The following is a 144179-nucleotide window of genomic DNA, read 5'->3' as shown; positions in this document are numbered from 1 at the left end:
ATTGTTTACTGAGGTGATAACTATTTCGTAGGTATAATTTGTGTGTAATTTTAATTGAAATTTGTAAAAACAGACTCAGAAGCACCCTCTCATCTGATAAATTGGAAGCATTTATGTTGATGGCCACAGAGAAAGACATTCTCAGGGACTTGGACTCTTGCTCCACTGATAAGGCGAGAATTAATTAATATTATTGTCATTATCACACATCACACATTATGGATGTAGTAATTCATTATTTGTCATTTTAATGATGCTTTTAGAAGTTTTATTGTGCTTATGTGTTGATCCTTAATGATGTGATCATGTACACAGGTTGAGTCGTTCTCCCATTGTTCTATATGTGGATTTGCTGTCTTATTTGAGACCACTGTTAGAATTTGGTAAGTTTATCATGCATTTTTTTAATGTTATATAAATTCATACTTCATAATTAAAATAATTTCCAAAAAGTTTTTAAAGAAACACACATCCATTTTCTTTATTTTCAGAATCAATAATGTATCCATGACCCTCTCAGGTTGACCACTTGACATGCGAGAGCTTGAGGGGGTTGTTCCCCCCCGTCCATTTTCGAGGACTGGCTCTCTCTCTGCCTTCACTCTATGCCTTTACTGCACCAAAGTTTGGCTAATCTAGTATGGTGAGTTTATAATTTTTTATGTTTTATGAAATAATACTTAATTTGTGATGATTCAAGACTTAACTTATCCATGTCTCTCTCAGGTTGACCACTTGACATGCAAGAGCCTGAGGAGTTGTTCCCCCTCCTTCCATTTCCGAGGACTTGCTCTGTTACTGCCTCCACTTCACCACTTTTTGCCCATTAAGACGTCTCTGATTTGTTGAGTATGTCATGTGTCTTATAATGTTCTATGAATTCATACTTGATTTGTGATGATGACTAAATAATGTTTCCATGTCTCTTTTAGGTTGACCATATATGAGAGCCTAAGGAGGAGTTGTTTTCCCTCTGTCCCCTTTTTGAGGACCTGCTTTGTCCCCTCCGTCATTCACTGGGCCACCTTTGGGTTCCTGAGCTCATTTAATGTGGTCAGAGGAATGCAATATGTGTATGTTTAAAGGTTTATGTGAAGAAACATACTATATGTGTGATAAAATGAGAATTGGTAATTCATCAATATCTCTTTATATTCTCTGCTACCATCATCTCCTGTCAAACAGGGTTTCTGACCTGCTAGAAGTTCTTCTTTGATGCTTGAGAGACAGAGAGAGAGAGACAGAGACAGAGCTTCGTCTTGACTTTGTGAGTTTATGATGCAACTTGTTTTGTCTCAGATTGAAACAAAATGTTTGATTGTGATTATTTCCCGGTTGAAGATTTTCATATTGATGATTTTAATTTTAAACATCTGCATATCTTTTAAATTCAATTAACAGTTCTGCAGGTAGGCTTTAGGGCTCTTTTGAGACTGAGGTCGTCCTTCATGACAGGGCAATATATACACATGTGCACATACACGTATATGAGAATGCATATCTATTCAGACCTGTAATTCATGTCTTAGACTTTTTCACACAGCTGTAGATATTTATGGTTTCATAATGACTGAGTCGCCATTAAAACAAACGAGTTTCAGCTCTAATGCTACTGCTTCTGTCTGTAATATGTTTCTATTTAGATTATTTGTCAGGATATTTTGTTATTATTGTGCTAGGCTTACGCCAAAAGATTTTCAGTCACTAAAAGTTTTTAGTCTTTTAGTGACTGAAAATCTTTTGGCGACATAATCACGACATAACTTCTGTGATTTGACACTATAATGAATAAAGACTGATTGATTGATTGCTATAGCTGTCAATTTTAGTCCTGGAGTTCATAGTTATGTGCTTCATGTGTTAACTGATATCAAGGAATATGACTCTCATTTGTAGTATGCATGAGAGAAGATGCTGCAAGATTTGTTGACTTGTATGTATTGTCTGCTGATAATGTGGTGGGCTGGTCTGGACAGAAAATGCCAGGGCTTGATTTTTATGAGGGCAGAAAGCTCTTCCTGGGGCCCGTTTCACAAAGCAGGTTTAGTGAAAACTCTGAGTCTGTTAACCCTGAAATGAGGCAAACTCTGAGTTTTCCGTTTCACAAAGGGGGGTAACTCAAACCAGAGAAAGAGGGGTAACTCTAGCCTGTTTCACAAAGAGAGGAAACTAACCTGGCCGGGACCAGGTTAGTTTCAGAAAACCTTGAGTTTCTCTCTGTCTCCGCCCTCTTTCAGCCACACACGGTGTTTGATTTCCTCATTCATTCAGTCAGGGGGCGAGTTTTGGCGTAGTATAGTTCTGTCGTCTGTTTTTTCAGAAAATCATTGCAAAAATCAGTCAGTAGGCCTACATTAGAAGTTATATTAGGTGGCAACTATTTCACTACCATGGCATGTCCTTTTGATAACGATCCCGTGGATGAAGGTGCAGCATTACTGCGCAGAGAATTAAATATTCGTCGGGAGATGATTATCAAACTATTGATTATAGATGTGCATGCATTTCCAGGCAATTCACTTTTTGAGCGGTACCATTTCAAATCACAGCAGATGTGTGTTGCGCTGCGTTTTTTTGCAAAAGGGAGTTTTTTTAAACAACGTATAAAAATCATTCAGTAGGCCTACATTAGAAGTTATATTAGGCGGTGACTATTTCACTACCATGGCATATCGATCCCGTGGATGAAGGTGCAGCATTACTGCACAGAGAATTAGTCGGGAGATGATTATCAGACCGTCCTTAATATACTGCAGCCTTAATTACAAAATTAATGAAATGGATCTTTTGAGCAAGTTGAATGTAACTCAGCGTTTCCTAAATCTAATCCCAGCTTTTCTTGCAATTCATAGGTTCAAAAGTGTGCGCTTTTAATTGGGTTACAGGTATATAAACTACTCCTATATAGCCTCCTGATCCAGAATATCATCTATAATGCGAGGGGGTGCATTTCACGGCAGGGGTTCTGAATACGGCACAACACCGATTCATGTCAGTCCATCATTTACATACAGAGCCTCATCCGTCCTTACATTTCCAACATTAGCAACCAAAGTCATGCTCTCACATCCCAGCAGGTAGTGTGTTGCGCTGCGTTTTTTTGCAAATGGGAGTTTTTTATACAACATATAAAACAGCCACAGCCACTACGTTTAAACTTACGCACTGACCCGAGCAGCAATGTCCTCCAGCACCGTCTCCCTCTCTTTTGCTGCTGCAGTGGTGTTACACTTTTGGCGAAAACTGGCTCAAACGCTCCGTATGAGTGCATTAATATTTCCAATTCCAGGGGTTGCGTAGCGCTCCGCTTCCCCGTTGCTATGGTGACTCGTCGAATCAGGGCTCCATTGATGCTGTCTTTTTTTACTTGTGGTGCACACGCTTAACTCCAGGTCAAACTACTCTGAGTTGATCAACCTAACGCAAATCAGCTGTTCTGGAACTGAAAACTCAGAGTTTCCTATCTCAGAGTAGATCAACTCAGAGTTCAGGGTTAGACTCAGAGTTTTTTGAACCTGCTTTGTGAAACGGACCCCTGATCAGACTCCTCCCATGAAGGCAGAGGCAGAAGTTGGATTCTGAGGAGACGGCTCCTGTCATCTCAGCACTGTATCTGAGGTGTGGGGACGTGCTGACGTGTTACGGTGACGTATTACGTTATTTCCGGTGCTTGTGTGTTGGTCACTCGTTGTTGTTTCACTGTTAGCTGCTCTCACTACATTCAACTGTTTCTGCTATAATATTCACCACAGCGGCTAACTACCGCTTAACATTTAAACATCCACTAGTTCTACTCAAGCACTCACAGCTCTCCTTCTTTCAGCCGCTTTCTTGCTAATTAATCGTTACACGCTGTTAGCCACTTTAGCTTAGCAGTTAGCTTCACGGCTGGTGATGGCTTCCCCCGCTCTCTCTCCTGCTCTCTCTTGCTCGGAGTGTCGTATGTTTAGCTACTCCTCTGCCTCCTTTAGTGATAATGGTAAGTGTAATAGGTGTAGTGTATTTGTAGCACTGGAGGCGAGGCTCAGTGAGTTAGAGGCACGGCTCCGCACCATGGAAGCTCAGTCTTACGCTACAGTAGCTAGCCAGCCACCTACAACTTTAGCCGGTGCGAAGCCAAATAGTGTAGCGTTAGCTCCTTCTAGCCCTCCCCCGGCAATCCCTGAGCAGCCAGGGTCCTCCTGGGTGACTGTGAGAGGAAAGCATAGTTCTAAATCGAAGCCCATGGTTAACCATCCGCCCGTTCACGTTTCAAACAAGTTTTCTCCACTCAGTGACATGCCTGCTGAGGAAACAACACTGGTTATTGGCAGCTCCATTTTGAGAAACGTGAACTTAGCGACACCAGGGACCATAGTAACATGCATCCCAGGGGCCAGAGCGGGCGACATTGAATCCCATTTGAAACTTCTGGCTAAGTATAAACGTAAATATGGTAGGATTGTTATTCATGTCGGCGGTAATGACACCCAATTACGTCAATCGGAGGTCACTAAAATTAATGTGGAGTCGGTGTGTAATTTTCTCTGGTCCCCTGCCCAACTTGACTTGCGATGACATGTATAGCCGCATGTCATCATTCCGTCGCTGGCTGTCTGGATGGTGCCCGGTAAATAATGTGGGCTTCGTAGATAATTGGCAGTCTTTCTGGGGAAAACCTGGTCTTATTAGGAGAGATGGTATTCATCCTACTTTGGAGGGTGCCGCTCTCATATCTAAGAACCTGGACGCAGTTGTTAGCGGTCTAAAACCATGACAACCCAGTGTTGGGATCAGGAAGCAGAGTCGCAGTTTAATACACCTATCTGCGCTGCCCTTATCGCAGGTGCCCAGGAAGCAGAGTGGCAGTCTTACACACCTCTCTGCGCTCCCTGTGGAGCATTTTCCAGCTCAGTTTAGTATACAAACACTGTCTGCCCCACGATCATTTAAATTAAACAGATCAAAAATGAACAGAAGAGGAGCTATAAAGAAAAACTTGATACAAATCAACGCAAAATCTGCGACTATGCAACAATATCAGAAAATAAAATGTGGACTTTTAAACATCAGATCTCTGTCATCTAAAGCTGTATTAGTAAACGATCTGATATCAGATAACCATATTGATTTACTCTGTCTGACCGAAACCTGGCTGCGTCCCGAAGAATATGTTAGCCTAAATGAATCCACTCCTCCCAGTCATATTAATGGGGCGGCAGTAGCTCAGTCCATAGGTGACTTGGCTGGGAACCGTAGGGTCCCTGTGTGGACCATATATGGAGCGTGGACTGGTGGCTGGAGAGGTGCCAGTTCATCTCCTGGGCACTGCCGAGGTGCTGTTGAGCAAGGCACCGAACCCCCAACTGCTCGGGGCACTGGTCACTGGCAGCCCCCTCGCTCTAACATCTCTCCCTAATTGCATGTATAGGTCCTGGTTGTGCATGTGTGTATTTCGGGCCTGTGTGTGTAACATGTATGATAATAAGAGTGAAAATTGAATTTCCCCGTGTGGGATAAAAATAAAGTAATTCTTCTTCTTCTTCTTCTAATACTCATATTCCTCGAGGCAGTGGTCGAGGAGGAGGCGTTGCAGCTATTTATGACTCAGGCCTAATAATAAACCCTAAACCTAAACTAAATTATAATCAATTTGAAAGTCTTGTTCTTAGTCTTTCACATTCAACCTGGAAAACTGTGCAGCCAATTATATTTGTTATAGTGTACCGTGCTCCTGGTCCGTACTCTGAATTTCTGTCTGAATTCTCAGAGTTTCTGTCAAATTTAGTCCTTAAATCTGACAAAGTAATCATTGTAGGTGATTTTAATATTCATGTGGACAGCGGTAATAATAGTCTCAGTATCGCGTTTATCTCTCTATTAGATTCGATTGGTTTTAGTCAGAGTGTACATAAACCTACTCACTGTTTTAATCACACCCTTGACCTTGTTTTGGTTTATGGTGTGGAAATTAATGACTTAATAGTCTTTCCACAGAATCCTATTTTATCAGACCATTATTTAATAACTTTTGAATTCATATTACAGGACTACTCACCTCTGGGTAAAAGTGTCTACACTAGATGAAGCCTCTTGGATGAGAGGTGAAACGTCTTCCTAGACAAACAACCAGTCCAGTTGTTTTTGACTGAAATTGCTTTGAGGATAACGATGACCTGGACGAATGAGAACATTCACAGGCTTATCGTCTACACTAGATGTTTATCTGATAGTGCTATAACTAAATTTAAGGAAGCAATTCCATCTGCATTTACTTTAATGCCTTATCCTAATATTCAAGACTCCTGCACTAACGTTAGTTTCTCTGAAATTGATCACCTTGTTGAAAGTGTTGCAGGCTCTCTAAGAACAACACTCGACTCTGTTGCTCCTTTAAAAAAAGAAGATGATAAAACAGAGGAAGTTAGGTCCGTGGTATAACTCACAAACCTGTGAATTAAAACAAATATCGCGAAAGTTGGAAAGTAAATGGCGCTCCACTAAACTGGAGGAATCTCACTTAGTTTGGCAAGAAAGTCTTAAAACCTATAGGAAGGCCCTCCGTAATGCCAGAGCAGCCTATTACTCATCTTTAATAGAGGAGAATAAGAACAATCCTAGATTTCTTTTCAGCACTGCAGCCAGGCTGACAGAGAGCCACAGCTCTATTGAGCCATGTATTCCTATAACCCTCAGTAGTACCGGCTTCATGACCTTCTTTAATGACAAAATTATAACTATTCGAGACAAAATCAACTCGCTTGGCACCAATTTTTCATCAAACCCAGGAACCTTACAAACTGTACAACCTGATATATTCTTGGACTGCTTTTCTTTACCTTAACAAATTAACCTCTACTATTTCAGCATCAAAACCTTCTACTTGTCTCCTAGACTCTATTCCAACTACCGGTAGGTTACTTAAAGAAGTGTTACCTTTAATTAGCACTCCTGTATTAGATATGATTAACATGTCTTTATCAGCAGGTTATGTACCACAGTATTTTAAAGTAGCTGTAATTAAACCTCTTCTTAAAAAGCCCAGTCTTGATCCTGAGGTACTAGCCAACTATAGACCTATATCTAACCTTCCTTTTCTCTCTAAGATCCTCGAGAAATTAGTCGCCAATCAGTTGTGTGAGTTTTTACATAATAATGAGATATTTGAGGATTTCCAGTAAGGATTTAGAGCAAATCATAGCACTGAGACAGCACTGGTGAAAATTACTAACGACCTTCTAATAGCTTCAGACAAAGGACTTGTCTCTGTACTTGTTTTACTAGAGTTTAGTGCTGCCTTCGACACTATTGACCATCACATCCTGCTACAGAGACTGGAGCATCTAATTGGCATTAAAGGAACCGCACTGAGCTGGTTTAAGTCATATTTATCAGATAGATCTCAGTTTGTACATGTTAATGACAAATCCTCCATGCACACTAAAGTTAGTCACGGAGTCCCACAGGGTTCTGTCCTTGGACCGATTCTTTTCACCTTATATATGCTTCCCTTAGGAAATATTATAAGGAAGCACTCCATAAATTTTCATTGTTATGCTGATGATACACAATTATATTTGTCGATCAAACCAGAAGAAACCCATCAGTTGGATAAACTTCAAATGTGCATTAAGGAAATAAAAAGCTGGATGACCTGCAATTTTCTGATGTTAAACTCAGACAAAACTGAAGTTATTGTACTTGGCCCCAAAGGCCTCCGAAACGCAATAGCTAAAGACATTGTTACTCTGGATGATGTTGTGTTGTCCTCCAGCACCACAGTAAGGAATCTGGGTGTTATTTTTGATCAGGATATGTCCTTCGATTCTCACATAAAACTAACAACAAGGACTGCATATTTTCACCTGCGTAATATGGCAAAAATTAGGAACATTGTGTCTCAGAAAGATGCAGAGAAACTTGTCCATGCATTTGTTACTTCTAGGCTGGACTATTGCAACTCCTTATTATCAGGCTGCTCCAATAAGTCTGTTAAGAGTATCCAGTTGGTCCAAAATGCTGCAGCTCGTGTACTAACTAAAACACATCGAAGAGAACATATTTCTCCTGTATTAGCTTCTCTGCACTGGCTACCTGTAAAATCTAGAATAGAATTTAAAATCCTTCTCCTTACGTACAAAGCTCTTATTGGTCAGGCTCCGTCGTATCTTAAAGAGCTCATAGTACCGCATCACCCAACTAGATCTCTGCGCTCTGAGAATGCAGGGCTACTCGTCGTTCCTAGAGTCTCCAAAAGAAGAAGTGGAGGCAGAGCCTTCAGCTACCAAGCTCCTCTCCTGTGGAACAAACTCCCAAATGTTATTCGGGAGGCAGACACTGTCCCCTTATTTAAAAGTAAACTTAAAACTTTCCTTTTTGATAAAGCTTACAGCTAGGGCTTACGATAAGACTTTATTCTGCTTAATTATGCTGCTATAGGCCTAGTCTGCCGGGGGATAATACTTTTCCTGATACTCTGAGCTTCTCTCCTCTCTGTCTGTATCATTCATGTCTCATCAATGCATGTTACTAATTCAGCTTCTTCCCCGGAGCTGTTTGTGCTTTGTCGTCTCGCAGGTCTCTGCTGATCGTGGTGGTGCCTGCTGCCGTGGTCCTACATGAAGCTTCCTGCTGCTATTATCACTGTTACTCATATATACTATCACTAGTTTAATAAACTATAAAATTTGTAGCTGTATCGTAGCTGCTATTGCCACTACTCATCATTGATCATGTTTGCCACCATAATTATTATCATTTTCATATTCTGTCACCTTAGCTGTGCTTGTTTCTACTATTTTGTTGTATTAACTGTCTTAACATATACGTTATATTCACATTACTATAAATATTATTATAGCTACTGTTAGGCTTTTCTTGCATCTCTGGAAGTGTGTCTGTCTCTCTCTGTCCATCTGTGTGTCTTTTCTCTCTTTCTCTCTCCTTTTCTTCCTCCCCAACCGGTCAAGACAGATGGCAGTCCTCTACAGAGCTGGGTCTGTCTGACGTTCCTGCCTGTTATAGGGAAGGTTTTCGTTGCCACCGTACTCTACAGAGGAATTGTTGGGTCTATGTAAATCATAAATAAGTCATTGAGTGTGGTCTTTACCTACTCTGTAAAGTGTCCTGAGATAACTTTTGTTATGATTCGACACTATAAATAAAATTGAAATTGAATTGAATTGAATAGAAGATTAACAGGCATGATCAGGTTCCTGTGGACTGTCCTAATCCAACCTGTAATAGGATGACAAATGCTATATGTGTGAAGCTTGTCATTCTTACATACAACTACATACACGGCACTTTCCCATCGGTCGGCTAATTTCTTCTTTCCCTCTTTCCCCTTTGTTTGCCAGTAAGACCCTGTCATCCTCTTCAACAGAGAAGCCCTTCATCTTACTGTTATAAACTTTGACTTGCTTGGCTTGTTGTTCGCTAATATCTGTCCGAGCAAGTGTTGTTGCCTGAACGTACTTGTCAACATCAACAGTCTCTCCATCCAACATCACATCGACAGGCAAGCGAGGAGTGTGGCCAAATATCAGAAAAAAGGTTGGGAACCTGTGGTTTCATGAACGGTGCAGTTATTTGTAAAAGTCAGTGTGTTCAACATCTGAGGCCAATTTGCTTTTGAACGCGACGGTATAGCTCTGATCATGGAACCCAAAGTGCGGTTAAAGCGCTCAGCCTGCCCATTACCCATAGGGTGGCACGGTGTAGTATGGGACTTTGCAACCCCTGCCAACTATAGAAGCTCAGCTATGAGTGCGCTCTCAAAATTAGCTCCTTGATCTGGATGAAGACGCGCCGGGAATCCATAAACAGAACTAGGAAGCTAAATCGCCATTCACATACCCCTCTCAGACTTTACAGTCTAAATATTACACCAAATAAAAACTAAATAAATAAACAAGTGATAAATTAAAAATACAAAATAAATAAGGCAAACATATTAAGCTAAACAGTGCACATGTAAACAAGTGACATGATATGAATTAAGAATACAATAGAAATATACTATTGCACAAAATAATGAAACCAGTGCAGATATGACAACACACAATATTGCACACAGTAAAGAAAAATGAGAGACCTCTTGATACACAGCTATTTACACGATACATGAGAGAACATCACGCCACCTGTTTCTCTCAGCCTCAGCGAGTGCCATCTCTTGCCTATCTATTGTTAACCCCTTTGCAAAACGGACCTCCAACTCCTTCCATGTTACCATGTTGGTATTATGCTCCTGGCTATCCTCATGAGCTTTCAGCGACGGGCTTGCATTTTTCCAGTCCTTCAGTCCTTCTTTGTTAAGTTTGTAATCTTTTGTAGAGAACATTTTGCAGCAAAAGCAGTGCGAGCTATCATTCTTTTTGTAATACATCAGCCAGCTTCTTTTGATTGTTTCCCCATTAACTAAGGCCCTTTTAAAAAAAGTCACATTGACACCTCCCATCTTTATTTTTCGGAAATGTGTAACTGTTTTTTGAAATGGTCCACTGTGTACTAACTCTCTTCTTACTTTGTCTGTTAGAAGAGCTGGCCAGTCAGCAGGGTCTACAGTCCTGATGCTGTGTCACTGGGGGTGGTACTGAAATACTTTAAAAGTGCGTCTGAAGAGAGAAGAAAAGAAATGTGACCGCTGGATGTTACATTTTAATAACAAATGGTGTGCTATAAGACTAAAATGAAAATACGATGAGATTCATTAAACTTTATTGTCATTGCAATACAATTCAGTCTAACCAAAGAGCAAAAAGCAGTAATGTGTAGTGGAATTAATATGTATATTTCGTCTATGAATGATATGGGAAAGCTAAGGTGTGGAGTATTGTGGCAGTTTCCCCTGCCACTGGTAAAACACCACACCAGCACACCAGCACACCACACCATCATTCAGTTCACATAGCACATGTTAGCCAGGTGGCATACTATTGTTAGTTAGGTGGGTGCACACACTGAACTACAGTTAACATCCTAGTAAGTTTCCTGTGTTATGTATTTTCATAGTTTTCCATAGACACACACACAGACAAATGTATTGTTTTGAGTATTTTATTATTATTTAAGAATAAGTAATCCTGAGTTTAACTAATTGTTGTTTTCTCACCATAGTATTTCCTGGTGCTGGGCAGGGACAAAGGAGCCTTGTGTCAGGCTGGCTTTCATAGTGCCGGAACCATACCAACTGTGGGGTAAAAATTGGTTTGTACAGGCATCTCTGGATTGAGGCCTTTTGTAATGTGGTGATGACTGCCTTTAAGGGTGGTTAGATGTAATGTATGTATATATGACAGTGATTTGGTGTCTGGAAAATAACTGATAACTAATTGATTACTTTATTGATTTCAATTAAAGATGGTATGGTCCATGGGAGGGGCTAGGCCTTTAAACTGAGGCGTTTGACACTGCTTAGTCAGTCGGTGAAGGGCTGTGTTGCTGTGTGGACCCTAGTACTGTGAATATCTTTTTTTTTGGCTTTCTGGTTGAAGCGCTGCTGTCAAGGGACAATGTAAAAGGACAATAAAACATTTCATTTTTTTCTTCAAGTGGACTCTGTCTTGTGACCTTTTTTTGTCAACATTTTATGGCTAAACCACCCCTTTTCCAGTCAGCCTTCCGGCAGACTACCCTCACTCTAGGCCAGAATGTGACAAGTATTAACAGTAATACACTTTAACTGCACTTAAACACTGATGTAAACTTTAACAAACATAACTGCGGCACAATTAACAAAGGCTTACAGCTACACTATTACAAAGGGGGTGGAAAACTAAAAGCATTTTAACTGACATACCAGCAATAAAATAACACCTGAACAGGTATAACGTTAACTTTTCAAACATCCCTGATGAATTTAAGGTGGAGTAACATTTACACGTGTCGACTTAGCTATTTATTGATTAGTAAACAATGCTGCTATCGTCCGAAGTAAGCTACCAAGCTAACACTCTGCTCCAACAACGGTAACAACCAACATTAAACTATTTATTTAATTTACTTCATCACATTGATGTTACTGTACCTATCTTTTTCACGTTTTTCTTCCTCTTTTTTCCTTCTTTTCCTTCCCTGGGCGCCCGACTGTTTCAGTCTTTTAGACATAATTCCGCTACAGTGTCATTAATCTTCTTCTTCGTCTAGGGGTCACGGCCCGGTCAGATTCAGGCAACTGGCCCTTCGACCCGCCCCCCTCACGGAGGACAGGTACAGTGCAGAGAGCCGGAAACCAGAAAAAAGGCCCCTTCATTATTTAAAAGCAGAGTGACAAACAAAGGGAGTCACTCACTGAATGACTTCCACTCACCAATCACTTTTCTGTAGTGGTGGGTCAATTCTGCTCATGAATTGAATCTTGAAGTACCTCTATCTGCAGTACTGACAGTATGTAGAAATGCACTTTGAGTAGGTCATTAAGTCTGTCCATGCAGAAACCCCATGCATGCGGGGGGAGCTCTGCAGTGCATGAGGGAGCTCTGCAGTCCTTCCTGGATCCCTACAAACCTCATGCATATAGGAGGTAACTCTGCAGTCCTCCCTGGACTCCTACAACCTCCATTTATTAGGGAGCTCTGCAGTCTTCCTGGGAACCCTACAAAGCTCGAACATGTGGGAGGGAGCTCTGCAGTCCTCCCTGGACTCCTACAAACCCCATGCATGTGGGAGGGAATTCTGCAGTCCTCCCTTGACCCCTACAAACCCCATGCATGTGGGAGGGAGGTCTGCAGTATGCCCTGCGGGTGGGAGGTCTGCAGTATTCCCTGCGGGAGAGAGTTCTGCAGTACATGAGGGAACTCTGCAATCTTCCCTGGACCCCTACAAACCCCATGCATGCAGGAGGGAGGTGTGCAGTCCTCCCTGGACCCCTACAAACCCCATGCATGTGGGAGAGAGCTCTGCAGTCCTCCCTGGACTACAAACCCCATGCATGTGGGAGGGAGCTCTGCAGTCCTCCCTGGATTCCTACAAACCCCATGCATGCATGAGGGAGTTCTGCAGTCCTACCTGCACCCCTACAAATCCCATGCATGCCAGAGGGAGCTCTCCTGTAATTGTTAGATACATTTTACATTATTATTATATTCTACATGTAAATGAATGACTGAGGAATTCCATTCCAGACAAGGGGGCGGCAGTCCATAGGTGACTTGGCTGGGAACTGGAGGGTCGCCAGTTCGAGTCCCTGTGTGGACCATGGATGGAGCGTGGACTGGTGGCTGGTTCATCTCCCGGGCACTGACAAGGTGCTGTTGAGCAAGGCACTGAATCCCCAACTGCTTGGGGTGATGAGCTATTGGCAGCCCCCTTGCTCTGACATCTCTCCATTAATTGCCTGTATATAGGTCCTGTTTGTGCATGTGTGTATTTTGGGCCTGTGTGTAACCTGTATAATAATAATAACAGAGTGAAAAAATTGAATTGAATTTCAGGGGAAGAACACTGAGAGCCATGGTCTCTTTCAGGAATGTCCTGAACACATTCAAACCTGGAGGCTGCCCAGTACAACCATAGTCTTCTCTGCTGGCCACTGAGCAGCTCCACTGAGCAGCTCTACTGAGGAATTAATTATAGAACTAGAACAAATTTTTAATTTTAAGATTACAGTGCTCAACTACTTTAATACATTTTTTGTCATTGTACTGTATTTTTACAGTAATCCCTCTGACGTCACACACTTGCATACGTGCTTCTTTACCGAGCCCGATCGAGCCTGAGGAAGTCCGGCATTGTTTCCGTTCACAGTGGAAGAGAAATGCAACCGAACGCGACAAAAAGATTGCAATGTGCGAACTTGGGTAGAGTAACGTTACAATTTCGAATTGAAAGGAGAAAGTTCTTCCTTCGGGAAATTTGTGGCATGAAGCAATTTTCTCTACCCAACAAGCTAACTCTCGCCACTGTGCTGACTACACTGACCGCCATTATATTGATCTTCTCTTTGGGCCCACTAATTTGGTGAGTTATGTTATTGTTAATTTTTTGCGCTTTATTTCATTGTTGTGTTTTGTTATTTTTAGTCCATCAGCAGTTATTTCATGCATTTGAAAAGTGAATGTGATTCGAGGTGAGGTAAGCTTAAAACAGTTTAAGCCTAATATCGGGTGGTTGAAAAATCTAAGCCATTTTATTGAGAATTATTTTTACATCTTTAAGTGAAAAGTGTATGTAGATGTTATCTGCAGATTAGGTTGGGTTTTTTTTTAAGAATGTTGCCACAAAATGTCGGTGCATGTTTCAGGAGAGTTAATAGTTGGAAAAAGGTTTTAATGTTACATTAATTTCATGCAAAATTGTTTATGTTGTCATGTTATCAATGTGCTCTGCATTTTTATGGCAAGTTAATTATTATAATTTAGGCCTATAATCAGTGTGGGAAATAACTGACAGTTGCCATAGATGACGAAGTCCAATGTCCCTGGTCAGAAGCTAACCTGATTTCAAAAACATTGAATTTGGCTAAGGATTTCAACATTTGAAAATAATACTAAGTTAAAGCAAATTAAAGTAAAGTCTTTAATCTTTAAATCAAAGAGAGCCTTTTGTTCATTGATAAAAGGACATTTGGCAGATATGTTTCGTTCCTCTGCATAAATCAGGACTTTTTTGTCACAGAGGTTAAAAGCATTCACGTTAGTTAGCTTGTTGAACTAGTTTGCTTCAGGCCTTAGGAAGACAAGCATTAGCTGCCGGCGCTGTCACATTTCACAATTTGTCTGTAATATTAGCTAAGTAATGTGTGTTCAATGCTTCTAACTTTTTGTAAATAAGGCTTTTGTCAATGTGTTGCAATCTTATTAACTTGTCAATCTTATTTTTATTAAGGCTGAAGCTGAAGCAACTGACTGATTTGTTGATTCTGGAATGTTGTACTGTATCTGCACATTTCAGTCAGTAAATGCATTGAAAATTCACCTTACACGGTTACATAGACATACACCTGACCCTAATGAAAATCAGGTGGGATGTGTGTCATTCATCTGTCCTGTGTGTGGATTCAAGCAGCCGTTTGATGATCAAAGTCATTTCAGGACACATTTAAAGCAACATGAGATGTGTGATTGCCCATTCAAACATTGTCACTACAGTACTTATGTGTACTCATCATTCAATGCCTACAAAAGTAGGAATCATCCAGACTGTGATGTCTCAGATTTTAGGGATGATATTGTATTGAAAATAATTTGGCTTCTTTGTTCTTGAAAATGAGCAGTGTTCTTCATGTATCAGAGATGGCTATACAGGATATAGTTGAAAAATTTGGTGCAGATATTCTTATTGTCCAAACCTCTCGTGAGAGAGACTTTTTTAAGAGCATAATCAGTGCTAGAAGCTGCAGAACTGTCCACTGCTAAGCGGATGAAAACATTTGTAAGGAGTAACTACCCTCTGGTTATGCCAGGGCCATATACTATTGATTCCAGTGGACACACAGCAGTGTATGTTCCAATACTACAGATGCTTCAAACAATGTTTAAAAATACTGATCTCCTTGACAAGATTCAAGAATCCAAGCGCTCACCACCTGGAATGTACATGTCTCATGAAGATGGAGCATATTTTAAAGAAAATCAGTTATTGTCAGAAGCGGGAGAGCTGAAATTGTCACTGATTTTGTATGTAGAGGACATTGAACTGGCTAATCCTTTGGGCACATCAAAAAAGATCCAAAAGCTGTGTGCAGTATACTGGTTGCTTGTTCCAACCTGCATGTCATACAGCTAGCTCTGCTATGCAAAGTACCTGATCTGCAGAAGTGTGAAGATGGCGTTTTCATTGAAAGTTTTGGCCAGTGTATCAGGGGCACTGTGTTGTTTGTCACAGCTGATAATTTGGCTGCCCATGGACTTGCAGGCTTTGTGCAGTGTTTCAGAAGACACTATGTCTGCAGATTCTGTGGCTGTACTAGAGACCAGATGCAGTCCAATGAAGTCTCTGAAGGCGAGTTTAGCATGAGAACCAGAGACAACCATGATCTTCATGTTCAGAATGTTGTGCAAGGAGGAAATGTAACTCACTTTGGTGTTACAGGTGAGTTTGCTCTCAGCAAGGCATTGCTGCATTTTCATCCCATAACTGGTTTCCCGCCTGATATACTTCATGACCTGTTTGAGGGTATTGTGCCAGTTGAGTTGGCTTTGTGCATTCATCAGATGATTTGTATGAAGTATTTCACTCTTGAGTATTTAAACACAAAAATTTGCACATTTCTTTTTGAGCACTCCGATAGGCTCGATAAACCACAACTAATTAGAAAAAATTTGCAGCCAAACAAAGCATTGGTGGGAATGGGCATGAAAATTCCACTTTGCTGAGGTTATTACCTCTTGTGCTAGGAAGTCAAGTCCCTGAAGGAGATGAAGCATGGGCTACACTGATGTACCTTAAAGAAATCGTGCAGTTGGTGTTGTCTCCAGCTTTCACAGAAGAATCCATCCAGTACATGCAGACTGAAATAAGTGATCACAGACAGGGTCATCAAGTAGTGTTTCTGGACTATAAGCTCCGACCCAAGCATGATTACGTTGAGCACAACCTAGAACTAACTAAACGTTTGGGCCTTTTGTTCACCTATGGACCATGAGATTTGAGGGAAAACATTGCTTTTTCAAAAGGGTGATACATGGCACACAATTTTTTAAGAATGTCTTGAAACTCTTGCTACCAGGCATCAGCACATTCAGGATTCAAGATTCAAGAAGCTTTATTTATTCCCAGGGAAATTATTGTGCAACAGTTTCAATACAAAGGTGGAAAAGGATCAGAGTAACAATAAGCATAAACATAAATCAAATCAAAATAAGGCTAACATCGGATAAATCAAGCAATGAACTAAGTGTGACAGAGCGCAACAGACATCGTGGTTAAGCGTAGGTATATACAATATACAACAATACCCATTGTTCAGTTTAGCAGCAGATTGAAATGAAATAAGTACAAACTAATAAGTGAGAAGGAGCGATAAGTTATAAGTGTTAAAAATGTTAAAAATGTAGCAGCATTTCCTACATAACTAAGTGACAGTATGGCATAGTGGAGTGTAGCAGCATTTCGTACAGAAGTAAGTTACAGTAAACCACAGTGAAATGTAGCAGCATGTCCTAAAGCACAGTAAGTGTAGCAGCAGATAGTTACAGTACCATTAATAAATAAATAAAGTGATGTAGTGGTGATATAAAGAGACAGTGTAAAGAGTAGCAGCAGTAAGTTACAGTACCACTAAATAAGTGATGTAGTGGTGGTATAAAGTGACAGTATGGTATAGCAGCATTTCTTACTGAAATAAGTGACAGTACAACTGAATAAAGTGGTGCAGTAATGATATAAAGTGACAAAGTGACATTTTCAGGATACAGTGTCTCCACTGTTCCTTACCTGACCAGGGGGATATGAATTATAAAGTTTGATGGCCGCCGGAAAAAAAGACTTCCTCCGGCGTTCAGTATTACACCGGGGGAGAATTAGTCTGTGGCTGAATGTGCTTCTGCTGGAGGTCAGCAGCTGGTGGAGAGGGTGAGAGTTGTTGTCCAGGATGCTGTGCAGTTTAGAAAGCATCCGCCTCTCAAACACCGCCACCAAAGAGTCCAGTGTGACCCCCAGGACGGACCCAGCCTTCCTGATGATCTTACTGATCCTCTTTGCGTCTGCTGCCCTCAGTCTGCTGCCCCAGCACACAACAGCAAAAAAGATGGCACTGGCTACTACTGACTGGTAGAACATCCTCAGCATGGTGTTACATACATTGAATTTCCTCAGGAAATAGAGACGACTCTGGCCCTTCTTGTAGACAGCCTCAGTGTTCTTGGACCAGTCCAGTTTGTTGTCCAGGTATACTCCAAGGTATTTGTAATCCTGGACAACATCCACAGTCACGCCGTTGATGGAGATGGGTGTGGGGGCAGATTTACTCCTGCGGAAATCCACCACTAGCTCCTTAGAGCGTGATCACACTGTCCTTTTGGCCGCGGCCAAAACCGGTTTTTCAGCTAAAGCCTAGTACCTTTTAGTAGTGTGAGCGCACCCGCTCCGCGCTCAACTGCGGCCAGCTGGCCCTCCACGGCCCGCTTGAAATAGGTGGGCTTTAGCGGAGCCGTTTGCACATGTACGAGCACGAGCGTGCGCACGTGTACGAGCACGAGCACGAGCCCTACGGCAGTAGCGTTATGTCTGCCTGTTCGGACATGTAAATAGAAGGACGGACCATGCGCGGACATAACAACAACAACAATGGTGGTGAAAGGTTCACGTTGGTGTGGTGCGGAGGTGGAGTGTTTACTGCAGATTTGGTCGGATGAAAAGATTCAAAAACAGTCGACAAGACGCACAAAAACTCTGAGGTCTGTGGAAAGATTTGTAAACAAAGCCACACACACACGCGATCAATGCGTGTGACGTGTTACGGCGTGATGGCGTATGGACAGCAAGAAGCATTGGCCGAGGCCCAGGTAGTGTGAGTACAAACGGGGCTGGGGCGCGGGGGGAGAGGGAGGGGGGACAAGTACCCTAAAGTCCGGGTCTCGGTCCGGGAGGACAGTGTGAGTCCGCCCTTAGTCTTGGTGGCGTTTAGAATCAGGTGATTAGCTGCACACCAGTCGACAAAGGAGTCCACAACACCCTTGTATTCCTCCTCCTTTCCCTCACTGACACAGCCAACAATTGCAGAATCGTCAGCAAACTTCTGCAGGTGGCAGAACTCAGAGAGGAACTGAAAGTCTGAGGTGTACAGGGGTAACAGAAATGGGGAAAGAACAGTTCCCTGTGGAGCTCCAGTACTGCTGACCACAGTGTCAGACACTCCGTCCTGCAGTCTGACATACTGTGGTCGACCCGTCAAGTAATCCGTAATCCAGGAAACCAGGGGAAGGTCCACCTGCATCGCCGTCAGCTTACGTCCCAGCAGAGCAGACCGGATGGTATTGAACGCACTGGAGAAGTCCATGAACAAGATTCTCACTGTGGTTCCAGCTCTGTCAAGGTGGGTGCAGGCACGGTTGAGCAGGAAGATGATAGCGTCCTCCACACCTAGACTTGGCTGGTAGGCAAACTGTAGAGGGTCCAGTGATGAGCTGACCAAGGGCCGAAGAAGTGAAAGAACCAGCCTCTCCAGGGACTTCATCAGGTGCGACGTCAGCGCCACCGGTCTGTAGTCTTCGGAGGCGCTGGGACGCACCTTCTTTGGTACTGGTACCAGGCAGGATGTCTTCCACAGAACAGGGACCTTCTCAAGACTCAGGCTGAGGTTGTAGATGTACTGCAGTACTCCACACAGCTGGGTCGCACATACTTTTAGGACCCTCGGGCTGACACCGTCGGGACCTGCTGCCTTGCCTGGGCGGAGTCTGCACAACTCCTTCCTCACCTGCTCTGCGGTGAAGGTCTGTCTGCTCTGTGTGTTGGTGGGGGTTGAGAGAGGTGATGGCGGGGGGGAGGGGGCAGGTAGGGCAAAACCAGGAAGGAATTGAGGGGGAAGGGGGGGGTGTCAGCAGGACTGGAGGTTTGGAGGTGGATGGTTGTGGAGGAGCCGCGGGGGGGGGGGGGGGGTGGTCCAGAGCCCTTTCATCAAATCTGTTGAAGAACAGATTCAGCTCATTGGCACGTTCAGTACCACCTCCCACTGTCTGGCTACCAGATGGTTTGTAGCCAGTGATGCTCCTCATGCCGCTCCACACGTCCTTTAAATTGTTCTGCTGGAGTTTGTGCTCCAGCTTCCTCCTCCTGTAAAGCTTCGTCAGTCTCCTGTGACCATCTCCTCACAGTCCTGGTGGTCACAGGAAGCCGCTGGACTTGGGGCTTATACAGGGGCTGCAGGTGGATGAGGTTGTGGTCTGATCTTCCAAGAGGAGGAAGGGCAGTGGAGCTGTAAGCCTCCTTAACATTAGCATACAGCAGGTCCAGTGTCTTGTTTTCCCCGGTGGGACAGTCCACAAACTGCTTGAAAGTGGGCAGTGTTGCAGCCAGAGTGATGTGGTTGAAGTCCCCAGATATTGCAATGAATGCGTCTGGGTGCCATGTCTGAAGTCCCGCGACGACGGTGTGGATGACGTCACTCGCGCGCAGCCGAGTTTGCAGTCGGAGGAATGTAAACAACCAGAACGATCACGTGTGAAAACTCCCTCGGCAGATAATATGGCCTCAGACTCACGGCAAGCAGCTCAATGTCCGGGCTACACACACGCTCCTTTACAGTAACATGTCCAGGATGACACCACTTGTTGTTAATAAGAATAGCAAGTCCCCCACCTTTCCTCTTGCCACTCTCACGGTGACTCCTGTCCGCCCGAACATTCTGAAAGCCGTCCACAGTTACGTTAGAGTCTGGGATGTCCTCGTGGAGCCACGTCTCCGTGAAACACAGCACACTGCCCACACGATACATCCACTGAGTCTTCACCAGGCCCGCCAGCTCGTCCATCTTATTAGCCAGCGACCTCACGTTCCCCATGGTGATGGAAGGGAGAGATGGTTTGTATCTCCTCTTCTTTTCCCGTTGTTTACGTCCAGCCTTACATCAGCCGTACTTTCTCCTCAGTTCTATGGGGATTTCAGGCCTCTCCCGCATTAGCGCCGTTGGTGCTAGCAACAACAGCTGTTCACGGGTGTCAACAATGGAGCCGCCGCATTGTTGTGACCAGACAGAGACGCGGTCAGCAAAAATAGTCCCAAGAATGAGACAAACGGACAAAAAACACGTAAGAAAGTTCACGAACATAGTTGGCTAAGGTTAGCACGACGACTTACAGGAAAAAGCACTAATAAAAAGACAGTAAAATAAGATAAAATAGCAAAAAAGTGCGGAAAGGAGAGGTAGCAACTGTTGCTGGCTGCCGCTTTACACAGCGCCGGAACCGGAAGTGATGGCATATCACTTCAACACGCCATCATTTTTCAGACCCCATACATAAGCCTCAAGTGTCACCTCTATCAAAGTTACGACACTGCCTCAAGTGGCAAAAGACTTCATAGAGACAAAGACAGAAAGCCAAAACATATATAGTACATCAAAGGCCTCCATAAATGGCACAGAGTATGCAAATGGGTTGTTTGTTTCTGCAGGCCACACTGAAGGACTTCCAAAATTCAGCAGGATTAAGCACATACTTCTTGTTAATAATTCTGTTTCCTTACTTTGCAGGAGCTACGAGTGCTGCTACAGTGAGCATTTGAGGTCATTTGAGTTTAAATCCTCAGACAACTTCTCTGTTCATCAGCTTTCACAGCTAAATGACACAATAAGTCTCCCAGCATACCATATTGATGGGCATTTGATATTGACACAAAAAATATTTATTTCTATCAAAGATGTACAGGATTAACATGTTTTTAGAAGTAGGGACTTGTACAGTCTCATGGAGCATGGTGAAGAAAGTTAACACTGATGTGATATCACAATCGACATGCCATTGGTGACTCTGCCCAACATGACAAGATAGAAAGACTGATTGTATGAACTGTTTGCATTTGAGGTTAATACTGGAAAGTGACTGAATTTGTTTTGAATAAATGCCAGATGAATGTTTTTCCTTTATCTATTCTCTTGCTTAGGACATGGCGGCTAAAAACTTCCTACTTCATGTCCATACCTCCATGGATATTGTCAGGAAGATGACTTTATCTTCAAGCTAGACTTTGACTTTCACCTATCATACCAAGATCCAGACTTTAAGGGGCAGTTATGTTCCCTTGTAGACATTGAGGAGCTTCCATAGAAGGCTGTACTAAAAGTTCAAGACTTCAAATCTGGTAGATTTCATCTAAAGACCAAAACTTGAAAAAGGAAGTTGTCGTCACTCAACTTTACTTTTCCCATCTGCGCAATGCTAGATAACAGTCCAAGCTAACAACATCTTTATGCTAAAATTGAGTCATAGTCATAGCGCCACCTACTGACAACAGGAAGTCAAATATATGTGTCAAACTCGCATTTTGAGGGGCTTGGGATTCTCGAAAACTCACCAAAACTGGCAGACACTCTGCAGTAATTAGGCTTGTGTTTCGCCAGCGGGCTCCATAGCGCCCCCAAATGCACGCCGTGGTTGGAAAAGTTATTTTGATGTTCATAAAATTTGGTGGGACCATTGCTCTCCTCTTGAAGAACATAAATGGCGGTGCGTGAAGACGCAGCGACCTCTCGCAGTCCCAACAATGCGGTGTTTTGTTCGTCAAACAAGTGTTTGTCTGCAAGTTTTTGTGATAACTCCACGTCGGAATACAAGTACAGTCGACAGGACCTCATAAACATTCGGAAAAGCAAGACTTTGGAAGTTTCAAACACGCTAGCAGAGACCCTGAAGGAGACTGGGCTACTCCGGCCTGCTACCACAGCGGACTCGCCAGCTACTGCTCCCCGGGATAGGAGGAGACGGGAGAGGTGGAAGCGGTGCGCGAGGACGGGGAAGAGAGGTAGATGCCGAGGCATCAGAGCCAGGCTTGCGGCTAACCCAGCTCGCCCAACCATACCATCAATCCTCCTAGCTAACGTACAATCACTGGACAATAAGATGGACCACATACGACGAGATCTGATGATGAGATCTTCGAACCGAAAAGTGAGTGACTGCTGTGTGCTGGTTTTCACTGAAACATGGCTAAATGATAACATCCCCGACTATGCCATACAACTGGAGCAGCGAGCATGCTACCGAGCAGATAGGGCCCTCATAGAAGGAGGTAAAACGAAGAGCGGGGGAGTCTGTGTTTACATCCGAGATGCATGGTGCCGAGACGCAACTGTAGTATGCAGACACTGCTCACCACTAGCGGCGTTTATGATTGTGAAGTGCCGGCCGTTCTATCTGCCAAGGGAGATAACAGCGATTCTGCTGGTCGCTGTTTATATACCCCCAACTAACAACAACAGTGATAGGAAGGCGGCGCTGAACGAGCTGTATCAGGCCATCTGCGAACAACAGACAGCACACCCAGATGGTTTCGTCATCCTCGCTGGAGATTTCAACCACGCGAACCTGAAGTCTGTTCTGCCGAAATTTCATCAGCATGTTCACTTCCCAACAAGAGGAGATAACACCTTGGACGTTGTTTACACTTCTCACAAAGGTGCATACAAAGCCAACCCCCTCCCCCACATCGGCCTCCCTGACCACATCACTGTTATGCTAATGCCAGCATACAGACAGAGAGTCAAAGTCACCAAAGCACTTCCAAAGCAGGTGAGAGTGTGGTGTGAAGATGCATCAGAAATGCTAATGGACTGCTTTGAATGCACAAACTGGGAAATATTCAAACAGGCAGCTACCTACAACAACCACACAGACATCGAAGAATACACCGATACAGTGACCTCCTATATCACCAAATGCATTGATGATGTGACCCACACAAAGAGCGTCATCACACGGGCTAACCAGAAGCCATGGCTGACAGGAGATGTCCACCGACTGCTGAGAGCCAGAGACACGGCTTTCAAGGCAGTAGACGAACCTGGCCTGAAGACCGCAAGAGCCAACCTGTCACGAGGCATCAGGAAAGCAAAACTAGACCACACACACAGGATAACCCGCCACTTCAGCGACAGCAAAGATGCAAGGAGCCTATGGCAGGGGATCCAGTCTATCAAGGAGGACTGGGACTCTGTGCCTGTCCGCATCCAGTGTGAAAAGAACACTTTCCACCATCAACACCAGGAAATCAGCGGGTCCAGACAACATCCCTGGAAGGGTGCTGAGAGACTGTGCAGAGGAGCTGAAAGATGTGTTCACAGACATCTTCAACACCTCCCTGAGGCAAGCCAATGTCCCATCATGCTTCAAGACCGCCACCATCATACCTGTGCCAAAGAAACCATCTCCATCCTGCTTCAATGACTACCGCCCGGTAGCATTGACACCAATCATCATGAAGTGCTTTGAACGGCTAGTCATGGCACACATCAAATCCATCCTACCCCCCACCCTGGACCCCTTCCAGTTTGCATACAGAGCTAAAAGATCCACAGAGGATGCAATCTGCTCTGCCCTCCACCCAGCCCTCACTCACCTGGACAAGAAAGACTCATATGTGAGAATGCTGTTCATAGACTTTAGTTCAGCATTCAATACCATAATACCACAACAACTCATCTGCAAACTCGACAAGCTGGGCCTCAACACCTCCCTCTGCAACTGGCTACTGGACTTCCTCAGCCAGAGGCCAAAAGCAGTGCGTGTCGGCAACAACACTTCCAGCAGAATCACTCTGAGCACAGGGGCCCCACAAGGCTGCGTGCTCAGTCCTCTGCTCTTCACACTGCTGACACATGACTGTGAACCAACATACAGCTCAAACCACCTGGTGAAGTTTGCAGATGACACAACTCTGGTGGGGCTCATCACCAAGGGAGATGAGACGCAATACAGGAGAGAGGTAGACCTCCTGACCCCGTGGTGCAAAAGCAACAACCTCCTGCTGAATGTCAGCAAGACAAAGGAGGTTGTTGTCAGCTTCCAGAGAGGTCAGACCCAACACCCCCCACTGACCATCGACGGTGCTGCTGTAGAGAGGGTGAGCAGCACCAAATTCCTGGGGGTGCACATCAGCGAGGACCTCTCCTGGACCACCAACACCACAGCACTGGCGAAGAAAGCACAGCAGCGCCTCTACTTCTTGCGGAAACTCAAGCGGGCAGGGGCCCCTCCACCCATCATCATAACATTCTACAGGGGCACAATTGAGAGCATTCTCACCAGCTGCATTACTGTGTGGGGTGGAAGCTGCACTGACTACAACAAAAAGTCACTCCAGCGCATAGCAAATGCAGCTGGAAAAATCATAGGGGAAACCCTCCCCTCCCTTCAGGACATCTACACAACCCGCCTCACCCTCAAGGCACTCACAATTGTGAGTGATGCAAATCACCCCTCACACAACCTGTTCAACCTCCTGCCCTCTGGTAGGAGGTACAGGAGCCTCCCCTGCCGCACAGCCAGACTCGCCAACAGCTTCAACCATCAGACTGTGAGACTGCTGAACTCTCTCACCCCCTCAGTCTCAGCCCCAGCCCCAGCCATCAGAAACCTCAGACTGGCTGGAGTCCAGAGATCTGACCCCCCCCCCCCCCCCCCCCCCCACACACACACACACCAAATGACTGTTTTTGCACTACAGAAATTGCACTGACAACAAAGCAAAGTATTCATATTACCTCTTACCCTGTTACTGTGTCTTGTTATTTTCTTGTTATTTTAGTTATAATATGTGTACCCTGCCATTCTATGGAACAAGCCTTAAGCTCTCTGCACTTTATTGTATGTTTTTGCACTTTACTGTTGTCATGTCTGCCCTGGTGGTGTCATGTTCTGTCTTGTCTGGATGTATGTCTACGCATGGGAAAGCGGGGAACGTAATTTCGATTCCTTTGTATGTATAACACATGTGAAGTATTGACAATAAAACTGACTTGACTTGACTGACATTTTTCAATTTGCCTTTCTCTTTTTCTCTGTTTTTTAAACCTCTTCTTATAAAGTGCAGTATTAATCCAGTGGTTCTAGCCAACTATATAACTACAGTATATCTTATACTAATTTTCTCTCTAATATTATCGAGAATGTAGTCGCCAATCAGTTGTGTGACTTTTTACATAATAATGAATTTTTAGGACTTCCAGTCAGGATTTAGAATGAATCATAGCACTGAGACAGCACTTGTAAAAATTACTAATGACCTTCTTATAGCTTCAGACAAAGGACTCGTCTCTGTGCTTGTTTTACTAGATCTTAGTGCTGCCTTTGACACTATTGACCATTGCATCCTGCCACAGAGACTGGATCATCTAATTGGCATTAAAGGAATCGCATTAAGCTGGTTTAAGGCGTATTTATCAGATAGAGCTCAGTTTGTACATGTTAATGAGAAATCCTCCATGCACACTGAAGTCAGTCACGGTGTTCCACAGGGTTCTGTCCTTGGACCGATTCTATACACCTCATATATGCTTCCCTTAGGAGATATTATAAGGTAGCAGTCCATAAATTGTAATTTTTTTGCTGATGATACACAATTCTATTTGTCGAACAAACCAGAAGAAACCGATCCGTTAGCTAAACTTCAAATGTGAAAATAAAAAGCTGGATGTATGCAGCGCAATACAAATGTCTGAAGCGAGCTGTATTTGTGTCATTCATGTTTGGTGTTTGGTGTCAGCTATCTACCATTGTCATATTATATCACCTTAGCTGTGCTTGTATCTACTATTCTACTATATTAACTGCCATAACATATAAGTCATATTTACATTACTATAGATATTATTATAGTTACTGTTACTTTTGTGTTCGCTTGCAATTCTGGGACTGTCTCTCTGTCTGTCTTTATCTCTCTGTCCATCTTTCTGTCTTTCTCTTCTCTCTTTCTCTCTCCTTTTCTTCCTCCCCAACCGGTCAAGACAGATGTCCATCCTCCATAGAGCTGGTTCTGTCTGATGTTCCTGTGCCTGTTTAAGGGAAGGTTTTCGTTACCACTGTGTACTCAAGGGGGAATTGTTAGGTATATGTAAATCATAAATAAGTCATAGAGTGTGGTCTAAACCTTCTCTGTAAAGTGTCCTGAGATAACTGTTGTTATGATTTGGCACTGTAAATAAAATTGAATTGAACTGAATACTCACACTGGTCAAATGAACTAGAATTTAGCCGTGAAGCATGCTCGGGCACGGTACAAATGGACATGTGAAGCAGTTATGTGGGTGTTTGGGGGTTCATACCTACTTACCACAGGAGGTGGAGGCACGCAAGTAGAGCAAGTAAAAATCTGAAAAGCTAGTATGGGTGAGTATATTGGCCCATTTCAGGCACTGATGTACTACAGCTTATGAAGGTTATGCAACAAACAGCAATCAATTATTCAAACAGCAATCTTGTTCTAAACCTAAACAAGTTGTTTTGTTACCTAAACCTAACTTATGTAACTGCGACCATTTCACAATCTTAACAGCGAATGTTAAGTTTAGGTATGAGAACACATTGATCTCTTGCCGCCGATAGATAGTGATGTCCAAATGAAGCTTCATGAAGCATTAGTTGTATTTAGTTATTAGTTGAGTCCACTAGATGGAGCTCTTGGTTTAAAGAAAAAGGCTCAAGGAATGGTGATTCAGTGTGTTTTCAGTGTGTGAGAGCTCCATTTAGTGGACCAATGTAGGATGTGGGTCGTATTAAAGGTTAGAAAAAACAACCTATGGGGTCTTGTGGGTTGGAGGACTTGGTATATGGTAGAGGTTTCTAGCTCTCTCAATGCATTGCTGTCTGAAGTCTGATAATCTTACAATTGTGGTACCTGTGTTTTCATCATGTCCCTACATGTCATTTTAAGTCTTTGTCGTTTAGAAGAGCTGTCTTGTGTGATTATTGTTTTTTAAGTGTTTACTCGGTCTTGACATTTTTATTTTGTATGTCCGCATTATGACAATTTAATTTGACAATGTAAAAGAAAAAAGCTTTATAAAAAAAAACATTATTGAATTTTGCATTTTACATTCAGGTTTTCTATTTTTGATCCAAACATTATTTAAATGAATATAGAAAGCTACAGCTATAGACACAGAGATAGGACGTTAGAGAAGCCAAGAAAGGGAGAGTGAAGAGAGAGAGAGTAAATCATTGAAACAGGGACTTCCCTGAGCCTCCCTCATCTACAAGGAGAGAAAAAAAACTCTCTCACACAGCCTCCCACATACACACGCACACTGTGCTGAGAGCTAGCAAAGGACTTTAAACAGCTTCACACTAAATAGAGACAAAGGGACTGTATCTTGCCACAATGGAGGAAAACATGGATGAATCGCAAAGCCAGAAAGGTAAGGCAGAAGAGCAACTTTTTTTTATTTCTATCTTTAATCAGCTGTGCCATTGTTCTGTCCATCTATTCCTCTCGGCATTATGGGAATCCTTTGTGTGTGTGTTTTGGGCAGAGAAAGAAGACAGCATAAATGTCCTGTAGAAAACAAACAATGCATACTGTCTGTAAAATTTAATTTGCACATTTTCTTGGCATAATGCACATGATTTTCCTCATTGTTTCATCTTATCAGAAAAGGAACGGTAGGTTGTGAATTTTAATCATGCCATCTATATGTTTCCTTATGTTAATACCACAGATTGTATAACTCGATTTTGTTGTTGTTTTTTTCGATGAAAGGATGCATAAATAAGCATATTGTTTGGGTTCTGGATGAGAGGAGATGGCAGACACTGGAGGGTTGTTTTGGAGGCTGAACAGACAGATAGATTGATAGAGAGATGGATGGATAGATGGAGGTGGGAGTGGCGTGGGGGGGAGGGGGTGGTGGTGGATAGAACAGGGTTATAGAGTATGGGGCAAAACCTTGCAATAAAGACGAAAAATCAGAGGAGGGATAAGTGGAGCACTGATTGATGCCTCCATTGGGATTTTCTTTGTTAGCCTCTATTGTTGATGCTTCACGCTTGTCTGAACGCCTTTTCCTCTCCTCTTCCCCTCGCTCCCTGCTTGTTTCATTTTTTTCCACTGTCTGCGTCGCTCCCTACCCTTTCCCTCCATTTTCTTCATATCTCTCTCTTTTTTTTTCACTAGCCTATCTCTCTTTATGTATTCATCTTCATTCTGACGCACTATATTTCTAACTGCATTTTCTAGGTCTATCAAAATGTCTGTCTACCTTTGCAGGTCTCTCTCTCTTGTTTTCTCTATCTTTTCCTATATTTCTTTCCCTAATCCTGTATTTTTGACTCATCTCTCTCTCATTCCCATCTCACTGTTTCCTCCTTTTCTTCCTCCATCCATTTTTTCCTATTTCTAATCTTATATCATAGGTGATCTTCCAGTGTATATTTGTATGTTTTTTTTTTTTTTTGCAGATAGCATATTCATGATTTTTATCACATTCACCCAATCCATTGTTGCTGTTGGAGGTAAAAATGGGCGTGTCCATTTTCTTCATTGCACCTTCAGTCTGAAATCAGACATGAGCAGTGCTGCTTACACTGATTCTTAAATGCAAACGAGGATGGGTGTGTTTTTGATGCAAAATCAGCAATTATTTGTATTAATCACCACATTAATGATTATTAACACTGTATCCATGGTAACACCATTATGAAATTTTCTTCTTTTGTGTGATAGGCGGATTCCTGTATTTTTTTTTTAAGGAACATGACAGCCACTCAGGACAGCCGAAAGGGGAGGCATGATGTTCAAGCAAACATGTTTTTTCATTCTAGACACTTTTTATATTATTTTTTTATCAGCTATCACCCCCAGTCCTTCTGTATGTGTTATGAAATATGGCAGGTTTGGAGAGTAGGAGAGATGGAAGAAAATCTTTATGTCAGGAAAGAGGCAGCGAGTGATGCAGAGCGGCTGTTAGAGACATGAAGAGAAAGTACAGTCCCATATGACGTACATGGGCTTAATTTAGAATTGATGAATTACCTTTGATTTAATATTAATGTTTATCATATCGCTGATGCAGGAATGCAGTGTTCGTATCAGTTTAAAGAGTCTGTTCTCTTTCCCGTCAAATCAAGTCAATCAAAAGGCTTTGTCACAGTCCTCAGTGGCACACAAGGCTCTTGGCATCCATATGAGACACACCAGGCTTTGAACTATCTCCAATGTAAACCCATCGGAAGCAATAATAAACATTTAGAGCAGCTGCTCTGGAAGTCAGGTGACATTTGAGGAATGACAACGTCCACGTATCAGGAGGTTTGGTGGATGGATGATGAACAAAAACATTTGGTTTTACACAGGAGGCTGCTGTTCGTTTATGACTTATTTATGTTGACTACTTATCTCACATATGTAACTTGATTCTTCTTTGAATTCACAATGTTAACCACATCTGTGAAACAGTGACTTGCAGTGAGGCTTGGGGCTGGGGAGGCACTGACTCACAAGTCAGATTTACAAACATACAGTAGGATGCCAATAGGATAGGATGAGAGAATAGGAGAGAATAGGTGCGAACAGGATTCTGAAAACCATTTTAAAACCAGTGCCACTGTATATTGCATTATATCTTACCTTTACTTGTAAATGACTTCTTGCTTTGACTGAAAGTCCAGCTTTGAAAAATGTCTTAGTTTAGAAATCAAATCCTCCATTTTCAGGGCGAGAAATGACAGCTTGTCGCTAAGCTCTACAGCGTCGCACAGCACACTTCTTGTGTTTACTTTTTGCACACGGGTTAGAGTTCACCGTGACCTGGCTGGTGGCAGGCTATCAGGCTGCTCACTATCGCCGCCCTCCTTGAGGCAGAGGTACTGCCTGCCTCAAGGCAAGCATTTTCCCTGTCGATTTATGTCATATCAATAAGATCTAAATATTACACACATACGTAAAATACATTACTGAACACCATGGAAAAGAAGACGTATGCTTTTATTACATAAAAGTGTCCTCAACCATCGTATTGGAAACATACACAAATGGGAACAAGCACGCGCCTGGCTGTCCATGCCTCACCTCTCGTCTCCGAAGAGACTCTGTTTATTTAAGCAGGAAATACAGAATTTTCCGCGATTTTTACTGTAAAAATGGTCAAAATACATTAAGAACCACACCAAAATCCTAGTCCAGAGGACAAATATTAATATTTTTTTATTTCGTTTCTTTTTCCTCTCATGATGACAGGGGAGGCCCAGCCTCACCTGCCTCCCCTGACTGCACGTCACTGCTGTGAAACAAGCACGCGCCTGGCTGTCCATGCCTCACCTCTCGTCTCCGAAGAGACTCTGTTTATTTAAGCAGGAAATACAGAATTTTCCGCGATTTTTACTGTAAAAATGGTCAAAATACATTAAGAACCACACCAAAATCCTAGTCCAGAGGACAAATATTAATATTTTTTTATTTCGTTTCTTTTTCCTCTCATGATGACAGGGGAGGCCCAGCCTCACCTGCCTCCCCTGACTGCACGTCACTGCTGTGAAACAAGCACGCGCCTGGCTGTCCATGCCTCACCTCTCGTCTCCGAAGAGACTCTGTTTATTTAAGCAGGAAATACAGAATTTTCCGCGATTTTTACTGTAAAAATGGTCAAAATACATTAAGAACCACACCAAAATCCTAGTCCAGAGGACAAATATTAATATTTTTTTATTTCGTTTCTTTTTCCTCTCATGATGACAGGGGAGGCCCAGCCTCACCTGCCTCCCCTGACTGCACGTCACTGCTGTGAAACTGTCCTGACCAGGGGAATGAGAATAGCTTGGTTTAAATCAAGGTTTAAAGTTGTACTTCATAAGATATTTGATAAGTTATTTCTAGCAGCCTCTTCGTCAGTAAGATGTAACTGCAGCTGAGTCTGTTCTTTCAGAGCCTCCATCTTGTCACGTTCACGGTCACTATGTGTGTTGACTTTGTTTTTTCTCTTTTGTAAACTTTATTGAAACACATTCACCTCTCTACTTCCAGTCCGTCCCCTACATGTTCCCCTCTTAAATTCGTACACACGCACACACACACACACAGATGTTCCTATAACACTTCTGCCCTTATTACATTCCTGACTCCGAAGTTGGAATTTTCGATTTCTGATTACAAGAGAACGCAGCATAACCATTGGTGACGATCTGGGCCGACAGACCAACCGCTGTCAGCAAAGTCACTAACATGGAGGCTTATTTACACCCAGAAAGGGAATGTCTTCACAGACACACACATCACTATGTTCACAGTCACTATGTGTGTTGACTTTTTTTTTTGACGACCTGAGCCGACAGACCAACCGCTGTCAGCAAAGTCACTAACATGGAGGATTATTTACACCCAGAGAGGGAATGTCTCCACAGACACCGAAATACTCAGCAACAAAAGGCAACAAGTGCTTTCATTTGTGGCTCATATGATCAATCACCATTGTTTGAACTCACTGTGATAGATAACTTAAAGGACGATTAAATAGATTGAATTGAGAATCTTGCGTAATTAAAAGTAATTGGGCAGGACAATACAGAGATGTTAGGGTCAAAACAGGTGAACACAAATGTCATCATTCTTTTCTCTTTTCATGACAAGGTGCACCTCACAACTCCTGCTAATTATCTAGTTATTTTTCAGTTAAGTTCAGTCACACAGGAGACATACAACACATCACTTCAAGTGTATAAAGATTGTTTTCCCAGGAGAACCCTGCTGGGTGTTTCACAAAGGCTTTAATAAACTGACTAGAGATAGATTCACTCTAATCCATTGTTAAATATGTTAGCATTAAGGAACATTGATGGTATGCATTGGTATGTGAACTGGTCGTTTATCCAGGGACACATTTTGTGTCCACTTCCTAAGCCTGCAGAAAAGGCAATAATTACTTAACCATGACAATTTGAAAAAAAATAGCTCTAATTTATTGTGAAAGTTGAAGGGAAAACCGATAGAAGTCATACAACTGAGACAACTTGTGTGTATTTGCCTCATGTCCATTTCATTATAACGACCACTAATAGAAAGGAACATAATGGAGAGAGCAGTATATCAATACAAATTGACTTGACTGAGGCTCCGCTGAAAGAGGAGAGAGCAGGGGAGGAGCAGAGAGGGAGAGAAACAGAGGGAGGAAGCCATTGAAATAGAACTTTTTCCTCTCTGAAGGTAATTTCATTACCTTTCATTGATGATGATGATGATAAAAAAATAAAAATGAAAACTAGCTTAACACAAGGTCCACTCTGCTGCCTGTGAATTTATCACAAGCACTATGTGCAGCTGGCTAACTGGGCTGGATTATGACCAATAGTGGGTGGAAGAGGTTAACCGTCTAAAAAACCTCTTTACACTGGCCTTCTCTGTGTCCCTTTTATTTACCTGTTCTTCTCTGAGTCTTGCTGTGTATTGCTTTGTATTTTTGTTTGGTTTGTTTTTTACATCTTGCTGTTCTATCTTTTGTACATGTGTAAGGTGACCTTGAGTGTCACGAAAGGCGGCCATAAATAAAACGTATAATAATAATAATAATAATAATAATAATAATAATAATAATAATAATAATAATGATGTTGATATTATTATTATTATTATTATTATTGCCCCTAACCCTGATTGCAATATATTATTACTCTGCTAGTGGTTGGTTTGTCTGACCAACTCTTTGATCCAGATATTATATTTATGGGCAGGCTGTCCACTTATACATAACAAATAAGAAAATATGGAATATGGAATGTTCTGAGCACATTCATGCTCCCCAGAGATGAACCTTTTCCATGTTGAACACTCTGGGCTTTTGTCATTTGCAGGTCAGAATGTTGAGCAGATGGACATTTGAGACGTTTTATGTGAATGAAACTGTAAAAAGTGTTTTCTAACTCATCAGCAACCTTTAAAATATGATAACCCACCAACTGATTGTAATCAGTTGGAGTATGTACTGATTTTTTAATAGTGCCAAACTCAATGAGTAAAGTAGGATTTATTTTGCTTATTGAAGTATATTTAACCACATAATACTGGTTTCAGGGTCTGACTCATGGAAATGCCCACTCAGACTCAAAGTTGTAGTAGTTGTAAGATCTTTTTTATCTAGTTAAAGGTTGAATATGTAGAATATTTATTCAAAGCTATATATATATGTATATATATATTTTTTTTAAATACACTCACAGGGCGTTTTTAGGGGTACAGAATGAAACTATTGCTTTTCCATTAAAAATATATTTAGTCTGAATTAATATTTTAATTTTTTTGACGGGTTTGACAATGACTTTGTGTCCCGTTATGTTTCCATTGTAGCAGCGTTGCGTTGTCTGTTGTTGCTACAGAAACAAGGAATCCTTTTGAGTTGAGAGCTAGCTAATGGATTACATTATACTAAAAGAAAGTCTTCCAGTTGAAGAATGGCTAACGTTAAATACTGTTTTCAAATTAAATGATTAGTCCAAATGAGTCATTACCCTGTATGATTAATCACTGACATGGAGCACGCTGATCTCTTGACACACTTGGCAATTGAGTCTTGTGGCCTCAATTGATATTGATTTTTTTAGGTGCTTAAACTTTGTTTAGCATCTGCCCCCATCAACAGCAGTACATATCGCTCTCTTCAAAGTCATAGGACAAAAATAGTAATTTTACCTCTGAGAGCACAGGAGTTGCTCGCCTGTCATTGTCTTGATCAGTTAGTTTGTATGTGTTATTGTGAGTTTTTCGGATATAACCTAAGTTACTATACTGTACTGACTAATGACTATAGATAAGGATACATAAGGCAACATCATCATACACAAACCTACATCAGGTCACATGATGGGAAAAGGTTAGAAGGGCTTTGGAGAGCAGCATTTTGACACTGAAACATACTTTCTTTGAGCAAAATGTGAACAAATTATTGAACTATCATAACAGTTTGTTGTGGGGACCATGTCGATGACAGCTCCTCTTTGACAGGCTGGTGAAAACAAAGCCCCTAATTTGCATGTGAGTCGCTTGAGCAGCCGTTTTTCTATTCTGTTGGAGAGCAGGGCCTTTTTTCTCCCCTGAGAGAAGCCTGCTTGCTAATTGGATATAACTCTCAGTAGGATGTGACGTGTGGTCGTACAGACACCAATTATCCAGTGGTGAAGAAGAACACAGCACAGAAAATGATCTGTGCACGCACATCTTAGTACAGGCTTGTTAAAATGAGTGCTGCAGCGGCCGGGTTGGATTCTGACCTGTGGTCCTTTGCTGCATGTTCCCTCTCTCTTTATTTCTCTCTCTCTCTCTCTCTCTCTCTCTCTCTCTCTTCCATTTACACACTCACACACACACACACACACACACACACACACACACACACACACACACACACACACACACACAACGTACTGCAAGCGGGGTGACAGCCTGTCTGTCAACAAACACTTTTTTCAAGATGGAGTGTTTTCTTTTATGTTACTTGTACATAAGTTGATGTGAATCATGCAGGCCACCTTTAATCAAACTGCAACTATTCTGTATTTATAACTTTGAGCGCCGCTGTAACACTGATCAGCTGATCACCGGTACTCCAAACCCATTCAGAGTGATACGTCACCTCCAGAGTCTCTAAATCCCTCTGGGGCCCTTTTTTGTAATTGAAACATGGCGAAACGGCCATTTGAGAGGGCGGGGACTGAAACTTTCAGACAGGCCACATTTTACCCTAATGGAAACACACTTATAGTTTAAAAAACCAAAACCTTTTTCATAAGTATCATTGCTGGGTTATCGACTTGATATTCTCAAAAGGTGATTTCAGAAGCAGTGGAACAATTTCTTAGTGATTGAGGATGAACAGACAATTTGATTGGTCAGCTAGGAGAATCATTTCAGGAGGTCATGTCAGAAGAGGCTTCCATCATTAAACAGTGTTTGTGTGTGTGTGTGTGTGTGTCCTCTCTCAGAGCTAAGACACAGTAATCTGAACACACTCACAAACACAAATACAGCAGTCTGTGAGACAATCAGGCGAGAAAACGCTGTCTAAATTGCTGCCTAATGAGCCTCAGGTCTCAGTGTGAAAATATGAAAGTTTGTGTTTGAGTTTGAAAAGCTAGAAAAATACTGTCTGTGCGTGTGAACCAAATCGATTGTTATCTGTACACAAGCTACTGGGAACATATACAATGAAACCCTTAATTGAGGATACTCACATTAAATGATGACAAAACCAAAATTATACAATATATAAAATATGTCATAGATGCGTAATATAAATGTCTAATTTATGTCATTACACGTTTAACATAAGTTCAACTACAAAAGTTTGTCAGAATGTCAAAGAGATTATATATAAATATTATGAGTCTGTTATAAATGAACAAAAGAAATAAACAATAAATAAAATGATGACATAAGAAAAGCTGACGGGTTACTCTGTACTCAAATGTAGGTAAAGAAAGTGTTGGGTGCTCCTGGAAAACAGGGAATCAAGTCGTTTAGACAGGAAGGCACTCTAGACATTCAAAAATGAAACAGAAAATTAAAGAAATAATTAAAAAGCATTTTTTCATAGTGGTTAAATTAGAACAGCAAATGTGTTATGACAGCTGTAGGTCTTCAGCAGGGCTTTAAACAAACCAATACAACACTATATACATATGTTGAACATATGGCTTGGCCTTTTCTGGTAAAAATAAATAAATACTTAACCAATATATGGTCATCAATCATTAACTCTCATTTTACTGAATATTTACCAAAACAAGTTTTGATTTAAAATTGAAAGGAATGTACTAACATATAACAATACTTTTAAAAAGTGCTCAAAACTTCCTGATGATTTGTATGAACTATTATTTGTTTACTTATGATCATGTCAGTATTTGGTAAAATAAAACATATGTATTTATGTACTGCCAGGGATGCAACAATAAAGTCCTGGACTTACTTCCATCATGTTTTGTGACATATTTCAAGATGCAAATATCAACAAATGAAATAGTAAAACATATTAAGATACCCTTATGCTATTAGGGAATGCTAACTAGCACCCTTTATGTATGTAACCGCTGTCTTTAAATACCAAATATGTTTGACTCTCAACAGGCATTACAATGGGAATGATCATTCATGTATCCATGATGCAGATACATTAAGGTAATTTTGAATAATAGGACAGTAAATGGATGCCTGCTGTCATATCACGTCTAAAAATATGAACCTCTTCCTAAACAAAGAAAGGGCGGACTATACATGATGATCAAAATTAGAGAACAAATTATTAATTCTTGATTTATTCTGAAATACTGTTATTTTTTATAGTCCATAATTTGATAGAATATCCTCTGTGTCTATACCACTGCAGTACTAGCATGTTTTTTAAATAACCTTCAACAAAAACCTTAATTTTTTGAAAAAAACAGTGAGCAAAATTAGAGAACCCTTTCAGATCCCTCCCAGTTATTGGTGTTAATCTGCACCAGGTGACAGTTGACTTCATTGTTGGACACATCCTATTTATCTGCAGCTCTCCTGGTTCAATTGTAAGATGGCAGCTACTTTAAGGAGACTGAAACCCTGAGACAGCAGGTTGTCCAGATGAAGGCCAAAGGGATGACCCTCACAACGATCAGAGAGAGGTTGGGTGTTAACAGTCTGTGATTTCAAGACCACTGAAACTTTACAAGGACACAGATTCATTTAAGTCCCTCAAAAAAGCCAGTCGGCCACGTAAAACAGACTGGCTAGACTTGCCTTTGCTGAGGAGCATGTTGTGTGGACAGAGGAGAACTGGTCTAGAGTGACTTCAGTGATGAGAGGACATTCAGTTTATTTGGGTCTGATGGAAACATTATGTTGGGCGTAGGACTGGGGAAAGACTGAACCCAAAGTGTGTGAAGAAGTCAGTTAAATATGGAGGAGGAAGTGTCATGGTTTGGGGATGTTTTCTGCAGCAGGAGTTGAACCTCTTGTACAGCTACATGGCAGGTGTGCAAATGTTTCTGTGAACCTCCTTCAGCAACATGCAATACCTTCACTGCAACTGTCTCCAATCAGCTGCAATTTTCATACAAGACAATGTCCCCTTGTCACACTTTAAAGCAGGTGAAGCAGTTCACTGAAGCTAAGAATATTGAAACAATGAAATGTCCAGAGTCCAGATCTAAACCCCATAGAAAATCTCTGGAAAATCCTTGGCAACAAAGTAATGTCTAAGAAACCCACTCCAGTTATTGAACTGTGGAAGAGACTGAGTCAGAATGGACCAAGATCAAACCAGAGCAGTGTGAGAAACTAATGATGTCCTGTGGGCGCAGATGTGCTGAAGTCATTCAAAGCTGACGCCTCCTGTTCATTTTTTAATACTATAGAAGAAAACATTGTTGAAATCTTCTCTTCTGACACAATGACTGCTGTTACAGCAGTGGTATAGCCACAGTGGATATTCTATCAAATTATGAACAGTGAAAAATAACAGTATTTCAGAATAAATCAAGTATTTATAATTTGTTCTCTAATTTTGATCTCCAGTGTAGATGCAATACAGAGCAGGCTGCTTTTCAGCCTGTCCTACTTTTTACCAGGTCACTGGGTCTTTCCTGCGTTCAAAGCCCAAATATGGAAATATGACGAGGATTACAATATGGCTGAAATTCAGGACACACTTTCACAAACACACACACACACACACACACACACACACACACACACACACACACACACACACACACACACACACACACACACACACACACACACACACACACACACACACACACACACACACACACACACACACACACACACACACACACACACACACAGAAACAACTGCACAGTCATACACATGCAGATATGAAAATATTTAGACGCATGACACAAACACATTGCACAAAACCCTCTCTCAGAAACCCATGTACACACCCTCTATCCCAATATCACACTCCTCCTCTCTGTGTCTGTCCATCTGCCTCACTAGTGTAGCCTGATTCTCACTGTTTATGAATGGCTTTTATGGCTTTATGAACATGAACTGACTCAGGTAAACAACCAAAACTAGCATGTAACACATCAGCAATGAAGCTTTCATTTAATGGAATCAGTCAATGCAAAATGGTCCCTTCCTACTGGGGATAGCAACTCATACTTTGTCGAGAAGCACATTGAATTGTACATTGATCGTTTCCACACAGGGACAATCATGAAAATGAAAACCGACTTTGTGTCTATGCAAATGGAGGCTGTGTGTGAGTGTTTCTGTGTGCTTATCGTGTGTGTGTGTGTGTGTGTGTGTGTATGTGCGTGTGTGTGTGTGTGTGTGTGTGGGTGTGTGTGTGAAATTGTGCATTAGTGTGACTGTAATGCTTGCAGAGCCACACTGTTGCTATGACAACGCTACAGGCAAAGTGGGTCAGCAGGCTCCTGCCACACCCCTATTGGCATGGTAACAAGGCTGGTCAATTAAACCTGAGCAGCGCGATGACTAGCTCACACACATACACACAAAAACACACACACACGCATACACAAACAATCCCCTTTCTGTGAAATAGGGGGGGGGGGGTAGTAGCGACTTGATATGATTGTCTATATCTTTCTCTGGCTTTCAGAAGGATTGCTGCCTCATTGAGGCCTAAATGTAGACAAAATGTGGCTATTTCTAGATCTATACATTGGGATTTTTGATTTGATTATACCAGTATATGTAGTGGCTCCCACTTGAAACTCAGTAATCCGCAACCAACATGCCCTCACCATGTACTCTAATTAGCTCCTGTATGGAGGGCAGATCAGTTAAAAAATGGTGTTCAACATCAATGGAATCATTTGCTTCTACGACATGATTATACTATTTTATTTGTATGGCTTTTGTATCTTACATTTGTTCTTATCATTTTTAACTTATTTTATTCAATTCAATTTTATTTGCAGTGACAAATCAAAACAAAAGCTATTTCAAGACACTTTACATATAGAGTAGGTAAAGACCACACTCTATGACTTATTTATGATTTACAGAGACCCAACAATTACCCTATGAGCAGCAAGAAGTCGCACATGTCATGAACGGTTCTGAGAACAACACAGAGAGCTGGGACCCAAATTCAGACACGGAAAGTGAGTCAGGTTTAAACCAGCCTTTAATGAAATGAAATAGTGTCCAGGAAGCGGGGGAAAAAGGAGTGAGGTCAAGGTGAAGGTGCAGCTCCCCAGAGCGAGTCCAGTGACGGTGAAGAAACGAACAACAACGAAGTGATCACGGGAATAACACAAACAGTTGGTAGGCAAGCAGACAGGGATGCAGAAAGGGAAACTGGATTGCAGGAAACTAAAACAAAATTAAACAAAGAAACAATGAACAACGAAAACATGGACCGAACTAACTTTCTCTAACACAACGTGGAGCCAACGACCGAGACATGATACCGTGTAGATGATGAAACGATCTGGCGCCGGACGTGTCCAACTTCCGGCTTCTTATACTGCTGGGGAGGTGATTAGTGGAATTGACTTCAGCTGGTCCAGAACCACGCCTCCCATCTCCAAACAGACAAACAATGAGGGGAGACACATACAGGGAAACACAGACAAAGGGAGACAATAACAAGCACAAAAGGAAAAGGGAAAAGGCTGTGTTGAGATCAACCTGCAGTTACCTCCCCGGGTCCGTTGATCAGAGGATGGAAGAAGAGATCTTGAGACGATGGCTTGAGATCACACCAATATCTTTATTGGAGCACTTTGCAAAGCGGAGAGAAGTTCTGATACAACTCAAACCAGGTCATACATCAGACGAGTCTGTTGTGGTCTAAGAGTAGCGGCTTTAAATACCCTGGTGGGCTGATGGTAACGCCCCAAAGGTAAAAAAGCGGCAACAGACGTTAATCTGCCTAGCAACATCTTATAACACTAAAGGCTGAGAGAAGGAATTTAGTGCATGTCCCTATATGGCTATCTAGAGAGACAGATGTGTCTGTGTTTGCAACACACGAACTTGTTAGTTAATGAGTATGTGTGTGTGTGCCTAAAATGAAGAAATGAGCATTCGTCTGTTTTTTAGAATCTTAACGAGGTGATGGGTGAGTGGGCACGAGATCTCTATCTTGCACATTCTACAGATCTGAACTCTCTTTTCTGTGAGGCTCTGTGATGCAATTTTATTATCTGCTCAACCAGCAAGGACTAGTCTCATTCCAGGGGTTTATGTACCATGACCCCACTGTGTACCAACTTCAGTTTAGCCATTTCAAAAGCCACATGAAGAGAGCAGCTCATTTCTGTTTCTTCCACAATTCCCCCTTTTGAGCTCTCAAAAGAGCTCAACATCAAGCGTTCGCAATTGCAGACAATCATTGATAGTAAACATGGATATAGCTTGGCCGTATGCTATAGTTCGGCCGTACATGTTGCGTTCCTCGTTTCTCACGAGAGAGCGGGCTAAGGGGTGTCACTGCCTCACTCTGTTCATGCTGACCTTCGCACAACCAAAAAAATCAGGGGTACTATTATACATGTTAGAGCACCACACGATAATAACACTCCTCTATTACCAAATAGTAGCATGATTTAACACTAAAACCTAGTGGTGCCTGTGAGTATTAGTTTTAGCAAACCTAAAGCAAAGTAAATAGCAAATATTACAGATAGAAAAACGAAAAAGTTCAGTTGACACGTTGTCATGGAGATGGTGGGTCTGGCGACGTCGTCTTCTTCGGGTGTTGGTTTTAACGAGCTCAGGTATACTACCTTCCCTCCAGTGCCACCAGGGGATTATTCTGCCCCTTGTTGGTCGGTGGTCTTTTCTTCTGTACCAGTCGGTACAGTGCACGATGCTTTCAGGTCCTGATGCACCTCACTCAAGGAGCGTTGTGGTTCTGCCGCTGCCGCACACTGGCTCCAGTGGTACCAAGTGTCGCCTTTCCCCTTCAGTCGGACGGCGTGGTATGTTCGCTCCACCACCTGGTATGGACCTGTCCAGCGAGGTTCGGACCACTTCTGCTTGATGACCTTCAGCACCATCCAGTCTGTCTCCGGCGTAGGCTGGGCCTCTGCGTTGCCGAGTCAATCGGTCACCTGTTTGGCGAATGCTGAAATGAGACTTTGCAATTTACGGAAATACTCTCTGTTGGTTAGTGATTGGTCATCATTTTTCATACCAGGCAGCCTAGACTTTGGCCCTGGCAGAGCCCTTCCCGTTTGCAACTCAAAAGGCGTGAAACCTGTGCTCTGATTCACAGAGCTCCTAACAGACATCAAGGCTAATGGTAGGGCGTCAACCCAATTCATTTTGATCTGTGCACAGATTTTGGCCAATTTGTTTTTTGTAGTCTGATTCATTCTTTCTACTTTCCCTTGTGACTGGGGATGGTAAACTATACCAAACTTGTGTTTCAAACCCAACATTGATTCTTGAAATGTGTTCCGTTATCTGACCTGATTTTCTCCGGGAACCCATGTCTCCTATCCACAATCCCCCCAGCAGTCATTCATAGCTTGACTGTTAGGTAAATCAACATACAGGGATTTACATCATAGATAAATAAAGAGTTACAAAAAAAGTAAGGTCAATCTTGGTTATTTCTCACATTCCCCCTTTTTGACACAAAGTGTCAAATAATTTTCTTGAAATAACACAATATCATCAACGAACTCTTTCTTTGACTACACACTGCAACCATTAGTAGAGGTTAACTTTTAACTCTCCGAATATGACAAGGAAAAAATAAAAACAACGAAAAACATTAAAACAAAAACAATTCTATTCACACCGTATCATCATCTGCTATTGCATTGCCCTGTGAAAACTGAGTTTTTACAGTCAGCGTGAACTCTTTTAACTGTAAACAGGTAAAAGTGTTGGAGACAAAAGGTTAAAAACAAAGGGTTTTCCTGTAGGAGTGAGAATGCCACAGTTTTTCCCAGAGTCTGCAAGTTATGGACAATATTAAAGCATATTGTGACTCTGACACTATCATCTGTTGCGCCTAGAAAGAAAACCACAGATTAATACAAATAACTCTGTTGCCTTAGCCGACGAGTTATTTTGGCAGTTTAGTTCAAAGGCAAACACAGAAAGAGTAGTTAGACGGATTCCTCGCAGAACCATCTATAAAGAAAAACAGAAAAATCATCATCATCGACACTATGTATCAAACAATGCATCCCATGGTTTTGATCCACTGTTAAACATTTCCATCCAAGAATGGTTCTCCATCTTCAGCTGTAGGATCAAAGGCCCAAAAATGAAGACGGTACAGCGTTTCAGGCTAACATTAAACATTAGTGTGACAATGAGTATCATGCATAACATGCACACTTCGAAAATACAATAGGGTCGGATGTTAGTGTTTGTTAATCGACCTAAAACTATTGACATACAATTATCATGCAAAAATTAAAAAGAAACAATCAGAGCTCGATCGGGTAGGTCATTTTAAGTCGGTACAGGCTGTTTGCCTCAGCAGTCACAGTCTAAAAAGTCAGTCATTGGCCAAGTTTCTTTATACAGGGTTTGGAGGATCTCCACAAAAACATAAAATAATCCATAAGTGGCAATAGAATTTAATCTATTTATTTATTTATTTTTTCTTTTAAAAACCCATCCAGTTCCTATGGATGCAGTCAGGACCCACTTATTATCATTATTAATAATATTATCCTTATTATTATTGTTATATCTAATGCTTCAATTTGCAAAAACAAGACGTATGTTTCTGAAAACTTCACCATCACTATGGCAGTTTTTTAAACCAGGTTTTCCCAGAAAACTATACCATTAAATTCCAAAAATTAAAATACCATTGAGAGTGAAAAAAAACCCAGAATAATGAGTCAGGATTTACAGTGATGCATCAATATTGCATTTTCTAAAATCAATCACCAGAAACTCAAACCTGTGACATCTATGATGCCTCTTCAGGTAAAATGGGAGGTATATTTGAGACATTCCACAATGGCATGCTTGTTTTATAAGAAATAATCAGTGTTGCTTTCAATAACTTGAATTTTTTCTTATGTGAGCTAAAAAAGATTTTGTCTGAGCATAGTAATCAAAACCTTAACTTTCTGTGTCTAATGATCAACTCTCACTGCAAAACCCTAATTTTCCCTATTGATACCAATACTTATTCTTAATAAATGTTCCTATATGTATATGCAAGTGTATGTATGTGTTGAACATTAACATCCTGTTCATTCTAAGTTCAACTAACGGTGTCATCTAGTGTGGATGTTTTTATCTTTAATTTCTAATTTGTGATTTTCAAATGCTCTGACCTTCCTCCGCTGTCTGTATGGCCTGTTCATGGGGGAACCATGAAAAAACACGCAACCAGGACTTCTCTGGATCTTGTCCCAGTCTCCTTCTTTCTCTCCTTCTGCTGTTGTCTTGATGAAGCCATCTTTGTCCAGGATTCTGTGCCCCATTCTGCTGGTATAGTGAACCAAATGGCCAGTCGAATGTTGCGTTCACACCTCTCCAGCTCCCACCTCCTTGCAATCTTTTAGTTCCTCTGGCTGCCATGTCCTGAACACAAGCTCTTCAGTGTTCAATTCAACTGAACATCTGGTGCCGTGGACATCCGTTTCCTTTTCTTCAGGCCAGTAGTCAAAAAAGAAGTTGCTGTTTGGAGAGAGAACTTTTCTGGAGAAGCAATGCTAGCTTTTTCCTTGTTTCAGTCTGTTTTCCTCATTTACTGGTTTTGTGACAACTGACACATCAGATGCAGGTTCAGTCTCCCCTCCCCCTCATTGTCAGAGTCCTTCTGGGAATATGCATATGGGTTTGATGCTGGGGCTGCATGGCTTGAAGACATTAGGAGGAGGCCCTGTCTTTTATCCCTAATCTCTGCTCCTCATCATTCATTCACTTCTCTTTCTGTCACAAATACTTATTTCTTTAATTTCTTGTCTTTCTATAACTGAGTTTGCTTTCCTCCTATCTTTCCCTACTCGCTGTCCCTTTCTCTCTCATCACTTTACCCTCTTCACTACATTTGTACCTAGACATGTGCCTAATAAAAGACGAAAAATAAAAAAAAATAAAAAACCTCTTAGTCTAGTAATGCCAAAATGGAAGCTCTCAACCACATTAACCCATTTATCTGCTATAAATTTAGCAGGATCTGTAAAAATTTTAACTTTCCCAATTTGTTTCCCATTTTCTATTGACTCACTGGGATGTGCTTTTACTTTCAATGGGCTTATTGTTCACTCAGACAGATTTCACACATGCTGATCTTTCCATACGAATACGGTTAGATCTTATCACACATACGCTAACTTTGGATAATCTTTCAGCCAGGTGGTCTGTACGACAACGCACCCTTTAATATCCAAACTGGATATTTAGACACTGAAATGAGTTACCACAAAGTTTATTTTTCTTACCACATTCATACGCCCATTTTATTGTAGTTGGGAATCCCTACACTCATGCAAATTATATTTGCATTTTAAAAATTTCTACTCCTTTAAAGAATTGATTGATCATTCATTTTCTCCCTAAATGCTTATGTATTTTCCAAAACACTTCTCTGTTCTCGTCAACGGGGGTCAATGCCGGTAATGCCGTTCTAGTAAAGGAAGCTTCTACACAGACTCACGTCTGTGCGCCTTCACTCTTGGGGTTACCCCAGAACGTGCACAACTTTTCCCATTTCAGATAAAAACAGCTACAGAACTATACCACCCTCTGTTGTCCCACAGAAATGTGTATTCCTCAGAACCTGAGTCTGATGTCAAAGTGGATATACACATGAACCTCCCACACTTCTTTAAACACACATATGAGTCCCAGACTCGACTTATAGCAAAATTGCGATGCAAACACACATATGAGTCCCAGACTCGGCTTATAGAATTCGGGGTAACCTCAGTTCCCCGGGCCTCTAACCCACTTATAGAATTCGGGGTATCCTCAGTTCCCCGGGCCTCTAACCCAGTAACCTCCTAGGTTTTGTCCGTATCCTCGTCAGAATAACGGTGGGGTCAACCACGACCCAGGACCATTCTCAGTTTACCATTCTCAGTTTTGCCATTATCTCAATTTAAATAGTTTACTCACTGTGGCGCAGGCAAGACACAATGTTTTAGAATGCCCAATGTGCAGAGTTTCGATTAAACAGGTTCTGCTTACCTTTACTTATGTGCCGGATTGTGTCTCACGCTGTTCCCAGTGAAGAAACCTTTTTGGGTCGAATTTACCTTCTCCTCCTTCCGATCCCGGACGAGCCCCCAAATTGTTGAGATCAACCTGCAGTTACCTCCCCGGGTCCGTTGATCGGAGGATGGAAGAAGAGATCTTGAGACGATGGCTTGAGATCACACCAATATCTTTATTGGAGCACTTTGCAAAGCGGAGACAAGTTCTGATACAACTCAAACCAGGTCATACATCAGACGAGTCTGTTGTGGTCTAAGAGTAGCGGCTTTAAATACCCTGGTGGGCTGATGGTAATGCCCCAAAGGTAAAAAAGCGGCAACAGACGTTAATCTGCCTAGCAACATCTTATAACACTAAAGGCTGAGAGAAGGAATTTAGTGCATGTCCCTATATGGCTATCTAGAGAGACAGATGTGTCTGTGTTTGCAACACACAAACTTGTTAGTTAATGAGTATGTGTGTGTGTGCCTAAAATGAAGAAATGAGCATTCCTCCGTTTTTTAGAATCTTAACGAGGTGATGGGTGAGTGGGCACGAGATCTCTATCTTGCACATTCTACAGATCTGAACTCTCTTTTCTGTGAGGCTCTGTGATGCAAGTTTATTATCTGCTCAACCAGCAAGGACTAGTCTCATTCCAGGGGTTTATGTACCATGACCCCACTGTGTACCAACTTCAGTTTAGCCATTTCAAAAGCCACATGAAGAGAGCAGCTCATTTCTCTTTCTTCCACAGCTGCCAGAATTGGGATCCTGACAGCACGATCTTTAATAATTAAACAGCCGTGATACAATGAGAAATATGACTTATAATGTTTTTATGGCTATGAATATTAGAATTTATAATACTAATGATAATATATATAAGTATATCAGAATCAGAAATACTCTAATAGTTTTTTATTACAAAACTCCAGATATACAAACAACAAAAATTGTAAATTGACATATACAAAAACATATATTGAAAAAAACTCAAATTTGAATTTACAGAAATTAATATTTACAGTAGTGAAATATATACAAGATCAAAGATTGTCTATGGTTGAGACTGAATTACAGAGAGGAGGTAGCAGGCTCTCCAAGGAATGCATTGTATCGTTTAATGACCACAGGCAGGAAAGCTTTCCTGTGGTGCATCTGGGTGCGAGACGTCTTCTGCTGAAGGTGCTCCTTTGCTGGGCCAGTGTGTTGTAGAGAGGGTAGGAGACATTTTCCAGGATAGACCGGAGCCTAGACAGCATCCTCCTCTCTGCCACGGGCATCAGGACTCCCCCACGACAGCACAGTCTGTCGGTGTCTTCATAAAACATCCTTAGGATCATCCGGCAGATGTTAAAGGACCTCAGCCTCCTCAGGTAAAAGAGTCGACTTAGGCCCTTTTGTAGACAGCCTCAGCGTTTCTAATCCAGTTCAACTTACTATTGAAATACACCCCCAGGTACTTATACTCCTCTACAGTGTCCACAGGGACCTTCTGGATGGAGACAGGGGTCACAGGTGTTTTCACCCTCCTCAGATCCACTACGAGCTCCTTTGTTTTAGTCAGCTGCAGAGGATTCAGCTCACTTCAAGTGACAAAGTTGCCCACAACAGTCCTGTATTCACTTTCATCCCCTTTTCAATGCAGCCAACTATTGCTTAAAACTTCTGAAGGTGGTAGGACTCAGTGCAATAGCTGAACCCGAGGTGAAGAAGGTGAAGAGGACAGTCCCCTGTGCGGCTCCTGTGTGGCTGACTACCCTTTCAGACACACAGTTTAGTAGGTGTACATACTGGGGGCCTCTACCTGCATCGCAGACATCTTCTTACCCAGGAGAGCCGGACGGATGGTGTTGAATGCACTGGAGAAGTCAAAGAACATGACTCTCACAGTGCTCGCAGGCTTGTCCAGAATACTGTAGACTCTGTTCAGCAGGTAGGTGATGCAGTCCTCCATTCCCAGACGGGGCTGGCAGGCGAACTGTAGTGGATCAGTGAAGGGCCTGACCATAGACCTTAGCTGTTCCAGGACGAGTTTCTCCATGATCTTCATGATGTGGGACGTCAGGGCCACCGGTCTGTAGTCCAGAGGGCCAGGCTTTAAGCACCCTGGAAAAATACACCATCGGGGCCTGCAGCTTTGCCAGAGTGGAGACTCGCCAGCTGTCTTCTCACCAGGTCAGGTGTGAAGGATACTGTAGAGGTGTCTGTTGGGGCAGGGCTGAGGTCATCAGGTTGTGGAGGACATGATGTAGAGCAAGGGGGAGCGGTGTAATAGGTAGGTGTGAAATGAGGTGGTGAGGGGCGGACAAGGGGTCTGTAAGGAGCAGGAGTAGGGGGCGCTAAAGTTGAGGCATTAGTTTAGGGGCCGGCAGCAGCAGAGTTGTGTGGAGGATGGGCTGCAGTATCAAACCTATTGAAAATTAGGTTCAGATAATTTGCCTGGTCCACACGGTCCCCCAACCCCGTGCTACCAGTCTTCTGGAATCCGGTTATGGTTCTCATGCCACTCCACACGTTCCTCATGTTTTTAAGCTAAATTTTGTTCTCCAGCTTTCTCCTATAATTGTCTTTAGCCTCCCTGATTTTCAGTTTCATTACCCCCTTCACTCTCTTCACCTCATCATGGTTACCATCTCTGAATGCTCTCTTCTTTTCATTCAGGATAGCCTTAATGTACTTGGTGATCCAGGGTTTGTCATTGGCGTAGCAGGTTACAGTCCGAGCTGCGACCATGCAGTCCACGCCAAAATTTATGTAGTCCGTGATGCACTCAGTGAGCCCATTGATGTCCTCTTTGTGCGGCTCACAAAGTGCAGGCCAGTCAGTTACTTCGAAATAGCCCTGCAGTGTCTCATAAGCCTCCTCAGACCACCTCCTCACAGTCCCTCACGTAATGTTGGAAGGTCGGCAGAACTCTATCCAAAGTGACGTGGTTAAACTCTCTCGATATGATGATGAGGGCACTGGGATGTTGAGTCTGGAGTCTGGAGATGGTGGTGTGTATGATGCTGCAGACAGATGTCAGGTTTGCAGAGGGAGGGATGTACAGAACAACAGTGATGACATGCAGGATCTCTCTGGGCAGATGGTATGAGTCCAACAGCCAGCAGTTCAACTTCCGGGCTACAGAGCTGTTCTTTAACGGTGATATTACCAGGATTACACCATCTGCTGTTTACTAGAACGGCAAGCCCCCATCCTTTCCGCTTACCGCTCTCGGTTCAATCCCGGTCAGCCTGAATGGTGTGGAAGCACATCAGACTGCACTCAGGGTACTCCGCGTGGCTACTCGTTAGCGCCCTCAGTTCATCCATTTTATTGTAGAGAGGGCGTACATTGCCCATAACAACAGAGGGGAGACACAGCTTAAATCTTCTCCTCTCCATAAGCCCGTCCTGTCTCGGCCCTCCTCTATTGCCCGACGTTGCTTCCCACCTCTGCGTCCCTGGTGTTTTTCTTCAGAGTTCAGGTGAAATCTCAGCTGGTCTGGCCGCTATGCCAGCTGGCATTAGAATGATCAGCTGTTCTCTGGAGTAAACAAAGACAGCGTGTCTCGGTGGAAGTGGCATTGATAAAAACAGCACGAAAAGAAACACGAAAACTTGCGAAAGTAACCTCATTGTATAGGGCAGAACTTCACAGAAATTAGGGTGAAGAAAATGCATTGATGAGACATGAATGATACAGACAGAGGATAGAAGCTCAGAGTATCAGGAACAGTATTATCCCTGGCAGACTAGGTCTATAGCAGCAGACTAAAGGGCTTGTCAGCCCTAACTATAAGCTTTATCAAAGAGGACAATTTTAAGTTTACTTTTAAATATTAATTATGGAAACTTTAGGAACCACAAGTAGCCCTGAATTCTCAGAATTCTCAATTCTATTCTAGATTTTACAGATAGCCAGTGCCAGATAGCCAGTGCTAAGAAACTAATACAGGAGAAATATGAGACATGTTTCCATTTAGGTAAAATGTGGCTGCTGGGAAACCTCTCAACTGACAGGAAGTTAACAAGACCTAATCTATATGATAAGTTGCTTTAGTTGCCTAACCTCTCTGATATGTCGATACATTGCCTAACCCCTCTGATATGTTGCCTAACCTCTCTGATATGTTGCCTAACCTCTCTAATAAATTGCATAACCCCTCCTATACATTGCCTATCTACTCTGATAAGTTGCCCAACCTCTGATAAGTTGCCTAACCTCTCTAATAAGTTGCCTAACCTCTCTGATATGTTCCCTAACCTCTCTCATAACTTGCCTAACCTCTGATACCTTACCTAACCTATCTGATACATTGACTAACCTCCAATAAGTTGCCTAACCTCTTTAATAAGTCGCCTAACCTCTCTCATAAGTTGTCTAACCTCTCTAATAAGTTGTCTAACCTCTCTAAAAAGATACCTAACCTCTCTGATATGTTGCCTAACCTTTCAAATAAGTTGCCTTACCTCTCTGATAAGTTGCCTAACCTCCGATAAATTGCCTAACCTCTCTAATAAGTTGCCTTACCTCTCTAATAAGTTGCCTAATCTCTCTTATATGTTGCCTAACCTCTCTAATAAGTTGCCTAACCTCACTGATATCTTGCCTAACCTCTCTAATAAGTTGGCTAACCTCTCTAATAAGTTTTCTAACCTCTCTGATACATTGCCTAACCCCTCTAATAAGTTGCCTAACCTCTCTGATACATTGCCTTACCTCCAATATGTTGCCTAACCTCTCTAATAAGCTGCCTAACCTCCAATACGTTGCCTAACCTCTCTAATAATTTGCCTAACCTCTCTGATACGTAGCTTAACCTCTCTAATAAGTTGCCTTCCATCTCTTATAAGTTTTCTAACCTCTCTGATACGTTGCCTAACCTCTAATATGTTGCCTAACCTCTCCAATAAGTTGCCTAACCTCTGAAACATTGCCTAAGCTCTCTGAAACATTGCCTAACCTCTCTGATAAGTTGCCTAACCTCCGATAAGTTGCCTAACCTCTCTAAAAAGTTGCCTTACCTCTCTAATAAGTTGCCTAATCTCTCTTATATGTTGCCTAACCTCTCTAATAAGTTGCCTAACCTCACTGATATCTTGCCTAACCTCTCTAGTAAGTTGCCTAACCTCACTGATATCTTTCCTAACCTCTCTTATAAGTCGGCTTACCTCTCTAATAAGTTTTCTAACCTCTCTGATACGTTGCCTAACCTCTCTAATAAGTTGCCTAACCTCTCTGATACATTGCCTTACCTCCAATATGTTGCTTAACCTCTCTAATAAGCTGCCTAACCTCCAATACGTTGCCTAGCCTCTCTGATAATTTTCCTTACCTCTCTGATACGTTGCCTAAACTCTCTAATAAGTTGCCTTCCGTCTCTTATAAGTTTTCTAACCTCTCTGATACGTTGCCTAACCTCTAATAAGTGCTCAACCGGTGTAATTTAGTGAGGTGCCAGAAGCTTACATTTTGCAACACTTTTCATCTCACCAGTCTGAATAGTGCTGTGAGTCTTTAAAAGGAAAAGTCCTGGGCTGGTTCTTGCATCATCATTTGCAATACTTCCTCTACTTTGTTAGAAACTGCTATGTATTGCTATTTTTTGTTGACAGTTGTGTGTTTGATATTTTTTTGTTTGAAGCTGTGTAACTCTCAGAATTGTTAATCTCACAACTGATATATGCCTTTTATAATCATTTCCATTGCGTTTATACACTTTTAAAATAAAGTTCTGACCATCCTCTTTCTGATCATCCTATTGGTTATGAACATTCTGTTGACTGCTGTAATCATTTATCTATTATATTCGAGAGATTAGAGTCCACTTTATTTAATCATACTTAGTTAAGGATACTTACAACCTTACACTTCTTTCTTTTTGTGTATGTTAAGGCTGTAAGGAGTGCTGTGAGCGGTGTTTGGGCAGTCTGCCCTGGGCCTCTCTCATTGCTACTATTCTCCTCTACATGGGTGTGGCCTTGTTCTGTGGGTGTGGCCATGAGGCTTTGAGCGGCACCATCACCATCCTTCAGAACTACTTTGAAGTCATCAGAGCCCCGGAAGAAACACTGGATGTGTTTACCATGTGAGTGACTTTTTTCTACCTTCATTTCTCTGGAAGATTATGGGACCTCACCTGTGGGTTTTCATGTATGTTAGTAAAATACCTATAAATTGCAAATAACATTACATTCTAGTGTGCTACAAGTTTTTCATCACTATTAGGATGGACTCCTCATGGCAAAAATGACAGGACAAACTTTTCATTTTTTAGGTGCATTACTTTTTTTTCTTAAAGATTATTTTTGGCAGATCTTTAAGCCTTTATTAGATAGGACAGACAGGAAATGGGGTGAGAGAGGGGGGGGGCACGCAGCAGAGGGCCGCAGGTCGGTGTCAAACCCCCAGCCGCTGCTCCGAGGACCGCATGGGGGGACTGCTCTAACCACTGTGTCACCGTTCCTTTATGCAAGGCAATTGTAGCCTGTCATGTCAAGACCAACCATAGACTGTATAAAAGAAGTGGACATAGCCACCGTGATCTCACCCATTAGTTTGTGGACTTCCATTTTGATACCTTGAATTTGGCATTTTTGGTGTCACCATCTTGTTTTTTTGGAGCCAGAAGTGATCATATTACAAGTTTTCAGCTGGAACTAGCTAGCTTTCTTGTGTATACGGTGCATCCGTAGTTCACCATAACTGAGAAAAAATTTACATTAAAGTGTCTTTAGTAAAACCAAACACTGGACAAGACATTTCAGGGGGCCAAAATATTTACAATTACAATTACCTTTAATTAAGTAGAAAACACTCTGTGAGAGAGTCAAAAATCTAAGAACATGGCAAAACTTAAAAACAAAATAATGTTAAAGTTAACATCGACATATTTGACAAGCTTACTGTGATAGAAGCACAACTATTACTAGCAACATTCAATGTCTGCTCCCACAAGATGTTTATTTGGTTTTGTCTTTGTTGTAATTGTTTCAGTAGGAAACAGTAATTGACATGTCAACGTGTAGTCCCTCCCTAAAGCATGCCCTGCTTTATGGTCTCAAATCGGACCATAATTTACTAAATGAACGTCATGGTGTATTAAAGAAGACTTGAAACTATATATATACATATGCATATATGTTTTCCAATCATTAGGCTTTAGGAGAAGTGCTGGTAGCCCAACCCCACTGCCAAAAGCCCCATCCCAGATCTCTGCTCATCCACCATCTTTACATATTTTCCCTGACTTGTTTGTGATTTAGCACTTCAAGATGCAGTCTAGCATGAAAATAAACAAAAACTAATTCATCATCATCTGACACTGTGTGTCACACAATCTGTGTGTGTGTGTGTGTGTGTGTGTGTGTGTGTGTGTGTGTGTGTGTGTTCTCTCCACAGTATTGACATCCTGAAGTATATCATCTACGGCCTTGCAGCTGGATTCTTTGTGTTTGGAGTGTTGCTGCTGGTGGAGGGCTTTTTCACAACCGGGGCTATTAGGGATCTTTATGGAGAGTTCAAGATCACTGCCTGTGGACGCTGTCTGACTGCATTCGTAAGGAACACTTGTAACCAATAGATTTGATAAACAAAATAATAATAAATTGCATCGTTATGTTTTCAGAAAATAGAGGGAGCAAAATGTTTTTAGGTAATACAATTATTTAGCAACACAAGTCCCACCAGGTACTCTCTCTAAATCCTGCGCCATTAATGCGTCATCAGTCTTCATATCTATAGCATATTGTGACATTTCATCTCTATATTATGTTTCCTTCTCTATAGCACAATGTTTCTTCTCTATAGTACAGCAATCACATCAATTGATATGCAGCCCTGTGTTTTGTGTTATAAAAACCTTGAAAGGTCGAACCAATCAGGACCGTCGGGTTTTTTTTTATAGATGTGACGTAGCAGAGAATCGACTGTTGTGATTCAGACAACAATGGTGGCTCGCATCGATGAAGCAGGCGTCAACATGGATGCTACTGTTTCATCTAGAGACTCTTTCTTCTTTAAAAGAACACCACAGAACGGCTCTGAAGGCTTTTGGTGGTGGAAACAATGTCGGCTGTTCTGTGGCTTTTCCCTGCGTCCCTGTCATCAGCGTCAAGGGTTGGTTTCTATCTGAGTGGTTGAAGTAGCATGTCAATAAAGATGACGGACAAGTGGTTTATCCAATCTTATGCAAGGATTTTTTATAAGGCCCAGCCTCCTGATATCACTTTCCATATGGAGCGATCCCAGATGGACGAGGGAAGCAAGGAGGAACCCAATTCATCTGGAGAGAGTCAGGTTAGCAAATTATAACCAGCTCCGAAACAAGTCGGAGGTTAGAACAGAAGTACAGAGAGGTGTTGCAACGGAGATGATACACCCTCTCGCCTTGTCTCACTGGTGTGAACTGGAAGGATTCAACATTGCAGACCTGAACACTGCAAGTAGCTGCAAGTTTCAACTTTTCTCGTTGCAAATCTTTTGTCTGAACTGAGCTATACACAGCTATTATGCAAATGCCTCAAATTGTCCAATGGTAAAGGCAGAGGGGAGTAAGAACATTTATCCCTGCTACTCCTGGTGCCTAAAGGGGGCTTTTACATGGAAAAAAAATTCAACATATTCTCATCAACAGGTTAAATGATATCTTATGGAAATGTATGCACAACAATTCCTATGATATCTTAACAAAATATGACATTCTATTTAACACTGTGAAACGGCAACCAGTATTTGACTATGACGGTTAAGTTTTGACAACAAAATGTGACAGTTGAGTTTAGACAACATAAGGTGGTGAAGTCCTATGTTTTCAGGACCCATCCACCACCCCGACCCTCCTCCCTACATAGATTTTGGCACTCATACTATGTCACCTTTCCTTCTTTGATCTGGACATAATTTCTAAAGTAATAAATATGTCGATTACATACGAATTACAATGCATCACTTTTCGTAGGTCCATGTCTGAACAGTGAATGAGGACAGTCATAAACATTAACAGAATAATAAAAGTTTTGGAGCCACAATGTTAAATGGCATGGGTAATATTATATTCTACCACATTTTACCCACTTTCAAAAAAAAAGAGATGAAAACACCAAAAAAGACAATGATGTATCTACTAACTAGTATATCTTCTTCCTCCATTATTGCAGTAAAAACACATAAGTGTACTCTAAAGTTTATGATGATTCATGATTTTAGACAGTATTGGCACTGTCAACTTAAGCCTGCCAAAAATGAATGGAGTGTTTCTAGATACTAGTAGAAACCTATTGAAACAAACCTAAGCCTGGCCAAACATTACATCGGCCTGACAGATCTTTGTGCAATTATTCTTTGGCATATTTTTTGTCTGTGTTTCTCACTGCAAGACCCAGCATGTCTGCATGTAGCATCTCTCTGTTAGTCACGTGAGATTCATGTGGAGGAGGAAGACAGAGAGAGAAATAAGGCATTGTCCACTTCTGCTCAGAAAATGTGCAGTGAAGCCTCTAGAGGCACACACACACACACACACACACACACACACACACACACACACACACACACACACACACACACGCACACACATACACGCACACACAGACACAGTTAGTGTTAATAGCGTATTGGGAATGAAGGTTGCAAAGGAATATTGTACTTTTGGATACTGAATAAAAATGAGTCTACTTTACATACTAATTGCAGTGTACAGGGATAATCAGTCCTGAATACAAGAATGTGAAAAATTACCTAATTAGTAATTATATAATTTTTGTATTAATGTGGTTAAATAACTTTCACTCACTGATGCAAAACACATCATCTCTTTTGCTCATTATGTCTTTAATGTCTGTTTGCAGCTGATGTTCCTGGCCTACCTGTTCTTCCTGGTATGGCTCGGAGTGACAGCATTCACCAGCCTGCCAGTCTTCATGTACTTCAACGTTTGGTCTATGTGTCAGAACACCAGCTTGGTAGAGGGAGCCAACCTCTGCCTGGACCTGCGTCAGTTTGGTATGTTCCATGGTCACATGAAATATCTCTGAAATAGATGGATGGATACATTATCTATCAATATGATATGATATATGATATATATATATTAAGGGCTGTCAAAGTTACTAGAAGGAACACTAATTCCTCTTAACATTATTTTTTTTAATGCAAGATTAACGCAAGCACGTTCTGTGATTCTGACCCTCGGCCCTCACTGTAGTTTGGGAAATCAGGAAGCGATGCAGCCATAACATTGTGGATGACAATTACAAACAAAGCTCCTTGGTGTTTATACCATACATAGCCTTATAACAATAATAGTACAGTAGTATGCTACAGTTAAAGCACAGACTTCTACACACACACATACACCGGATGGCTATAACACGACTCCGACAGAAGTGTCTCCATGTGTTCGATGTGCACAGGCTACAGCGTTTCAGTGGGATTCAGAAATTAGCAGCCAATAACTGGTAACTGTGCAGTTAATTTCAGCCAGCATGAATGTCTTTAAGGTAGCAGGACAACTAGTTGACAACAGCTGCTCTCTGTTGAACACGACAAACAAGCGTGAGGAGAAGAAAAGAGAAAAGAGACCATAACTGACAGCAAGAGACTCACACTAAGCTGAAATGTAAACTGTGTTGCAACACGTGGGATTCGGTTTAATTAAAGGCATTATTTTTATAAGGAATGTGTAAAAAAACACTCCCCCCCCCCCCCCAATATATCAGAACTGTGATATTTGACTTAATTCTTTATCTAAAGTGGTTGTAATTTTGCTCTGTTTTAGAGCCTATTTTGTCCGCCATCCCTGCATTGTCTTGTTCTTGACGACCTTCACCAGCAGCAGGAGAGACACAGAATATGCTTATTTGCCACAGGGCATAAGGACTGCGTGTAACGGTGCAGTCAACGTTTTTATTCCATACATTTTTCTCCAGAGAAAAACCTCTATCTCTCTTGGCTTTCTGAGTTAAAACTTGGCCAAATAACTTTGACCTGCTTTTGAGTATATACTGTACATGTCCAGTGTGCTGCTCTGTCCAAGGAAGAACTGGGTCTGTACTGACCTGTGTTGGATGATATCATTCAGATCTTAATTCACTTAAGTTTTTTTGTTATCCATAGAAGCTTTTGAATACAGTCTGTCTGTGCATCGTGTGCTTTTGAAAAAAGGTCTGGAAACCAATTTTTCCCTGTACTGCCTGACTACTGACAGAACACATACTGCATGTATCCTCCCATTTAGTGCAATCAACTAACTGGCACACACAATGGAAAAATCTGTGTTTTCAACAGAACTGCCAAATTACCAGTGGAAAACCAACAGTGACAAACCACAATAAAGCCCTGAATCTTCTCCCTACCCAAAGGACTAAATAAGCTGAACTAACCTGGACTTTATTAGTGGTTTAATGACAGAAAAATGAATAACTTGTCTGTGTGTTTATTAGAAAATGTGGTAGAAGGCCTGTTTTTGTCTCAGTTGAGGTGGTGGTATTCCAAGGATCACACAGGTGGGCTGGTGATTAAATAACTGTTCCCTTTCCTCAACATTCACTATTGAGGTGCCCCTGGCAATTCTCTGACACTCACTGATAAAGGCTTTGTCATTTTACACGTGTGTCTGAATTGGTATAAAAACAATGTTTTACTTGGATATGAGGACATGTTGTGTATAACAACCACAGACTGTATAAAAAATGGACGTAGCCTCTCCGTCGAGGTCCGTTCTCTCAACTTGATCCAATCGTCCTCGCCTACAGGAGTATCCATCTTGTCAGACTTTGACTCCGCCTAATTTCCTCTTACCAAAAAAGGGCATGTATGTGACGTTCGGGGGAGGGAGATACGCCCATCTGGCTGAAGTTTACCTCCGAGGAGAAGTGAGGGCCAGAGGCTAACTGTCACTCAATCGGCCCCACCCCCTAATTATTCATAAACTTTAACCTCCATTAAAATGAAAACTAGCCTGGTACAAAAACAATTCACCCCCCTCAGTGTTGTCATGGAGATGTGACCGAAACATACAGACTAGAATGTTCTTTTGTCCCAGGCCTTAAACAGGTTTAATTATGCTGTGAAAAAACAGCCTGTTTAACATGGGGGTCAATGAGAAATTGCTCAATTGTGAAACCTGCAGAAACTGCAGAACTGCAGTTTTTGGCACTTCCTGATTGGATCAACCAGAAAGTCACTGTAGTGGGGGCTTGATAAAAACATCCAGATAGCGGACAAAATAAGCCCTAAAACAGAGCAAAATCACAACCACTTTAAATAAAGAATCTAGTCAAATATCACAAATACATACAGTATACAGAAAATCTAAGGAATGTCAAGACATGCATTTCAACTCCAACAGTACAAAGTTTTGTACAAGTTACTTTGATTTTCTGAACAAACCCACTGGGTATAGTAACCTTGTTTCACCACAGTACACAGTGTGCAGAGTAAGTGGACCATTTTCAAAAGAGCAATTCCAAATAATAAAAAGTAACTTTTTTTTTTACAGTGAGCTCATTTGGACAAGAACAAAATTAAAAGCAAATCAATAAGCATCCATCATAAACCGATAATGTAGAGTAGATTGTCACACTTATATTTAAAAAAACTCACTTTTCCATGTGGGACCTTGTTGGTTAATCCATGTAGACTTTGGGTATGCTCAACGCTAACTTTCTTTGCAATTGAGAACACAGTGGTTTAAGGTTCAATTCAGTATCTATGACTTCTGACACCATATTAAACCATTCAGTTAAGAGAATGATTCATTCATCCATCCGTTATGCACGATATTGTAATGATTATGTATTATTTTAAATGATGCAGTCACAGCTCTGGGGTGCCCACGCAAACCAAAAGTCTGTGTCATTTGCAGCACTGCCATCTACTGTCCAATGTTTTAAACCACAAGTTGGCCTACCATCAGCTAACTAATTACAGTCTAATGAACATTTCTCATAGGGAATAAATACAACATTTCATTTAAAATAAAATTGCTGGTTCATGAAGGTTTAGCTTCAACACAGTGATCGTTTTGAGGTCACTGTGAGTGCATTCTCTCCAACAGCATCCTGGGGTCAGCATTTTAGTCAGTTTTAATTCAATACACACAGAGACTCCTATGCAGGAAAGAACATCCAGAGGTTCTTCAGTTGTTATCTATCAGTATTCTTACAAAATATGGATGGGTGAGGTTGATGGCCAGAGTATTGAAGGGTATGTGACTCTGATATTTGTGTTTATCAGGAGCGGTGACCATCTCTGAGGAGAGGAAGGTCTGTACAGGATCTGAGAAGTTCTTTAAGATGTGTGAATCCAATGAGGTAAGAAGAAACAGCGAGATAAGTTTGAAGACATTTGAAGTGATACAAAAAGCAAATATGATTTGTGACCGGTAAAACAAATTAAATGAATAAAAACGCCATCAAAAAAGACTTGTGTTGTGTGTTACAGCTTGACTTGACGTTCCATCTGTTCGTGTGCACACTGGCAGGAGCAGGAGCTGCTGTCATTGCCATGGTGAGGACCATTATTTTTATATCTGGTTGGCGATGGGCCAGGAGTTCTCTTGTGCTCTATACTCAATATGAAGAGTATTGTATGGAATAATGTGGTTGCTTGGTTGGTTTGTTTGTTTGTTTGTTATTTTTTTTTATCTTTGAGGGTTTTGCAGTTGTTTTTGTCTTTAGAAGTGAAAATTATATTCTCAAAGCCACCTATAGATGGAGAAAGAGATCCATCATATTTTGGATTCGCTTGATAGAGTCTGATTTAGACTCATACATGCACAGAGCATACTTTTGGCCCAATATTTAACCCAAATTAAACACCCCCGAGAAAAACAAACCCTTACAAAATACAGACTCAGTGACAATAAACTTGCAATTGAATCTGGTTGCCATAACAGAGAATGGCAAGAAATAGCTAAACAAATTTGTGTCCACTGTGAAACAGGAGGAGTAGAGACAGAAACTTTTTCTCACAAAGTGTCCACAATGCAAAGAAATTAGAGAAGAATTATTTCCCAAATTTAAAGAAAACATCTCTGACTTCCTCACCCTCCAACAAGACAAAATGATTCAAATCAAGCTTTACTGTAGAACTGGCATGTCACACGTCAATAAATGTTTCAATGTAAGACTGTTTATATATGTTTTTTCTCATGAGCACTTATTATTATATGCATGCGCACACACACACACACACACACACACACACACACACACACACACACACACACACACACACACACACACACACACACACACACACACACACACACAGAGTGAGAGTGAGAGTGAGAGTGAGAGTGTGAGAGAGAGTGTGAGAGAGAGTGTGTGTGTGTGAGAGAGAGAGAGAGAGAGAGAGAGAGAGAGAGAGAGAGAGAGAGAGAGAGAGAGAGAGAGAGAGAGAGAGAGAGAGAGAGAGAGAGAGAGAGAGAGAGAGAGAGATAACTCTAGTTTGTGAGTTTGCAGTAATACTTTGTGTGTCACCAAGCTGTTCAGATATCAGAGGTGTGGAGAGGATAATTTTGATCACATATCCAACTCCACACTGTATGCATTCACTAGATATTTACTAACCATTTCCCCTTGCCCCCAATACAAATATAAATTATATTTCTCTCACCTGTCCAGCGCTAGTGTAAAAAGCAGTGTTAAAACACATCCATCCATTTTCTCCCAATGGGTCCCATGGGTTAGTGTCCATCCCAGAAACACATTTTGAAGACTTTAAACACTAAAGAACTAGAGCACAATTAAAGATATCTAACTTGACTTATACTGCAGATGATGAATCTGATCTATTTCTCTTTGCTGGTATTTAGGTTTTTCTTCTGCTTGTGGGATGTCAAAGCTTAAGATATAGAGTGTATTAACAGGGAAATGTGACAAGAATATATAATCATATAATCAATATATATATATTTAGACTGTTTAATGCACATGCCAATCAGTTTTTGTGACTTTACTAGGTCACCGCAATGAAAAGAATTGTTTGTAGAGTCTGCTAAAGGGTGTCTCTATGATGGGATGTTTTATTGAGATTGCCAATGGGATTCCGTTAGAAATGTAATAACCCTGCAATACAAAAACTGCTAATTAAAACAATTCTCAAAGAAGAATAAAAGTAGGCTGGAAAATCATTCTCCAGGTGTACTATGACATCTATAAAGAAATACTTCAAATCTACTACATGAAACTGAGAAATGCACGACAATCCTTCTCTGACATCATTGCCAAAAACAATAATTCAATTCAATTTTATTTACAGTGCCAAATCATTACAAACGTCATCTCAAGACACTTTACGTAGAGTAGGTCAAGTGCAACAACTCATACTATCTTTAATAAAATTAGTAATAATTATTCTAGTTATTATATACAGCATTAATCCAGTAATCTTGTGCGCACAGTGGCGTGGAAAACCTTCCCTTTAACAGACAGGAACGCGGAACAGACCCAGCTCTATGGAGGACGGACATCTGTCTGCACCGGCTGGGGAGGAAGTAAAGGAGAGAGAAAGAGAGAAAAGACAGACAGATGGACAGAGAGAGACAACGACAGACACAAAGACAGACAGACAGACAGATAGACAGTCCCACAGATGCAAGCAACCACAAAAGTAACAGTAATAATGACTTATATATTATGGCAGTTAATATACCAGGGTGATATAAATGCCTTGTTTTCTACTGTCCACAGGCTAACAAACCCTCCTGTGTCTGTAGCACCTGAACTGTTTTCCATTTGTCCAATTTTTCAATGACAAAATTAAAAACATTAGGCAAACAGCCAGTGCCTCCACATCAGGTGCAGGACATGTGCTGTCCATGTGTACACCTAACGCTAACTCAAATACCATGGCACAATTTCTTGTGATTAACCATAAGACCATGGAGGACATTATACAACATTTGAAATCCTCCTCCTGCTGCCTTGATATTCTCCTAACAGACCTTTTCAAAGATGTATCAAACTGCATGGCCTCAGATCTTCTACAGATTGTAAACACGTCTCTTCTTTCAGGTGTCTTCCAACAGGCCCGGAAAACTGCTGTTATCAAGCCTCTCTTAAAAAAACAATTGAGACACTTCACTAATGAACAATCATAGACCAATATCAAACCTCCCACTCCTCAGCAAAATCATTGAAAAAGCTGTTTTTAAGCAGCTGAACAACTTCATGTTAATGACCAGCTGTTTTGATTTCTTTCAGTCAGGTTTAGACCACACCACAGCACCGAGACGGCTCTTGTTAAGGTCTTCAATGACATCCACTTAACTTTGTTTTTTTTTTTGTGTTTTTCAATGCTTTTACGATTTTATAATTGAAAGACTGAAAATTTAATAATTGATTATTAGCTAAAGTATGTCTGTGAATTTCTAAGATTGTTGTAGGTTGTTTAGGCCAAGTATTGTGGGTTTGAGTCCCATAGAAGCAGTTTGAGTCGGCTTAGTAGACTTGCTAGCGGGCAGATTGGCCCACTGCCAGGTTGAGGCGGTTGGGACCTCACAGCCTGCCACAAATTGTTGAATACAATGACTACATTTTTAACCCATAAACCTCAATTTGCATTGCCTTATGTTGTGTCATTGATACTGAAAATGTTTTAGCAGCATCAATTTCTTGTTTTTGTTTTTGTTTTGTTAATTTTTATTGAGTTTTGATTTTGTGTTTCTTTCCAATGCTTTCAATATTTTATGTAAAGTACTTTGAATTACCTTGTTGAATTTTGCTATAAAATTAAACTTGCTATGCCTTGATGCTTTGCCTCACACTGTCCATCCGTACCGTGCCTCTTCACGTTTCACGGGTAAAGTTTAGTTCCTTTGACCAGTGTGAGTGCAACCGTTTGGGAGAGGTGGGCTTTTGTAAAGCACGTTTCACATGTAGGAGCACGAGCATGAGGACTACGGCGGTTCTGACGTCATTTTATGTACGCCTGTTGGGACATAGAAAAAAAAAGGAGGGACCATGCGCTGACATTTAAAACAATGGCGGCGAAAGGTTCACGTTGGTGTGATGCGGAGGTGGAGTGTTTACTGCAGATTTGATCGATGAAAATATTCAAAAACAGTTGGACAAGACGCATAAAATCTCTGAGGTCTATGGAAAGATTTGTAAACAAAGCCACGCATCGCGATGACGCCAATCAATGCATGTGACGTGTTACGGCGTGATGACGTATAGGCAGCAAGAAGCATTCGCCGAGGCCCAGGTAGTGTGAGTACAAATGGGCCTGGGCCACGGGGGGAGAGGGAGGTACCCTAAAGCACGGGGCACGGATGGACAGTGTGAGTGCGCCCTAAGGAGCACCAGAATTCAACAAGCTAAAGAGGAGAATATCATTGACACAATACAGCTGCTTTTGTCTCAAACTGCACCACAGTCAATTGATTGTCTGTTCTCTAACCAGAAATTAAAAGTGTTTACAATAGACAGGTGTGACTTTCATATATTATACTTAAATTTACTCATATTTAAACAATAACCCATTGTTTGGCCACGTGGGGGGAGTGGAAACCAGCTATAAACCTCTCTCCTGACATATTACTGTAACATTCACTGGCAAACAGTTGATTATTTACACATCCAGCAGAATATAGTAACATTATTATTGATTTGCAGTTGTGTTTGTGCCCACATGATGAGTGTAAGACCAATTTATCCAATCAGTTTAGTTTGTCCACCATCATTCCAGGGACAGTGCAATTATATGGTATGGTAAACAAGACATTGAAAGATAGCACCTCCTCCACAGCTCAGCTTTGTCTATTTGGCGTTTTGCTTCGCTATATTTGTGGTTGTTCTCAAATATAGCGAAAATTCTCAATGTGCCTCATTGTGTAACCATAGACCATAAGGGTAGTGATGTCCAAATGAAGCTTCATGAAGCATCAGTTGTATTTGTTGAGTCCACTAGATGGAGCTCTTGGTTTAAAGAAAAAGGCTCAATGAATGGTGATTCAGTGTGTTTTCAACCCTTTGTTGAACAGAGAGCTCCATCTAATGGACTCATGAAGCTTCATTTGGACATCACTGTATGAGGGCACCCCAAAGAAACACTTGAGTGTAGTGTTGATGCAAATTAATGTACCACATTGCAAAGACACAGAATATGTGGCTAGTAGTGGCATAGTAACATGCAACAAGTATTTATAAAGTATGTAATCTTTGGGGAAAAAAAATGTATCTTTTGAATTTTTTCCTGTACAATTAGTAACTAGCGATTTGTTGTATGGTTTGCTTCATATGTACTTTCATTAACCCTGGTTATTCCTCTCCTTCCTCAGGTCCATTTCCTGATGGCTCTAGCTGCTAACTGGGGTTATCTGAAGGACGCCAGCCGGATGCAGAAATATGAGGACATCAAGTCGAAGGAGGAGCAGGAGCTGCATGACATCCACTCTACACGCTCCAAAGAACGTCTCAATGCCTACACATAAACACACACCTACAAGAAAAATTACACGATGATATATGCGCACACACACACACACACACACACACACACACACACACACACACACACACACACACACACACACACACACACACACACACACACACACACAAGACGACCCAAATATACATTTAAAGACACAAGTAAAGACACATGAAGGCAGAAATGAGTAATGAGATAACATAAAAATGATGAAAACACAGACACCCTGCAGTAGATCATTGGCTCAGGAGATCTATGCTAACACTTTACTTTGGTTTTCGCCATACTTTTATTTACCTTTGGAGTCAAAAGAAGCATTTAGTTTTAACTTAAAAATAAAATCAAGGGCGACCCTCATCAGAGAAAGTGGTGCTGTGCAGCTACAGATCATGATATTTCAGTCATACACATACAGGCCTAAATTTAGCAGGGTCGGCCTCAGCTTTTTTTGGGCCCTAAGCTTGCCTTCCCCTTCATCCCCTGATACCCTAAAGTAGCTTTGCAGTGTGTGAATTTGCAGAACAATCCGGATCTGAAACTGGCCAAAAGTCACAGAAAAAAGTGCACGTATAAAATAGCACAAGAGACATACAAAATAATAAAACTTTAAAAAATAATGACCAGAAGAACCCAAAGAAATGTTATATTTTCATTTGCTTGTTTGTGGCCTCTGGTGGCCTTTAGCATCTAATTTGTTTGCCAATGCTTGGACCAGCTGTGCTTTAAGGAAAAAAAACAAAAAACTTTTTTTCCCTAAAAGATTGTTTTTTCTTCAGTGGCTAACATTGAATTGTATTATGGTGATTATCACAGCTGGCTGTAGAACTACTATTAGCTGTTAGCATTGGGACACAGGAGTCAACAATCTACAGCAGACATGGTTGAGTTTGGTGTCTGTGAGCTCATCCTTTAATGCGGGGGCCATTCAAAGGGGAAAGCCAATGTATCTCCCCAACAGCCTGTAGTACACACATCACTCGTGATTGATCTATCCAAACACACACAGACACACAGACACACACACACACAGACACACACACACACACACACACACACACACACACACACACACACACACACACACACACACACACACACACACACACACACACACACACACACACACACAACGCACGCACACACACACACTCATAGATGTGGCTGAATGGTCGGTGTTGTGCTGGCGGTGTTGTAAGGTGGTGTCATGCTGTGTCGTGTCGTTTCGCCACATTATGATGACTGGTATTGCAGAGAAATATGGTCCCCAAAAAAATTTGCAAAATGGGTAGCTTTTCTACTATTCCTCCCCTCCCCTCTCTTCTACTCCACTTTCCTCCAACCCTACCCATCCTCTTTCTCTGCTATGTGACATCTTCATAGTGAGCCCAGTTTCATTAGTCATTCCACATATTCTTGTTCCACATACTGACCAGTATACTGACCAGTATGTGGAAAAAGTGGCAGTTTGCAGTGCAGGGGGATGGCTTATTGAAAATAAATGCAGGCATAATAGTTCATTGTTATAATGATAACAATGATGAAACCATATGTAGGGTTGAGATAAGATGCAGATGAACATGATGTCGAGACTTATTTTCCAAAATTCCTTCATATTGCTTAATTTGTACTCTGTATCACATGTCCAGCTTCTGAAGCACACTTCAGATTTAAAGCACCTAATGAAACTGGGCTTTGTGTCCTTTCCCCTTCATCCCCAGTTTGTATAAACTATCCCCAGAAACAGCACATCTTAGGAGCACAAAGTCTTTTTTAACATCATCATCAGTCTAATGAATAATGTTTTTTTTCTCAGTTTTTGAAAATTGCCACATTTTTTATCAGTAGTATGTGTAATTTTAACATTGGGGGTATATAAATGGGGCAGGTGTGTGGGGGGTGGGGTTATATCACTTTCACATTTTCATATATATTTCAGTGGTTCTGCACACACAATACACACAACACATACACGTGTATACACCAGTCATCTTCAATTCTCTCATCGCCATATCTATTTTTTTTTAATAGATGTTTCTTTCAACAAGCCCTAATGTGACCAAAATTGCCATTTATATGGAAGCTGATTTTGAAAAATATCTGATTCTTATAGTCAACTTGTCATTGGTGACATAAACATATGATTCCTGTGAATTTTGAATTGATTTGAGAATTTGTGTTGGTTGTGCTGAAGTGGCATCATTGAAGGTTGTAAAGGCTGAGCTCATTAGTTTTGGTTTGAGCAGTATACGTTTCAAGGATGGATGATTCATTTCCCTCTTTCCCTCTTATGGAGAGCTTGTGAGGTGTTTGAAATGATGGGATGGAGTGATGTACCTGGAGGGAATAGAATTCTGAGGTAAAATGTGATACACCTCACCAGCTGGAGTAGTGTTACTGGGAATGAAGACAGACACGAATCACATCCAAGACAAAAAAACGATTAACTAAAAAAAACATTACTCAATTATGAGGTTATAATTTTACTTGCTGCTATTTTTTATAAGGCCAATTTGACTTGTTTTAGTTCAAATTCCGAAATTCAGATCTGAGTGGTAACACCTTTAAAAATTAACTAGAATTTGTTTGTTCTTATGCAGTGTATGAAGCACTTAAGATTTACAATATCAAAATACTTTTAATATTAATTATCGGTCACCAGCATGCTGGGCTTTCATTTTTGTATTTTATGCTATGTTATGTTATGTTGAGCCAGCCATTAGTATGTAATGTCCAGGTTCAAACTGTGAAAAAATGATTACTAATTGATGATGAAGATGGTGGTGTTGGTGGTGATGATGATGATGATAATAATAGTGTTTATGACATTAATCATTGAAGGGTTTGATTTGATGAGACTACCAGCACACAAACAAACGCACACTCTCCACCACCGCCATTATTCTGAGCCATAATTATTTTTTCTTTTACTTTTCACCAATAACATTTCACTATTTTATTATCAACTTTTAATCTCTGAAACTTTTTAAATTTGAAATAATTTTATTAGAAAAATAGTAAATGTTTTATTTTATTTTTCCTTTTTGTGGGCAGTGTAAAAAGATATACAGTACATATATGTGGAACAGTTGAGGTGAGCAGCCGGGAGAATGATTTCCTATTGGTTACAGAGTCTGGAGGAGGTGGTTCAGTCACAATGTCCTGAGCCTCTACTCCCAAGAGAGCTGCTTTTACACAGACGCATGAAAGATACGAGCTTTTCAAGTCTGGTTATCCAAAATAAAATTAAAATAAAACTATTAAATCAGTGAGCCCTGAGTCTCTAAATGATAGTGTATATATTAGTTGTTTTAAAGGCAGTATAATCTTTTATACACCTCAAGCTAAAGGTCCTGGAAAAGATTGTTAATTGCAGTCAAAGGAGATAAAACATGCCAAAACACAAGTGGTCACAAGACGGCACCTCAGCCTTTTCATTTGAACAAATGAGTGAATCAGAGCAGTGTCGCTTATTAAGATAGTAAGTTATTTAAAGTAAAAACCATGTGACCAATCTCATGACTGCCTGTTTGATACTTGATATGGGTCAAGCACAACGTATGAGGTGTCATACTTCTAAATGCCGAACTGATGGTGATACAACATGCAATAACTCATTTAGTGGCCAAACAGGGACTTAAGTTTAGCTTGCCTGGGGGTTTCTCCCAAACTATATTGAATCTAATTTTTTCTAGGATTATTTGGGGAAACAGAGTTTGAATCTGGTTCTTTGTGTTGTGTAAATGCAGCTAAAATGGACCAAAGTAAAATACAACAACAACAAAAACAACATGCACCATCAGTGTCAATGAAGAGACTCCACCAGACTCGTCTCCTGTTCAGGTGTGCCTCGGCTGCATACACTCAGTATTTTTAAGGGTCTAGTTTTACAGTAACAGTATTCTATCATTTCATTGCCTGACAATGGATGTCTTGTCAGTGTTTTTAACTTCAGATAAATGAAAAAAAACGTTTTTTGTGCACTTATTGACCATTGTGAGCGCTCTCTCTCTCTCTCTCTCTCTCTCTCTCTCTCTCTCTCTCTCTCTCTCACTCTCTCTCACTCTCTCTCTCTCTCTCTCTCTCTCTTCTTTGTGTGTAAGTGCATTGAGATCCCCATTGTGGGATCTGTGTATAGTCTTGCAGCCTTGGTTATAATCCGAAGAAATAATGATGAAAATGAATGACTTCATAATAATGGAGATAATCTTATACTAGGTAAAAAGAAAAATTAAAAAAAGACAGTGAATATAGTTGTTGTTTGTGGCATGGTTATGCAATTAATGGTCATATTTCAATGATTAAAACAATACAAAAAAAACAACATTATTTTCCACTGGCGCTGTTCTGCTGTTTTTTTTTTTTTTTCATTTTTCAGTGTGCAGTATTGCGGTTCCTGTTGCTAATGGTGTTGCTAAGCTAGCTTGCTTGCTCAGTTGTTTACCACCAGAGCAATATATTGTAGCAGTTTGACAAAATCAAGATGTAAACAAGAAATCCATACCCCTAAATATCTGGCATAAAAGTGCATGAATCTATGATTGCAAGTTTTAATTGATATGATCATGGTGTTCTTTACTGTTTATCCCAATAAAGTGGATTTGCAGATGTGGTGTAATGTATTGCTCTGGCCACCCATTACCCTGCACCCCCCTCTGCTCACATCCTCTTCCTCATTCTGGCCGTTAAATCTAAAATCAAACCACAGTTCTGGATGTCAAGTTCAGATAATTCACTATATTTGAATTTAAAAGTGACTCTGTCTGTCTGATTTTCTGAGTTGTTGAAACAATCTACATATGTGACAAGAGCCAGTGATGACTACAGTAAGTAATGCTCCGTGTATCCTAGCAACAAGCAATGTCAGCCACAGCCAAATCACCATCTGTAATGGACGCTAACAAGGTAAAATAATATTTCAGGCTACTTCCAAAGCATATTTAGAGCTGAACAATCACACTGAAAGTGAAAAAAAAAATCAAGCCTGGTTGTAGATAGCAGTGACTGTTATCTAGTTATCTGATTATCTTAGCTAGGTTGTAAATGTGGCCTATCTGAGGACAAAGCCCCCGCCATTCTGATATTTACAATCAAGGATCCGGCTGCTGCTGTAATCAATGAGAGGATGTGAGCTGCTAGCTCTCCATTTGTTAAGTCTCCTCATTTACTCTCTAACTCATGTCTCCTTGTAAAGATGAATATTTGTATTGACACGTACTAATCCTGCGTCCTTCTTGTCTACCCACTGACCACAGCTGAACAAGGATTAACTTTACCATGATCCTGAACACAGGATTCGGAAAACTGACCATGTCAGCCTCCTAAAGCATGAATTTCAAAGGAATTCCATTGCTAGGCAACAGCCTGGGTCCCTGTTAACTTCCTGTCAGCTGATCACATTCACTGCAACAGGAAATAAACTGGGACACATTTAGAATGCTCATGTTTATAAATGGTCTATAACTAATCTAATTTGAAACCCTATATGAAAAAGATTTGATCTGTTTTTGCAGATATAAAACCTCAGCTCTGTATCACAGAATGAAAAGTCAGATCCCCTGTGCCTGAACAAATTCAGCTCTTGTCCATGCACTGAACCACAGATCTAAAAGCTGATGATGTCACTCTGTGACCTTAAACTGATCATCACGTTTCAGATCCATGCATTATGTCGGGTTGGACATTTTGGACGTTGGGAGTCGATTTTTTTTTTCTGTTTCACCATAGTATTCTAGAATTTTTGTACTTCACTCTGGTTGCTTAGTAGCAGGCTTTATCTGATTCACTCCATGTTTGTACATATCTGTGCCAACAGCTTGGGCAGACAGTGGCTTTTTTATTTGAAAAGACATAAACTTGCTTGCATATATAAATAAAAGGAAATAATGCACTTGTGTACTTGTCAATAAGGGAATGTTTTGATTTTGCGTCTTCATTTTACGCTATACCACTTTTGTGGTTGTCTCAAAGGCTTTGTAGATAATTTTAACATTTTATAGAACCCTATTGATTTTTAATGTAATTACAATAATCAACAAGGTAAGTGTATCCTATGTGATGTTTTTGTGTGTGTAGAGATACATGTAATGACACTTTATCAAAGTTACGAAGCTCCTTCTTACTGTACAAACAGAACTCATCAAAATATCTATACAGGTGTGACAGTGGGTTGAATATGATGCCCACAGTGAGTGAAATGCTGCTCTGAAGACACATTCTGAAATCATTTTTTTCAGTCAGGAATGTGTACACTGGTACAGTGTTACAATGTGAGCAGTTCTGTAGCACTGCCATCACCTTGGTATAGACTCCCTTTTACTGGAGGAACAGCCCCATCTGGTGGAAAATTCAAAACAAAACTTTCACTAAAACAGTCAAAATAATATAGATTATTGTAAGTGTATTACAATGCAATATTATGGTGCTGTTCACCTCCTCCTATAAATATTCTATACTTCAGTGAAAAAATGATATTGTTATATTAAGAAAAGGAAACACTTATATGTTGAACAGATGGCAGGTGAAACATTGCAAATCAACAAAATAGGATTTAGAAATCACAACTTTGAACACTTTGAATAAGGCTCTATGAAAATGAAAAATACTTAATCATTTCTTTTTAATTGAATCTTTAATCTTTATTTTGTTTACTTTTTGGTTCACCTGGGGCCCGTTTCACAAAGCCGGTTTAGTGAAAACTCTGAGTCTGTTAACCCTGAAATGAGGGAAACTCTGAGTTTTCCGTTTCCCAAAGGGAGGTAACTCAAACCGGAGACAGAGGGGTAACTCTAGCCTATTTCACAAAGAGAGGTAACTTAACCTCTAGGTCAGTTACCATGGTAACATGCTCTCTGAACCTAACCTGGTCGGGACCAGGTTAGTTTCAGAAAACCTTGAGTTTCTCTCTGTCTCCGCCCTCTTTCAGCCACACACGGTGTTTGATTTCCTCATTCATTCAGTCAGCAGGCGAGTTTTGGTGTAGTATAGATCCGTCAGTTTTTTCAGAAAATCACTTCATTCAGTAGGCCTACATTAGAAGTTATATTAGGTGGCAACTATTTCACTACCATGGCGTGTCCTTTTGATAACGATCCCGTGGATAAAGGTGCAGCATTACTGCGCAGAGAATTAAATATTCGTCGGGAGTTGATTATCAGACCGCGCATAGACGTCCTTAATATACTGCAGCCATAATTACAAAATAAATGAAATGGATCTTTTGAGCAAGTTGAATGTATTTGACTTAGCATTTCCTAAATATAATCCCAGCTTTTCTTGCAATTCATAGGTTCAAAAGTGTGTGCTTTTAATCGGGTTACAGGTATATAAACTACTCCTATATAGCCTTCTGATCCAGAATATCATCTATAATGCGAGGGGGTGCATTTCACGGCAGGGGCTGAATACGGCACAACAGCGTTTCATGTCACAGTCCATCATTACATACACAGCCTTATCCGTTCTTACATTTCCAACATTAACAACCAAAGTCATGCTCTCACATCCCAGCAGATATTGTGAGTTGCGCTGCGTTTTTTTGCAAATGGGAGTTTTTATACAACATATAAAACAGCCACAGCCACTATGTTTAAACTTAAGCACTGACCCGAGCAGCAATGTTCTCCCACGCCGTCTCCCTCTCTTTTGCTGCTGCAGTGGTGTTACACTTTGGGTGAAAAACCTGCTCAAACTCTCCGTATGAGCGCATTAATATTTACAGTTCCAGTTGTAGCGTAGCGCTCTGCTTCCCCGTTGCTATGGTGACTCGTCGAATCAGGGCTCCATTGATGCTGTCTTTTTTTACTTGTGGTGCACACGCTTAACTCTAGGTCAAACTACTCTGAGTTGATCAACCTAACGCAAATCTTCTGTTCTGGGACTGAAAACTCAGAGTTTCCTATCTCAGAGTAGATCAACTCAGAGTTCAGGGTTAGACTCAGAGTTTTTTGAACCTGCTTTGTGAAACGGACCCCTGGTCTCTTTCTGCAATATTGCTTTTATAGCATCAACTAGTGATATCCAAATGAAGCTTCATGAAGCATTATTTGTATTTGTTGAGCCCACTAGATGGAGCTGTTGGTTTAAAGAAACAGGCTCAATGAATGGTGATTCAGGTGTGTTTTCAACCCTTTGGTGAACAGAGAGCTCCATCTAGTGGATAAAGAAAATGCTTCATGAAGCTTCATTTGGACATTACTACCATCAACCCTGTATTTAACTGTCAAGTTAGGTACATCATATTTTCAGAACAACCTGGGCTATCATAATATGTATGCTGCAGAGATGTCACATGAATTTTTACTTGTTATATGACTAAAGACGGAAATTTAACCAATTACCAATAAACTCTTAGCTAAATAAATACAGAAAGTATAAAAACAACAATAAACAGTAAACAATAAACTTTTAGTTAAATAGATATGAAGAAGATGTAAGAATACAGATAAAATAAAACTCACAGAAAATGAAATCAGATGGAAATGTATAAGATAAAATATGTATATACTGTATATGACAGAAATGAGCAGTAAAATTAAATTATTGCACTTAAGTGGTGGATTAAGTTATTGCCCCCCCCCCCCCCCCCTAAAAAGAAGATAGGTGTCCAGGTATGTAAGAGTAGATTATTAATTGCACAGTGAGTGGCTCCCACTCCTTCCCTTTTGTCGTCTTTATTTCCTCCTCCCCCTGAGTGAGGAGTTATAGAGGAGGATGGCCTGAGGGACAAAGGAGTTCTTGAGCCTGTTGGCTTGTAGCTGTCCTTATCTTCCCTCACACAGTGTTTCACCTCCTGCTGTGCTGCTTCATGGCCTCTCTGTCCCTGCTCCTGAAGGCAGCCTTCTTCTTGTTGAGGACAGCCTTAACTTCCCGCATTACCCATGGCTTGTTATTAGGGGAACAGCGGACAGTCTTGACAGGGAAGACCATGTCTGCATAGAAGTTCAGGTACTCCGTCAGACAATGTGTAATCCCCTCTATGTCTTCACCATGCAGGTTGATCAGCACATCCCAGACTGCGGTGTAACGGTCTCGCAGGGCACTTTCCATCTCAGGGGACCACCTCCTGATGGTGCAAGTTGTCACCAGCTGTTTTTGGACCAGGGGGGTATACAGTGGCTGTAGGTGAACCAGGTTGTGATCAGACTTCCCCAGTGCGAGGAGGGGAGTCGCTCTGTATGCATCCCTACATTAGCATACAGGAGATCAATTGTGCTGTTGTTTCTGGTGGGACAGTATACAACCTGGTGAAAAACAAGGTAGAATCCAAAGTTGCGTGATTAAAGTCCCCAGAGATGATCATAAATGCCTCAGGGTGCTGTGTCTGCAGCCTTGCAGTTACTGAGTGGATCTTGTCACAGGCAGTGGCTGCGTCCGCTCTGGAAGGGATGTAAACACAAACGGTGATCACATGACTGAACTCCCTCTGCAGATAATATGGCCGTAGGCTAACAGCTAGCAGTTTGAGGTCCCGCGAAATGAGACTGTCTTTCCTGAGATATGTCCTGGGTTACACCAGCGGTTGTTCACATACATGATGAGTCCCCCACCTTTGCTTTTTCCGCTCGCTTTTGTTTGTCTCGCAGCTCACACGGCACTGAATCCTGGCGGCCCATGTTAGCATCAGTTACTTGGTGATTTAACCATGTCTCTGTAAAGATGAACAAGCTGCTCGCAGGGTAGATCCGCTGGTTGTTCAGCGCGGACAGTTCGTCGATCTTGTTCCGCAGTGAGTTCACATTCCCCATGATTACGGAGGGATTCGATGGCTTGTAGCGCTTCTGATTCTCCACTCGCTCAGTCTTTAGCTTCACCCCAGCCTTGCAGCCTCTGGGTCTCCTCCCAAGATCCGCCAGGACAGGGTGTCGTATCCCAGCTCGTCACTTTGTGCGCAGAGCCAGCAGTTCCTTTCTTGAGTAATTGAGAAAACTGGCTCTTGGTTGCATTTTAAAGTTGGAAATATCCATAGGATATATATAAAACACACAATCTCTTCACAAGAAGAGTAAAAAAAAAAATAGAAAGAAAGAGGTCATAATACGGTAAAAGAGCTAAAAACCGGAGAGCTACTGGAGAGGCAGCCGTCTCCTACAGCGCCAGAGTGGGAAATATAATGAAAAAGATTCTTGTTTTTTGAGAAAATAAAAATCTCCAAATGACCAACACACATAAAACTATTTTTCTTAGAAAAGTCTTTGCACTTTCATACAAAAAGCTAGTTGTCACATTCCTAAATTCCCACACCTCCAAAGGCCACAACATACTTCTGACTCTTCCAATAGGTCGCCAGACTCACTTGCAGCACTGCTTTATGGGATACAATATGGAGGACGCTAACAATAACAAGACCGTTTTCAATACAAAATAAGGTAAAAATAACCTTATAAACACATTCAGTTTTCGACTCATCATAATGAATTTATTGTATGCAGTGACCAAAACAGACACCACTGTTCCAGAATGGATGACAGAGTTTCTGAAAGGGCTATGAAGGCATGGGGGGGTCATGCAAGGTACTGAAGTTAGCTTTCCAACTAAACAAGCAGGATAACTGTAGAATGATTATTTGATACATCGATTGAGGATTACAAAGTGTGGTTCCAAGCTGGATTACAAACTTCTGAAAGGGATATACGTGAATGGGAACAATTGTTAGAAAGCAATGGAATTAAGCTTTCAGACACAATGGAAGGGACGCCACTGCGTTACATGGAATTAGCCAATGGATTTATTGTACAGTCTCTGAAAATATACTGAAGTTCCTGGATGTATAACAAATCTTCTAAATGAACAAGGATTACACAGGAGACTGCTGGGAGGGCACAGGCGTGGAGTTAGAAAGAAGTGAGGTTACCAGACGTCTGTAGCCTGCTGCTCATTTCTGCTGCAGGCTAGATGCACAAGGCAACATTAGCTGCTACTTAGAGCCAGTTCGCCCAATACGCGCACCACGCAAAGTGCCAAATAAGGGAGGGCCCCTCCTTTCCATTCCGTAGTGCCAAAGCGATTGTAAAATGTTCTGGTCAAATAAACGTGACAGTGACTTCCGGTTTGGCTGAGATGGAGTAGGCACGTGTCGAGTCTTGCTACCGCAACTTTTTGATAATTTCACGTTTCAGGACCCCGAAAGTCTCTACAAATAATAATAGTCGTCTCGTTTGAGGTATGTGACCAGACTGTAAAAGACCAGGCGGCGAAGGTTAGCACCGCAGACGAGGCAGGTAGCTGGATTAGCATGGTGGCTATTGCTAATCTCCGGTGAAGTGCACTGTACAGCCCTCCCTACCGGGTTCAAAGCCCTCTCTGTTGGTCTCAAAGCATCCATTTCAACACTCAAAGCAAAGCTGGACCATGTCTACACCACAGTGTCTGTACACGCTCAGAAGATAGGCTCCCTCGAGGTAAATGTGAATTTACAAGACGAGCGCCTGCTAATGCTGGTGGCTTCCTTTGCCACGCTAACAGACAGCAACCCTAAACTGCTGGCTAAAGTCAGCAACCTGGAGTTTCACAGCCAGCGCCATAATCTCCGTGTGATTGGTGCACCTGAAGCAGTGGAGCGTCCGCAGGTGACAGCCTTCTTCGCGGAGCTGCTCACTGCTTCTGGGAATCACCGCAGGAATGTGACAGGGCTCACCACACACTAGCCGAGAAACTGAAGCCATGGCAGAGACCACGGCCATTATCAGGCTGCACAGATACCAGGTGAAGGAGAAAATCACATGCTAAGCCCGTGCCAGTACAGAGGCACCCCCATTGCCATTGTAGGTAGTCTCGGTTAGTTGGATCAAAAGTATGACTATCAAATGAAATATTTTCATGCATTCATTCATTCATCTTCAACCACTTGTCCCTAAATATTTGATAAAGAAAGTTAGGAAAGAAAACTTAAAAACTTTAATTTATTAAAAACCTCCCACAAAGAAACAATTAAATGTAGGGCCTTGACTCACGTTCAGATTATGAGATTGAGTATTCTCAATAAATGTATTGTTAATCAAGTAAATATTAGCTATTTCCAATAATTATCAAAGATAATAATAAAAATCACTCAAGTTGAACCAGAGTTCCTCAAGGGCATCACCTTCCAGTTATGAAGGAAGTGAAAACTACTATAAAAGTCGCATTTAATATATTAAACTGCTAATTAAGGGTTGAACACCAATATTGTCATAGTTTACTCAGTTGAAGGATTTTAAAGTTCTTTTCTGAGAAGAGGCTGGCACATTCGTCTTTGTGTTATATTAAATAAACAGACATATTGTAAACACACAAATGCATAAACACAATAAACTAACTAAGGGTACGTCCACACGATCTTTTTTTTCTGCTTCGTTCGGGTCAAGAAATATCTGTGTCCACACGGAACCAGTGAAACCGGATAAAAATGCTGTAATACACATGACATGACATGATGTGGTGCTGTAAATGCCACAAAAATACACCAACAATGGAGAAGACGAGACGGGGAGATGCTGTTGTGTATAATCATAACACAAACGCCAAAGAGTTTCTCTCCAAATCTGGTGACTTCCCAAATCCCCATCCATCCTACAGAGAAATCTGTGGACTGTTTCTGGTGTTAGTGGAGACTTTTGTGCTGTTTTGGACTCTGATGCACCAATCACTCTGCAGTTAGTGTCCTCAACGAGCAGAGGGTGCTGCTGTGAGCTTTTCCCCATACCAAAGCACTCACAGGCGGGCACTGTCTCGCTAGTTTTTGTTACCTTTTTGGCAACTTTTTTTATAAAAAGCTACTAAAGTCCAAATAAGCGACTTATTCAGACCATCAGGGAAAAGGGAGAAATATATGCTTGGCCTTATTCATTCAAATGCATGTTGCAACATAATAACAAAAAAGACCAGTTTCAGGCTCCAATGACGCCAGCTGCATGTGGATAACCGGCCTAACCGATACTAAAAATGTGCGGTTACAGGAAAATGCCTCATCGTGTGGACGGGCCCTAAAGCTAAACAACAAATGTGCATGTGTGTGTGTGTGTGAGAGAGAGAGAGAGAGAGAGAGAGAGAGAGAGAGAGAGAGAGAGAGAGAGAGAGAGAGAGAGAGAGAGAGAGAGGGAGAGAGAGTGTGTGTGTGTGTGTGTGTGTGTGTGTGTGTTAGGAACAAAGGAGAAGGGATGTGAAAAAGCAACAGCTGCTTGATCTAAAAAGGGTGTAATCCGAGTTATGTGTGTTATCTGTTCAGATGCAGTTATAGTCAACTGAATCACACATAATCATTATTGAACATCAGTCATAAAGTTACAGTTCTGTGCTTAGCCATTTATAAAGTCTCATAACATGTAGTAATGCCCAGTTGGTCTTTATTTTATATGGTATAATTTATTGATTTGATGTTGTTTGTCTTTTTGCTACATCTGTAAAGGTTCTCCACACAGAGAAAAGTGAGTGGCCATTGCCAACAGAAGGAAGAGCTCATCTGTGGAGGGACATATTTGGTGTCAGTCATCTGGTTGTAGAAAAGGGCGACTGCATGGACAACATTTTTAGTTCTTAAATGTGTGGTGATGATGAATGGATGGATTTATACGTCATTCTACGACACAGGGTTGCACAACCAAATGCAAATGTATTCACTTTATGCTACACAAGAGAAAATATTTTATTGTGAGGAGTATCATCACCAAATCACTGATGCTCACCAGGCTCTGTCACTGTTGTGAGCTCTTTAAATCACCCACTACAGTTTTTGCAATTTATTTATTATTCTCTGTCCTTAATGTGCACAATACCTTCATTCATATCCACAGTTATTGTAAATGAAAAATGTAATAAATGATAGTTTTGATAGTTTTCTGTTTTCCTGCGGTGATTTTACAGTACTAAGTGTATTAACATTAACTACAGAATACTCACAAGACACATTTCTATAATGTTGATAACAGCGAACATACTGTATAAAGAGCAGTGTAACTGATTACAAGTTGTGGCAAAAACTTTTATCAATGTGTTAAAATTCATACCAGATCTGCACCATAGAAAAAATCAACAATCTTTTGGCAAGACCTTCATAAGAATTTTTAATGCACATTAAAATCTGAATTAATTTCAACAATTATACTATCCATGTAAACCCTGTAAAGATTATACTTAAATGTGTACAGAAGAATGTTATAAATAATTAATTCAGTGCAAAATTTAGGTTCAAGTGTATCTATGTAAATATACATATAGTAAAAACATGCTGCTATAACCCACACACTGGCTGGATGGACAGAAAACAATGTGTCACAGCTCATCTCTGCCTCACACTCTGCACCTGCTTCAATCTGCCAATCAGACGTACCCCTCTCATCAAGCCAACTCCACTCACCTGTGCTCTCTGCTCTGGCTGCATTTAAACCCCAACTCCACACTCACTCATTGCCAGATTGTTCTCGATGCTTGCACCAGACTCTCCAGCGTTACTCTGCCTGATCTCCCAGTTTCGACCCTGCCTGCCTGCCTGCCTGCGACTATCCTGCCTGACCGATCTCCTGGAAATCACCTCAGCCTTCCGTCCCTGACCCAGTCCTCGCCTGTCCCCTTCTGGATTCTGCCTGTCGACTCCTGTGGCTAACTGGTGGTTACCTGGTTCAGCTCTTCAGAGTGAGTGTAACTCCAGTCTCCTCTGTGGCTACCTGCAGCGCCGTGACTTTGATTATTCCCTGCACCAAAGCCAATAAAGTTTGTTACCAACGATTCCTGCCTGTATTTGTGCTGCTATTGGGTCCTAACCAAACCCGTTACAGTACAATCTGGCCATGAGTGTGGACCCAGCGCACAACCCAGATCCACTGGCTCGCCTAGACCGGGTGGAGACCCAGCTCCAGCACGAAGAGGTGATGTTAGCCTCCACCACGGCTAACATTCAGTTAGCAGCAGCTAACCAAGAGCAAGCACTAGCCACGCTATCTGCCCTGGTTCAACAAATCACCGTTACACTCGCCCAGTTCATTCCTCCACCAGCTCCGGTATATCCTGGTCCCGTCCTTGAGCCTCGAGTGGGAGTCCCAGAACGCTACGCCGGGGACAGACGGATTCAAGCCAGACACCGAGAGAGACGTCAGGGACGAGGGGAGGGGCTTCTGACTCCTCGTTCCAGCTGTCCAGTAAAAGGTCAGGCTCACCAGTGAGGAAGGAGGTCCTGGTGAGTCACACCTCTACACCCTCCTTCGCTTCACGTCCCCTGTGCCAGGTTCAACTACTGCTACCCCAAGGCTCTCAGACTCTTGCCACACTCATAGACTCTGGTTCAGACGCTAACATCATCGACAACAACCTAGCACTTCAGCTAGGCGTTGGTCGAATTCGCCTGCCAGTTCCTGCTCCCGCCAATGCCCTGGACGGTCACCTCCTGGGAACTGTCACCCACCAGACAGTGCCCATCCACATGCTCCTGTCTGGCAACCACCATGAGACTATCCAGTTCCATATCCTGCCCTCTCCTCGTCATCCACTCCTCCTGGGATTTCCTTGGCTCCGGTGTCATAATCCACACATTGACTGGACCACGGGGGCGATCCTAGGTTGGAGCTCTACGTGTCATCAAGTCTGCCTTAAACAAGCCACCGTTCCTCAGTCATCTACCTGCTCCAGCCCTGCTCCAGATATGTTGGGGGTCCCCGCTGAATACCTAGACTTCCGAGAGGTCTTCAGTAAAGCAAAGGCAACCTCTCTTCCCCCGCATAGACCCTACGACTGCGGCATCGGCCTCCAGCCTGGTTCTGTTCCACCCAGGGGTCGCCTGTACTCTATATCCGCCTCTAAGAGAGTAGCCATGGACACCTACATCAATGACTCCTTGGCCGCAGGCATCATCCGACCCTCATCATCTCCAGCAGGGGTGGGTTTCTTCTTTGTGGCTAAGAAGGACAAGATGCTCCGCCCCTGTATTGATTATCGAGGACTAAATGACATTACGGTGAAGAACCGTTATCCCCTACCCCTCATCGCCTCAGCGTTCGAGCTCCTGGAGGGAGCCACAATCTTCACAAAGCTTGACCTACGCAATGCCTACCACCTGGTCCGGTTCCGAGAGGGAGACGAATGGAAGACGGCATTCAACACCCCTACCGGCCACTACGAGTACCTGGTGAGGCCTTTTGGCCTCACAAATGCTCCTGCTGTCTTCCAGGCCCATGTCCAGAGGGTTCTCCAACGCCTCCTGGAGAATTCTCTCTTTGTAAAGGCTGAGAAGTGTGAATTCCATGCTATGTCCGTCTCCTTCCTGGGGTACGTCATAGGGAAGGGGACCATCCAGATGGACTCTGCCAAGGTCTCTGCTGTCACCCCCTGGCCCACTCCAGACTCCCGTAAGCAGCTTCAACGATTTCTGGGCTTTGCCAACTTTTACCGGAGGTTCATCAGAGGGTACAGCACGGTGGCAGCCCCTCTCACAGCCCTCACCTCCAAGGTGCCCTTCCAGTGGTCTTCGGCCGCCAATGAGGCTTTCCGGTCCCTGAAGACACGTTTTACAACAGCCCCCATCCTCGTAATGCCTGACACCGAACGACAATTCGTGGTTGAGGTGGACTCCTCCGACGTGGGAGTAGGGGCTGTCCTGTCTCAGAGGGCCGCCATCGACCACAAGCTTCACCCCTGTGCCTTCTTCTCCAGGCGGTTGACCCCGGCCGAAAGAAACTATGATATTGGTAACAGGGAGCTACTAGCAGTGAAGTTGGCTCTGGAGGAGTGGCGTCACTGGTTTGAGGGGACCAAACTGCCGTTCCTGGTGTGGACGGACCACAAGAACCTGGAGTACATCCAGTCAGCCAAGAGACTGAACTCCCGCCAGGCCCGGTGGTCTCTCTTCCTCACCAGATTCAACTTCTCCCTCTCATATCGGCCGGGGTCCCGCAACGTCAAACCTGATGCCTTGTCTCGGCAGTTTCAGGAGGAGGAGAAGGAGGCTCGAGAGCCTGAAACCATTCTTCCAGCTTCACGCCTCATCCCCACACTTACCTGGGAGGTGGAGGAGAGGGTCAGAGCTGCCATCCAGGACCAGCCTGGACCCAGTTCCTGTTCACCAGAACGTCTGTATGTTCCACCTGACCTCCGGTCCGAGGTCCTCCAGTGGGCTCACAGTTCCAACCTCACCTGTCACCCTGGGATCCAGCGGACGAAGGAGGTTGTGTTCTGGTGGTCCACTCTGGCTTAAGATACACAGAGCTTCGTCAACGCCTGCCCCACCTGCAACCAACATAAACCCACACTCCAAGCTCCTGCTGGTCTTCTGCAACCACTACCGATACCTCATCGTCCATGGTCACACATCTCCGTGGACTTCGTCACCGGTCTACCACCGTCCAACGGCAACACCACCATTTTGACGGTGGTGGACTGGTTCAGCAAGATGGCCCACTTTGTGCCCCTTCCCAAACTCCCTTCAGCTAAAGGGACTGCAAGACTGTTGCTTAAACATGTTGTCCGCCTCCATGGCATCCCAGTAGACGTGGTTTCTGATCGGGGCCCCCAGTTTGCCTCTGTTTTCTGGAGAGAATTCTGCTCACTCCTGGGGGTCACCGTGAGTCTCTCATCAGGATACCATCCCCAGTCTAACGGTCAGACGGAACGCAAAAATCAGGAGATGGAGACGCTGCATGTCATCCCAATCCCCCTCATCTTGGTCCGAACAGCTCCTGTGGGTGGAATACTCGCACAACACCCTGACCAGTTCCGCCACAGGCCTCTCTCCCTTCCAGTGCGTCTATGGCTACCAGCCACCTCTGTTCCCGACCCTGGAGAGAGAGACTTCTTGTCCATCCGTCCAGGCCTTCATCCACCGCTGCCGCAGGACCTGGATCCGAGCTTGAGCTGCCCTCCTCAAAGCCGCTGGACGCTATGCCTCTGCCTCTAACCGCCACCGCTCCCAGGCTCCAGAATATCAGCTTGGTCAAATGGTTTGGCTCTCCACCCGTGACCTTCCCCTGAGGGTGGAGTCAAAGAAGCTGGCTCCTCGCTTCATTGGTCCCTTCGAGGTGATCAAGATCATCAATCCCGCAGCGGTGAGACTCAAACTCCCCAGATCTATGCGTGTTCATCCCACATTCCACGTCTCCAGAATCAAACCGGTCCGAGAGAGTGCCCTGGTCCCCGCCATCCCACCTCCTCCACCTCCTCGTTTCATTGACGGAGGCCTCACCTACACGGTCCCTCGTCTCCTGCAGTCCCGCCGACGTGGGAGGGGCCTCCAATACCTGGTGGATTGGGAGGGATACGGCCCCGAGGAGAGATCCTGGGTTCCTGCCAGACACATATTGGATCACCACCTCGTCAGGGACTTTCATCAGCGTCACCCCGATCAACCCGCCTTGTTCTTGATGCTTTTTTCAAGAGTTTTCGACCCTGCCTGCCTGCGACTATCCTGCCTGACCGATCTCCTGGAAATCACCTCAGCCTTCCGTCCCTGACCACGATCCTCGCCTGTCCCCTTCTGGATTCTGCCTGTCGACTCCTGTGGCTAACTGGTGGTTACCTGGTTCAGCTCTTCAGAGTGAGTGTAACTCCAGTCTCCTCTGTGGCTACCTGCAGCGCAGTGACTCTGATTATTCCCTGCACCAAAGCCAATAAAGTTTGTTACCAACGATTCCTGCCTGTATTTGTGCTGCTATTGGGTCCTAACCAAACCCGTTACACACTGTAATGGTGAGAAATGGATCATATTGTAGGCTGTGGAGGAAAAGCTTTAGTTATTAAAACTATACAAACTTGGATAATAGCGAACACAAAACACCTTTTTGTATGTTCTGTGGAAATAAACTGCAGCCATAATTATAAAATGAATTAATTGAATATCAGCTATAATGCGAGGGGGTGCTGAATACGGCACACCTGTCTAACAGTGCGCACAGGCGCACTCGGGTCACAGTGGAGCGCTGCTTCGGTTTGACTCCCTCCATTATTTTTTTCCATACGGTGTTTTTATGGGCCCCTTTTATTCCACTCTTAAGACTGACAAAAAGCACATCTTTATTTTGCTCCATCTCGGATGTCAGGATGCCGATCTGTGTGTCGGAAAAGTTTCTTTTCTAACCAGCGTTCTTCCTCTCCATGTTTGACCTCAGTGGGCGAGGCCTCCGAACCAGGAATATTTAGGGGCGTAACATGTTAATGACGATCGAATTCAACTGCCGCATTTATCAAGGACCGCTCATTTGTACGCTGAGATTGGTCGGATACGAATGTTTCATAAATCACACGTGGGTCCTTTCCTACGACCAATTATGCGCTCAGATCTGCACCCGTTTCCACGCAAGTTTGATAAATGAGGCCCATTGAGCGGGTTTACGTGACATGGTGACTGTCACACGCTGTTTTCATTCCTGAAACAGTAAAGATTAAAATCAAGTTAAATAGTTAATAGTTTAATATTTTTAATGTCATTAACAATATTAATAATGCAGTTGAAAGTTCTTGTAAAAAATAGTGTACAACAATTATTCTTAACACACTGACATAATGCTGGCTGTAATTCAGACAGTATTCTGTGGTGTAAACTAGTTAAATTAGCTCATTTCCATCTGCTGATATCCTGAGTCTTGAGCAAACAGCACATCATTATCAAGCCGTAGGTAATATCATAATGTAATATAATGCCGTTATCGTGCCATTATTCCCGTTATCTACCATCAAGTAACAACAGTTACAGCTTACACAGTAACTTCAGCTACAATAACAACCCAAGGTTAGAGGTTATTTTTCATGTTTACCAATCGTAGTATTACTACAGTAATGAAGGTTAAGTTAGCTGTACAGCTTACCTGCAATTATCTAGGCTAATGTTGTTAGCAGCAGCAGCGGCTCATACGCAGTCAGGTTGCTGACAGAAGTGGGCAGGCACATGGACCCCTCGTGGGGTCCAACTCAGGATCCAATTGATGCACCCCTCGTCCCCCCAAGCTACTCCCTTTCTTGTCCACGGTTGCAAAACTTAAGGATAGCAGCGTCCGGGGCCGTTTCTTTTCGGAGGTTCGCAAATCTATGAATCACGTCACCGTAGCTCCGTCCATTCATTATACAGTCGTACAGTATTATGCTCTCAACAGATCTTCTCCTACACAGGTTACACTACCAAATTCAGCACACACAGTGAAAACCTATGCATCACAGTTGAGAATTTAGAAATCCCATGGTAAAGCTCAGTCCATAAGTGACCAGGCTGGGAACGTAGGGTGGCCGGTTAGAGTCCCTGTGTGGATCATGAATGGAGCGTGGACTGGTGGCTGGAGAGGTGCCAGTTCATCTCCTGGGCACTGCTGGGGTGCTGTTGAGCAAGGCACCAACTGCTCGCCGGTTTGTGCATGTGTGTGTTTTTCGGGCCTGTGTATGTGTAACCTTAATAATAATATCACAAAAAAAACAATTCTTGTGATTTATTATTAGCATGCACATATTTGGGGGGCGCTACCCACACGTTGCTCAATTCATCAATATATGATAATTACAAGCTGTGCCTCATTGTAAAGGTGACTAATCAGACTTTCCAACAATATACAATATATCACCAGTTGGTGTTATTAAAAAAGGGCAGTTTTTATTCAGCATTCATTTCTCATAACAAATGGCTGCCATGGCCACTAGGGGGCGCTTTTGAGGTGGCCCGATATCCAGATTTGTTTGAAACATATTCACCAATACATCTACCAAACTCATGCTTTTATCACAAAGTGAACGATTGGTGTAACATATTGAGCTTATCCGCTCCAACTAACGTTTCTGTATCTTTTTCAAACCTCCCAATTTGTCTTAACATATTGTTTTTTTACTAATCTAGACCAACACCTTAACGCTTTTATTTGGCAGAATAAACAAACTTCCCTAATTTCCGCCACTACTTCTGGGCTTGCAACATTAATAAACTTTTATATTGGCTACACGGTGAAGTTGCAGACGCCTGCCCGCCATGGGCTCATACTGAGATAACATATCCTGCTCTTTGAATTCTACGATTTGCTCACAGCTCCCCATAACCACTCAAGAGGTCTGACCATATCCGGTTGTCGTCAATACCATTAAAATTTGTATCCAGTTCAGGAAGCAGTACGGCTTGCAAAGGGCTTCGATCCTTGCACCAGTTTTAAATGACTATGCGTTTCTCTGTTCCTGCAAAGACTCCGCATTCCGCATATGGTCAGATAAAGGCCTCAAAATGTTTAATGACCTGTATGACAAAGGTGTTTTTGCGTCTTTTGCATTTATGTCGGACAAATACATCCTGCCTAATAGCCACTTCTTTTGATACCTTCAAATGAGACACTTTATCTAAAAGCAATTCCCACATTTTCTGAACATTTTCTGAAGCTGAGATGGACCAATTCCTGGCTCTCAACGTACAACACAAACGACTGATATCTGTAATTTATAATAAGATTGCTCTTCTCAGCCCAGTTTCCCCTGCCTCACCTAAAAATGCATGGGAAAAGGATTGGGGGGTAGATATTACTGATGACCAGTGGAGGGACATTCCAAAACTGGTCCAATCATCTTCGATTTGTGCCAGGCACGGCCTATTACAGTGGAAGGTGCTTCATAGAGCCCACTTCACCAACGCTAAATTGGCTAAGATATACCCTAGTCACAGTGACGACCACGCACACATGTTCTTGACGTGCCTGAAGCTTACTGAATTTTAGTCTGATATATTTCAAACCCTCAAACGAGCTCTTAACACAAATTTGGAACCCAATCCTCTGACTGCTCTTTTAGAAATCCTTACATCTTAAAATCTGCCCACTGCTGGCTCTTATTAGTAATAGTCTTACTGTTACTCCTGACCATGTTGAGGACACTTCCTATTGCCTGGAAGGAGAGCCCCCCCGGCTTTTCTTTTTTTCCCCCTCTCTCTTGAATTACTACATTTATTTTTGTTACTTGTGTTAGTTTTTTTTTTCTTTTCCTATATACTTATGTTATATGTTGTTCCGTTGCTTGGTTGGTTATTGTGACCGTCTCTGACATGGGTTGTTGGGAGGGATGGCGGGATTCATGTTGTTTTTGTTTTTTTTGTCTATGTTTTTTCACTTTAAAGCAGACGCACTGTACAACTGTTATCCTTTTTCTTGTGTACTTTTGTAAAATTTGGAAAAAAATAAATAAATGAACGTGACAGTATAATATAATGAGAGGATGAAGCAGACAACAAATGAAAATGAAAAACGAAAAAACAACAAACATCGTGAAGAGCAGTCAGGTAAACTTGTGTTTTCTTTTCTCCAAATTCAATGTCAGCAAATAATACAAAACATTTAACAGATGCTTGCTTTCAGTGGATCTCTACCACTACTCATAATTAATCATATTTACTACCATAAGTATTATCATTGCCATATCACCTTAGCTGTACTTGTTTCTACTATTCTACTATATTAAATGTCAGGGCATATATGTCATACTCACATTACTATCGATATTACAGTTACTGTTACTTTAGTGGTTGCTTGCATCTTTGGGACTGTCTCTATATCTTTGTGTCTGTCTTTTTCTCTCTCTGTCCATCTGTCTGTCTCTTCTCTCTTTCTCTCTTCTTTTCTTCCTCCCCAACCGGTGCAGACAGATGTCCGTCCTCCATGGAGCTGGGTCTGGTAAATGTTCCTGCCTGTTAAAGGGAAGGTTTTTGTTGCCACAGTGTACTCATGGGGAAATTGTTGGGCCTATAGTCATAGAGTGTGGTCTATACCTGTTCTGTAAAGTGTCTTGAGATAACTGTTATGATTTTGCACTGTAAATAAAATTTAATTAAATCTGGGGGATGCAGGTTTGTAGTGGGAACACTGAGGTGTCAGGTGTTAGCTGTGTGGCAAAAGCAGATGGTCTTCATGGCTCACAGGTCAGGTAGGAGGGACCCTAAGCAGAATTTTGCTTAGGGGCCTATGGAGATCAAGACTGGCACTGGATATCTTTACCAGGATACATGCATGGAGGAGAGACACTCTCACCAACAAGGGTCTAACATGTTCTCTGCCTTTCCTCCTGATAGCTTCACCATATACACTCAACAAAAATATAAACACAACACTTTTATTTTTGCTCCCATTTTTCATGAGATGGACTTAAAGATCTAAAATTGATACCAGATACACAATATTACCATTTCTCTCAAACATTGTTCACAAATCTGTCCAAATGTGTGATAGTGAGCACTTCTGCTTTGCTGAGAAAATCCATCCCACCTCACAGGTGTGCCACATCCAGATGCTGATCTGACATCATGATTAGTGCACAGGTGTGCCTTAGACTGTCCACAATAAAAGGCCACCCTGAAATGTACAGTACATTTTTTTGCTTTATTGGGGGTCTGGGGACTCAGAACCAGTCAGTATCTGGTGTGACCACCATTTGCCTCATGCAGTGCAACACATCTCCTTCGCATAGAGTTTATCAGATTGTCAATTGTGGCCTGTGGAATATTGGTCCACTCCTCTTCAATGGCTGTGCGAAGTTGCTGGATATTAGTGGGAACTGGTACACGCTGTCGTATACGCCGGTCAAGAGCATCCCAAACATGCTCAATGGGTGACATGTCCGGTGAGTATGCTGGCCATGCAGGAACTGGGATATTTTCAGCTTCCAAAAATTGTGTACAGATCCTTGCAACATGGGGCCGTGCATTATCTTGCTGAAACATGAGGTGATGTTCATGGATGTATGGCACAACAATGGGCCTTAGTATCTCATCACGGTATCTCTGTGCATTCAAAATGCCATCAATAAAATGCACCTGTGTTCTTCGTCCATAACAGATGCCTGCCCATACCATAACCCCACCACCACCATGGGCCACTCGATCCACAACATTGACATCAGCAAAGCGCTCACCCACACAACGCCACACCCGCTGTCTGCCATCTGCCCTGAACAATGTAAACCGAGATTCATCCGTGAAGAGAACACCTCTCCAACGTGCCAGACGTCATCGAATGTGAGCATTTGCCCACTCAAGTCTGTTACGGCGATGAGCTGGAGTCAGGTCAAGACCCCGATGAGGACGACGAGCATACAGTTGAGCTTCCCTGAGACGGTTTCTGACAGTTTGTGCAGAAATTGTTTGGTTATGCAAACCAATTGTTTCAGCAGCTGTCTCAGTGGCTGGTCTCAGACGATCTTAGAGGTGAACCTGCTGGATGTGGAGGTCCTGGGCTGGTGTGGTTACACGTGGTCTGCGGTTGTGAGGCCGGTTGGATGTACTGCCATATTCTCTGAAACGCCTTTGGAGACTGCTTATGGTGGAGAAATGAACATTCAATGCACGAGCAACAGATCTGGTTGACATTCCTGCTGTCAGCATATCAATTGCACGCTCCCTCAATGCTTGTGGCATCTGTGGCATTTTGCTATGAGACAAAACTGCACATTTCAGGGTGGCCTTTTATTGTGGACAGTCTAAGGCACACCTGTGCACTCATCATGATGTCAGATCAGCATCTGGATGTGGCACACCTGTGAGGTGGGATGGATTATCTCAGCAAAGCAGAAGTGCTCACTATCAGACATTTAGACAGATTTGTGAACAATGTTTGAGAGAAATGGTAATATTGTGTATCTGGAATGAATTTTAGATCTTTAAGTCCATCTCATGAAAAATGGGAGCAAAAACAAAAGTGCGTTTATATTTTTGTTGAGTGTATAAAGTAACATCAAAGTACCTTACAAACACAAGAAACATTAAAGTTACAGAGAACAAAGAACAAACACAATTCCCAATGTTAATGACCCCAGTAGATGTTATCAATATTTATGACCAACAGATGTCACCATGTGCAACCCTCATGTTGACCCCTCCCCACTTTACAATCTCCCCAGCATTTATTCACAGCTTGACTGTTACCTAAATGTTATTTTAATCAACATACAGAACCCAAGATAGTTCACACCTTAAACCAAAGAAAAGCCACTATATAAAAGTGGTTTCTGATAAGTGTTAAGCTGTATTGTGGGTAATGTAGTCACCATGTCTTGACAAAGGCAAGATATAAATATGGTTCTGCTGCATCAATGTTAACTGTCAAACATATGTCCAGGAATGTTATAGGAGTGCAGTGCTTAGACATTTGGCCCTCTCTAGGTAAGGTAAGTTTAGTGAGCTAACTATAATACATTTGCTACAAGTTAAATTTTGTTCACAACTGAACAAAATAGTCAGTCCTAGAGCTCTATTTCTTCAGGAATAATGAACAACAGTTTGTACAGAGAAAGACTCAACAAAAAGCACATCCATGCAGGAGAAGTGCCAACAAGTGATAGCGTTTTTCAATAAACTCCCAAAGTCTTTAGCAGTCATTGTATAAAAATACATGTCAGACACTCCATAGATTTGGTTTAGGCATTTGAGTATTAAGCTACACTTGACAACTAAATTAGATTATGCCCAGGTTTTCATAAATTACATCATCAAGAGACTGGTCCATGGCTTTAGTTATACTCATAGTGGTAGTAAGAGAGGAGGAGGAAGCAGAGCAGGAAGGGGTGGTGTTAGAGGATGGAGAAAGACCAAATGATGATGTTGTTTTGCAGACTTGAGCATAAAGATGAGCAAATGGGTCTGGTTTGCTTTCATTTTTATGAGACACTTCCTCCTCTTTGCTCACAGGCTCACTATAAATGGGTTCATCATCAGCAAAACAATTCATTTTCCCTTTGCTCTGAGTGACAGTTTGTTTATTCTGGACTGGAGATATTTTGTCATATACCTCCGAGTAGTCTGAATTTGGGCGATCGGTGGTAAAGCAGGGATGTGTAACAGAGAAGTTAGGAGGGGGAATGACGGATTCCCCCGAGCTGGGGGGTTTGAGTGGGAGAATACTGGCAGGGTCAACATACAGAGCCATGGTCGGTTGCGCTTTTGGCCAAGATTGGATGCAGTCAGCTGGGTCAGCATATACAGCTTCTGATTGGCCACCAAGATGACCTCCAGAGTGGCTGTCATGTGTGGGAACCAGTGGAAGAGGCATGAGGGTGATAGGGGCTGGCTGCACTGATATACCCTCTGATGAACCAACCAAATTTTCCTGAGCATGTGCACTCAATTCTAAAGCAGCAGATTTACCTTGCTGATACATCAGTTTGTTCTCCGGAATGGCAGCCAAACTAGTCACATCTGGGGTTTTGGGGAGAGGGGAATGAGCCTGTAAGTTGGTTACCAAAACTTTCTTATCCTGTTGATTTTGGTTGCCTGAAGAAACAGTTGAAGTCTTTCGTTTGATGGTACTCTGAATCAAGGAGAATATTTTTTCAGCCTGCTGTGTCTCAAAGGTGAATGTTCCCGGGCCAGAGTCACAGCGTCTACCTGCTTCAATGGTTAAGGCCAGCTGGTAAGAAAACACAAAGGCCACACTTCTAGGAATGAAAAGCAATCAAATGTAATACCCCATTTATAGGCTCATTCCTACAATTGTAAAAAATGCATAATTCTGTTTTTACTTGCACTGTATGAGCAGTTAAAGAGGACATTGTAATTGTTTATGATATTGAAAACCTCACCTTATGATTTCCATATCGTCTCAGCAGTTCATACGGCCATTCTATAACAATGTTCTTCCTCTGTGTTTCCCTCAGCAGCAGCGCCTCTTGCCCCACGTGCAGCCAATATGACCCCTTAAGGCTGCAACGTGTTGCTGCATCCGTCCTCTGAACCATCACCAAGAACTCTGAGGCTGGAGAGAGGAAAGATAATATTATTTGTCATTAATATGCAGAAAAAAACCTACTTGTAGTTTAATAGAGCCAGACACTGGTTGATCCTTTAAAGAGGACCTATCATGCTCAGACAGCTGCATGAGTGCTGCAGCAATGGGCAATATGAGAAATATGTGGGGTTTTTTTTATAGATCAAAGCATGTAAACCTATTGTAGTTGATTCTGAAAATACAAATATGACCCTGAAAACTAGCAAAACAGGGCATCTTTAAAGTAAACATACTATTAAATCAGTGTCATAATTTTACGACAAAAGGATTCTAAACCTTATGTCTATCTACAGTATCTAAATTAGGGATATAGTGTGAAATATGCCTGCAGTTCTTGCTGATGTCCTTTGTGTATCTGGGGTGCATCTGCACAATCTGTTGTTCTTCCTGTCCCCATCTGTGTAATTTGACATTGCATTGACATAGTTGGAGTGCTATTTCAGCTTTGGTAGCTGGGAGGCACAATGCAGCTTAAAAATGTCGTTGTTATTCTATTCACTTACTTGCAAACTGAGTTGGCAAAATGTATGCAAATATTTCCAACAGCATAAATGGCATCCCAAATATGAGTATAGAGGATGTTTTGGACAAGGAATTCTTTACAGTATTTTTGCTGAGGCTGCTGGGAGCGGGGTTGATATGTTGATGGGGACAATCCAGAATTTAGCTGCCGAGAGTAAACGCTGACTGTGACATAATCTACTTAATAATAATCATAATCATTTGCTGAGAATGTCCTAAAATACCAAATCCAGACAAAACAGAACAGCAAAAGTTAAAGGGATAGTGTTCCGATAAGTTAACATAAGGTAACTAATGACAGTTTGTGAAAGGAGAGCAGAAAAAATGAAACGGAGAGAGAGAAAACATGACATGTCAAGGAGATGATAAAAGCATAGGAACAGATTATTTACCCTCATCTGCTGAGGCATATATCTGGTTCTCCTCCATTTGAAGCTGATTAGAGCCTGAGCAAATACTTCTCTACCAGAGAGAGACAGAAAGAGAAAGAGAGAAAGAGATATTTGATTTTTGAATCAACTTTACTTTTCGTTCTTTTTTCAAAAAAATCATCTAAATATAAATATATTCAAACACTCTTAGTCTTTAGAGTAAATAAATAAATGAATAAATAAATTTAACATAATAAATTGACGAGCCCACCTCCAAACTGCAGTGTGAGGTTTTCCACAGAACACAACACTTTATTAAAACGCCAAACCTGCTGGAAAGAGTCCAGATCTCCTGCTGATTTGTATTATTTAAAATAAATGAGGAGTCTGGACTTCATATTTATATACACAGTGACAGGTTCAACAATAAAACCATCCTTCACCTTCTTCAGCTAAAATACACCACCATCTAGGCCTGCCCTAAAACAAAGTTTAAAAACTGGCATTTGTTCTTGTGTTGGCATATGTATTCAAACCCAGAATAAAGAGCTGCTTGGTAAAAACCTCTCCACTGTTGGTAAAAAACTGTTTGTAAAAATAAAAACAAGGGTAAAAGACGAAGAAACTCATAAAAACAGTGAAATAGTCTCTTTGTTCACAGTAGGGACACTTGTCCTCTACTGCAGGGTTTATAGCGGACACAAAGGAGTTCACTGCTATGACCTCATGGAGGACTCTAGTGAATGTCTGCATGTCTTTTTGAGAGTGGAGGCTTGTAGACCTCCATTCAGGTCTGGCTGCAGTAGCCAGCTGCAGATATCTCCCCCATGGAGTGCCAGGTCTCTTGTCCAATTTTGTTTTGTAGATTGCTTTCACCAATATTTTGTAAAGTTTTTTCCTGTGGTACCATCCAGTCTTGTGAGGTGTGTATATTCCATTAAAATCCCAGAGCAGTCTTCATAATCTGGTGCCAGGAAAATGACAGGAAAAGGTTCGTCATCAGTCACTTTTTTTTTTTAAACTTATTTTTTTTATTGAAATTTTCAAACAACAATTACAGTGTCAGGGTTCACATACTTTTCCAAACAATCACATTCGTATCAGTGGTCTTCATGTCCAGTGGTGGTGGTGGTGGTGTCCTCTTTTTTTTTTTTTTTTTTTTTTTTTTTTAAAGGCTTATTAATTGAGTTTCTTTTCATCAGTAACAATGTCAGGTTTCACACACTCCATAAGGCGGCAAATCACGTATCTGTGTCATTATTGTCCAGTGGTATTGGTGGTGTCCTCCTGTGTTCTATAATCCGTCCATTTTTCCCATTTATCCTGAAATTGTGTCTCTTGAAGTCGTAGTTTATGTGTAATTTTTTCCATTACATATATTTCTTCCACAGTGCTCACCCACTGCTCCTCAGTCGGTGGTTCCGTTTTATACCATAACCTTGTAATGGCTTTTTTACTAGCAGATAGCAGAACTTTAACAAGATACTCATCTTCTTTTTGTATTATGTCTTGTGTTAGATTTCCCAAATAGAGTATCTTACATGACTTCGGTATCTCGTATCCTACTATTTTTCTTAGACCCCGCCATATTTTATCCCAATATCCTATTATCCCTTGGCAGGACCAAAAAATATGCGTATGGGCAACATTCATGTCTCCACATAGTCTCCAGCATGGTTGATGGTTACCTGTAGTTTCCTTCCTAATGTTCGGGGTTATAAAAAACCTGACCGTATTTTTCCAATTGAATTCTCTCCAGCTCCTGGAGCTAGTGGACGAGCACTGTGTTTTACAGATCACAAACCATTCCTCTTCTGTAATTCGTTCCTTCAACTCTTTTTCCCATTTTTCTTTGATATAAAGAGAGGAGGTCTTTCTGTAAGACAGCAAACCTTTGTATAAAGTTGAGATTACTTTACACTTTTTCCCTTCATAGGCTTTCAAAAAAACATTAATAACTTCATTGTCGGTGTCAGTTTTTATCTCCTTCTCATAATAGTCCTTTATCTGTCGGTATCGAAATGTATCACGCTCATCTAAACCAAAATTATCCCTTAGCTTTTCAAAGCTCTGCAGCTTCCCCCGCTCAACCATGGTGCAGAATGCTGTGATGCCTTTTTTTCCCCATTGTTTAAACCCTTTATCAATCACACCAGGTACAAACCTCGGGTCAGACGCAAACCAACTCAGAATCTTTACCTCTTTTTCCCATTTATATCTTTCAACAACCTTGTTCCATATTTCTACTGTAGTCTTGGTTATAGTATCTAATTGGTTACCTAACTTGTGCAATAATCCCTTATGGGCTATTAGGTGTCGTGTTTCGATGTCCATTTGTCCTAATTCTATACTTTTCCATCTTGCGACAAACTCGTCATTACACCAGTATATCAGAGGTCTTATTTGTGCGGCGTAGTAATATTCCCTAAGGCAGGGTAAGGCCAGGCCTCCTTTGCCCTTTGGCAGCTGCAGAGTTTTGTATCTGATCCTAGGTTTCTTTCCTCCCCATATAAATCTCGATATCCACCTATCCCATTCAATAAACTGTTTTTGTGGGATAATCACTGGTAGTGACTGAAACAGATACAGAAGCCTTGGTAGGATATTCATCTTAACTATCTCTATCCTTGAGCCGAAATCAAAGTTGGTCATTGACCATCTCTCCAAGTCCCTCCTAATTTCTTGACTTATTTTTGTGTAGTTCGCATCGTACAGTTTGTCCAGTCCTTTTGTGATATTTACCCCTAGGTACTTTATTGACTTGCCATTCCACTTGAGCTTATATGTGTCCTTTAACTCTTGGGATGGAGAGTAGTTTATTGACAGAATTTGTGTTTTTGTGACGTTAATTTTGTATCCTGAGTAGAGTCCATAGTTCTCTAATAGTTCCATAGTTTTTGGGAAACTTTCATTGGGTTGTTTTAGGAAAATTAATATATCATCGGCAAAAAGCCCTATCTTGTGCTCTTCCTGTCCTATTGTCACCCCTTTAATTTCTCCCTCCTGCCTAATCATCTGAGCTAATGGTTCGACAAACAGCGCAAAGAGACTTGGTGAGAGGCAACAGCCCGGCCTCGTTCCCCTTTCCAGTATGAATCGCTTCGTCAAACTACCATTTATTCTGATTCTCGCCATTGGTTCCTGATATATTGACTTAATGCAGTTTACAGAGTCCTCATTAAATCCAAATTTTTCCAAGACCTTATATAAAAATGCCCAATTCACACTGTCAAACGCCTTTTCCGCATCTATACTTACCAAAATTACACTATCTCCCTCCTTTTGTACCTTCTCAATGACATGTAGAGTCCTTCTTATATTATCTTGTGTTTGCCTCTCTTTAATGAAGCCAGTCTGATCCTCATCAATCAGGTCCTGCATAAATGTCTCTAATCTCTTGGCTATGATGGAGGTGTAGAGTTTATAATCTATATTTAGTAATGATATTGGTCTGTAATTACAGCAATACTCTTTATCTTTACCTTCCTTTGGGATAACAGTGATAATAGCTTCTTTCCATGAGGGAGGGAGTTTGCCTTTTTCGAGACTATAGTTAAATGAGTTGCATAATAGTGGGGTTAATTCCCCTTTAAATGTTTTATAAAAGGAGGCACCCAGTCCATCAGCTCCTGGTGATTTCCCTGATTTTGCCCGACTAATTGCCTTTTCAATCTCTTCTGCTGTTATTTTGGAGGTCAACATTTCATTCTGCTTTGTACCTATTGTTGGCAGATCTAACTGATCTAAGAACTTTCCTAAGTCTTCTTCACCCACTGAGGTTGGCTGTGCATATAATGTACTATAGTAATCCACAAATATTTGTTCTAATTCTTCTGGTTCATATAGGTTTTTATTGGTCTTAGGATCTCTTATTTTATATATATGGTTTAGTGTTTGTTGTTTCCTTATCTGTCTCGCAGTATTTTTTGTGGCTTTAGAACCTCCCTCATAGTAAGTTTGTTTTGTATACCTAGCTTTCCTTTCCACCTCTTCCAACAGGATGTCGTCTACCCCCTTCCTGACCTCCTTCATCCGACTAAGTGTTTTCGAGTCCTTTGTCTGCCCGTGATGGCGTTCCAATTCACCCAGCTCCTCAACCTGTCCCCGGCACGTTTCCAGTCTGTTTCTTCTGGCACAAGCTGTGTGTGAAATCAGCCTCCCTCCCACCACAGCTCCAAGGGCATCCCACAAGATTGCTGGATCCACCTCCCCATCATCGTTTTCCTCCCTATATCCAACCACTTCCCCTTTTAATTCTTCAACTAATCCCTTGCCGTTCAGCACACCCTCGCCAAGTCTCCACACTGTATTTCTCCTCCTGCTATTCAGGTCGACCTCTAGGCAAACTGCACTGTGGTCCGACACATCAGCCACTCCAATCCTGCATTCCCTCACTTTATACATATCTCCCTTGTTCATTAGAAAACAATCAACTCTAGAGTACATTGCGTGGGGGGCCGAGCAGTGAGTACAATCCCGTTCAACTGGGTGGAGCTCTCTCCATACATCCAACATGTTAATCTCTGGCAACATCGCCCTCATAAATCCATTAACTTGTTTTTTATTTCTCTTTAGACTTGTTGTGTCCAGCCCGTAGTCCAACACCACGTTGAAGTCCCCGCCGCACATCAATGTCCCTTCCGTTTCCAAATCCATGAGGTCAAATATTTTCTGAAAGAAAGCTTTCCCGCCTTCCGGAGGGGCGCACACGCTGAACAGTGTCACCAGTTGGCCCTCCAACTTCCCTCCAATCATGATATACCCTCCCTCCCCATCAACAACCTCCTTGATCAATTCAAACTTCATCGTGCTAACAATCAGCATTGCCACACCTCTCTTATGATTTTGGCCAAAGGAGGCGGCAAATGAATTTCTGTATCCTAATTCTTCAAACTTTTCGTGCTCCTCTCGTGTCAGGTGTGTCTCCCGTAGGAAAACAATCTGCATCTTTTCCCCTCCAAACCTAGTCAAAGCTTTACCTCCCCCTCTCTCACTGTCCAGGCCATCAACATCCAGTGACACCACCTCAATATCACCGTGTTGCATAGTTTTTGTCTCCTGCTGTGATACGTGATCCCTCCACTGCAATATCACCAACCCTCATTTCCCTACGAACACAACAAGAACAAACACAGAACCCGGAGCTGAACCTCCAAACAAAAAAGGACCACACTCCCCATAGGCCCCGCCTCCCTGCCGGTGGGAGTGAGGGACAGCCCCCGGTGTCCAAAGGGCCCCCCCCAGTGAGCTGGAGTCCACCTGGAAAGGCTCCTCCCATCCCACTAGATGAGTCCAACAATTCAACGGGTCCTCCTGTCGACTCCCCCGCTAAACCAGAGAAGTCTTGCACCTCTGGCAGAGGGGGGGGGGGAGGTCGGTGAAACTTCCCATCCAGAGTCTGCTTCAATGCAACCCCTCCCACTGAACTGAGTGTAGCAAAATGCAAAACAAAGATAGAGGTCCCAGTCAGAATCACAACACAAAAGTCAACTGCAACTCAAGTGGTCCCGCCACAACCCCCAGTGCAACACCAAAGCAAACTGGCCATCTGCTCCGCTACAGTGGATCTATCCACCCACCAGCCGCCGCGGAGGCCCCAACTCAAAAATAGGAGACATTCCACCGTCCTGGGCTTCCTGTGGGCTCCCTCCCCCTCCCGCACAAACCCAAATGAGCCTGCGTTCATCGGTCCCCCGCCTCTCCCCTTCTTTCTTTTTTTTTTTTTTTTTAAATATTATCCGTTGTTTATTTCCCAAACACCCGCAGCCCCTCCCTCGCTCGGCTCCCAGCCCCTCGGCGCTCCTCCGTGGCGGCGTCTCCCCCATTCATCCCCGGGTTCCCTCCAGCGCGCTGCCATTCGGAGGACCTCAGGATGCGTTCCTCCAGCGGGGGGTCGCTGCCGCGGCCCTCCAGCACCTCCAGCCCTCTGTTCCTCCGGCCAGTGGATCCTAATCCTGCTCAGCGGAGTTTGGAAGCGGATCTTTTTGTTTTTTAGAGTCTTTTTAATCTCCGAGTAGGATTTACGTTTTTTCATCACCTCTGTGGGGTAGTCGTGGTCAAAAAATATCTGTCTCCCATCGATTTGTATTTTCTCTTTCCAGGCTCTGGTCAGGATGTTTTCCTTGGTCTCGTATTTCAAGAAGTTGACCACTATGGACCTCGGGGTTGCTCCCGGTGGTGGTTTCTTCCCCAGGCTTCTGTGTGCCCGCAGTATGTGTAGTTCAGTTCCCTCCGGTATCCCGAGCTCCCGGCGGAGGAGCCCGTCCACTAGCTCTGGCACTGATTCATTATCCTGTTCGGCTACATTATAAATTCTTAGGTTGCATCGTCTTCCGTGTCCTTCAACCTCGGTCAACTTTTCTTGTAGTTTTGTTTGTTGTTTTAGTAGCGTAATAATGGCCTCTTTAGCGTCCGTGTTCCACTCCTCCAGCTCTGAAATACGCTCCTGTGTCTCACTGATATCTTTTCGCTGCTGTTGTATTTCCGCGATGTTTTCTGCCATTTTGCGGTTTGTTTCCTCTGTGAAGCCAGCGAACTCTCTCCTCATCTCCTCTTTAAATTCTTCTTTGAATTTTGAGAGGTCCTCTTTCATTTCCCTCCTGAGGTTTCGTATTTCCTTCGTTAAACTCGCGAGGCCGTCTAGCACCGAGCCGAGTTGCTGTTTAGGGTCGCTGTTTCCGTCGTCGGCTAACTCGTCTTCAAAATCGTCTTCTTGGTCTTTGGATGTCATTTTTTTCCGTATACTTCTCTGTTTTCGTCCCCCACTCATTTCGTGTTAGTGTTAAAATTGAATTCTCTATTCTTTCATAGTTGAGGGGGTAGTTTTTCTTTAATCGACTCAGGAGCTCTACTCTACGCTGCCATCTCGCTCCGTGACCCCGGAAGTTCCGTCATCAGTCACTTTAATTGCATTTATTAACAGAGGAGTTTAAAAGCAGGCGGTCGTGTCCTGTGAGTGTTTCCAGTGTTCTAAAAGTTTCTGTGTGACCCTCACTGACGTCAGTCCCAGTCGGGAAGCGAGTCCAGAGGGGTCATCCACCCGGGGTCCAGTCAACGCCATCACCTGCACCAGAGTAACAACCCCTGCAGTCTGCAGTCTTGTGGCCAGACTTTGACCTGCCCAGCAGGGAAGGTCCAGACGGGTTCCCCACAGGACAGGTTCTTGGAGGATGCAGTGCAGGCAGTCCGCTTGTCCGCTCCTCTCTCAGCGGGTTCCACACTCTAGAAACACTTTTATATAAAGCACGTAAAGAAGATGTGCTCATGTTTGGTAAGTTCATTAAAAACAAATTAAAATCATGACCCAGGCCTTTAAAACCCTGAAAATGCAGTGGGACAGGGGTCTCCACAGAGTGTCTTTTGGTCTGGTCAGTAATCTCTGAATGAACTGGAGGCGAAAAAACAATGCCCCTGCTGGCCAGATGGACCAAGCCTTGCCCCTAATCCTCTTTAGGTAAAAACAGGAAACTCTGTGGGAACCAGTGCAACTTGTTTCAAATAAAATCAACTAAAACCAGCCAGTCCAACAAGGAGGATGAGACCAGGTTGTTGGCTATTAAGGTTCAGCCTCTAAATTACATTTTTGGGAGGAGCCACCTTCACTTCTCCAGCCAACCTGAGCCGGCCCCCGGCTCCCCTCCAGCCAGCAGAGCCTTGCTTGAAATCACAGTTTCAGTTAAAATGCCAATATCTTGTTGGGAATTAACTAAAACAATGAGATCATCTGCATACACGGACAGTTTAAAAGATATGGGACACTGGGGGAAACACACCTGTAAGTTTACCTCAGTTTGTGGAGCAGAGGCTCGATGTAACGGTGTGGAGTGAACCCAAGTGCAGCACAGATGAACCAGGTACTCGTTTTAAAACAGTCTTTATTCAGCAGGTAAAAGCAGGTACACGACTGACCAGGGGAGAGCAGAAACAGGCCAGGCACCAACCAGCCACAGGCAGACGAGGAACAGAAAACAGGCAGGCAATACCCGAGGTCAGGGACAGAAGGCTGGTGGATTTACCAGGGCTTAGACAAGAGGGAAAGGTCAGAGGCAAGTCAGGTCGATACCAGGTAAGCAATCCGGTCCGGAAACAAATGCTGGAGAATCAGGCATGAGAGCGAAGACAATCTGCCAAAGAGTGAGTGGAGTGAGGCTGCATTAATACTGGCTTGATTGGAGATGGTAAGCAGGTGAGAGCAGCAGGTGAAAGCTGTAGACTGATCAGGGGTGTGGCTGAGCAGCAGAGCAGGGGAGGAGCCGAGCAAACTGTGATATATACTGGCTTGATTGGAGATGGTAAACAGGGAAGGGGTAGGGAAGAAACAAGGAGTCTATATACTGAGATTATTCAAAAGAAAGACAAAACAGAGGATAAATATAATGTTCCATTCACAATGAGAGAGTTAAGAAATGTTTTGGATAAGTGTAAGAACTCTGCTCCTGGTAAAGGTGAAATATGTTATAGCATGTTAAGATATTTAAGTGATACAGGAATTCAGAATGTTTTAAATTTATTTAATAAAATATGGGAAGAAGGAAAGATCCCTACAGGATGGAAGGAGGCAGTTATTGTTCCAATAAGAAAACCAGGAAAAGATGCTAGTAATCCAGCTAATTATAGGCCAATAGCTCTAACTTCTCACTTAGGTAAATTAATGGAAAGGTTGGTGAATGGAAGGATAATGCACTTTATTGAAGAGAGGGGGGTGATGACTAGTTGTCAGAATGGTTTTAGAAAAGGGGAGAAGTACTATTGATTCAGTCATATGTCTTGAGGATGAAATCAGAAAAGCACAGGTAAAGAAAGAGACTGTTGTGGCAGTATTTTTAGATGTGGAAAAAGCGTATCATATGCTATGGGTAGAGGGCCTTTTAATCAAAATGCATATGTTAGGAATTGGAGGAAATATGTTTAACTGGGGGATGGACTTTTTAAATAATAGAAGTATTCAGGTGAAAATAGGGAAAGAAACATCTAGAAGGTGCTTGGTAGAAAACGGGACACCACAAGGAAGTGCGATTAGTCCATTACTGTTCAACATCATGATTAATGATACTTTCGCTAATGTTCAGCCAGGTATTGGAAAATCACTATTTGCAGACGATGGTAGCTTATGGAAAAGGGGGAAAAATATAAAGTACACCCTGAAGAAGGTACAGGAAGCTCTAACAGCGTGCTCACACTATCCTTTTGGCCGCGGCCAAAACCGGTTTTTCAGCTAAAGTCTAGTACCTTTAAGTAGTGTGAGCGCACCCGCTCCGCGCACAACTGGGGCCAGCTGGGCCTCCACGGCCCGCTTGAAAGAGGTGGGCTTTAGCGGAGCCGTTTGCACATGTACGAGCACGAGCGTGCGCACGTGTACGCGCACGAGCACGAGCCCTAAGGCAGTAGCGTTATGTGCGCCTGTTCGGACATGTAAATAGAAGGACGGACCATGCGCGGACATTTAACAACAACAACAATGGTGGTGAAAGGTTCATGTTGGTGTGATGCGGAGATGGAGTGTTTACTGCAGATTTGGTCGGATGAAAATATTCAAAAACAGTCGACAAGACGCACAAAAACTCTGAGGTCTATGGAAAGATTTGTAAACAAAGCCACACACACGCGATCAATGCGTGTGACGTGTTACGGCGTGATGGCGTATGGACAGCAAGAAGCATTGGCCGAGGCCCAGGTAGTGTGAGTACAAACGGGGCTGGGGCGCGGGGGGGGAGAGGGAGGGGGGACAAGTACCCTAAAGTCCGGGTCTCGGTCCGGGAGGATAGTGTGAGCGCGCCCTAACACTAGTTAGAGACTGGGGAAGGAAATGGGGCTTTAGATTCTCTATTGAGAAGACTAAGTTTGTGTTTTTTACTCGAAAGAAAATAGATGAAAGTATAAAACTGGAGCTGTATTTGGAGAGGGTTAAAAGTTTTAAATTTCTTGGTGTGTTTTTTGATGCAGGACTTACATGGAGGGATCATGTATCAAAATTAGTAGATAAATGTAAAAAAGTAATGAATTTAATGAGATGTCTTGCTGGAACAGTATGGGGAGCAGATATAACTTATTTGAAGCAAATTGATTTATATTTAATCAGAGCAAGAACTGAATATGGGTGTTTGGTTTATGGATCTGCAGCCAAATAAGTTTTAGCTGGATTAGATAAAGTCCAAGCTATGGCAAAGCTCAAGCTTTGAAGAGAAGCTCAAATTTCCTAAGCGTGTTCACAGTGGAATTATATGCAATCCTGATGGCAGTGCAATGGACAGAGCAGATCCAGAACCATAAGGTGTTGATATGTAGTGACTCTGTGTCAGCGATCAATAGTGTTGGGAAAGGATCGTCAAAGAGTCGGCAAGACCTAGTATATGAAATTCTTCTGGCCATAAGAGATGTGAAAAGGAGAGGGGTAGAAATATCATTTCTATGGGTCCCAGCTCATGTCGGTATTGCAACAAATGAAAAAGTTGATAAGTTGGCCAAGGAAGCTGCTCTTAAGGAAACTGTAGATATCAACATACATTTATCAAAGGCAGAGGGTAAAAGTATAGTTTGGCAGGAAACCATTTTAAAATGGCAGCAGCTCTGGGAGCAAGAAAACAAAGGAAGGCACCTATTTGCATTATCTAGTAGGGTAACTGATTCAGTTAACATCTGCAAAAGAGGGGGGTTAAGACGTAAGGAAGAGGTTACTATTTCTAGATTGAGAATTGGTCACACGTATCTGAACAGCACTTTGTTTATTTTAGGGAAACATCAGTTTGGCTTGTGTTCCTGTCTGGAACCTGAGACAGTACAGCATGTTTTGATGTCTTGCAGAAAACATGATCGCCAAAGACAAGACCTTCTAAGAGAATTGCAAGAAATTGGATTAAATGAAGTTTCTCTTAAAAGTGTTTTGGAAGTGGGATCAAGCAGGAGGGGAAAAAGCAGTTTTTTCAGATTCTGAAAAGACACTGGGCTGTATAGTAGAATATAGAGCACTAAGGTGCTAGTCCCATAGGTGGCAGCAATGCAACTTTTGGATGCCGGCTGCCGTAAAACCGCAAAGCAGAAGAAGAAGAAGAAGAAGAAGAAGAAGATGGTAAGCAGGTGAGAGCAGCAGGTGAAAGCTGTAGACTGATCAGGTGTGTGGCTGAGCAGCAAAGCAGGGGAGGAGCTGAGCAAACTGTGAAACTCGATGGCCTACCGAATATAATATCCGAGAGAGAGCAGCCCTGCCTTGCGATTGGCAGGCGTCTCAACATACGGACCCCGCCTTCGGGGTTCCTGGAGGAGATGTGTATGCTTTTGAGTTCGGCAAATAGAAGAAGTTTGCATTGCTTTGCTTTGTTTTGTATAAATAAAAGTCACAATAATTTTTCAAGGATAGGTAGAAGTAGAATAGATTCAGTGGAGAGAGTATTTTGCGGGAGTATCGGCCGACGACCTGTATAGGTCCAATATACGATACGCTTGTACATATTCTCTACCATGGCAGAAAATCAGGAAGATAGTTGTTGCAGTATGGATGAAGTGGATCAAGACGATGGGCACTGGCAGACAAGGAGGATAAATAAAGCAAAACGGACTAGGGAAGTGAAAGAGAGTGAGGATAAATTGAATGTCCTGGTGATGTTTGAAGAGCCAGGAGTGAAGAATTTGGATCCAATAAAACTGACAAAAATAATTAAGAATCAGGTTGGCGAGGTAAAATACGCTAGAATTCTAAATGATGGAAATTTGTTAATAGGATGCAACTCTGAAGAGCAGATTGGAAGAGCTCTAAAGCTGCAAGCTATTGGGAGAGCAGTGGTGGTAAAGGTGGTAAAAGTGGGTGAACAAGGAAGTAAAGGAGTGATTTATGGGATTTAAAAGATCTTAAAAGTAAAGTGTGATGCAGTTCAGAGTGCAAAGCGCTTAACCAAGGGAGCTGAGAAAAAAGAATCTGAATCAGTTCTGATACAGTTCAGTATAAAAGAGTTGCCCACTGAGCTATACTTTGGATTCATGAGGTACAGGGTAAGAGAGTTCACTCATAAGCCAATAAGATGCTACAAGTGCCAGAAGTTTGGTCATGTAGCTAAACTGTGTAAAAGGACTAAAAGATCTGCGAAATGTGGTGGGGAGCATGACTATGGAGAATGTGGAGAGGGGGTAAGACCTAAATGCTGTAATTGTGGAGGGGGACACAGTGCGGCCTACTGGGGGTGCGAAGTAATGAGAAAGGAGACTGAGATTCAGAGTGTGAAAAGGAAGGATAGAGTTTCTTATGCCGAAGCAGTTAAAAGAGTGGAACAAACAAAGAATAAGAATGAAGGAAATGATAGAGGGGAAACACCGACAGGGAATGTGTGGATACAGAGGCAAGAACAATTCAGAGAGAAGGAGAAAAAGCAGAGGGAGGAAAAGAGGGACTTGGTTATCTTTATTGCTGGAGTAATCAATGCAACAGCTGAGGTTAAATCTAAAACTGAAAGGATTCAAATCATTACAAAGGCAGCAACTCAACATTTGGGCATGGTAGACTTAAAATGGGAAGAAGTAAGGGACTGTCTTGCTGTGATGTAAGGTTGAGCTCAGAAGATCGCCAAGGAAGGTTGATTTTCAAAAAAGCAGAGTGGAAGAAATTTAAGGAAGAAAGTGATTTGTACATTAGTTCAATCCAAGAAACAAATGATGTTGAAAGAAATGAAAGTGAGTTACGACACAGTATTTATATGGCTGCAATGGCTTCAATACCAAAAAGTTTAGGAAAACTAGTAAGGAAAGTGGTTCCATGGTGGGATGCTAAATGTGAAGAGGCAGTTCGGGAAAGGAACAGAGCATTTAGAAGGTTAAAAAGAACTCATAACTTTCAACATCTGATTGATTATAAACAAGCACAGACAGTAGTGAGGTCTATAAGGCAAAGAAAAAGAACATACTGGAGAGATTATTGTTCCTTAATTGGAAGTACTATTAATATAAATGATGTATGGGGAATGATCAAGAAAATGGAAGGTAATTGAAGAGAATGGAATTATCCAATCCTGTCAGATGGAGAACAGTTCGCTATATCAAATCTAGAGAAAGCAGACATGATGGTGAACACACTGAGTAAGGTACATAGTTTAAGTAATTTATCAGAAGAAGAAAGAAGGGGTAGGGAAGAAACAAGGAGTCTATATACTGAGATTATTCAAAAGAAAGACAAAACAGAGGATAAATATAATGTTCCATTCACAATGAGAGAGTTAAGAAATGCTTTGGAAAGGTGTAAGAACTCGGCTCCTGGCAAAGATGAAATATGTTATAGCATGTTAAGACATTTAAGTGAAACAGGAATTCAGAAGGTTTTACATGTATTTAATAAAATATGGGAAGAAGGAAAGATCCCTACAGGATGGAAGGAGGCAGTTATTGTTCCAATAAGAAAACCAGGAAAAGATGCTAGTAATCCAGCTAATTATAGGCCAATAGCTCTAACTTCTCACTTAGGTAAATTAATGGAAAGGTTGGTGAATGGAAGGATAATGCACTTTATTGAAGAGAGGGGGGTGATGACTAGTTGTCAGAGTGGTTTTAGAAAGGGGAGAAGTACTATTGATTCAGTCATATGTCTTGAGGATGAAATAAGAAAAGCACAGGTAAAGAAAGAGACTGCTGTGGCAGTATTTTTAGATGTGGAAAAAGCATATGATATGCTTTGGGTAGAGGGCCTTTTAATCAAAATACATATGTTAGGAATTGGAGGAAATATGTTTAACTGGGGGATGGACTTTTTAAATAATAGAAGTATTCAGGTAAAAATAGGGAAAGAAACATCTAGAAGGTGCTTGGTAGAAAACGGGAGACCACAGGGAAGTGCGATTAGTCCATTACTGTTTAACATCATGATTAATGATATTTTTGCTAATGTTCAGCCAGGTATTGGAAAATCACTATTTGCAGACGATGGTAGCTTATGGAAAAGGGGGAAAAATATAAAGTACACCCTGAAGAATGTACAAGAAGCTCTAACACTAGTGGAGGACTGGGGAAGGAAATGGGGCTTTAGATTCTCTACTGAGAAGACTAAGGTTGTGTTTTTTACTCGAAAGAAAATAGATGAAAGTATAAAACTGGAGCTGTATGGTAGGAATTTGGAGAGGGTTAAAAGTTTTAAATTTCTTGGTGTGCTTTTTGATTCAGGACTTACATGGAGGGATCATGTATCAAAATTAGTAGATAAATGTAAAAAAGTAATGAATTTAATGAGATGTCTTGCTGGAACAGTATGGGGAGCAGATATATCTTCTTTGAAGCAAATTTATGTATATTTAATCAGAGCAAGAACTGAATATGGGTGTTTGGTTTATGGATCTGCAGCCAAATCAGTTTTAGCTGGATTAGATAAAGTCCAAGCTATGGCACATAGAATATGTACAGGAGCGGTGCGATCCTCTCCAGTATGCTCTTTGCAGGTAGAAACAGGAGAAATGCCACTCTGTCTAAGGAGAAAGCAGCTCCAGGCTAACTGTTGGGTCAGCTTGATGGGTCAAAGGGATGACCACCCAGTTAAAATAACAATACAGGAAAGCTGGGAGAGAGAGGTGGCATGACTCCCAAGTTTTGGGTGGACCGGGAAGGCAGTGGCACAGGAAATGTCAATATATGACAAGAACTTTTGTACAGGAGTACTGTGGCCATTAGTACCTTTATGGGAACTGGAGGTACCAAAGATCGACTTAGAGGTACTCGAGATTAAATCACATAATCCTGACTCAAATTTGGTGCATCACTTCCAGTGTCATGTAATAGAACAATATCAAGATCACATATTAATTTTCACTGATGGTTCAAAGGATCCAGAAACAGGTGTTACAGGAGCAGCTTTCGTTGTGCAGGGATGGAATGCTCAAGCTTTGAAGAGAACCTCAAATTTCCTATGCGTGTTCACAGTGGAATTATATGCAATCCTGATGGCAGTGCAATGGACAGAGCAGATTCAGAACCATAAGGTTTTGATATGTAGTGACTCTGTGTCAGCGATCAATAGTGTTGGGAAAGGATCGTCAAAGAGTCGGCAAGACCTAGTATATGACATTCTTCTGGCCATTAGAGATGTGAAAAGGAGAGGGGTAGAAATATCATTTCTGTGGGTCCCAGCTCATGTTGGTATTGCTACTAATGAAAAGGGTGATAAGTTGGCCAAGGAAGCTGCTCTAAAGGAGACTGTAGATATCAACATAAATTTATCAAAGGCAGAGGGTAAAAGTATAGTTTGGCAGGAAACCATTTTAAAATGGCAGCAGCTCTTGGAGCAAGAAAACAAAGGAAGGCACCTATTTGCATTATCTAGTAGGGTAACTGACTCAGTTAACATCTGCAAAAGAGGGGGGTTAAGACGTAAGCAAGAGGTTATTATTTCTAGATTGAGAATTGGTCACACGTATCTGAACAGCACTTTGTTTATTCTAGGGAAACACCAGTGGCTTGTGTTCCTGTATGGAACCTGAGACAGTACAGCATGTTTTGTTGTCTTGCAGAAATCATGATCACCAAAGACAAGACCTTCTAAGAGAATTGCAAAAAATTGGATTAAATTAAAAGTATTTTCGAAGTGGGCTCAAGCAGGAGGGGAAAAAGCTGTTTTTTCAGATTCTTAAAATTAAAAATTTAGAACACTAAGGTGCTAGTCCCATAGGTGGCAGCAATGCAACTTTTGGATGCCGGCTGCCGTAAAACCGCAAAGAAGAAGAAGAAGAAGAAGAAGAAGAAGAAGAAGCCCTGCCTTACCACTCTCTGGATCTCAAATTGTGCACTCAGCCTGGAGTTAATTTTTAGCACTCGCAATGTCACTATAGAGAACCCCGACCATGGCTATGAAGCCAGGGCTAAACCCAAAAGCAGCTAGACTCTGCCACAGGTACTGGTGTTCAACCCGGTCAAAAGCCTTTTCTTGACGTTATCACTGATGAGCCTTACTGGGCACACAGTAGGTCTGGTAAGGGTGGATGATGGATGCCATCACCTCTCTCAGTCTAAGGGCCAGAGCATTGGACAGGATCTTATAATCCGTGCACAGCGGCAAGAACTGCCTTCAGTTTTTTAGTTCTTGCAGGTTTCCCTTTTTAGGCAGCAGGGTTATTGCGGCCCTCCTGCAATTACAGGAGGGCCGCATTAACAGCCCTCAGAGGCAGTTTACCTATCTTCAGGCTTTCATTGATGACCTGATTATGGACCAGAAGGACTCAATTTGCTGTAGAGTCTGCTAAAGTCTGCAGCTCCTCCACCTGCGTCTCCAGATCTTTCATGGACCGAGTTAAGTCTGTAGTGACACCGCGAATGAACTGCTGGCAGAGCTGTTTTATCTAAGTGTTACCAAAGTCCCACCACTGTTGTATGTTGGTGAAGGTAGGCCTGCTCTCTCTGTGGGATTCCCAACAAAAACATAAAAGCAGTTCTAAAAGCCTGGTCATCTAAAAGGGCCCTGTAAAAATGCCAATAGGTGCTCTTTAAATCAATGCTTTTGATAAAACATGACAGGAGACTATAAAGTGATCACTAAAACACACGGGCTGAATACAAGACCCATTAAAAACATTCAAATGGTGTTTAAAACAATAAAAGCGATCCAGTCTGGCCAGAGGTAAAATTAAACGTCTGTGCTGACTCTTAAAACCCTCCACATATAACTCAGCTCCTGGTTCTCCATCAGCTGTCTAGGGTTGGATTTTCTGTGCAGTTAAAATCACCCCCTAAAAACATAAAACCATCATCTTCACAGTTCTTAGCATAGTCACTTAAAATGTTTAAAAAAGCTTCCCTTTCCACTGCATTAGTGGGAGTGTAGACATTTAAAAACACAAGTTTCACATTTTCAAAGACAGCTTTAACTTTCAATAAAACACCTGGAATGACTTCCTCTTTCAGGGGACTGTCCTCTTTCCCTTTCTCCTCCCCCTCTTCACCTCAGACTTCAACTATTGAGTCCTGCCACCTTCAGAAGTTTTCTGATTACTCAACAATAGTTGGCTGCATTGGAAAGGGGGATAAAAGTGAATACAGGACTGTTGTCCTGTTCTTTGTCACTTGGAGTGAGCTGAATCATCTGCAGCTAAACGTGACTAAAACAAAGGAGCTCATAGTGGATCTGAGGAAGGTGAAAACACCTGTGACCCTTGTCTCCATCCACATTTGTACGGTACTTTGCACATAATTACAGTACTTTTGATCTGTATATACATTACCATTGTAATTTTGATATTATATATACATATATATGTACTGTTTTATATTTCTGTTTTTATAAATATGTTATCGGTATAATATTGTTGTTGTTAAATTTGCTGTTTGTGGGTTTTGAAACAAACAATTTCCCTCTGAGATTATTAAAGTATTTCTGATTCTGATTCTGACTGTGTCGTTGGAGAAATACGAGGCCCAGAACGGCTTGGACCCGAAAATCTAATTTTGATTGACTGATTATTACCATTAACAACATTTAAATTCTGGTTACGTCTCAAATTGAGCCCCTGGGACGCACCGAGATCTACACTGAAAAAATAACTTGTAGGATTTACTTAATAAAATCCTTGTAACAATTTGCACTCAATTTTTAAAGTAAATTTTCCTGCTGATTATCAAGAACAAGTCACTCAACAGTATTGTTGTAAAGTACTTGCCTTTAAGTGTAACATTTGTGAAGAAATTAAGTAAATCTAACTTAACTGCTCAAAAATAAGTTATATTTATCTAAGTTAATAAAGTAAAGTCTAATACATTTTTTCAAAGAAAGAAATTTCTGTTAATAAGTAGATTTTAGTATATTTATTTAAATTTTGACATGTTCAGCTAACACATCTGTTTTTTGCACTGCAATGATGCTTAAGATGAGTATTTTCATCACAGGCAGCACATCGCTGTAACTTTTATTGTATCTATTCCCATTCTCATATAGTCTCGTCAACAATATCTATCGTGTTGGGACATTTTAATAATTATATATTTGATTCTGATAGCCGATATTAACTGACAAAGTGATGATACTTGGCGTTTATGATGCGTTATTGGTGATGAAAATGTAATTTAAAATAAAATAATATCAAATCAAATCAACCTTTATTTATATGGTGCTTTTCATACAGAAAGAATTGCAAAGTGCCTTACAGAGATGTACAGAAAAAGAGAAACATCAAATGAAATCAGGAGAAGAAAGTTAAAAGAATCCAACCCTCCCACAGTCATGCACAGAGACACACACAAATATGTATACATTCATACACATATTCACAGATACACAGACAGCCACGATGACACACAGACACACACACTCACACCTACACAAACACTAGCTGTCACTACAGAGACATGGCCAGGCAGCAAGACCTGAGGTACAGAGGAGGCTAGAGGAAGCTACCTTTAGGGGAGAGATCCCAGTCAAAGGTCACAGGGAGCACCGCCACAGAAACCACCCCAACCTGGGCAGACAGGAGGCTCCGCACCAAGGTGCAGAGCCACCTAGTCGCCCGGGCCAGAACTGTCCACGGGACAGCACCCCCCGCGGCCATACCAGAGACAACTCCCAAACTGGCAGGCCCCCTGAGGAAACCCTGGAGATTAAAAACTGTTGCCTAAAACAGTAAAGGGTTAAAATATGGAGGCTAAAAACATGAGGGACTAACACTAACTAGAACATAAAAGCATAAGAGCATAAGACATTAGAGGCCATAAAAACAAAATAAAAGCATGAAGGCTAAAACAGAGAGATTAAAACAGTAAAAAAAGGATAAAAAGTGCTCTGATTAGCACTGCCTAAAAGAAATCAAAAAGAGTTAAGATTTTCGATTAAAAGCCTGGTTAAAAAGATGGGTCTTAAGCCTCTTTTTAAAAACCCCTGAGGCTCTCCGGCAGGCTGTTCCACAGTCGGGGCCCATAACAACTGAAAGCCGCCTCCCCGTGCTTTTTTGAACTTACCTTTGGTATGGTTAAAAGGTTCCCGCACATAACCCAATAATATTCAAATATTAGTAAGAAAGGTTACATTTTTTAGAAATTACTCATCTATGATAAAAAGACTTTCAGAGTAAAATTGAATTAATATTTTAAAGTTAATGTGCAGTAACTGTAAATCATTTTAATTGTATTTGTAAATATATAATAAATGTACTCTTCCTATTCAGTCAATTTATTACATGAACAAAATGTGTAAATATTAAAATGCTTCTAGTTCCCACTGAATTTTAATTTTACTATGTATAAATTACTTAGATTAATTTAATACATTTTACAATACCAAAAAGTCATTTTTTTCAGTGTACAAACCCAAGAACTGAATCAAAAAAGGTCAGATGGTCCGAGACTGTCTGATCAAATAACACCTATTTATGTTCAACCTCAGACCAGCACTGCTTCCCAACCACTTATCACAATCAAAACGTTTCTAGAGAATTTCAACAAAGACTATTCTTTTGGCCTGGAATAACAATTATCAATGAACTGACAATTAACACAACTGATGTCATTTCTGGTTCCCTCTTACCTGAAATGTGCTGTGACACAGTTTTTCTACCCAGTCCACACAGTCATCTTTCAGTGCAGCAAACACCATCGTTCTGTCCCGTGACTCCACACAAAATGCGGACATGTTCTCCTGCAAACAGCACAGATAGCAGCTTGTAGTATTGATTTAATGATCGCCGATGCATGCAAACATAAACCTCCAAAAAGGCTGACCATGGGACAGGCCTCAGCATTTGGGGGGAGTCTGAGGACACTGATCAGCTCACACAGTCGGAACACCTTCAACTTCCTGTCAACATGAGGCTGGTAGTGTCTCCTGACCCCAGCTGCATGATCACCTCCAGCGCTACCACCTGGATAATACATAATGAACAAACACAGGTTTTAGTTTATTTAGGAAACGAAACAGATAATCTTAAAATAATTCCCACCAAAAAGGCTGACGTGCTTTGCACGAGGAAGAGAAAATATGTGTAGGTGTATTTCATTACACATTTATTTCTCCAAAATGTTGAATTTATTTTTTTGTTAATAACGGAGAGTTAATCTCGTTGCAAAGTTAGTAAGATTAGTTTTAGCTAACGGGACTCATAGAGCAGCCCATCTTCTATCTATATACAGTAAGCATCTCAGGTGTCCACACTTGAGTATCTCTAATTTACTTTTTATATGAAATGTAGCACATGCTCACACCTCATATTTTTTTTATCTAATCAAGAAAATTTGGAATGAAAATGAATTATGAGGTGAGCACATGTATTCACAGCTAACAATGTCAAAATACAATCTTGTGTCAAGTTTGCTTACAAGGCAGACCATTATGTTTTGTAGCCCTGATATAATTCCTGCACACATGCAAATAGCAATGTTGCAAAAGAGATGCTTCACTGATCCCCGACAGAAAAATGCATTTTTTTCACTCTGTTATCTTTGACACAATACATACTAAGCCGAATACACACTCTCTCCTTTCCACCTACAGTCCGCATCCTATTGTGCCGATCGTGGTGGTGCCTGCTGCCGTGGTCCTGCATGACACTTCCTGCTGCTATCATTACTATAACTCATATAAGCTATCATTAGTTTTGTAAATTAGTAAATTTGTAGCCATAAAAGCATCACCAGTAATATATCTTATTGTATCGCAGCTGTTATTGCCACTACTCGTCACTGATCATATTTACCACCATAATTATTATCATTGTCATATTCTATCACCTTATTATTAACTGTCATAACATATAAGTCATACTTACATTACTATAGATATTATTATAGTTACTGTTACTTTTGTGGTTGCTTGAATCTCTGGAAGTGTCTCTCCCCTAATCTCTCCCTTTGTGTTTCTGATGGGTGATAGACAGCCTACGTGTGAACTGAAACGATAGTTGTAGTGTGAGGGACCACACCGGTGTTCTTCACTGTTAATCTCTCAAACTAAATCTGTTTAAGAAAAGATCACTAACAGACAAACTTGGACCGCATCAGCGCGTTGTTACAGTTGTCATGACAACCAGTGAGAGAGGAAAAGAATATGATTGACTGTTCAACAAGAGGTTTGTAAAGCCTTCATAACTAACTGTCTGCTGTAATGATATATATATATATATATATATATATATATATATATATATATATATATATAAACTTCAGTGGAAATTCAGTAAAATTATTTGCAAAATTAAATATGGAAAACATCTAAAAGAAAAGGTATGTTTAGTTATGTTCACTTCAGGAACAATCATTATCTTGAAAACGATGTTTTTGAGGTTATTGATAGGAACCAAACAGGGACAATATAAACTGACACACAATCTTCTCACTGTTTCTTTCCAGAACAGGTTATATTTTTCTGAGAAAAAGACCGCTTTATTTATGACAAAGCCCCCTGAAATAGATTCCAAAATGTTGATTCTTACTGATAACCCTAACACTGCATATTCACACTGCTACTTGGCAAACACAGCAAAATACTCTTACACTTTGGACTTAGGACTCATATAACACTGGGGTCAGGTCGCGGGGGCAGCAGCTCTAGCAGGGGACCCCAAACTTCCCTTTCCCGGGCCACATTAACCAGCACTAACGTTACCAGGCCAGTGTGGAGATCTAATCTCTCCACCTGGTCCTGGGTCTTCCCCGGGGCCTCCTCCCAGCTGGACGTGCCTGGCCCAGGGGGCATCTTTACTGGATGCCCGAACCACCTCAACTGGCGAGAAACTTAAAAAAATCTGTTCAAAAAAATATGTATAAGGTGCCAGGAGAAGAAGGCCACAGGGACACATAAGTTAAAAAAAAAACAACCTTGAAAAACAAAGTTAATATAAAATGACAAAATGAAGTTATTGTTAAACATGTATTGGTGCTAAATATACAGTATGTAAGGATAACAATGAAAAATTGAATCATAAAAGTAAACATTAAACAAAAAATCCATAAGCTCAAATCACATACAAACATAAAAGCAAACACTAGAGGTCAACATTTTCATTTTACGTCTGCAGCTGAGGCTTCGAAAAACATACAGTTCAACGTCGTCTCGCAGGTTTCCTCTCGTCTCGCATGTTTCCTCTCGTCTCGCATGTTTCCTCTCTTCTCGCATGTTTCCTCTCTTCTCGCAGGTTTCCTCTCGTCTCGCAGGTTTCCTCTCGTCTCGCAGGTTTCCTCTCGTCTCGCAGGTTTCCTTGGATCGTGGTTGTCTGCTGTCGTGGGTCTGCTTGACTCCTCCTGGCAAATGTTTTTAGCCTTTGGGGGGGTCCTATGGAAGATTCTGTTTGGGGGCCCCTATTTTGTCAAACTACAATAGAGAGATTCCAAACCTATAAGAGGATCCATGGAGCTGCATCAATAACCGTTCTCGGTTTGAATGGTAATCCTCATTAGCGACATGTGTCTGCCTTCTGTGATATGTTTGTCACAACGCCGCTCCACTGCTGTGTCCCCCTCCACCACACACACACACACACACGCACACACACACACACACACACACACACACACACACACACACACACACACACACACACACACACCCGCTCTGTCTCTCCCTCACTCAGGTTCACAGGTCTTTTCCTTTAACTTTAAGTTTCTTCACCTTCAGGTTTGTTTTTACTTTGGTTTGTAGTCACTTATTAACAGCAGAGTTAAACATGGGTTCTTTCAGACGTGCTGCTTGGTAGAATAGGACTCACGTTGCGTCTCTGCCTGTTGGAGATTTTTTGTTTGTGTCTGACACTTTCTTTCTGTATTCCATAAAAAAATAAATGTACTGGTGGTATAAATATGACAAATGAATTAAGCACACACACACACACACACACACACACACACACACACACACACACACACACAAAACAACCAAAAAAATGTTTTAAAAATCACACTGATCATAAAAAACAAAAGTTAAAAAAAGAGTTTTGTTGAGAATGAAAACTCTTGTTCATTACATTCATGTGTTGTATTCATTGTTGTAAACTTGTGTAAATAGTTTGTTTGCTGTCCTGATCGAAACCATTGATCTGAAGCTCAATGCTGATGCTGTCCTGGAAATAGTTTTCATGCTTAAAATAACATGCTGGTTAAAGCCCTGGCCATTTCAAGACAACTCGTCCCACTTCTGGGTTAAATCCTGCCCATTTTCGGATTAGGCCCCGCCCATACCGACTACGGATAATTCATATGGTAAACCAACACGAATACAGATAATGCTGTACTCTCTCATCCCTAGTTTTTACTCAAAATAAAAAGTAAATAAAATATTTCAGGACCCTTTTGGATTTGTTTCTGTGATTGTGGTCTGTAATCAGAGTCTAATATTTTAGGCCATGCACAAGATAAACAGAAAACAGAAATATGACCTAGTATAAAAATACAATAAACCAGCATCTATTTTAAAATACAAATAACAAAAACAAAACTACAATGAGAATGAAAGGTTACAGAACAGATCCCTCCAGCTGTGCTTGGTCTAGAGCCACAAAGTATTTGTAGAGCCACAAAATATTTGCAAAGACAAAGCTCTTTAAGTTACCAAGCAAGTTTACAATGAACAAATACGAACAGGACAATATTTCTTAACACAGTGGTCATTCAACATTCATAGTGCTATATAAATAATCAATTGCTATACTACTACTGTTATTATTAATTAATAATAATAATATGTTCAAATCAAAACAGTTTTATTTATTTAGCCCAATATCACAAATTTGCCGTTTGCTACAGTTCATACACAAAATGGCACCCTGTGCCTTAGACCCTAACCTCAACTGAGTAAATACTCCCAGCAAAAAAACACCTTTAATGAAAAAAGAAACAAAAATAAAGAATATCAATATTAAAGCACATAAGCCTATACAATGACAACATACTAAACTTAATACAACAATCCTAAGTTATAATGTTAGAGGGGGCTCCTCACTGGCTACAGTATGGTGCAGCAGACATCTGCAACACACCGTCCCTCCCAAAGTGGTCAGCTGCTTCAACATAAAGCTCTGCAGCCTGCTATAAACCCACACATACTACAGTCAATCAGCCCCACAGCACTGTCCATTCCTTTTATGAAGCAAACAGTGTATAAAGCTGGGTTTATTTGCAATGCTATTGAATTGATGTGTGTTTGTTTAGATAAGGAGGTAAAGAGGGGACGAAGAAGTGAAGCTCCTTGTCCTCCAAATTCAGAGTCCATATCAACTGCAGTCCTTCTGTCCTCTTGGCCACTCTGTCTCACATCCTTTGGGACCCACCTCAGCTGGCACATGTTCATCATGAATACACAAGTCATCATCCAGAGCAGCCCACACAGTCTAAAATCAACTGTGCCACACTACATTTTCCTCATTGCAGGTGAAGTACTCAGTGCCTTGTCAGACACCATCACCCAGCATCCACCTGAGAGCTCTTTCTTCATGATTCCTCACGACAGGCTCTGTTCTCATCTGTCCCTGCTACTATTTTTTTATGGCTTTATTTTTGGCTTTAAGTTCTTCTACACATCTTCTAAAACACATGCCACATTTTTGGGTAAGGAGCTTTTAGGATGAACAATAAGTGGAAGTTGGGATGGGGTTTGATATTTTTTTCAAATTCGTGGCATATCCATCATTCAGCTTAAGATAATAATAAACCTACTCATACAGAGAAAATGGAATAATAGCCTAAATCCAAACTACATATCAATAGCTGACATGTAATAGCTCTTGTAATAATGTAACAAAATAAAACTTAAAGGAGAGTAAATGTAGTACTGAAACTTTCACCATCTTTCACCACACTGGAACATATAGTGATAGAATCAGAAACGATAACTGTACCTCCTATATCCTGAATCTCCAGTCGACCAACCCCACTGCTACTGGAGGGAAAGAGAGACAACGACACTGGCTTCCATTTCTGAGAAGAGGGACGGAGAAATGGTTTATGACAGAGGAAGTACATATTGGTTATGACAGCTCAGGATTACACTGGCTACAATCGAGGATAACTGTGTCACCAGCATGTGAATATATTTAAGTTTATGATGGGTAACATACAGTGGTGTGCACAGGCTGTGATGCGTTTTGGCTCCCAGGGGGCACTTTAACACAAGTTTTTAAACAATTGGGCCACGAGGGGGGTGACACCCCCGTGCACGCAACTGGTTACATACTTTTTTCCTCTTCCTCTACATGAAGAACATTAGCAGAACACATTTTACTACTACACACATGCTCTTCCCCCAACCTAAACCTTTTCTCTGTCAATGGGATTGTCAGTTTCAACTCTCCCACATGTGACACAGAGAGGTGAACATTAGTCACATCCTCTATATGCTGTCCATTTAGACAAGTCCAGAGGAGTGTCAGAACGCCACAACGTCACTTTTGACCCAGTCCTTCCTTCAAAATAAGAGGGATGTCATAGTGAATTCAATGAAATGGCCTCTACCGTAATAGCACAGTATCAACGTTTTACTGTCAGTGCTGCACAGGAATGCGTAGTGTGTTGTGTTTCAACTTGTTGATTTGAATTCCTGTTCTGAACTCTCCTTTGAACAACACATAGAAAGGCTGAGAGCTTTTCCCACCAACTTACACTCAACTAACTTTGGAATCTGGGACAAAAGAATAATTGTACTAATGTTACGTCTCACTTGTTGAGTACACAAAGAACTGAGCAGTACAGTTTTATAAGCCAATATAACAGTATACATAATTTATCTTTCTTAGTTACTTATATACTGTAGTGTCAAGTCAGTTTTCTGGCAATGTTCCTATGAGGTTAATATTAATATTATATCTTTATTACTGTAACCTTAACGCAAAGAAAGTTTTACCCACTGGAAAAACAAGGCTGAATATTCATCTTATGTCATATCCCAGGCTCATAAATGATCACTGCCCCTGAGAAACAGCAGTTTTAATCTGCTATGTACTCACTTTGCCAGCTTTGTGTGGTTGAAGGTAAACCTTCCCTGTTTTTGTCTGCGAGTCCATCTTGTAGGCAAAAGTATTTCAGTTCTGGCCTTTGGATTCAGAAAGACGTGTGAGGTTTTCTTTTCCTGTTTCCCTTTTTCCTTCTGGTGAGTAGTATTGCTGGGGTTGGGCCACAGTGACACATTCTTGAAATATGATCCTCACCTGATGAACATACACCTGTAGAGAGTGTAGCCGTGACTCCAAAAGGGAGGGGAAAAGGGTTCGGACAAATTCAGTGTTTCATTTATGACATGAGACCAGTGACGTGCAGTGAGGGTTGGGGTTGGGGAGGCACTGACTCACAAGTCAGATTTACAAACATACAGTAGGATGCCAATAGGATAGGATGAGAGAATAGGAGCGAATAGGATGCTGAAAACCATTTATAAAACACCAGTGCCATTGTATATTGCAGTATATCTTACCTTTACTTGTAAATTACTTCCTGCTTTGACTGAAAGTCCAGCTTTGAAAATGTCTTAGTTTAGAAATCAAATCCTCCATTTTCAGGGCGAGAAATGACAGCTTGTCGCTAAGCTCTACAGCGTCGCACAGCATACTTCTTGGCCCTCATTTATCAATCGTGCATGAAAACGGGCGCAGATCTGAGCGCAGAATTGGTTGTACGACAGGACACACGTGTGATTTATGAAACATTCGTATCTGACCAATCTCAGTGTACGAATGAGCAGGCCTTGATGAATGCGGCGGCTGAATTCGATCGTCATTAACATGTTACGCCCTTAAATATTCCTGGTTCGGAGGCCTCGCCCACTGAGGTCAAACATGTAGAGGAGAAACACTGGTTAGAAAAGAAACTTTTCCGACACAGAGAATGGCATCCTGACATCCGAGATGATGCAAAATAAAGATGTGCTTTTTGGCAGTCTTAAGAGTGGAATAAAAGGGGCCCATAAAAACGCTGTATGGAAAAGAATAACGGAGGCAGTCAACCCGAAGCAGCACTCCACTGTGACCCATGTGCATGTGTGTGCACTGCTGAACCTGCGCTCCTGCTCTGTAGCTGGGTTTGCCAGCGGGGTTATTAGGTCTTTCGTTAGAGGATAACCTTTGTCACGATCTGATACCTTCTTTGATAGTAGCCACTAACCGAGGAGATGACTTTGGCTCTGCAGTGTGCCTTCTTGCAGCCGCGCGCCAACACATTCATTCATTCATTAATCTTCAACCACTTGTCCCTGTCGGGGTCGCGGGGGGCTGGAGCCGAGCTGTTTTGAAATATAAAAGAATCATGTGCCCCCCCCTCTGGCCACCATGTTTAAAAGCGATAGCTTTGTCATGAACGGTACAGGAATAACACAAAGGTGGACTCAAATGCAGACACGGACAAAAGAAAGTAACAAATTAAACGTTTAATATATACAAACGGAAAAACACTACAGATAATCAAACACAAGACTAACTGAACAAACACGGAAATACAAGAACGGGGAGACGACGGGAGATCGGGACACGGACGGGAAAACGGGAACACGGGAAACTACGGAGAGAAAACAGAACACAAAAACACGATTAGTAAGCTTACAACGGGGAGCGTGAAAATCACTACGAGAAAGGGGATGCCAGTCCCGGGGGAATAGTTTTAACAAGGTTGTGTCGACGATGGTCCGGCGCTGCATGCCTGCCAGCCTCAGGCTTTTAAGGTGGTGGTGTAATCAGCTAAACAGGCAGCAGCTTTGGGGAACGCCTACCGGACCTACAGACAGACAGCGGAAAGCATATGCAGGGAAACGCAGACAGAGGGAGACAAACACACACAAGACAAAGGAGAGGAGGGCACTGACAGAGCCAGATCTTGACAGTACCCCCCCCCCCTCAACCAGCACCTCCAAGCGCTCTACCGGGCCTTTCGGGGTGAGCCCGGTAGAAGTCCCGGATGAGGGACGGATCCAGGATGAGAGATCTCGAGATCCAACTTCTCTCTTCGGGTCCATAGCCCTCCCAGAGATACTGGAACCCCCGTCCATGCCGTTGCACGTCCAGGATTGTCCTGACCGTGCAAGTACGGGGGGGTGGTGGGGCGACGGCAGGCGGGCACAACGTGCTGGTGGTGACAGGCTTGATTTGAGAAACATGGAAGGTTGGGTGAATCTTGATGGACGTATGGAGCTTGAGACGAACAGAACTGGGGTTCACGATGGTCTCGACCTCGAAAGGACCAATGAACCGGGGAGCCAGCTTCTTAGAAGAGATACTCAGGGGAATATCTCGAGAGTTCAATCAAACCTTTTGTCCAGGTCAGTACTTGGGTGCGGGGATGCGATGACGATCCGCCATCCTTCGATTCTGCTCTGCCGTTCGGAGTAACGCCCCGCGAGTCTCCCTCCAAATCCGACGCACTCTGCGGAGGTGGTGCTGGACGGATGGCACGGCTATTTCTGCTTCCTGGGTCTGGAACAGAGGAGGTAAGTAACCCAAAGATGCCTCGAAGGGGGACATACCTATAGCGGTGCTGGATAAGGAGTTGTGGGAGTACTCAACCCAGGAAAGCTGCGAAGACCACGAAAAAGGGTTGCGAGCACAAATGCAAGGAAGGGCAGTCTCCAGATCCTGGTTCGCCCGCTCCGTCTGAGCATTTTACTGGGGGTGGAAACCAGAGGATAAGCAGACCTTGGCCCCTAAAGCTTGACAAAAGGCCTTCCAGACCCGGGAGGTGAATTGAGGACCACGGTCGGAGACGATGTCCGCAGGGATTCCATGGAGGCTGAATACGTGGTCCACGAGGATCTGAGCAGTCTCCATGGCAGACGGTAGCTTAGGTAAAGGGACAAAATGCACCATCTTGGAAAAACGATCTACAATTGTCACTATGGTGTCTTTACCTTGCGACATGGGAAGTCCGGTAACAAAGTCCAGAGCGATGTGTGACCATGGTCGACCAGGAACTGGAAGAGGTTGCAGAAGGCCAGCTGGAGGTCGATGGGAAGCCTTACCTCGAGCACAGACAGTGCAAGCCAAAACAAACTGCTTAGAATCAGGTACCATTGAGTTCCACCAGAAGTGGCGACGAAGGAGATTCAGAGTTCTGGTGATTCCGGGATGACAGGAGAGCCGAGAAGAGTGTCCCCACTGGAGTACTTGAGAGCGAACACTGGAAGGAACAAACAGGCGTCCCGGTGGTCCACCACCAGGATCAGGATGTGAGCGTTGCGCCTGCCTGACCGTGGCCTCGATCTCCCTGGTTAAGGCTGCCATTACACAAGACGAAGGAACGATGTTATCTACGCCACACTCCTCCTCCTCGGCAGGTCCGAACTGCCGTGAGAGTGCGTCAGGCTTGATATTCTTGCTTCCTGGAGTATAGGTCAAGGTAAAGTTAAATCTTCCGAAAAACAGGGCCCACCTGGCTTGACGTGAGTTGAGTCTTTTGGCTGTCTGTGTGTAGGCCAAATTCTTATGGTCAGTCCAAACCACAAATGGAACCTCCGCCCCCTCCAGCCAATGACGCCATTCCTCCAGTGCTAGTTTCACAGCCAGCAGCTCGCGGTTTCCGACATCGTAGTTTCTCTCTGCTGGGGAAAGTTTCTTTGAGAAAAAGGCACAAGGGTGAATCTTATTGTGGGAAGCCGCTCGCTGGGACAAGACTGCCCCCACTCCTAGATCAGGCCAGTGTCTGGTTGCACGAGAACAGGGGCGGAAGAAAAACGCTTCTTAAGGGCCAGGAAAGCGCTGTTAGCAGCAGGGGACCAAAAAAAAGGAGTGGAGGGAGAAGTTAATCTGGTCATCGGGGAAACTACCTGACTGTAGTTGCGAATGAACCGGCGGTAGAAGTTGGCGAAACCCAGGAACCTCTGCAGGTGTTTGCGAGAGGTAGGTGTAGGCCACTCAGTCACAGCCGTGACCTTGGCAGGGTCAGCCCTAACCTGTCCGCTCTCGACAATATATCCCAAAAAAGCCACGGACGAAACATGAAACTTGCATTTCTCGGCTTTGACGAACAGACGGTTCTCCTGAAGTCGCTGAAGAACCTGACGAACGTGCACCACTTGCTCATTCAAGTCCTTCGAGAAGATCAGGATATCGTCTAAATATACAAAAACTGAGCGATTGAGCATGTCCCGAAGAACGTCATTAACTAACGCCTGAAAAACAGCTGGGGCATTAGTTAAGCCAAAAGGCATGACGAGGTACTCAAAGTGACCCAGTGGTGTGTTGAACGCTGTTTTCCACTCGTCCCCCTCCCTCACCCTCACAAGGTGATAAGCATTACGGAGGTCAAGTTTGGAGAAAACGGTAGCGCCATGTAGTGGCTCGAAGGCGGAGTTGATCAGTGGTAAAGGGTATTTATTTTTAACAGTGATGTTATTAAGACCCCGGTAATCAATACAGGGGCGCGGGGATTTGTCCTTCTTGGCAACAAAGAAAAACCCTGCTCCCAGTGGAGAAGACGAGGGACGGATGATCCCAGATTTGAGCGAGTCATTTATATAAGTCTCCATTGACTCTCGTTCGGGACCAGACAGATTATATAGGCGACTAGTGGGAAAAGTTGATCCCGGCAAAAGCTCAATGGGGCAGTCGTAAGGACGGTGAGGAGGTAAGCAAAGCGCTTTAGTCTTGCTAAAGACCTCGGCCAGATCGTGATACACGGGAGGTACGGAAGTCAAATCAGGCGGATCGGGTACCGGGGAACTAAGAGCATGAGGACCACTAGGAGGAGCTGAGCGTAGACAAGAGGAATGACAAAAACTACTCCAACTCACAATCCGACCAGTTACCCAGTCGATAACCGAGTTATGAGTAATCAACCAGGGGAGTCCCAGGACTACTGGAGCATTGCTGGAGGACATGACGTGAAACGCAATAGATTCTGATTGGTTACCAGCCAGAGCCATGGTTAAGGGCAAGGTCTCTGCAGAAATCTGAGCGAGTTCGCTCCCACTGAGTCTGTTGACACTTTAGGGGGTCTCTAGCTGGCTCACAGGGATGGCGTTACTGGCCACAAAATCACGGTCAATAATGTTAGTGTCAGCACCTGAGTCGACGAGCGCCTGAAGGGAAAACTCCCTGCCCTCACACGACAAGACCACTTCCAGATTTATGCGTTGGGGGGACTGATGAGTCTGACCGTTTAACCTCTTACGGCAGTAAGAAATCTGATGGTTCGGATCCCCACAATAAATGCATAAACGGTTCTGGAAACGCTTGGCATCACAAATTACCTGTACATTTATCGAGTGGTAGTTTTTGCGATTGATGAATGCGTAATCATTCATGGATGGTGCCTTCAGACGCACATGAATAAAATCAATTGCTCCAACCACAATTTTTATTAATTTTAAGAATCCGTTTTGATCTGTTCTTAATATTTGACTGCTTAGGCTTAATGACAGCTGAGGTTTGTTAATTCTTTTCAGCCAGATTTTGCTGTGCTGCACCGCAAATACACAGGCTGAAATTTGCGTACACGATCTCAAACCTGACGTGAGATTTGATCGTAGCTCCCGCTCACGTCTGTAGGAATTTTACACACAATACTTTAGTCAAATCAGAAGGACCTCACAGAGTATATATTGCGTAATTCAAATTCTACAGGAGGCTCTCTGGAGTCAGCAGAGTCGTTGGCAGTTTAGTGCGCCAGCGGGCATTTATTAGCAGGAGGACTTCGGATGATATAGACGTCTGGAGAAATGTTCTATTCTCTATCTAGAGCATCTGTGTGCAACACAGTACCCGTGATCAGAGTCAAGAAGTTCTGATCTCTATTCTATCTGCTCCAGCATATACACTTGTTACAAAGGTGTGGTTATGTGTCCGCTTGTGCGTGCATATATGTGTATTTTAGAAGCAGCCGTTCCTCCAGCCTCCATCTTCCTCCCCACACGGAGGGGTACCCTCTGTGTCCACAGGAGTCTTCTTCTTTATCTGTAGGAAGGACAGCATGGACAGCAATTCTCCTAAATCTCCACTTTCTGCCAGATGTATGTGTGAAAGCTGACTAGTTCATTGTCTTTGTGACCTTGACTTGTTCCTGTGCAGAAAGAGCAGAAAAAGCTTGAGTCAAAAGTTTGTGTGCTTTGCTGGAAGCAGGAAAGCTTGAGCCTGGTCAAATAATAGCAGAGGCACATACTATCACATTCTTAAATGATTATACTTATTTCGTCTTATTATCACACTCTCATTAATCATTACTAATACAAACGCTAACACATGATTATTAATTCTTCAATTCCCCCTGTTGATCACTCACCAGAGTGATCATTCCTCCGAGACCACAAAATCTTGGATGTCTAAAGGGATGCCACGGACGTGGCCTGCCAAGTTCCATAACTCTAACAATTATCAAACCATGCCCATATGAGATTAATTACCACTAAAATAATGAATATTACAATAAACACACTTGTTTGTTTTTCTGCTTCCTTTTTTTCACCCTATTTATCAACTCTATATACTGTGGTGTTTTTTACTAATGGTGTATGTGGGTCAATCATAGATTATATGTATTTACAGAAGCCCCTTAACCCTGTTTGGTTAGATCTGTTCTGACTTGGTCTAGGGACCTTTTGGGCTCCTCCCCCTGTCTACACCCTGAATGAGGTGAATCCACTTGTCACTGCCCTGCACTTTTACTGCTGTGGAGGTTCTCTCCACCACCTTATGGGGTCCTGTCCACCTAGGGTGTGTCCACTTTCAATGTCTTTACATATACCCAAGGTTCTATTAACAGAGTCAGTGGGGCCGGTACTGGTCCTGACCCGCCTTGGCTTCCTGCCAATGATTTTACCCAGCCTTGGAGTTGAATCACGTAGGACCGTGCCAGTCCTGGTGTGCCCCTGGCTGCAGCGGTTCCTGGTGTCTTGGTCCGGGGATGGTGCGACCTGTAAATAACTCATAAGGGGTAAATTTCTTTTCGCTGTTCACACTAGCCCTCATAGAGTATAATGCCATAGGCAAACAGTCTAATCATGATAAACCTGTAGTTGCCATCATTTTTGCTATTTTCTCTTTCCTCATTTCCTCCTCATGCTTAATAGGCAGACCTGAAGCTGTCACAAAACCTGCTCTCTCTCACTCTTTCAACTGACAATGGACTGCTGCACTGGACTGTACAACACTGCACAGCCACACTGAGCGACGCTCAGGGAATAAACTCACACCATTCAAAGTGACCTATCACTGAAATGCACCTTTCTCTCTCTTGCACATTAAAATCCACATAGCACATTGTAATATAGTGTTTATCTGCGATACTGTACTTTTATTTTATTTTATTGTTGTTCATATTTTGTATTTTATCTTATTTTTAGTACTTCTTATTGCTCTGTACCGCTGCTACGATGACCTAATTTCCCCTCGGGGATAAACAAAGTTATCTATCTATCTATCTATCATATATGTTCACTCTCTTTCCCTCACCATGCTTACAAGCTGCTGTCACTGCCATCACTTCCGCTAGCTGAGCTGACGGTTTTTCTGTCACTTCTCCTGTACTTAGTGTCTCAAACTTTCCCTGATCTTTGATAACCACTGCCCATGCTGCGCCTAGTCCTCCATTATCTTTTCTGAAACAACAGCCGTCTACATACAAGTCCATGTCTGGCCGGTCCAATGGTCTTGCATGCAAGTCGGGTCTCACTTGGCTTGCGCTGTCAGTGGAATGCAGTCATGTGGGTTTTTGTCATCTGGAACTGCTAAACAGCTCGCTGCATTAACTCCTTCATGTGTGTACGTTATGTTTGGCGCATTTAAGCCGCCCTCTACTTTCCTCAGTCGAGAGCCCGATAGAGTAAAAACGGATGATGAGATTAACGCTATTACACTATGCCTGGTCAAAATTTTGAGTGGATGCCCTGCCACTAGGTGTTTTACTTTGCTTTTACATATGTGGGGTACTGGGGTACCCACACCGGTGGTCCTGGTTTTACCTTAAATCTGGGTGGCTCTGGCGGTTCACATCGTCCTACGTCATTCTTTCCCTGTGCCCACACTGTGCTAGGTATTCTTCCTAACATGGTTTCTGTCTGTTCATGATCTGTACTTTCCCTGCCATGTTTTCGTGTGATTACCTTTTTTCTCTAATTCTGATTGTGAGGTGGTGTGATGAGGGATCGTGTACACCTGTCCTTCTTTAGAATATGTGACTGCAGGGATTGTGGTTTGTTCCCAGTCCTGTAACTGAGAGGCGGTTTTTACCATGGGCCCTAAATCTTTAGCTTGACTTCCTGCTCCTAATGCTAAGCTAATATGGGGTGCTGCAGTGTCACCCATGTTGTACCACTCTGCCTGTTCTGCAGTGAGCAGGACTTGTGCTACTACTCCTTTCTTTGATACATATGTACAATGTACTATGGTCACTTCTGTTTTTGCACTATTTGGTCTTATTTACTTATATTTATTCACTCCATATTATATTATTACAAAACAAACAAAACAAGAAACAACTGCACTATATCATGTGATTATGTATATGTCTATTTCTATTTCTTCCCTTTTTAAAATTTAACTTTATTGCTTATTTTTGCTATTTTTAATCTTATTTTGTAATATTCTGTTGCTGCTGTGACAAAATAATTTCCCCGTCTGCGGGACATTAAAGGTTTTCTGATTCTGATTCTGATTCTGATATATACAGTCCGAAGTCAGTGTCCAAGGGGAACCCTCTACTTCCCTAAATCTTTTCTCATACACTTCTTCAGTTTGGGTGCGGTCATAGAGAAGAGTACAGTGGGGAACGTCAGGGACCGGTTCATATGGGTGCACTGAGTGAATTCACGGTTTCCATTGTTGATACAGGTTCAAAACATTGGTTATTGGCGGGTCTGGGTCTTCTTTCAATCGAGCCCAGTAAACGTTGGCCAACTGTTGCTGCTGATCAGGTTCTTCCCCTAGGATCCATTGTCCATTGTTACATCTTGAAGTAATTGTCTCTGAACAGTCTATTTTTACCCCATTAGGGAAATGAACTTGCACCCCCTGTGGGCCACATAGGATAGATGCTTTTAATCTAACTAGGACATCTCTTCCTAACAGAGAGATTGGGCATTGCGGCGAATATACATAGCTTTGATGAAACTGGTAACCAGCTATTTTAGTGGGGAGGGGTTCTGTGAAAGGGAGTGGCATTGGCTGTCCTCCAAATCCCACAAGGTCTATGGAATATTTGGATAACTGTTGACCGAACTGAGGTTGTATCAGAGTCGAATGTGTTGCTCCTGTATCGACTAAAAAGTTCACTTTTCGTTCGTTCACTTCTCCCCGTAGCAAGGGGTCAGCCTCTCCCCTTGCCCTTGACCCTGGGCACCCCTAGTATTGGTCTGGATACCAGGTGCCTTGGGGCAACTGGTTACCTGGGGCCAGTTGTGGTTGCGGTGGCACATGCTGTTGTTGCTGCTGTGGTGGTGGTCTTGGTGGCCCTCTCTGGTTTTGTGGACAGTCTCGTGCCCAATGTCCATGACCTCCACACACGAAACACCCATTGTCCCTAGCCCCCGGTGATCCGCTCCTGCCCCTTCCATAACCTCCTCGAGGATGAAAGCCTCGTCCTCTTCCTCCTCTATAATGTGATTGTGGTGGGCCCCATGGTCCTGGTGGGTTCCATGGTCCCTGGGGAGGGGGTCCTGTATAAAATTGGCCTGCAACTTGGGCAACTGGAACTGGGGATTCCCATTGGCGCTGGCTCCCTCTGTTGTTGGCTCATCTGTGCTTGTGTCTTTGCTTTAGCTGCTTGTGTGTGACTTGTGCCTTCCTCTCTGGCTTTTACTAACTGTAATTTTGTCAGTTGTATTTTCAAATTTTCTACCTCTGTTTTGCTCGCAGCCTTTCTTTCATCTGCTCTACGCATGTGATGTTGAAGTGTCCTTATCCATATGTGTAATGGCTCTGTGTCTGCTCTGGGGTCATCCTCCATCTTTGCCTGCACTTCCTTATCTGTTCCTTTCATAACTGCGGCTTTAAACATTGATCCCTGCAGTGGATCTGACCCTGGGTTTGTTCCTGACCTTTCCTGCCAGTCTTTCCTGCATCTAATTCTAATTGGTCTGTTATCCCTAATCCGTATTTCTGTCCAATTAATTCTTAGTTCTGTAGGAAATGCTGCTACATTTTTAACACTGTTTCAATTATCGCTCCTTATCACTTATTTAGTTTGTACTTATTTTATTTCAATATGCTGCTAAACTGGCTACACGGTGGTGTAGTGGTTAGCACTGTCGCCTCACAGCAAGAAGGTCACAGGTTCGCATCCCGACCTTCCAAAGACATGCATGTGTTAGGTTAATTGATGAGTCTGAAATTGCCCGTAGGTGTGAATGGTTGTCTGTCTCTGTTCGTCTCTATGTGCCCTGTGATAGACTGGCGTCCTGTCCAGGGTGTACCCTGCCTTACGCCTGATGTCAGCTGGGATCGGCTCCAGCACCCCCGCGACCCCGAGATAAGCGGTTGAAGATGAATGAATGAATGATGCGTATTGTTGTTTATTGTATAAACCTACGCTTAACCACAATGTCTGTTGCACTCTGTCACACTTAGTTATTGTTTGATTTATTTGATGTTAGCTTTAATTCATTTGATTATGTTAGCTTATTGTCACTCTGATCCTTTCCCATCTTTGTATTGAAACTGTTGCACAATCATTTCCCTCGGGATAAATAAAGCTTCTTGAATCTTGAAGCTTTATTTCTCTCACATCACCTATGGTGGGATACCGTGACTCTACTAAGGAGCTTTTCACAAAATCTAATATTTAAAAATTTACCGATATAGTCACGCTAAAAATACTTGAAATCGTATTCAGAGCTGTAAAAAAATCTTCCTACAGGTATTCAATCTTTATTTAAATTAAGAAATAATTGCTATAATTTAAGAGGACTGCTTCGATTTGAAACAAGAAAAGTGTCACATCGCGGTGAGGAGTGTCCTGTCTTGGGTTTTTTGTCTTGTGAAATTCATGTTTTATTTTCAAAAGTAACTCTCCTCTCGTTTCAGGTCACTAGCCCTTCCTCTTGTGTCACCGGTCGGACGTCTCCCCTGATCCCTGATTGTTTCCACCTGTGTCATCCCTCCTCATGTGTATATAGTCTTTGTCTTCCCCCATCTGCGTTGCTAGAGTATTTCGTGCGTCTCGTCGAGTATCTCCAGCCTTCTTCACAGTCTTGATCACAGTCTTGATCGTTGTCCAGTTAAGTATTGCCAAGTTTTGTTTTCTGTCTAGTTTGCCTCTGAAGAAGAGTGATTTTTTGTTAATAATATTTTTGATCAGTCTTTTGGTTCTAGTTAGGTAATTTTATAGCTTTTGTTTCTCCCTTCGTTTGGAGCGCTTTTCTTTCCTTCAAAGTTTGTACTCAGTTAGAGTAGCTTAATTTTTATAGCCCACGAGCCTTCCTTGAGAAGTGATTTTCTGTTCGATTCATTTTCATAGATTTAGATTTTGAGAATAGAGTAGTTATTTTTTCCTCCTTTGGGAGCGACCTTTGTTCTTCTGTGTTAGTCATCCTGTGTCTAGTCTTCCGTGTTTTGAGATTTTCATAGTCTGTTTTATCATTCTGTCTGAAGAGTTGCTACTCAGAAAACAAAACCTGTCATTACTGCCGCCTATCTGCATCTGAGTCCTCTCTTTCTACGAAGCCTGACAGTATACTCTGGCCAGAAATGGACCCAGCAGAGGTGGAACGGCTGACAAACATTCTGCGCACCCAGGAAGCCAGCTTGTTCGCCAGGAGGAATTTCAGACGGCCATGGCCGCGAACATGGGCCATCTCTACTCCCAGCTACCAGATCTGCTTGGACAACTTGCTCGACCGGGTGCTGCAGCCCAGGCTCCGACAACGCCCGCCTACTCTGCCGGTCAGTGGGGCCGGTTGTAAGTTGGCTTCCCCAGTTCCGTATACAGGAGCACCGGGGTTATGCAAAGTGTTTTTAATTGACTGTTCGATTCACTTTGAACTGATGCCCCATGCATTTCCCACAGATCGGGCTAAAGTAGCCTTCATGATTTCTCATCTGACCGACAGAGCCAAGGCATGGGCTTCCGCAGAATGGGGGTGGGGCTCAGCGATTTGTGACTCGCTCAAAGACTTTCAGGCTGCACTAACAAACTTTTGACCCGGTTACCTCTGACAGGGAGAAGGCGCAAGAGCTGAGCAGCCTGAAGCAGGGCAGTGGGTCTGTTTGACTATGCCATCCGCTTCTGCACGCTGGCGGCGGAGAGCGGGTGAAATGCCACAGCGTTGTACGTTTCATGAAGGGACTGGCAGCGCCTATACAAGACCTCCTCGTCCCTCTGGAATTACCCGCTGATGTGGATTCCCTCCTCGCGCTTGCCATTAGGACGGACAACCGACTCGTCCAGCTCCACGGCAGCGGAGCGAGAGACCGGCAGTTACGGGAGGGTCGTCGCACTCACCTCAACAGAACTGGCTGGCTATTCCTAGACCTCCGCCGGAGCGGCATCATTCCCCCCGCAACGAGCGGGAGGGGGAACCCATGCAGCTGGGAAGGGCCCGACTAACACCTGAGGAGCGACGAAAACGGCAGCGGGAGGGGAGGTGTTTTTACTGCGGAGAAATCGGCCATCTTGTCAGCGCCTGTCCAGCCAAGGGATCCCAGGTGGTGAGTCACGTCGTGAAATCAAACTCTGTGCCACGCACCCTCACGAAAGTCACCGTGATACACCACACTGCCACCGAATTGGAGGCATTCATTGACTCAGGGGCAGACGAGAGTCTTATGGACTGGGGTTTAGCTAAAAAATTAGGACTTGATGCAGAATTGCTAGCTAAACCCATCAGGGCTAGGTCGCTAAATGGTAAGGAACTGTTTGAGATCACACACATCAGTGAACCCATTCACATGCACATTGACTGTCACTCTGAAAGCATTCACTTTTAATTTGATCAATTCACCCTCCCATTCCCTGATCTTGGGACAGCCATGGCTGTTCCAACATAACCCGCACATTGACTGGAAAACAGGAAAGATCAGAGAATGGGGAAAGGGATGTGCTAACTGTGTTTCTCCTATGGATCAGGACAAGACGCCCACAGAAATTAACCTTTTTTCTGCCTACCCTGCCACAGACCCAGACTACCCGGATTTGAACCTGGTTCCTCCCACCTATCACCACCTACGGGAGGTTTTCAGCGAGACTAGGGCCCTGTCACTCCCACCTCATCGCCCTTATGACTGCGCCATAGACCTGATCCCCGGTTCTACGATTCCTAAGGGCCGTTTGTATTCCGTCTCGGGACCAGAGAGAAGCCATGAGGGATTACATTTCCGCATCGACTAAAGCCGGCCTGATTGGCCGCTCCTCATCACCTGCAGGGGCGAGATTCTTCTTTGTGGGGAAGAAAGACGGGTCCCTAAGACCCTGCATCGATTACAGCCCCCTGAATGATATTACGATAAAGAACCGTTACCCCCTTCCTCTCATGTCCTGTGTTTTTGAGCAGCTTCAACAAGCCAAAGTGTTCACGAAGCTAGACCTTCGAAATGCGTACCACCTTGTTCGGATACGAGAGGGGGACGAGTGGAAGAAGGGCTTTAACACTCCTAGTGGCCACTATGAATATAGGGTTATGCCCTTTGGCCTTACCAATGCTCCTGCTGTATTCCAAGCTATGATTAATGACGTACTCAGAGACTTCCTTGACCATTTCGTGTATGTTTATTTGGACGATATCCTGATTTACTCTCCTGACCTCGACACACACCACAAGCACGTGACCCAAGTTCTTGAAAGACTGTTAAAAAAACAGCTGTATGTCAAAGCAGAAAAAAGTGTTTCATGCCGATACCGTCTCCTTCCTGGGCTTCATCGTAGCCCCTGGAAAGGTTCAGATGGACCCGGCTAAAGTCAGCGCTGTGGCAGATTGGCCAACACCTGACAGCCGCAAGAAGGTTCAGCAATTCTTGGGATTTGCTAACTTTTACAGGCAGCTTGTCAGAGGCTTCAGCGCAATAACCGCTCCTCTTCATGCTCTTACCTCCACACAGGTGCAGTTCTGCTGGGCTCCAGAAGCAGAGAGAGCATTCCAGACCCTCAAGCACCGCTTCACTACGGCTCCAATCCTCACCATACCGGACCCCCAACGCCAGTTTGTGGTGGAGGTGGACGCCTCTAACGAGGGAGTGGGAGCAGTTCTGTCCCAGCGTTCAGAGAAGGACGGTAAAATGCACCCATGCGCCTTCCTGTCGCGACGGCTGTCCAAGGCAGAGCGTAACTACGATGTCGGCAACCGGGAGCTGTTGGCTGTCAAGCTTGCCTTGGAGGAGTGGAGGCATTGGCTGGAGGGGGCTGACCATCCATTCATAGTCTGGACCGACCACAAGAACCTAGAATATATCCGAAAGGCTAAGAGACTAAACTCTCGCCAGGCCAGGTGGGCGCTTTTCTTTAACCGCTTTAACTTCTCTCTCTCTTACAGGCCGGGGTCCCGTAACATCAAACCGGACGTCCTGTTACGGCTATTTGACCCCGAGCTTGGTGCCAAGCAACCAGATACCATCCTGCCACTGAACCATGTGGTAGGGGCGGTGACTTGGCCGATAGAATCTGAGGTAAAGCAAGCTAATGGTGGAGCCCCATCACCCAGTGGATGCCCTGATAATCGTTTGTTTGTTCCCCCTGAGCTGCGTCCACAGGTGATCCATTGGGCTCACACCTCGCTGCTTTCATGTCACCCGGGAGTGAAAAGAACAAAGTTCGTCATTTCCCGGCGGTTCTGGTGGCCGTCCATGGAACCGGAGGTCCGGGAGTACGTGGGGGCATGTACGGTCTGCGCACGGAACAAGACATCATCCAGGTCCCGCATGGGCCTCCTACAGCCGCTCCCGATCCCCTCCAGACCGTGGTCGGACATATCCATTGACTTCGTCACAGGGCTCCCGGTCTCTCAAGGAAATATCACTGTCCTCACCGTGGTCGACAGATTCTCCAAGATGGTTCGATTCATCGCTTTGCCCAAGTTGCCATCCGCCAAAGAGACGGCTGATGAGTCAGGTTTTCCGAGTCCACGGGTTCCCTAAGGACATCGTTTCAGACCGGGGGCCCCAGTTCGTGTCCCGATTCTGGAGGGAGTTCTGCAGACTCATCGGGGCCAAAGCCAGCCTGACTTCAGGGTACCACCCCGAAGCCAACGGCCAGACCGAACGCCTCAACCAACAGCTGGAAACCGGCCTCTGGTGCGTGGTCTTTCAGAACCCCTCTACATGGAGCAAACACCTGGTCTGGGTAGAGTATGCTCACAATTCATTGCCCACATCAGCCACTGGTCTCTCGCCATTTCACTGTGCTCTCAGTTATCAGCCCCCGCTTTTTCCAGATAATGAGCTGGAAGTATCGCTCCCCTCTGCCCATGCCATGGTCCGACGTTGCCGCCGCATCTGGGCCGCTGCACGCCAGGTGCTAACCAGACAGGGGGACAGAGTGAAGAAGGCATCAGACCGCAAGCGACGCCCTGCTCCTGACTACCAGCCCGGCCAAAGGGTGTGGCTGTCCGCCAAGGACTTGCACCTCAAGGTCCCCTCCAGGTAGCTGGCGCCGCGGTTCATTAACCCATTCCCAGTCACCAGACTTGTCGGTCCAGCAGCGGTCCGGCTTCGTCTGCCCCGGTCTCTCCGCGTTCATCCCACCTTCCATGTCAGCCAGGTGAAACCAGCAAAGGAGAGTTTCATGGTTCCAGCCGCCGCCCCTCCACCACCACCAGAGGTGATCGACAGAGGACCAGTATACAAGGTCAAGCAGCTGTTGGCAGTACGCAACTGTGGCCGGGGCAGACAGTTTCTGGTAGACTGGGAGGGCTATGGGCCTGAGGAAAGACAATGGGTTCCATCGCGTCACATCGTAGACCACACCCTCATTGAAGACTTTTACAGGGACCATCCTGAACAGGCTGGGCCGTCAGGTGCCGGCCCTAGAGGGGGGGTACTATCACATCGCGGTGAGGAGTGTCCTGTCTTGGGTTTTTTGTCTTGTGAAATTCATGTTTTATTTTGAAAAGTAACTCTCCCCTCTTTTCAGGTCACTAGCCCTTCCTCTTGTGTCACCGGTCTGGCGTCTCCCCTGATCCCTGATTGTTTCCACCTGTGTCATCCCTCCTCATGTGTATATAGCCTTTGTCTTCCCCTGTCTGGGTTGCCAGAGTATTTCGTGCGTCTCGTCGAGTACCTCCAGCATTCTTCAGTCTTGATCGTTGTCCAGTTAAGTATTGCCAAGTTTTGTTTTCTGTCTAGTTTGCCTCTGAAGAAGAGTGATTTTTTTGTTAATAATATTTTTGATCAGTCTTTTGGTTCTAGTTAGGTCATTTTATAGCTTTTGTTTCTCCCTTCGTTTGGATCGCTTTTCTTTCCTTCAAAGTTTGTACTCAGTTAGAGTAGCTTAATTTTTATAGCCCACGAGCCTTCCTTGAGAAGTGATTTTCTGTTCGATTCATTTTCATAGATTTAGATTTTGAGAATAGAGTAGTTCTTTTTTCCTCCTTTGGGAGCGAACTTTGTTCTTCTGTGTTTGTCATCCTGTGTCTAGTCTTCCGTGTTTTGAGATTTTCATAGTCTGTTGTTTTATCATTCTGTCTGAAGAGTTGCTACTCAGAAAATAAAACCTGTCATTACTGCCGCCTATCTGCATCTGAGTCCTCTCTTTCTACGAAGCTTGACAAAAAGCAAGAACTAACATTAGACAAAGATACTTGTTGGTGTCAAAATGTGGAATGACCTTAATGATAAACTGAAAGTAATTACAACATGACAGATATTTAAAAAGACCTTGAAATTTGAAATAATTAATGTATAAATGTTATAATTGGAAAAGAGAGAAATAAATAAAAAAGGGAAATGTTATTAATTTTGATTATTGAATACATGGAAATGAGAAAAGGGTAAACCTTATTTAAGCAAATATGAATTTTGATTTTGCAGATTAAGATTTTTGCTTTGTGTATGTGTGTATGTTTACATGTATAATATGTTTAAATGTATATAAAGTAAGTAAATGATTTCATTTATTTAGGTATAAGTAAATATACTTTTAATCAAATGTATGTTTAATCATAAGTAAATATGTTGTGTTTAAACAGTTAGAACTGTGATGTTAGGGTGGGCTAATAAAAGCAAGTTGCTTCAGCCAAATCCTTTTTTGGTTGAAATTGTCAAAACATTATGTCATTTTATTTAACATCTGATGTATAACCAAAAATAAAATTAATTCATGGTGAGCTCTGTGCCTACGGTTAGACCAGTTAATTTCTGTAACCATATTCCAGCTCCGTCACTAAGTGGTGGTAGTTGTGCATTCATGTGTTCCTTGTCTGCTAAACTAGATGGTTTGTATATCGGTGGTCCTGTCCCTTTACAGCATACTAGAGGCATCATGTGAGATTTACCACGTGTTCTAAGCGCTACTGCTCCGTCTGCTCCATGCTGTGCCAGAAGTCGTAACTCATCTTCTAATTCTCTTAGACTCTTTTCCACTAATTCTTGCATCTCTACTAATTCCTGCATATATACTCCCCCATCCTCCTTTCTTCCTTCATGTCTCGTCCAGTCTTAGTTCCTGGTCCTCTGCTTCAGCATTCTGACCATAGTATCTCCTCTTCCTCCCCCTCTGAGCCAGAACTCATCATACTGATTTTTTAGATTTACATGTTTGTTTTTAAATCCCTCTCTCTTTTTGCCGTGTTTTTGTCGCTTTTCTGGCTTCTACAGTCATAGTCAGAGTGGTCTGAGTCAGTTAAGTCAGTCTCAGGTTTGGGTTTTCCTGTTTTGTGTCTGTGGATGTTAGTAGGTGTTTTTTCATTGAAGGGCAGTGTTGGAATAAATGTGCATAAAGTAATCTCATATTAACTCAAATTGCCTTTACATATAATCTAACCTTACTTGGTGTGTGTGTATAGCCAATTCGTGCTGAGGAGTCACCAAAAGGGGGGGTCTGTGAAAATACAGACCCTGCTCAACTGATTAATGACAAGACATGTTTTAAGGCTTCTTTAGAGTTGTAAAGTCATAAAGACAATGAATTGTCCATATGTCTTGAGTTGCAGCTATGTGACCCTCACCTTAAGAATGGTAATTCATTGTAAACATTGTAACCACCAAAAGCCAATAAAATGAAGGGGTCCGGCAGAGATTACCTCAGATCGGTAGGAGATTTGTAACTGAGCAGATCTCTGTCCGTTCTCCTTGCAAGTAAAATAACTCTTGTCTTTCTCTCTTTTGTTAAGTTTTGGGTGTTTTAGGTTGCTTAAACCTGACATTTATTTGGTCCTTCGAGCCGGATACCAACACGCCTGAAGGATTCCAGCGGGTGTGGGGGACTCCAGGAAAGACCGTGGCCACTGCAGACTCCATAGAGTGAGTCTTTTAAGATCCTTTTCCAGGACTGGAAATCAGCTCACCCGCTGGGATCCGACGGCTGACGGTAATCCGTGAAGGGGAAAGACAACAGTGGTGCCACAGTGGTGAGTGAAGTTTCACTTAAAAAGATGACGAATGACTGAGGATCATTGCGTGTATAAAGCCCTGACAATTCTAGACACTATCAGGTAAAAGCGATCACTTAAATCCCGTAGAGGCAACGGATGTCCGCAAAAAAATAAATAAAACTAGAACTAAAAATAAAAAATGATAATAAATGAAAATTAAAAACTCTGTAAAAACTGTGTAAAGGACGGCGGGGTCCTGTGATGCTAAACCCACTGGGAGACAGAGACCCGAAAGCTCTGTGTAAAAGGACAAGTGGGGTCCGGACGTCTTAAAAGTTCAGAAGAAAAAAACGGTAAAATTGTGTGAATGAAAGTGTGATTGTGAGTGTAATTGGAGATCAAAATACCACTAGGTATGTAATCCTCATGCAAAACAGTAGGAATACAAGTAGCGAGCCTATTGTGGATGCAAAGGCAAGAATTCTCCACTCGAAAGAGTTGAAGTGAGAGTTACCACAAAAGGTAGTTTAATCGCTACCCTACTGACTAAAACCAGTTTTTAGAACACCCTATGTGTTAATAGGACTGGACCAAAATCCCCAAAAATGGGAAAAGGGGGAAGCCAAATCGAACTAAAAGATGAACTGTTAATTAAAGATTGGAATTTTATAGAAAAAACAGGATCCTGATAAAATTAAATAAATAAATGGATAAAACAGTAAAAATTTGAAGGCCGGCCGAACACACAAAAAATTACTGCACTACAAGATGCAATTAAAAAAACAAAGACCAAAAAGAATCCCATAAAGATGAAACAAGAAGGGTATGAGGATACGGAGTATTGAATGAAGGCTGTGGAAAAAAGAAAAAGTAAAAGACAGATACTTGAAAGTGTAGAGAAAGCTAAAGCAAAAGATGTGCTGTTTTATAGGAAGGAGGATGATGAGACAGGGCCAGTGACAGGAAGAAAGGAGAGACATAGGGATGAGGCAAGTGAAGAAAAAGGAGCTGCTGCAAAGCCAATGGTTGCTGCAGGGCCAAAGGTCGTAGTGCAAGGATTATGTTAGTATTTTCTTTAGGACAGGAAGAGGAGATTTGCAACCAAGGAGGTTTCAGAGAGAGCAGAACAGACAGGGACACAGGGGAAGTGCTGTTAAATGATCAGGACCTGCTCTATATGCATAGTATAAAACCAGAGGTCATTTTGTATGTGAACGGTAAACCTTTTACCTTTTTATGTGACATAGGTGCCTGCAGGACTACCTGCAGATAACTAATAGATAGATGAATAGATAGATAAATAAATCGATAGATAGATCACTTTTTATTTATCCCAGAGGGGAAATAAGGTCATCGTAGCAGCGTTACAAAACAATCAGAAGTAACATAAATAAAAATAATAATAATAACGAAAGAATAACATACAATATAAAATACAAAATATGAACTATAATAAGAGTACTGTATCGCAGATACATACTATATTACAATATACTATGTGGTTACCAGGGTTTAAAACAAATCAAACAAATGTCACTGTGAGATCTGCCAGTGGAAAGCTGACTCAGGTGCCAGAGACAGAACCCATGTGGATAAGAGACCCAGATCCATCTGGACTGTCTTGTCAGCTGTCCATCTTAATGTTTCCAGAATGTCCAGTCAACCTTTTGGGCAGAGACACTTGTTGTTGTTAGGACTAGCACGTATACCTACACCTGGACCAGATAGAGAATACGAAGCTAAACTAGGGAAAGACACTCCTGCTAAAATCACTAACTTATTTGTATGGAGATTCAGAAAGTACAGCAGTCTGGTGAAAATTCCAAGCTGTATCGGATGTGGACCCCACCTCACATCTCCCTTTATAAAAGTAAAAAATCAACAATGGAAAGATCTGGGTAAAATAGTGCAAATGGGGGAGAGTGCAACAGACTGGGTTGCCACATCAGTGAACACGTGGTATAGCTCAAATACAGGTCTGACCAGAAAAGCATTGTTTTGGACAGTTCAAGTACAGGGAGGTGCTCATCTGGACCAAAGAGCTCAGTGAAACATTATGTTAGTGGAAAATGAGGAAGAACTGCTCAAAAGTGTCCCAGATAAATTATGGTCTAAAGGACCAACTGATGTGGGACAAGTAAAAGGAGCATTTATCAGTGCAAATAAGACCTAAAACTAAGTACAGACCATGTGTGAGACAATATCCATTAAAACAGGATGCACAAGAGGGAAAAAAACCTGTAATTGAGGATTTAATTGCTGCAGGAGTAATAATTATATGCGAAGACTCCCCCTGCAACACTCCTATTTTTCCAGTAAAAAAGCAAGCACCATCTGAAGGATGGCGCATGGTGCAAGATTTACAAGCAGTAAATAATGCTGTAATTCAAAGAGTGTGTTCCTGACCCTTATATGCTGCTAAATTTAAGACCAGATGCAAAAGTGTTCACTGTAGTAGATATCAGTAACACATTCCTTTCGGTGCCAGTAAAAAAAAAGAAAAAAAAGGTTAATTCTGGTTCGCCTTCACCTTTGGGGGGAAAAGATACACATATACCAGACTTTCCCAACACTGAGGCTCCAACTATTTACTCTCAAGTGATGAGTGCAAGTATGGCTAAATTCCAACCTCCAGGGGGAAGTCAAGTGCTCCTGTATGTAAATGATATTTTACAAGCCTCCCCTGATGTGGAGACATGTAAAAAGACACTATAGCACTCCTAAAATATTTAGCTGAAGAAGGTCACAAATCAAGTAAAGAACAAGCTGCAGATGTGCAAAGAACAGATAAAATACTTGGGACACAATCTTAGTGCAGGAGTAATACGAATAATAGTGGAAGACAGAAGAAACTGCAATCCTCCAAGCTCCCAAACTAGTGACTAAAAAAATAGATGATCTCATTTTTAGGATTGACAAATTATTGTAGAACTTGGGTGCCTAACTATGCAGAAATAACAGCACCCTTGAGTAAAAATGGCATCCCCATCAGCAGAGGCTGAAGAAGCATTCTGCAAAATAAAACAAATTTTGGTATTTACTAGCATTACCAGATTATGGGAAACCTTTTGTTCAAATGGTAGATTGCAAAGGATATTTTGTGACCTCTGTATTAGCTCAACAACATGGAGACAAACTGAAACCTATAGCATATTTTTCATCTAAACTAGACAGTGTAGCATGTGCACTGCCTCACTGTGTAAGAGCAGTTATAGCAGCCTCCGCGGCTGTAGAAACAAGTGCTACAATAGTTTTGTTTCATCCACTGGTTTTGAAAGTACCACATGCTACTACTACAAACAAATTTGACATTCCTGTCAACGGCTAGACATCTGTCTTGCATGTCTACTTTGCTGTCACAACCCCATCTGACCATTGAAAGATGTACCACTCTGAATCCTGCTACGTTGTTACCCCTCCCAGAGGATGGTATACAACATGATTGCCAGGAACTAGCAGAACAGACAGCTAAAAGCAGAGCCAATCTGAGAGACCAACCATTACAAAAAGGAGAAGTGATATTTGTAGATGGTTCTTCTAAAAAGAATGAACTAGGTAAAACCCTGACAGGATATGCAGTTGTAACTCACACAACGGTGCTAAAAGCAGAACAACTGCCATCATATTATTCAGCACTGGCTGCTGAATTAATAGCACTAACTGAAGCATGTAAATTAATGAAAAACAAAGAAGTAACTATCTATACTGATAGTCAATATGCATATGCTACAGTTCATACTTTTGCACAATATTGGAAGAACAGAGGCATGATAACCTCAACAGGGAAACTAGTAACACATGTTGAACTTTTAACAAATCTATTGCAAGCAGTGCAACTTCCAAAAGCATTAGCAATATGTAAATGTGCAGCACATACGTCGTGCACAGATAGTGTTTCCCTAGGAAATGCATTTGCAGACGAAACAGCAAAAGCAGCAGCAGTAGGTCACACAACTGTGTTGACAGTGCACGAATGCACAACTCTAGATCAAACTACCTTAAAAGAAATCCAAGAATAAAGTCCACAAACTGAAAGAGAAGTTTGGATAAAAAAAAAAAATGGAGCAAAATTACAAGGCAACATATATATGACTAGAATACAAACCTATCCTACCAAGAAACTTGTATAAATGGGCGGCGATATTGAGCCATGGGTTAACACATGTCTCAACAGGAGGGATGGTAGGACAGATACACCAACCAATGGATTCAACTCTTATTCAAAAAAAAAAAAAATTCTAATCTAAGACCGCGTAAGGAAGGTTTCCTACACCTAAATATCCGTTCCAAATAATCCACATGGATTTTATAGAATTAAACCAAAGCGAAGGGGAAAAGTATTGTCTAGTCATAATAGATGCATTTTCTAAATGGATTGAACTTTTTCCAACTAAACATCCAGATGCTTTGACAGTGGCAAAGGCACTCTGTAAAGACATCATTCCCAGGTACGGGATACCTGAGAAAATCTATAGTGATAACGGAACTCATTTTGTAAACCAGATAGTAAAGAAGATTGGGATAATGTTCCATATTGATCTAAAGAATCATTGTGCTTACCAACCACAAAGTGCTGCCGAGTAGAAAGAATGAACGGAACTATGAAAAATAGATTAAAGAAGTGCATTGAAGAAAAGACATGGACGCAATGTTTAGATTTAGTGAAATTATACATAAATATCACCTGTACTATTTAAATTGATACCTTATGAAATGTTCTTTGAAAAACCATATAGACTACCCCAATTTAAAAGAATCAATGGGAAACAGATGATGAGGCTAATTTAGCTGATTAGATGAGGTCCATGTTGGAAAATCAAAAAACAGAACCAAACGAAAAAAACGAAAAATCTTTCTGTCCCCCAGTAGGAACTCCACCTAGTGGAACTGGGAGACTGGGTTTTAATAAGAATCATAAAAAGAAACATTGGTATTCACCTAAGTGTAAAGGGCCGTATCACGTATTGCTGACAAACCCCACATCAGTAAAGATAGCAGAATGATTAACGTGGATCCATTTAACACACTGCAAAAGGATCATTTTGGTTAAAGACTCCGTTAGGGGGAGTGAGCAAAATCTGATAATAGGGTTGATTCAGACGTACAGAGGCTGGATAGACCCGAAAGTCAGTGAAGCGTTTATAAGACACCAAACCAAGTAGAGGAGATAAATTTAGCCAAAATGATCCAAAGATGGTTAGGAGATGCCATTTATTGCTGAGTGACATCTATCTGTTTAATAATAATGATCCTTCATTCCTAATAATTCTATGCATGTATAATTGTGGTGAACATGAAAGTGCACCAACTGAACCACAGGTCTCTCCGGCAGGAAAACAGAAAGGAGTTTTTGCATTTGGAGAACCTACAGTAGCGTATAATCCAGATGAATATAAAATAGCTAACCAGATATCTTCAGGTTTTGAATCTATTTTTTGCTTGTGGTGTACAGTTAACAAGAACGTTGACAGAATCAATTACATCCACTACAATGTACAAAAGCTAGGTAATTGGACACAAAGTGAGTTTGAAGCTGTTCATGATCAATTAGCTGCAACTTCCCTCATGGCATTCCAAAACAGAATAGCCCTGGACATGCTATTGGCCGAGAAAGGAGGGGTATGTGCAATGTTCGGTGAACAGTGCTGCATTTAAATCCCTAACAACACTGCTGCTGATGGCAGCCTCACCAAGGCAATAGCAGGGCTCCGTACTCTCAACAGTAAGATGAAGGAGCATTCTGGAGTCTGTACCACTATGTGGGACTCCTGGATAGATGCTTTTGGAAAGTATAGAACTTTGGTGTCCTCTGTCCTAGTCTCCATAGCAGTTTTTGCTGCAATTTTAACCTTGTGTGGATGCGGTTGTGTTTCCTGTATGTGTGCTTTGCTTAACCGTCTCATTACTACAGCTATTTCACCCATGGAGAACAAAATGGAGCAGCTGTATCCTTTGCTTGGCAGCGATCCCCAAAGTGATGATGAAAGCAAAGATGACGACAACCAGGAAACTCCTTTTGATTTGACAGAACTGTGTCTTGATCCAACTGACTATGACTCATGAAAATGATCTTACAGCTGAAAATCAAACACGTGGCTGACTGAAAGTGATATGAGAATTTGAGCAAATATGTGATAAACAGGAGGGAAATGTTGGAATAAATGTGCATAAAGTAATCTCATATTAACTCAAATTGCCTTTACATATAATCTAACCTTACTTGGTGTGTGTGTATAGCCAATTCGTGCTGAGTGGATGCAGGTCAAGGAAATCTGATAAGCGTGACTGTTGAGGAGTCACCAAAAGGGGGGGTCTGTGAAAATACAGACCCTGCTCAACTGATTAATGACAAGACATGTTTTAAGGCTTCTTTAGAGTTGTAAAGTCATAAAGACAATGAATTGTCCATATGTCTTGAGTTGCAGCTATGTGACCCTCACCTTAAGAATGGTAATTCATTGTAAACATTGTAACCACCAAAAGCCAATAAAATGAAGGGGTCCGGCAGAGATTACCTCAGATCGGTAGGAGATTTGTAACTGAGCAGATCTCTGTCCGTTCTCCTTGCAAGTAAAATAACTCTTGTCTTTCTCTCTTTTGTTAAGTTTTGGGTGTTTTAGGTTGCTTAAACCTGACAGGCAGCCTTGTTACTCCCCCTGTTGCTCCCACTGTCTCTTCCTCTAGTTGCTCTCCGAAAGCCCCTCCTTTCTGTTGTGCCCTCTCATGCACCTCTCTTCCTCCTAACGCGCTCCTCTCTGATGCTGTCTCTCCTTCTCCTACTGTTTTTCCTCCTCCCACTGTCTCTCCTCTTCTGTCTGAAGTCTCACCCTCTCAGATTCACCTATTATTATAATATAGTCCTCTCTTTCTTCCCTCTTTCTTGTATCCTCATAATCTGCGTTTCTTCTCATTCTTACCTTCATACTTCCTTCTGCCTCAATCGTAGGTAACTGTAAAGACAAATCTGGATAAATGCTGCTTGAGGGTGGGGCTGACGGTGCCGGGGGTGGGTTTGGATAGGGTGGGGGTACTGTTTCTGCCTCCTTCTTTTCTGCCCTATTTCTCAGCTGTCTCTACACTCTCAGCTGCCAGTCTGGCCATATGCAAATCTGCTCTTCGCTCCTCCCTCTTCTCCTATTCCTTCTCCTCCTTTCTCTTATGCCACAACCTACTCAGACCATTATTTCTGTTTCCTACTACTTCTTCACGTGCTCTGTCCTCCTCTAACTGGATAATTTTAACCATATTCTCTGGGTCGCTTCACCCCCACCTTTACACGTCTCTAAATATTTCTTCAAATCTGTCAATCTAGTCTTATATTTCTTTTTATCCTGACCGTGAGTAGGCTTTCCGGAAATGGCCTGTCCTACTACTCGCTGCCAGTATTCATCCCAACCTAATCCTGGGCCTGTAAATTACCTTTAATATAGCACATCATATTCCTAAAATGTGTAATTGCATTTTCATGAGAAATCTCTTAAAATTGGTTTATTTTTACAGTTACTTCCTGTTTTTAGGCTTGTGCTTTTATTTTGATAGAGTGTAACCGGAAAAGAGAAAAAAAGGATAACTTTACAGAAAGTTAAGTGTATTGCAAACGGGTCTATCAAAAGTGCAAAAACTTAAGGAAATGTAAACTGACAAGTTTGTTTAGCCCCTGGCTGATAAGGGCACAAGGTTTGTCATTTTGTTTTAATGTGGTGCTTAATGCGTTATCAAAACGGGATGTCCTTGTGTTGCTTTGCATCGTTTTATACAAGTCTATTTTAAGCTATCAGTAATGCTGATTCAGAGCATCTGTCTTTCTGAAGGAGAAAATTATTTCATTACACTGCTTGCTAGTATTTATTGAATACAGCATTATTTTTGTGTGCATTATCAATCTTTGGAAGTTAAAGCTGCAAACTGACCGTTATAATATCATTTTTTAAGTTAAATATGTTTGTTTATTGCACTCTATTCTGAGTTTGTAATTAAGATAAAATAGGTTAAAAAGGTGAATTGTAAATGACAATTCATTTTCTGTAAAAGATTAAAAACACACTATTTTGATATTGTTGGACATGATATTACATAGATGGTAACATATTATTTTTGTTTTATTCCATAGCTCTTGCGGTGTGTTCACATTGTGTTCACGTTGTGTTCAGAGTCTTCAAGGTGTCAAAAGATTTAATAGAGCAACTGTATCATCTATTTTGCCCAAAAATAAACACTTGTGAACCATCATTTAAAGAGTCCGACCATCAATCAGCCGGGGACGCTACAGGGCCTGCCATAGTTATTTCAGCTGTTAAAGTACTATTCACAGGTATTTATTTATTCTTTATTCACACACACTTATCCGGTCAGTGGATCTAGTCCCCAGTGATCCTCCCCTCACTCAAGCTTCTACTCTA

The 144179-nt window shown here is 42.3% G+C and overlaps 2 protein-coding genes across 3 annotated transcripts; one reads left to right on the top strand and one right to left on the bottom strand.

Moving 5' to 3' along the window:
• Positions 1 to 27728: 27728 nt before the first annotated feature.
• LOC310953579 (neuronal membrane glycoprotein M6-a-like) lies at positions 27729 to 64896 on the top strand. The gene is made up of 7 exons (XM_083922654.1): positions 27729 to 27772; positions 51383 to 51575; positions 52889 to 53045; positions 55336 to 55489; positions 58724 to 58800; positions 58931 to 58996; positions 63774 to 64896. Exons 1-7 carry the CDS (start codon positions 27736 to 27738, stop codon positions 63924 to 63926), a joined length of 837 nt encoding a protein of 278 aa, XP_083778780.1. The 5' UTR covers positions 27729 to 27735; the 3' UTR covers positions 63927 to 64896.
• A 21486-nt stretch (positions 64897 to 86382) lies between these two features.
• On the bottom strand, positions 86383 to 117508 carry LOC310954274 (docking protein 2-like). Of its 2 annotated transcripts, XM_083923673.1 has the most exons (8): positions 117362 to 117508; positions 116258 to 116336; positions 111156 to 111295; positions 110962 to 111072; positions 91518 to 91587; positions 90398 to 90570; positions 89541 to 90225; positions 86383 to 89467 (listed from the first exon to the last, which is right to left on the bottom strand). In XM_083923673.1, exons 1-8 carry the CDS (start codon positions 117416 to 117418, stop codon positions 89340 to 89342), a joined length of 1443 nt encoding a protein of 480 aa, XP_083779799.1. In that variant the 5' UTR covers positions 117419 to 117508; the 3' UTR covers positions 86383 to 89339. The 2 variants fall into 2 exon arrangements, with proteins under 2 accessions (XP_083779799.1, XP_083779798.1); XM_083923672.1 differs by having other exon boundaries at positions 86383 to 90225.
• Between the last annotated feature and the right edge of the window lie 26671 nt (positions 117509 to 144179).

This window comes from Echiichthys vipera, assembly GCF_963691815.1.
Source record: "Echiichthys vipera genome assembly, chromosome: 2".
Classification (NCBI taxonomy): Eukaryota; Metazoa; Chordata; class Actinopteri; order Perciformes; family Trachinidae; genus Echiichthys; species Echiichthys vipera.
This window is presented reverse-complemented; position numbering and strand designations above follow the sequence as displayed.

Excerpts from the sequence above, each read along its gene's own strand:
- LOC310953579 (XM_083922654.1), top strand. The coding sequence starts at position 27,736 with ATGGAGGAAAACATGGATGAATCGCAAAGCCAGAAAG. Across the intron at positions 27,773-51,382 it reads TGAATCGCAAAGCCAGAAAG|GCTGTAAGGAGTGCTGTGAG; the intron begins GTAAGGCAGAAG and ends GTGTATGTTAAG. Across the intron at positions 51,576-52,888 it reads ACACTGGATGTGTTTACCAT|TATTGACATCCTGAAGTATA; the intron begins GTGAGTGACTTT and ends TTCTCTCCACAG.
- LOC310954274 (XM_083923672.1), bottom strand. The coding sequence starts at position 117,418 with ATGGACTCGCAGACAAAAACAGGGAAGGTTTACCTTCAACCACACAAA. Across the intron at positions 111,296-116,257 it reads GGAGATTCAGGATATAGGAG|GTGGTAGCGCTGGAGGTGAT; the intron begins GTACAGTTATCG and ends TGTATTATCCAG. Across the intron at positions 91,588-110,961 it reads TGTGTCACAGCACATTTCAG|AGAAGTATTTGCTCAGGCTC; the intron begins GTAAGAGGGAAC and ends TCTCTCTGGTAG.